The sequence below is a fragment of the Microcaecilia unicolor genome, chromosome 11 (genome assembly GCF_901765095.1).
Source record: "Microcaecilia unicolor chromosome 11, aMicUni1.1, whole genome shotgun sequence".
Taxonomy (NCBI): Eukaryota; Metazoa; Chordata; class Amphibia; order Gymnophiona; family Siphonopidae; genus Microcaecilia; species Microcaecilia unicolor.
In genome coordinates, this window is record NC_044041.1 from 204312360 (window position 1) to 204449084 (window position 136725).

The following is a 136725-nucleotide window of genomic DNA, read 5'->3' on the forward strand; positions in this document are numbered from 1 at the left end:
TTTTAATGCACATTAGAACATTATAATACATGCAAATGGAGATTAATTTGTAGGTTAACATGCTTTAAATTGATTTAGCATGCACTAACCCTTTCAGGAGGGTTATTGTAGCTCCTTTTTCCTTTCCTTCATATTGTATGTTTTATTTAGATTGCAAACCATCTAGATATACAAGTTAGTAAAGGCGGTATCACAAATTAGTGTTCATAAATAAATAATGAGCCAAGGTTCATATTTCACGAGCGCTATTTGTGTTTTTAGACATGAATAAACCGGCATTTAACGAAGGATAAAAAGCAGGTAGATTCCCTAAGGAGATATAGTCCAAAAATGCAAAGAGTAGGGAAGGACCGATGGGCATCCAATCCCAATTTACACATCCAAACTGTAAAACAGAGCATCTGACAAGGGCACGTGATCTGGGCATGTCCTCCCAATTTCAGAGGGTTATACATGTCTGTATCCAAAAAGATCAACATCGGACTCACACCTGCTACCCGAGATGTCTGGGTTTCAGAAAAATGCTTGTAGTGAGCAGCGCCGAGGGATGAGGGAAGGTTGTCCCCATAATCCTCCAGTGGTTGATGTCCTCCCAGACTGTGAAACAGGCCCAGCATCAGCAGATCTTCTTCTAAAATCTAGTAGGACAAGCAAAAAGGAGGAGAAGACCTCATGTACCTGTGAGAAGTAAACAAAATAGCGAGGCCGTGCCGGGTCGTCTTTCAGCTGTATACTATAACTACTACTACTACTACTATTTAGCATTTCTATAGCGCTACAAGGCATACGCAGCGCTGTACAAACATAGAAGAAAGACAGTCCCTGCTCAAAGAGCTTACAATCTAATAGACAAAAAATAAATAAAGTAAGCAAATCAAATCAATTAATGTGAACGGGAAGGAAGAGAGGAGGGTAGGTGGAGGCGAGTGGTTACAAGTGGTTACGAGTCAAAAGCAATGTTAAAGAGGTGGGTTTTCAGTCTAGATTTAAAGGTGGCCAAGGATGGGGCAAGACGTAGGGGCTCAGGAAGTTTATTCCAGGCGTAGGGTGCAGCGAGATAGAAGGCGCGAAGACTTCTTGATATCCTCCTTGGATCTACCTAAAATCACGAGGCATCCAACTTGGACATCGCCATTCTGATTTCTCTGTCTTTTCATAATGCCACACCAAGGAAGGAATTCAATGAATGGAGTCAAAAAATGTGAGCAAATCCATAGCCCTCGTAGCAGAGTGATACAAATGCTGGCCACATAAGTTCAGACCTTTTCTGTGCATAAAACTGGCCTTATGAGTGGAAACCATCTTTTCACGAGAAATGACATTCTAAAGTGCTTGGAGAAGAACCCAAGAAAAGTTTAGATGTTGTGACGGACTACATTTTTTAAAAAAATGAAATGAACAAATCTTTTTCTTCCGTTTCATTTTCATAATGAATTGAAACAGGAATTTTTAAAAAAAATTCTCATTCTATTTCGAGTGAAAACGCATCTCTGGGGTCCAGTAAAAAGTAGAACAACCTATAAAGTCTCTGATTTGCTGTGGTAATATGAGCATAGGAATAACTAGAGTCTAAGAGGAAATGATGGAAAAGCAGGCAGCTCAGCAGTTCACAGAATCCATGGGTCATCTTCTCTCCAGGATTGATGTGAATACCAGAGCTCCAGCAAAGAGCAATAGCCGGATGCACAGTCGAGCTGGCATAGAAAGGCCACATTTTTATAAAGTGTGGTGTCATTTCATTACTCATAAAGTCACTTTGACTTACATCTTGTCTCATGACTCCATACATTGTCTTTAGTCTTTCTTCTCTCAGTCCTGGTCATGTGAGTGGCCTCCTTTGAACTGTAAATACTGAGACAGCTAAAATGCATTGCTATCAATCAGTGCATCCTATATGTTAATTAGGGTTATTTATGTAGATATGATGCTCATGTATTCATCCATTTGTAAACAGCCAGTGTCCTGGGGGGACAGAAGATAGATCGTCCTGTTCTCACATTGTCATTACTGCTAAACGCTCTGTGTTCCTGTGTTAACCATGTCAGGACAGAGAAAAAAGAAAAAAATGTTTAAAAAATTGTAGCATCTCCCTCCTTCCACTAAACAGAACATTGCTCTGAGGTTCTAAGGGGATACAGAATGGAGAATCTGTTTGGTTTGGAGCCCTGAAGAGCATGGGGGTGGAGGGATGAAAATCATTCGAGGCCCTAATGCAGGGGTGGGCAGCCTTGGTCCTTGAGGGCTGCAACCCAGCTGGGTTTTCAGGATTTCCCCAATGAATATGCATGAGATCTGTTTGCTTGAAGTGCCTGATGTGTGTCTTTCGGTCTCACTGGCCTCCCACTTAGCCATCTATCCCCCCTTCAATCCATTCAGAACTCTGCTGCACGTCTTATCTTCCGTCTGGACCGATATGCTCATATCACCCCTCTCCTCAAGTCACTTCACTGGCTTCCGATCAGGTACCGCATACAGTTCAAGCTTCTCCTACTAACCTACAAATGCACTCGATCTGCAGTCCCTCATTACCTCTCTACCCTTATCTCCCCTTACATTCCTACCCATAACCTCCGCTCTCAAGACAAATCCCACCTCTCAGTACTCTTCTCCACCACCGCCAATTCCAGGCTGCACCCTTTCTGCCTCACCTCACCCCATGCTTGGAATAAACTCCCTGAGCCCATACGCCAAGCCCCCTCCTTGCCCATCTTCAAATCCTTGCTCAAAGCCCACCTCTTCAATGTCGCCTTTGGCACCTAACCATTATACCTCTATTCAGGAAATCTAGACTGCCCCGACTTGACATTTCGTCCTTTAGATTGTAAGCTCCTTTGAGCAGGGACTGTCCTTCTTCGTTAAACTGTACAGTGCTGCGTAACCCTAGTAGCACTTTAGAAATGTTAAGTAGTAGTAGTACTCCCAACCGACCAGAAAGAGACAAATTACCCCAGTAATTGTGGTTAAAAATATGAAGCCTGATATTGAAAGGGTTTAGGCTCTTAATCTGGCCTCTTTGAAAATTTACTAGCACTGAGAATTTAAGGTTAGTGTCAACATTTCAAAAAAATCCTAAACTAGGTGACTGAAAAGTAGGTGGCAACAAAGGGGGAAAAACGTTAGGAGCTTAGCATAGTTTTTAAGCACTAGGGCACCTAAATTCTGCTCCTAACTAGGCAGTAAGTGACAGGTATACATTTAGCAATATAGGGGGTTGATATTTAAAATGAGTTAACTGGGCTGGAGAGGCTGATACTTGAATAGCTAACCAGCCATGCTGGACCACACACAATGCAGTCCTACCTATGCCCTATTAGCCAACCAGGCACTGAATATTGGTCACATCTGGATAGTTTCTGGCACCATCAAACACCTGGATATTCAGTGGGTGGCCCTGAATATTCAGGTCTAATTTAAAGAAATGCTGACCACTGCTGGCTGAACACTGCCCCTATAAATTCAGGTAAATTTTGAGCAGAAAAAGCTTAGGATTGACTAAAAATAGGGGACACGTCTGGAGGGGCATAATCGAACGGGGACGACCATCTCTAAGGACGTTCCAGCGAAGGGGTGGGGAAACCCGTATTATTGAAAGAAGATGGACATCCATCTTTCGTTTCGATAATACGGTCGGGGACACCCAAATCTCAACATTTAGGTCGACCTTAGAGATGGTCAACCTAAATGTTGAGATGGTCGACCTTAGAGATGGTCGTCCCCGGTTTTCGGCCATAATGGAAACCGAGGACGACCATCTCAAAAATGAACAAATCCAAGCCCTTTGGTCATGGGAGGAGCCAGCATTCATAGTGCACTGGTCCTCCTCACGTGGCAGGACACCAACCGGGCACCCTAGGGGGCACTGCAGTGGACTTCAGAAATTGCTCCCAGGTGCATAGCTCCCTTATCTTGGGTGCTGAGCCCCCCAACCCCCCCCTAAAACCCACTCCCCACAATTGTACACCACTACCATAGCCCTTAGGGATGAAGGGGGGCACCAACATGTGGGTACAGTGGGTTTCGGGTGGGTTTTGGAGGGCTCCCATTTACCACCACAAGTGTAACAGGTGGTGGGGGGATGGGCCTGTGTCCGGTTGCCTGAAGTGCACTGCACCCACTAAAAACTACTCCAGGGACCTGCATACTGCTGTGATGGAGCTGGGTATGACATTTGAGGCTGGCATAGAGGCTGGCAAAAAAATGTTTTTTAATTTTTTTTTTTAGGGTGGGAGGGGGTTGGTGACCACTGGGGGAGTAAGGGAAGGTCATCCCTAATTCTCTCTGGTGGTCATCTGTCAGTTCGGGCACCTTTTCGAGGCTTGGTCATGAACAAAAAGGGACCAAGTAAAGTCGACCAAATGCTCATGAGGGACGCCCTTCTTTTTTCCATTATCAGCTGAGGACGCCCATCTCTTAACCATGCTCTCGTCCCGCCTTCGGTACACTGCCGACACGCCCCCGTGAACTTTGGTCGTCCCTGCGATGGAAAGCGTTGAGGATGCAAAAAATTGGCTTTCGAATATGCCGATTTGGGCGATCTTGGGAGAAGGACGCCCATCTCCCGATTTGTGTCGGAAGATGGGCGTCCTTCCCTTTCGAAAATAAGCTAGATAAGATCCTAACTAGTCCATATTCAGCCCATGGTGGTCAGAATGTTCCACACTCTCTTGGAGCTTAGGACATTCACCACTGGGCTGACCACTCTTGTATCCCACAGATTTTTGTAGCCAGCATCAGTAATGACTTATGCATTTGGCATAAATGATAGAAATTGTCCTAGAAAACATTATGAGATACTTTGGTTAAGTATCTGTTTTCATGGAGCAGCCCATACACAGATTGACAGACGCACTTCTCTGACCCTTGTAAGCTGGAATCCACAAGTTCTGTTCCTTCTGGACTCCATCAGTTGTACAACGGAAGCTTTCTTCCCACTGCTGCTGTGTTTCTACCACCATGTTTCTACCACCATGTGGAACGATGCTGACTACTGGATGAAAGCCCCTTCCTCTCTTCTCTCAGGGCTTCCCCTTAGAGGCTCTGTGTTCAGCCAGGTCTTACAATAGTATCAGGGCTTTGTGCTCTATACTTGGGATTCACAGCCTGTATCTCACTGTCACCTCCCCCACATCCTCGATACACGTGCACACACTCACCCAAGCACACACACACACATGTACAACCTTACTACACCAATCTCTATCTGAAAAGGTCCATTCCAACCATGGAGTTCTTCAGTTCTAGATTTGGGATGCAGGGGATGGGCGGGATGCTCCTTGCTGGCAGGCCATTTTAATTTTATGGCTTCCATTTTCCAGCTTTACTAAAAAGGAGCCTAAGTAAATTAATGTTCATTTGACTTTACGCTTTGCTAAAGATCATAAAGAATCCCCTTGAGTGTAACAATTGTGTTAATATTCCTGATTTGCTCTTGGACTGTCTCTCTCTCTGCTGTATGCGCTACAACTGCAGTGAGGTTTTATTGTCAATAAATTGGGTTACAACAAACAAACAAACAAAAAACTGAAGAGAAGGTTAGTGAAAAACTAGAGACGAGGAAACACATTCAGCCTGCTCCTGTTATCTGAAGACAAATTCTATATCTAATCCCAACAGGTCTCACCACCAAGCTGTGTAATTATAAGTGTCAAGGAAGAAGAACTTAAACCATTAAAGAGCCAAGTACCAAAGGCCAGCCCCCTCCCCCCCCTCTATAAATGAGCCTAGGGCAGACATGGAGGATGCTGGTGAGAGACTGGGAGGAGGGAGAACTGCTTTTCATTTAGATATAGGAAGTGATATGCCCGTGTACCCTAGAAAGCCAGAGGGGAAGACAAGTGAGAATACTGGACGGACCGATCTATCAGAATATGCTACAATCAACCATGCTAACAGCACTATCCCTCTTCTTTCAAATGTAATCCTCAGTTAGGTTGGGATTACTGAGAGGAGTAGGTCCCTAGAGAGTCACTGGTGGGGGGTGACTGGGAGGCCTCTAGGTAGGAGGTGGCCCAGCCCATGGGGAGTGTGCAAGGAGAGGGATAGGCCCTGCTCTGTAGAGTGACAGATCTGGGAGGAGTTTGTGAGGGAATAAAAAGGGAAGAGAAGAACGGGAAAAGGTCTTTGGTTGCCTACAAGCCCCTGCCAAGTGACCTGAAGAAGAAGAAGGGGGATCCTGAAGCACCACCTTAGAATTGGGCTGGAAATGAGGAGCAGTTATTGCCCTACTCCCAATAACTGGTGAAGGAGTCAAAGCTTCAGGCGGATTGGGAAGTCCGGCCCATAAGCAGGGAACAGGGCAGGAAGTAGTTGCTCAAGGCTGAGGTGTCACCCTGTGAGGTACACCCGTGGAAGGAGGACAGCCATAAGAATGGTGGCAGCGGAGTGAGTCGGTGGAGAAGAGAATAGCCTCGGGGTTAAATCTGGCGAACCCGATAGGCACGGACAGGATAGGCTTGTGAATATGTGAACAGCCCTGACAAAAAGAAAAGAATCTCCTGTACTTACACTCGGCAAGAAAGTGGGATAGGTGTGAGATTGATTTAGATAAGAGTTTATATAAGTGACTGAATTGAAGAATCATTGACGTTTCAAACTGCCTGTTACGGAAGTTACAATAAAGTTGAGTTTGTTAGTAAATCCTTTGGTGTGCTGTGTGGTTCCTGAACTGAAGTGTCTCCCAAACCCCCAGATCACTATTCCACACCATTGACCCACCCCAGCTTGACTACAAGTGGACCGGAAATGAGGTGTGTGGATTTTCCCAAGTCCACCTTAACAATGGATAATGGACTTTTCTTTTAGGAACTTGGCCAAACCTTTTTTTTAAACCCTGCTATACCAGTTCTGGGTTTCTGAAAACCGTATGGTGATGTATTATGGGATCTGCACCACGGATTTTAATGGGTAGAATCAGGGACTACAAACCCCACAATGCTTTAGAATGTAAGTTCAAACCCAGGACTGGCCAGAAGAGTTGTCCTCCGGGAATTGGGCAACTTACGGATATTTTTTAAGAGGTAATTTACTTATCAATTACTGTAGAAGAAACCTGTGGGGACAGTAGGTGGATTGAAGTGGTTGCAACTGGCGCATCTGCTCATGAGATTTAAGCTTGTGCTAATTTAACCCTTTTTGGGTCAGCAGCAAATACCCAGCTTAAATGGCTGAGAAGTCCCTGCACGACCCTAGTGAGTAAGACGTCTCCCAACATGTTGACTCTGGACTGCCACAGCAAATGAGAAGATGTGAACCCAGATCCCTGGCCGCTTTCCACCTGGAGTTTGCTTGGGGAAACTCTGCTGACATTAATAGATTTACTGCTTCCAGTAGTTCTGTCCTGGAGCTTTGGACAAGAAGGACTTGTAAATAACTGCCAATTAATTGTGTTCTTCATAATCTCAGCAGAGTCAGAAGAAGATTCACTTTACTGTGTTATTAAATGAAGAGAACAAGGTGTTTGCAGCTCTTTTATATACCCTGTGCAGCTCTCCTTTTCTTAATTATTTAAGCTCATTTGGTCGGGCTGCTAAACTCCTCAATAAACCACGTCTCCGCTTGAACTGCTGAGTGATGAGCGAAGGCAGGCAAAGCTCCTATCACGGCAAACTCCTGCTCTATTGCATTAGCATTGATTGCAATCTGAGAGCCTTGTTAGTGAATAATAATTTTAATAACCATAATTTTTAATTTCACTGGTTATTGGCAGGGGAAAGACCCAGAGAGAGAGAGAAATGAGTGGAAGGAGGTCACAGACTGCCACTAGGTGCAGCCATGCTTGTAGGCTTTTCATTAACGATTGCCCTGGCAATTCCCTCCACCAAACAGCAGTCAATAAACCCCTAACAATAACAAATGGCTACTTGACATCCACATGGTGCTTTTGGAACCAGAAGTGCTGTGCGTGTGGTGAGGAGCTCTATCAATGTCCTTTTTTGTAATTAAACAATAACTATATTTACAGTTTTAACAGCAGTAATAAGGAAGTCTGGAAGCGGTGCAAAGAAAAGCTACAAAAGTGGCATGGGATTGTGTTGCAGACCGTACGAGGAGAGACTTGCCGACCTGAACATGTATACCTTGGAGGAAAGGAGATACAGACGTTCACATATTTGAAAGGCATTAATCCGCAAACGAACCTTTTCCGGAGACGGGAAGGTGGTAGAATTAGAGGACAAGAATTGAGGTTGAAGGGGGGGGGGGGGGGGGGCTGACTCAGGAGTAATGTCAGGAAGTATTTTTTCACAGAAAGGGTGGTGAATACGTGGAATGCCCTCCCGCGGTGGGGGTGAGTGAGGGGAACAGAGATGAAAACAGTAATGGAATTCAAACATGCATGGGATGAACACAAAGGAATCCTGTTTAGAAGGAATGGTTCCTTGGAATCTTAGTGGAGATTGGGTGGCGACGCTGGTAACTGGGAAACAAAACGGGAGCTGGGCAGACTTTTACAGTCTATGCCCTGATCGTGACTGAATAGATAGGGATGGGCTGGAGTGTAAATTTTAAGGGGCTTCGACATTAGCTCCAGAACTTTTAGTACAAGAACAGTGCTGGGCAGACTTCTACGGTCTGTGCCCTGAGAAAGGCAAGGACAAATCAAACTCAGGTATAAAGTATTGCATACCATGTGAAATGAGTTTATCTTGTTGGGCAGACTGGATGGACCGTACAGGTCTTTATCTGCCGTCATTTACTATGTTACTCTTTGGGGTTCTACATGGAATGTTGCTACTAATTGGGATTCCGGAATCTTTTAACTCTTTAGGATTCCAGAATCTTCAGAACTTTTAGTGCAAGAACAGTGCTGGGCAGACTTCTATGCTCTGTGCCCTGAGAATGGCAAGCACAAATCAAACTTGGGTATAAAGTATCCCATACCATCTAAAATGAGTTTATCTTGTTGGGCAGACTGGATGGACCGTAAGGTCTTTATCTGCCATCATTTACTATGTTAATATGTTACTAAGTCCTAACTCTTAAGGAATCCTCTATACTTTCCATACTTGTCGTCTCTTACTTTTCAATTCCCCCCACCCCTCTGAAGCACATAAGTGTCACTATTGTCTACAATGCACAGATGTGGGACACGATTCAGTAAATGGTACCAAATTTAGATGCTGGAAAAAATCAGCACGGAGCACTATTGTATACAAACTGCTCTGAATTGAGTTGCGCTTTGTAGAAAACAGTGTAAAGCCCATTCTCAAATTTGGGCACCAGGTATTTAAAACAGCTGAAACCTGGTGAAAATGCTGGTGCCAACTCTTGGCATTTGGGCACAGGAATGGCAGTATTCTATAACTCTGCATGCAGTTTTTCAGAACATCCATACTTTGCCCCTGGCAACACCCCTTTCTGAGTTGCACACTGGTAGATTGAGGTGCATGGGTTTATAGAATAGCATGCAGAACAATGCGCATGCGAAATCTAATTACTTCCAATTAACTGCAATAATTGATTTTTAACATCTGTTTATTGCTAGTTAATGGCTTGTTAGCTAATTAATTTGCATATGCATCTTCGATCCACGTGCAATTTGCCACCATTTATAGAATCCAGGGGTTGGCATCAAATAGTAGCTAAAATGTAATCAGTTGCTGTGTTTCTGTTGATGTCGTAAGGTAGCTCTCTTCAAGCCGCGCTGAGCCGTCAAGCCAGCCTACTATCCAGCTTATAATTGAAAAAGAAAAACGCCTATATTGTAACCCAAATCGGGAGATAGACGTTTATCTCCCCAAAACGAATAAATCGGTATAATCGAAAGCCGATTTTGGACGTTTTCAACTGAACTCCGTCGCGGATGCGGACAAAGTTGATGGGGGCGTGTCAGAGGTGTGGCAAAGGCGGAACTGGGGCGTGGTTATCAGCCGAACAGAGATGGGCGCATTTCACCGATAATGGGAAAAAAGTATGCGTTTTTAGCTAGAATTTAGGACACTTTTCCTGGACCCTGTTTTTTCACGAATAATGCCCCAAAAAGTGCCCTAAATGACCAGATGACCACCAGAAGGAATCGGGGATGACCTCCCCTGACTCCCCCAGTGGTCACTAACCCCCTCCCACCACAAAAAAATGATGTTTCACAACTTTTTATTTTCACCCTCAAATGTCATACCCACCTCCCTGGCAGCAGTATGCAGGTCCCTGGAGCAGTTGTTAGGGGGTGCAGTGGACTTCAGGCAGGTGGACCCAGGCCCATCCCCCCCTACCTGTTACAATTGTGCTGCTTAATGCTTAGTCGTCCAACCCCCCCAAACCCACTGTACCCACATATAGGTGCCCCCCTTCACCCCTTAGGGCTATAGTAATGGTGTAGACTTGTGGGCGGTGGGTTTTGAGGGGGATTTGGGGGGTTCAACACACAAGGGAAGGGTGCTATGCACCTGGGAGCTCTTTTACCTTTTTTTTTGTTTTTGTAAAAGTGCCCCCTAGGGTGCCCGGTTGGTGTCCTGGCATGTGAGGGGGACCAGTGCAGTACGACTCCTGGCCCCTCCCACGAACAAATGCCTTGGATTTATTCGTTTTTGAGCTGGGCGCTTTCATTTTCCATTATCGCTGAAAAACAAAAACGCCCAGCTCACAAATTGTCGAATAAAACATGGACGTCTATTTTTGTGGAAAATACGGTTTGGTCCGCCCCTTCACGGACCCGTTCTCGGAGATAAACGCCCATGGAGATAGACGTTTTCGTTCAATTATGCCCCTCCACGACATCTAATGAACAGAGGTCTTTGCGTGATACAATAGCTTCGATGAGATATGGACTATAAGGGATACATTGCCTTGAGAAGATCAAAACAGGGTTTGATAAACGGACCTGTGGTCGATAAATGGACTTGAGTGGAAATAATTTGAATATGTTGATGGGAGTTGGGATAAACTGATGGTATTTGTAAAAAAATATATATATATATATATATATATACAGAGAATTCAGTGTTCATAGAGACTAAGGGTTGTATGAGGAAGTGAATGGCTTGAATGAGTTGAGTTCCTTAGACATTAAGTTTGTTTATGATGAAAGTATGTGTACGCTATATTAAAAAAAAATCTTTTGTTAGAGTTAAAACGAGCATTTGTGTATTTGGATGTGCAGGATTTGTACTCGATTTGAAACAATTTTCCACAGGTGTAGTAGAATTGTATGAAATAGTAGGTGCCAAGAACAGAAGTGCAGCCACACTGGGACAGACCGAAAGTTCATCAAGCCCAGTATCCTGTGTCCAACAGTGTGCGATCCAGGTGAACAACAACTTGGCAAGACCCCAAAGTGAGGCCAAATGCACTCGTAACACATTTGCTATGCAGTTACCCAGTAAAGTATCTGTCAGGAATTAGCCCCAATCTTCGAGAACATTTTCTGAGCAGTGCTGTCTCTTTAATGTGGGCGGTCTCATTCCACGCTGTCTCCCTGCTGAGCCTTTACTGAAAGATACGCAAAATATCTCTCCACTTAATAAATCACTTAGGACGAGGTACAGAGATTTTTCTGCCATTCAGCTCCTCTAATGGGATGATTCTAATTACATGGGTGACTGATGTGGTTATGAGGACGACCAACCCGTCTTCTGCTAGATGGATTCATTTGCATAATGTACAGCCTGTGATAAGAAAAGAATTCTACTGACCTAAAAAAAAAAATTCCTAAATCTGTCATTTTTATAGAAAAGCAAGACTGAAAGGTTAGGAATACCTCCCCCCCCTCCCCACACACACATGTAAAACTACATGAAGCAGTGGAGATACATAGGAGAGATTGTATGAGTCCAGGAAAACTGGCATTCATAAAGCGATCATGCAATGAGCACATGAGAGAACCACAGCTGGAGCCACTGAATACAGAGAGAAAGTGATTACCGGAAACTATCAAGTACCTCTGGAAAAGCTCTCAGAAAGTCAATAACTTGTTAGCGCTCATCATGGATTACCACAGCTTCCAAAAGAGATTTCAGATTTGGCAAACTGACAGCTCTCAGCAAATACAGAAAGAAAAGATTACATTTCCACCTCCAGCCAAAGCCACTCTCAAACCCACCCCATTCAGACTGTGTCATTTTCCAGGGTTGTTAAGAAATGCCCAGAACACGATGACAAGATAACCCGCCATTGCACTGTATCAAAGTTAGGTACACTGGGTGCTGTAATGCAATAATGGATTTATAAAGAGAGAGAGCCTGCTATCTCTAGGACTGGAAGACTCAGGGGATGGACACAGGGATACAGAGCCTGTCACCTTTAGGACTGGGGGTCTCTGGGGATGGACACAGGGATACAGAGCCTGTCGTCTGTAGGACTGGGGGACTCAGGGGTTGGACACAAGGATACAGAGCCTGTCACCTGTAAGACTGGGGGACTCCAGGGATGGACACAGGGAAACAGAGCCTGTCTCCTCTAGGATTGGAGGACAGGGGATGGACACAGGGATACAGAGCCTGTCACCTGTAGGACTGGGGGACTCAGGGGTTGGACACAGGAATACAGAGCCTGTCACCTCTAGGATTGGAGGACAGGGGATAGACACAGGGATACAGAGCCTGTAACGTCTTGGACTGGGGAGCTCAGTGGATGGGCACAAGGATACAACGACTGTCACCTCTAGGACTGGAGGACTCAGGGGATGGACACATGGATACAGAGCCTGTCACCTCTAGGACTGGGGGACTCCGGGGATAGACACAGGGATACAGAGCCTGTCACCTCTAGGATTGGAGGACAGGGGATGGACATAGAGATACAGCCTGTCACCTGTAGGACTGAGGGACTCTAGGGATGGACACAGGGATACAGAGCCTATCACATCCAGGATTGGAGGACAGGGGATGGACACAGGGATACAGAGCCTGTCACCTTTAGGACTGGAGGGTTCAGAGGATGGACACAGGGATACAGAGTCTGTCATGTCTAGGACAGGAGGGCTCAGAGGATTGTTTTAGGGATAGAAAGTCTTTCTTTCTAAAGGTCCTCAAATTAAATCCTGACACAGTTTAATACTTGTCACAAGTCCTCATTGTTGAATGTTTATATGCAGGCTATTTTTAAAAGCATCATAGTTTAACAGCAAAAGAAAATATTTGTACAAAGTGAGAAAACATGGCAACCAGAGTAAACTTTCAGTGTCAGGAAGACAAGCCCAACCTTACATCCCAGTGGGTAAGGGACCCGCCTCTGTCCATGGTGCTGCTGGACAGAATGAAAACAGTTAAACTGGTGATATTTTGAGGTGATGTTTGAATGTCTTAAATTCCTGACTGTGATGTTTGTATCATATTAGTTGCAATGTGCCTAACAGAGTGTTCACTGCAGTGGGACTTTGTGAAAAGACACTTCTCCTGTTCCATCAGCACTGACTAACCACACTGAATACAATTCTCACCAACCAGCCCTGTCTCGTCATTTGAGTCTTGGTAAATCTTTGCCGAGGATTTGAAAATATTCCTCCATTCGGTGGTCACAAATAATTCAGAAAACCTAGAGGATCGGCAGTGTAGCTTCTACCAGGTTCTACCCCCCCCCCCCCATCAGATTCACCAAATATTCAGAAACAGGAAAAGCCAGGAGAATTATTCCTATTGTCCCCTGGACAGAAATTCCTTGTACAACTTCATTGTCTCACAAGGCATCTGATTGGCTAATCTACAGGGACACATTAGAGATATTTTGTACCAGGGGCAATGGAGGGTTAAGTGACTTGCCTAGAGTCACAAGGAGCTGCAGTGGAAGGAAGAATAAGGGCTGCATAGATATGTGTTATTTTTTTAAAATAAGTGCAACTTGTGGCTTTGTGGTGACGTGTTATAAAATTAAGTACCTGAATATATGTAAACCGCTTTGAATGTAGTTGCAAAATACCACAGAAAGGCGGTATATCAAGTCCCATTTCCCCCTTTCCCTTATGACATCACAATATCAGAAGTGAGCCAAGTATCAGGCAATCAAGCCATTGTGACATCACTGATGAGGTTGGCTCTTATTGGTGGAATGAGTGGAGGAGTAGCCTAGTGGTTAGTGCAGTGGACTTTGATCCTGGGGAACTGAGTTCGATTCCCACTGCAGCTCCTTGTGACTCTGGGCAAGTCACTTAACCCTCCATTGCCCCTGGTACAAAATAAGTACCTGAATATGTGTAAACCACTTTGAATGTAGTTGCCAAAAAACCTCAGAAAGGCAGGTATAACAAGTCCCATTTCCATTTCCCTTTCCCCTTATAAACTGACTTATTTCGTTCATCAATTCACTGCCTTTATTCACTTCCTCCAGTGACCCAAACTCAGCTTCATCTTGCTTTCCTTTTTTTTTTTTTTGGCCCTCCACTATGGAATTCTCTTCCTTATGACTTGTTTGAAATTTAAGTCTGCCCTTAAAACACATCTAATTAATTTAGCTTTTGTAAGTTGAGGTACGAAGGCTTGCTGTCGTTCCCCCCCCCCCCCCCCCCCATGTGATGCTCGACATTTGTCTGTGCTATTTTTTTGTGTTCAGCATTCTTTCAGCTTTTATATCTGATTATAGAGTTATTTTCTCTTGATATTTTTTAAAAAAATTACTGTATTGACCTTTGTAAACTGCTTTGCTGTAATCCTACTAATGATGGTAAACCTCAAACCATATAAAAAATACCTCAATGGAAAGTAGGTGCCACAATTATGCCCTGTGAGTTGATGGGCCAGAAAGAATAGCATCAAATTTTCATAGCAGCAATTATAAAGGCCTGAGATTCCCATCACTCTGAGTCTGGTCAGTCTCTACCACTCTTGGGTGATGCTTCAGACTTCATCTTTCTAGACATATGTGTTGCTTTCCTGTGTGCTAGTATTATGATTCCCAAACCTTGTCCTGGAGGCACCCCAGCCAGTCAGGGTTTCAGGATATCTACAATGAATATTCATGAGAGATATTTGCCTCATATTTTTGTCTAATGGATCCCTTGCCACAGGACTGTAGGGTTCATCATATACATAAACGGTTTTATTTTCCGATGCTGAGTGGAATTGTTTATAGTTACACTCTGTTTTACACTGAAGACGCAATGTTTTCTTAAATATATGAATTTTCAACAGTTTTCAAGCAGTACAATTTTGGCTCTCTCTACCCGCAGTGTTACGTGCAGCTCCTTCCTACATCTCTTTTCGGAAGATCTTAAAACATTTTGTTTAGAAAATTCTATGGTTAAATTTCTTGCTCTATGACCTTCATTTTTGTTAACTGCTTTGAACCACCATTTTGTGGGAGTTAGCACTGTACAAAAAGCAGCCCGCCTAGGTGTTGCAAATTGGCCAGGGCCTGCAAAACTTTGAGGGTAAATGCTGGTGCTTGGACATGGTCCAGCATTGAATATCTAGGTGTAATTCAGCTCATGGCTGACAGTTGCTTAAAAAGCACTGACCACTTCAGGCTGAATATCTCCTGGAACACTTATAAACTACCATCTGTAGATTTGGGAAGCCTCTACTTATCTCTGGGAGAGTCAGCAACAAAGAATGGGTGGACTCTGGAATCCTGTTCAAAATGGATGCTAGTCTTGACAAACCTTTGTTCTGACCTGGCACAAGAGGGTCATCCTAGCTGGAGTGAAAAGTAGAACCCCCCTTATGACCTCAATACCTTCATTTTTGATTTTTTTTGAAAATTGCCACTGTCTAGAGCAAGTCATTTAATATGCCAGCATTGCAAGCACTGACAACTGCCATCTGCTTCAAAGACATGGATTGTACTCAGCACACATGCCAGCTGGCACATTGCTTAAAGGCACCAATCGACTGGGCCAGTGGCCATCCTAAACCCTTTCCTTAAACAGATAGTCCTTCTGTTCCTTGTTAAATAGCTGGCCCAGAAAGACCTGAATGCATTCAAGGGCTGAGGAAAACAAATCAAGCTGGACACTTTCGTGACTGATGAATGTTTGATAACTCTGTTGTGACATCACAATTCAGTGTTTCAAAAACATGTACAGATGGATTGTGACATCACAATTCTGCTAGCGCGTGAGATCCTGGTTCAAAAGAAACAAGAAGGAGATATTAAATGCTTTCTGCAGGCATGGCAGTAAATTCCCCCTGCCCCCAAAGCCGTGACGATTAAACTTGGTGAATTGCGCAGTTGACTTTTCATGGAAAAAGGAGATTAAGCTAAGGTGACACAGGTGCTTATCGCAATAAAATTGGATTGTTGCTATGCACTTTTGGTTGGACTATCAATGAAATACTGGTAGATACTAGAGCTGTACCGAATTGCATATTTTCCTATTCGGCCAAGTACGAATAATGAAAAATATTATTTGGCCGAATACAAATACCAAATACCAATAATGGGCTTTGAGCTTTAATATGGCAAATAGTAAAAGAAACAACATGAAATCAGAGCTCAAGGACTTATTTCAGTAGGACTTAGCACGGTAGAGCCCCGGATTATTCGTAAATCGAATTTAAATCACTATTCGGCTGAATACGAATAATGTATTTGGGGAACTATTTGGTGGCCAAATCGAATCAAATATGAATATTTGGTACAGCCCTAAATTTTATTAAATATCGACTGGCATAAAAAGGTGCATTACACCATGATAGCATGTACTTTATTGGTCGGCGAGTATGGGGTGTTTGAGGGCAGCATGGACGCAGCTTGTAAGTACACATGGAGATTATGAAATACACCAATTAACATATCTACATGCACAATCCCAGGTGCATTTTCACACCTGCCTGATTTCTGCCGCTTAAGCTATTATATTATGAAGATACATAGATGCCAATGACCCTTATTTTAGAAGCTCTAGTCACGTTTTCGACATCTATTTTGCATGGACTTCCAGTTCCCGGTTTTATTAAAACTGGGATTTATATGCTTTTATGGCAAGAGGGTGTGGTCTGTGCATATTTTGGGTGGGACTAGGGAGGGGTCCATAAAAGGCAATCCAGCTGTGATTTCGGAAGTAGAAGGGACATCTATGGTCAAAAAAGGACCTTTGTTATTTAGTTCTGCTACCCGGCATTTCCAGGTTACGGAAAGGTGATCTGACTGAACAGTTCCCTACACAATTTCATAAAAAATAAAAATGTAGAAATACACAAAAAAACTGCAAGCGGAATTCGAACTGGGGTCATCGGGTTCTCCACCCTGGTTCTCAGCTAACTGCTCTCACCATTAGGTTGCTCCTCCACATGGATGTCCGTGTGACCGTTTCATAACATGGATGTTCCTCTGCTGCTACAAAGATGTCCAAGTCCCTTGTTTTGGCCTGTTCATAGTTTGGATGTCCATTTCTCACGTATTTTAAAACAGGCTGTGGGTCGGAGATGCTCTTCTAAAATGCATGAGAAATGGACATCCAGATTCAGAGTTGGACCTGTCTAAAACCTGCCTCCAAGTATCTTTATTAAAAATGCCTAAGTAGGTGCATAGTTGCACTCTTAAACCAGGCACCCTGTTCAAAAATGATCCTCAAGACACTTCTGCTAGGGAATCCTCCTCTGCTCCAGACCTCAGGAATGGCGTTTCAGTAGGCTGGCGCTTGCTAGGTTTCCTCTAGTAGCCCCACGAGGCTTTCCCAATCATTGGTTGACACTTTGACATGCTCTGAACCAGTACAAGGGTTGGGACCACCTACATGGATTCAGAAGGACCAGATTTTCCAGGGCAATAGGAACAAAAAAAAGCATTTAGTGTCACCGGCCTACTGCCAGCATCTAACATTCTCTCCATTGATTCTTTGCCCGTTCCACTCTTTCTTTACTAGAGACAAGCCCATGTGACTGATATTTCCCTGAGGAATGAGAGAAAGTCACATAAAAGAAAGCCTATGGATATTTTTGGTTGCAGAGAGAGAGAGAGAGAGAGAGAGAGAGAGAGAGAGAGAGAGAGAGAGAGAGAGAGAGAGAGTTTGTACATATTATAATAAGGTGTCTTGTAAAGAAAGTGCTGGTTGTAATTGGCGCTATTGTGTAATAGTAATAAAGTCACACATTATACCTACCAATTACTGTCAAGCTGTATTGCACGCCATGCCAGCACCAAGAAGTTCCATCCAAAGAAGCAAGCAAAGGTGTTAACATCCAGCCCAAGGTGAAAGGCAGGAAGCAGAACCTGCCTGAAAAGGCCAACTCAAGGCTTTAATTGGGATTTAGAAAACATGAGAAATTAAGAAAACAAACAAGAAGTGTTTGTTTGATTAGAGGAACCTAATTAAAACTCCAGCAGTCTTAATATGGGACCCCCTTCAGAGGAGGTAGCGCTGAGAAATGAGAGACCGGTTCCCGGTAATTGCACTGAGACGTTTGAAAGGCAGGAGATAAAGCGGACATCGGAGCTGTCTTGCTGCAGAAAATAAATTTTCTGTTCTTATAATTACACGAGGACCCCCCAGCTACACGCAGAAATGAGAAATGCTGCTAGAAAGGGATGAAGAGTTGGGGGGTTGAGAGGGAGGTGCTTTAATAAGATCTGACTTAGTTGATGACGGTCCCTGTAGCACTTTTAAAAATGCCAACTAGAAGCTGTGCAAGTCCGTGAGCTTTGGAAATCTCTGATGACACCTGAAGAAGCAACTGTGAAGTCTTCAAATCCAGGGCACTTACGTCTTTTGTGTTGATCCTCTGATGAGTAGCCCCTGCCTTTTAAATTCAGAGTGGCCTAATGGTTAGAGAAATGAGCCACAAACCATTTCTGCTTCTTCCACTGATGCTGCTTGCAACCTTGAGCTAATCATGTTGCCTCACACAGAGGATAATTTGAAAAGGCCCTTCCACAGGTGAAAGTCTTTGATACACAAAAGTAGGCTTGTATGAAATTTCCCTCCCAATATGTTTATAAAATTATGTGCATAAAGGCTGTATGCGTATAAGTACTTAGACGGGCTCCGTACTCACCATTCACCCTGTTAATGGGGGAACCAGCCAACCCACCTTTTCTGGCACTCTGGGTCCAGGCTGGGCCTTCTGGTGAGCAGGAAGGGAAAGTGAGCCTTCACTCAGACTGTGCCCAGAGCGAGGGAGCATGGTTAGCCCTTATGGGGCTGGTCTGTTTTAAAACTTTGCTTGTGAAAATTGCCTGCCAATGGGGGGGGGGGGGGGGGGCAACTCCAAGAGGTCAGAGGGTGGGATTAGCAGTTCTAATATAAGGCTGGCCTCCTCCGAGGACCAGGATCCTTCATGCTCATAAGCACCGCCACGCTGGGAAAAGACCAAAGGTCCATTAAGCCCAGCGCTCTGTCTCCGACAGCGGCCAATCCAGGCCCGAAGATTGTCGGAGACAGAGTGCTCCTTGGAGGTGGCTTGCTCACCCGCCCTTATTTGCTTTCTTGCGCACTGTAAGGCTGAGAGGTCATTAGTTTTATTGCAGCTTGGGGGGACGGGGTCAAAGTAGAGCCTGTGCAGGAGGAGGTCCTTCTGGATAGGGCCTCAGTTCACCTGGCAGCGTACATTGGGCCCCAGCTTAATACAGATGTGGATGTACATGTCTTGAAGGTTTTCCTCCCTTTTCTCTCCAAATTACTTGAGCGTGCTGTTCACCGCCGCTGCCTTGATTTTCTCTCCTCACATGCTATTCTTGACCCACTACAATCTGGTTTTCGCCCTCTCCACTCAACCGAAACTGCTCTTACTAAAATCTCCAATGACCTATTACTGGCTAAATCCAGAGGTCTCTATTCCATCCTCATTCTTCTTGATCTTTCCGCTGCTTTTGACACTGTCGATCACAGCATACTCCTTGATATCCTGTCCTCACTTGGATTCCAGGGCTCTGTCCTTTCCTGGTTCTCTTCCTACCTCTCCCTCCGCACCTTTAGTGTTCACTCTGGTGGATCCTCTTCTACTTCTATCCCTCTGCCTGTCGGCGTACCTCAGGGTTCTGTTCTTGGTCCCCTCCTCTTTTCTATCTACACTTCTTCCCTTGGTTCATTAATCTCATCCCATGGCTTTTCCTACCATCTCTATGCTGATGACTCCCAAATCTACCTTTCTACCCCTGATATCTCACCTTGTATCCAAACCAAAGTTTCAGCGTGCTTGTCTGACATTGCTATCTGGATGTCTCAACGCCACCTGAAATTAAACATGACCAAAACCGAACTTCTCATTTTTCCCCCCAAACCCACCTCCCCACTCCCCCCGTTTTCTATTTCTGTTGATGGCTCTCTCATTCTCCCTGTCTCCTGGGCTCGAAACCTTGGGGTCATCTTTGACTCTTCTCTCTCCTTCTCTGCTCACATCCAGCAGACCGCCAAGACCTGTCGTTTCTTTCTTTACAACATCCGTAAAATCCGCCCCTTTCTTTCCGAGCACTCTACCAAAACCCTCATCCACACCCTTGTCACCTCTCGTTTAGACTACTGCAATCTGCTTCTTGCTGGCCTCCCACTTAGTCACCTCTCCCCTCTCCAGTCGATTCAAAACTCTGCTAAGCTAACCGCCTTCACCTCGTTTTCCGGCAACGAATTCCAGCGTTTAATTACGCGTTGGGTGAAGAAACATTTTCTCTGATTTGTTTTAAATTTACTACACTGTAGTTTCATCGAATGCCCCCTATTCCTAGTATTTTTGGAAAGCGTGAATAGACGCTTCGCATCCACCTGTTCCACTCCACTCATTATTTTATATACCTCTATCATGTCTCCCCTCAGCTGTCTCTTCTCCAAGCTGAATAGCCCTAGCCTCCTTAATCTTTCTTCATAGGGAAGTCGTCCCATCCCCGCTATCATTTTAGTCGCCCTTCTCTGCACCTTTTCCAATTCTACTATATCTTTCTTGAGATGCGGCGACCAGAATTGAACACAATACTCAAGGTGCGGTTGCACCATGGAGCGATATAATGGCATTATAACATCCTCACACTTGTTTTCCATACCTTTCCTAATAATACCCAACATTCTATTCGCTTTCCTAGCCGCAGCAGCACACTGAGCAGAAGGTTTCAGTGTGTTATCGACGACGACACCCAGATCCCTTTCTTGGTCCGTAACTCCTAACGTGGAATCTTGCATGAAGAAGCTATAATTCGGGTTCTTTTTTCCCACATGCATCACCTTGCACTTGCTCACATTAAACGTCATCTGCCATCTAGTCGCCCAGTCTCCCAGTCTCCGAGGAGGCCAATTCATTGCTTGCCACCTTTTCCATCCACCGTCTCTCGCCTTAAGTAACCTCTTCTTCTGTCTGCCTCTTCACCGATTTCCAGGTTTTTTTTCTCTGTTTTCTGTCTTATCTTTTTCTATCTCTGCTCTTCTTCCTGTCTAGATCACTTCCCAGTTCTTTCTTAATCCTTTCCTTTCCCTCTTTCTCCTTTTCTTTTCCATTCTCAGAATTTCCTCTTCTACATTTCTCTGTGTCCCTCATCACATCCTCTCCCTCCCTCTTCCCCTTTGCCGGGTTCAGTTCTCTCTCACTTTGTTCTAGCTGACAAAGGATTAACTTACAAAAGCAAGGGGAGAGGGAAGGAATTGCTAGAGTGCTGAACTCCCAAAGCGCCCTCTTTACAAGGTCTTCATTCTGTTGATGACACAGTATTGATTGAGCCAAACAGCAGCAAATCTGCAAAAGGGATTGAATACCAGATAGTGAACTGCCTCAATTACAGGTAACAGCAACAGGATGAAGACAAAAGGACAGAGCCACAGTGGCAGGAGTCCGGATAGAATATTCAGTGGAGGCCACCGGAGAAAGATGGACATGTGACATGGAGGGGCATTTTTGATATGATGTCTAAGTCAGACTTTGGATGTTTTGTTCTAAATGTCCCAAATCCAAGTAGAAAACGACATGACCATTTTCAAAACCGCAAAATATCAACCTTTTTTTTTTTTTTTAAATACCGGTTTGTAACAAGGTTTTGTACTCTGTGCATTTATCTTTTCAAACCATTTTTGAAAAAATAAACGTGCAAGTGAAAAACGTAGAAAATCAAGTCATTGGGATGTAGGATGGCAGCAATTTTAGCAAACTGGTCCCCAGGACATACCAGGGGAGCAACGGGGCCCCCTAGAGGGCACTGCTGTGAACTTCATATAAATGTTCCCAAGTACTCATCTCACTGTTGCTCCCTTATCTTGTCTGCTAAGCCCTCCAAAACCCACCCAAAACCCACTACCCCCAACTGTACACCACTACAATAGCTCTTATGGGTGAAGGGGGGAACCTATATGTGGGTACAGTGGGTTTCTGGTGAGTTTTGGAGGGCTCACAGTTTCCACCATGAGTGTAACAGGTAGGGGGAGGTATGGGCCTGGGTCCCCCTGTCTACAAAACACTGCACCCACCATTAGACTACTCTAGGGTCCCGCATGCTGCTCAAATGGACCTAGCTATAACATCTGAGGCTATTGTAGAGGTTGGTGATTACTATTATTCACATTTTTGAAGAGGTGGGAGGGGGTCAGTAACCACTGGAGGAGTAAGAAGAGGTCATCCATCATTCCCTCCAGTGGTCATTTTTGATGCGATGTCCAAGTTCAATTGTAGATATTTTCCTGAAAACATCTAAAATTCTCATCCTGAGCATAGTAATTTTTGAACCCCCCCCCCCAAAAAAAGTTTTTCCAGTACAAAAATGGCTATTTTCCAAACATTTTGTGCTCACTACATATTTCTTCAGGTACCATAAACAAAAACTGTCCTAGAGAAAAACTCACAAAAACAAGCCGTAAGGATGAATGGGTGGTACCATTGCTAGTAAACTGGCCACCAAGACATCCCAGCAGAGCAGAGAGGCAGGCAGCCTTGTGGTCAGTGCAGTGGACTTCACTTAAAGGGACCCAGGTACAAATCCCACTTTAATACCATTATTTTGTATTGTGAGTCCTCCAGGAACACCTCAAACCTACTGCACCTAATTATACATCACTACAAAATGCCCTCAGCTCTGCAGGTGTCTCCTATGTATGGGTATCATTGGTATTTTGAGGGATTTGGAAGGCTCACAATTTCCACCACAAGTGTACTAGTTAGAGTGGGATATGGCCCTGGGTCCCCTTCTCTACAGTCCATTCACTGACCACTAGGCTACTCCTGGGACCTACTTGCTGCTCTAATAGGAATGGCCATAATATTGGAAGCTGTCACATCTTTTGGAGGGGAGGAAGGGTCAGTGACCACTAGGGGATTAAAGGAGGTCATGCCTTAATCCTTCCAGTGGTCAGGGTATTTTTCTTGTGACTTTAGTCATGATTGAAACAGGTCCAGATAAAAATGACACATTTTTTTGCCTTGTTCCATGATCCCTGGAAAACGTCCAAATTCTGGACCCACCCAAAACATTCCCCAACATGCCCCTTGAGGTGCAGACAAACTGTGGAGAAAACCTTCTCAAATCTGAGTTTCAAAAATCATGACTTGTCCTCTGAAAACCCCCCCATCTGCCACTTTGCGCCTCTTTTGAAAATGAGCGCCATTGAATGCCAGTTTCAGCTGAAACCAGGTGTAATTCCTGGTGTCCAATTTGGACAGACAATCCCTGATATTCTATAACACTGCATGTAAATTGTAGGAGCATCTGTGATCCGCTCATGCACTCCCATGGCCATGAGCCCTTTTGGGGTTGGTGCTATGGGATTTGGGCACACATTGCTATAGATCATCGCATAGAAAGATATAGGTGCAAATTTATTTTATTTTTTATTACATTTGTACCCTGTGCTTTCCCACTCATGGCAGGCTCAATGCGGCTTACATGGGGCAATGGAGGGTTAAGTGACTTGCCCAGAGTCACAAGGAGCTGCCTGTGCCTGAAGTGGGAATCGAACTCAGTTCCCCAGGACCAAAGTCCACCACCCTAACCACTAGGCCACTCCTCCACTGTTGCTACTATTTGAGATTCTACATGGAATGTTGCTATTCCACTAGCAACATTCCATGTAGAAGTCGGCCCTCGCAGATCAGCAATGTGGCCGCGCAGAAACAGAAGCCTGTGCAGCCTTCTACATGGAATGTTGCTAGTGGAATAGCAACATTCCATGTAGAATCTCCAATAGTAGCAACATTCCATGTAGAATCTCCAATAGTATCTATTTTATTTTTGTTACATTTGTACCCTGCGCTTTCCCACTCATGGCAGGCTCATTGCGGCGTACATGGGGCAATGGAGGGTTAAGTGACTTGCCCAGAGTCACAAGGAGCTGCCTGTGCCTGAAGTGGGAATCGAACTCAGTTCCTCAGTTCCCCAGGACCAAAGTCCACCACCCTAACCACTAGGCCACTCCTCCACTAATTGGCTCATTGGGAATTTAGTTGGGTGAACAACTTGGATTGGCACCCAATTTTGAACCCCAATTATAGGGTCCAGGGGACACTGGTTTTCCTAAAGCCCTCAGGAAAGCATTGGCTTGCATTGTACTTTTGCATGCCCAAAAATCTCTTGTGTCCTGTGGAGACGTCAAACACACCAGTGAATATTATCTTTCCATAATCAACTTAAAGAGAGAATTTCCTTCAACTCTAGGACTCTGCATTCATCTTCAAAATGCCATACTAAAGCCCCAAAGCTGGACCACAGAAAACCTCCTGAAAGCTCTCTCTAGATCATTCCAAAACCTTTTTTTTAAACCAAGTTATTTCTGGCTGAGAAATCTTCCAATGCTTTTGGCAGTGAGTGGTTGAAGGGTGCTTCAGAGACGGAGAGAAACAGCACTGCCTGGAGTGGTGTTGGAGTGACAGCAAGTTAAGCTGAATTTTGATTTTTTTTTTTTTTTTCCTTTGAAAGAGGCAACCCTGACATTTCCCTGCCTGTCCTACCTCCGGTGCTACCCCTCTCTGCATCGTTTCAGCTGGCAGGAAGGGGTCGGAGCTAAGAAAGAGACAACACATGACATTTCTCTTGTGCCTCCTTCCTGCTTGACCCACAATCAGCTGTTTTGGCATAAACAGCTGACAATACTTTCTCTAATTATTATATCAATAATTTTATACTGTTTCTTTCCAATATAATTTATAAAATGATTTACAAGTCAGACCAAAGCCTACATAACCTTCGCCCCTTCCCGTGCACTCCGCTCCATGGATAAATCCTTCTTATCTGTTCCCTTCTCCACTACTGCCAACTCCAGACTTCGCGCCTTCTGTCTCGCTGCACCCTATGCCTGGAATAAACTTCCTGAGCCCCTACGTCTTGCCCCATCCTTGGCCACCTTTAAATCTAGACTGAAAGCCCATCTCTTTAACATTGCTTTTGACTCGTAACCACTCGCCTCCACCTACCCTCTTCTCTTCCTTCCCATTCACATCGATTGATTTGATTTGCTTACTTTATTTATTTTTTGTCTATTAGATTGTAAGCTCTTTGAGCAGGGACTGTCTTTCTTCTATGTTTGTGCAGCGCTGCGTAACCAGAGCTAATATTGTGATGTCATAATGCCTCAGGCCACCAATAAGAGCCAACCTCATCAGTGATGTCACAATGGCTTGATTGTCCTATACTTGGCTCACTTTTATTACATAGCTCTTTGAGCAGGGACTGTCTTTCTTCTATGTTTGTGCAGCGCTGCGTACGCCTTGTAGCGCTATAGAAATGCTAAATAATAGTAGTAATCTGTTCCCTTCTCCACTACTGCCAACTCCAGACTTTGTGCCTTCTGTCTCGCTGCACCCTATGCCTGGAATAAACTTCCTGAGCCCCTACGTCTTGCCCCATCCTTGGCCACCTTTAAATCTAGACTGAAAGCCCACCTCTTTAACATTGCTTTTGACTCGTAACCACTTGTAACCACTCGCCTCCACCTACCCTCCTCTCTTCCTTCCCGTTCACATTAATTGATTTGATTTGCTTACTTTATTTATTTTTTGTCTATTAGATTGTAAGCTCTTTGAGCAGGGACTGTCTTTCTTCTATGTTTGTGCAGCGCTGCGTACGCCTTGTAGCGCTATAGAAATGCTAAATAGTAGTAGTAGTAGTCTCTTGTAACCAGAGCTAATATTGTGATGTCATAATGCCTCAGTCCACCAATAAGAGCCAACCTCATCAGTGATGTCACAATGGCTTGATTGTCCTATACTTGGCTCACTTTTATTACATAGCTCTTTGAGCAGGGACTGTCTTTCTTCTATGTTTGTGCAGCGCTGCGTACGCCTTGTAGCGCTATAGAAATGCTAAATAGTACTAGTAGTAGTAGTACATAACCACACAATGCACACAATACACATAAAACAATTGCATTATGCCTAATCTCCCCTCCCAGCCCACTGGAAGCAGCCGAATAAGCCCACTGTCTGCTTAAACCCTCTAGGGGCTGGTATTGAGGCAACTTATCTGTTTCAGAGCAGACCCTATCGGGATAGAGCCACTGAAGATCTGGGAAGACTGCTTTGTAACCAGGGCCGGTCTTAGGCATGGGCGACAGGGGCGGTCGCACAGGGCCCCACGCTCTGGCACGTCTGTCCTCCTGTCTCGGAACATCTCCCTGCTCCTTACTTTAATGTGCATCCACATTTCAGTACAGAGCATCAGGCAGCAGCAGCGATTTCCATATCCCGTCAGCTGCTGAGCCCAGAGACTTCTCGCTGCTGCGTCCCGCCCCCTTTTGATGTCACTTCCTGCTTCCGCAATGACGGGATGCAGCAGTAAGGAGGCTCTGAGCTCAGCAGCTGACGGGATATGAAAATCGCTGCCACTGTCTGCCGCTCTCTACTGAAATGTGGTGAAGGCACATCAAGGTACAGGGTGAAGTGGGGTTCCGAGAGCTCTAAACCTCCTTTTAAACTCTGATAAATTATGGCTTATGGTTGCAGGCACAGGAGGGAGAGTGCTGACGGAGGTAGGGGGTGGGTGTGGGGCCCCACTTAACTGGTCTGCACAGGGCCCCACGATTGCTAAGACCGGCCCTGTTTGTAACTACCTGAACAGGGTCTGGGTGAAACTGGGAGTTAAAACACTCGTGCAGTTTTTCAAACACTTCTTAACATATTCAAAATCAATAAGGGTAAAAGCCTCAGAACCATGTCCTGAGCACGGTGATTGCTAGAAGATTTCCTGATCGACTGAAAAATCCCTTAGAAAATTATTATATCAATCTTTGCCCAGCCAGTGCAGCGTGAAAGGATTCTGCTGCATTTAAAAGTCCACTGTTCCATAACACCCTGAAGAAGCAGTAAGCGAAACGCTGTCCACCGTTGGTGGGGTGCAGTGTTTTTCTGACTATGGCTCAGATAAGTTTCAATATATTTTCTGAAAAATGTACATAAATAATTGAACACTAAAAAAATTAAAAATTGATGTAATAATTTTCTAAGGGGTTTTTTTTCCATTGATGAGGAAGTCCTGTAGCCATCACGGTGCTCAGGATGGGGTTCTGGAGCTTTTCCCATTGTTGTTTTCGAATATGTTAAAGAGTGTTTGAAAAATTGCATGATGGTTTTCGCTCTATTGCTTGATTTTCTGAGGTGGAGGAGAAGAAAAAACGTGGAGGAATTTAAAATAGCGTGGGATGAACACAGAGGATCTCTAATTAGAAAACGAATGGTATAAAAAACAAAAAACTTAAGGGTTTCATATGTGTTTGCATGTCAAGTGGTGCTTAGACAGGCAACATTCCGCAACTTGGTACAATCAATGGTACTAAGCCACCTAGACTATTGTAATGCAATTTATGCGGAATGCAAGGAACAAATCATAAAGAAACTCCAAACTGCTCAAAACACCGCAGCCAGACTTATTTTTGGAAAAACGAGATCCGAAAGAGCCAAACTCCTACGGAAAAAACTACATTGGCTCCCAATCCAAGAACGTATTACCTTTAAAATCTGTACTCTAGTTCATAAAGTCATCTACGGCGAGACTCCAGGATACATGACAGACCTTATTGACCTACCAGCCAGAAACACTACAAGATCAACATGCACATACTTAAACCTCCATCACCCAAGCTGCAACGAGCTTAAATATAAATCAGCTTATGCATCCAGCTTTTCCTTTATAAGCACACAACTATGGAACGCACTACCAATGCATGACCTTTCAAACTTTCGGAAATCACTAAAAACTAACTTATTCAAAAAGGCATACCCTAATGACCCAACTTAAATACCTCGATCCTGCAACACAATTAAACTAATACTCAAAGAAGACACAATTCAACCCTTCCTCCTTATTCCCTAATGTGTCTGTTACACATGAATCTACTACAATATCACTCTGTATCTGTTATACCAGAACTGGTGGTCACCACCATGGTAACTATGTAAGCCACATTGAGCCAGGTACTCTGGATATTTCTCTGTCCCAGGAGGGCTCACAATCTAAGTTTGTACCTGAGGCAATAGAGGGTTAAGTGACTTGCCCAAGATCACAAGGAGCAGCAGTGGGATTTGAACCGGCCACTTCTGGATTGCAAGACCGGTGCTCTAAACACTGGGCCACTCCTCCACTCTTGGTTTAAAAACCTACCTCTTTACTATAGCTTTTGAAAAAATTTTGAGACCAAATTCCCTGATAACAATCTCTTTACCAGTATTGGGGGAAAATACTCATTAGAACAATTCTGGCCCTTTCTTGCCCGTAAACTCGCTTCATTGTGCTGATGTCTCATTGCACGTTATGACTCAGACAGGACACTGGAAAATAACTGTTAAAGACGAAAGCTGGTTTCTAGCAGCTGCAGCTGAGCAAACAATTTTTGGAGTAAAATAGTAATAAAACCCAGACTACAGATGGATTGGAGCCATTTTGGGGTAGTGTGTCTGGATTTATTGAGAGCTGGAAGTGGAACGCATGTGAGTTCTTTAGCTAATTACTTGAAGTGTCTTTACTTAGGGTCTGTGATCAGTATGTTGATTGTCTATTTCAATCTCAGCAACACAAATCACCCTCAAAACTATGCCCAAAGGAACTGAAGGCATGAAAAGGTTCAAATGTCCAGTCTAACTTGTTTAATGCAGGTGGAAAAGGGTCCTGCATATGAAAAGACCATTAGTGTCCAAGCCAGATACCTGGTTAGCATCATGACTGACAGGGAAATATCCCCAAACGTGTGGGAAATAGAATCAAATGGAAGAAAAATACATAAGTACGTAAGTATTGCCATGCTGGGAAAGACCAAAGGTCCGTCAAGCCCAGCATCCTGTTTCCAACAGTGGCCAATCCAGGTCACAAGTACCTGGCAAGATCCCAAAAAAGTACAAAACCTTTTATAGTGCTTATCCCAGAAATAGTGGATTTTCCCCAAGTCCATTTAATAATGGTCTATGGACCTTTCCTTTAGGAAGCCGGCCAAACCTTTTTTAAACTCCGCTAAGCTAACCGCCTTTACCACATTCTCTGGCAATGAATTCCAGAGCTTAATTACACGTTGAGCGAAGAAATATTTTCTCCGATTCGTTTTAAATTTACTACATTGTAGCTTCATCGCATGCCCCCTAGTCCTAGTATTTTTGGAAAGCGTAAACAGACGCTTCGCATCTACCCGTTCAACTCCACTCATTATTTTATAGACCTCTAAATTGGAGTTTTCCCAAACCAAATATTAGGAGGAATCCCTTTGAAAAACGAGACCTCATCTCTGCTCCTAATACTTGTGCACAGCACACCAGGCCGCACAAACCTTACCCCTACTGCTTTAGACAATTCTGAAGTTGATTTCCAGGCTTCATCATTTTTGTGGTCTTAGTGCTATTTATTTTAAAGCATTTGATGTACCACCGATCGCAAAGTAAAAACTGCGGATAAGCAGTGTACAAGAAAAACCCAATACATCCTCTACATGAACTCCCTGGGTTTTTCGAAGGGTGTGGTGACAGAACACTTGGCAGGATTTGCCTTTCTACTTAAGGCTGTTGGCATGAAAGGCCCGGTGGGTGGTTTTCTGGTACAGCAGATTTTTTAAGGCCTGGAGTAGAGTTGCACCACTGCTTCCCGATTTCCACACATCTATTATGCATGATGGCTTCCTGGCCTTGTGGCATGCCTTGCCTTCTGTCACCTTTTCACAGTTTGAGGTGGTTCTTTTTGAAGCAGCCTTTTCTTTATCTTTCTGGGGGCCTTTTGTTGATTCTTGTTCAGCTTTCAGCGGAGCTGGTTCAGAAACTACAGGGAAAACTATCCCTCGATGGTTACAAGTACAGGCTCAGGGCAGCAGATCCCAGTTCTGGCTCCAAATGAGCCAGAGAGAAAAGCAGAAGGACCTGAGCGGTCAAAAAAAAACATAACAGCAAAAAAAGAAAAATCATTGGTCAAATTCAGAAATACTTTGTCTTATACCCAGTGAGTTTGTTTGTTGCATTTGTATCCCACATTTTCCCACCTATTTGCAGGCTCAATGTGGCTTACATTATGCTGTAATGGCGATCGCCAATTCCGGTATGAGAAATACAGAGTGGTATTGCGTTAAAGTTCATGAGTGACGGAGTCAATTAGGTAGTCAAGGAGGGAGAGTTAAGTTTTGTCCAGTTGTGGCTTAGGTTTCGTTGTGTTGCAGGGTTCAGGTGTTTAGGTTGGATCGTTATGGTATGCCTTTTTGAACAGGTTGGTTCTTAGTGATTTTCAGAAGCTTGTTAGGTCGTGCATTGTTCTTATGGCGTTTGGTAGTACCTTCCATAGTTGCGTGCTTATGTAGGAGAAACCGGATGGATATGTGGAATTATATTTTAGTCCTTTGCAACTGGGGTTGTGCTCATAAATGCAAGAGGAACAGAGTTCAGCATACAGGACCAGCCCAAGCACCCGTTTTCGTTAGCTGCTACCGTGACAGGAAAATGGTCGCTCGCTAAACTGGCTAGAACCAGTTTAAAAAAACCACGTTGCTGGCTGGTTAAGTTTACTGTATCTCTGTTACCATTCTCTCCTACCCATTGTTCAGCCTGGAGAGTGACAGGTGAAATCCATGATCGCTTCAGGTGCTAAGCGAAGGTGATAATAGCGTTAGGGTGGGGTGGGGGGGGGGTGGGGTGGCTTCTGCTTGTTCAGAAAAGACAGAATGATGTTCTTGCCAAATGCATCAGCAGGCCTATGGGAGGCTGTTGACGTTTAAAGCCTGATTAATTGGCTTTGCTTTGCTTTTCTTCAGCATGGTGTCTGCTCCCTGCCTTCCTCTTTCACCCTGGCTCTGATGAGCTAAAGCTGCAGTGCCAGGGAGTGCTCAGGTACACCAGGCACAGGCCGGTTTTGCTGCTTGCATTTGGAAGGCCCTTGGTGTAAAAGTCCTGGCTACTGCTTATGACACTGTAGTGCCTCTGGATCTCTGCTGAACAGTCCTCCCCTATAATCCTTCTGTGTGGAAAGCCTGCAAGAGCTCTTTCCGGTAATTGGTTAGTCTGTGTGCAATAGCATGCCATGTTCCTGCAGGGAAAACAATTTCCTTCTGACAAACAGCTCTTCAGACTCCATTCAAACTGTGCTTGATAGAGTCTGTGCACTGTGTTATGTACAAGGACATTTAATTTGCATGGGAAGAAGACTTTAATTCCTTGGAATCACCTGCCTGTTGTCTTCCCCCGGGGTTCATTGCAGGTGACATCACAGCAGTTGCTACAGCAACGTGTTGTGATGTCAGCAGCACAAGTCCTTGATGTCAAAAGAATCGTCTGGGTTTTTCCCTGCTCCTTTTATAATTGGTATGTGATGGGTCACAGCAGGTGAATGCAAAACTATCTACAAGTGATGAAATCAAGAGCAGAGAGCGCATGAAAAATCAACACAGAAAATAATACTTTAACAAAGGAAATGAAAACAAGAAAACGTGAAAATTGAAAAAAAAAAAAAAAACCTCCTTGGCGTCTGGTTTTGCTGTTCTGCAACTCTTGGTACAGTTCTGTACGTACTGTTTTTTTTTTTAATGACAATATTACACCTTTTCCCACCTCCTGTCACTTAAATAAACGGGAAGTAGTAATAACCTCATTAGACCTGGGAGAGCGTGTTTTTTTTTCATGGATGAACATAGGGAGGAGGACAATTCTGTTCCAAATGTGCTGTGATGCATCTCAGAAACAGAAATGCTCTGACTTCCTTCCATAGTTCATGATTTATGACTGGAGCTGCCAAGATAGGCAAGTCCACATCACTGCCTCTTAGTTATCACTCAAGCCAGTAATGGCATTCTCAGCTCTGATCCCTGGGGCTTGGATGTCCTCAGTGAAGTCACTGGAAGTATTTAAATACCTTTTATGCAAGAACTAGGCTGTTTTATCAGATTTACTCGGATTACATTTAATTATTTATTTGTTGCATTTGTATCCCACATTTTCCCACCCATTTGCAGGCTCAATGTGGCTTACATTGTTCCGCCATGGCTATCGCCATACCAGAATAAAAGATACAATTAGTAATTACATAAGAACATGGGTAACATAGAGGGGCATAATTGAACAAAAACGTCTATCTCCATGGGCGTTTATCTCCGAGAACGGGTCCGTGAAGGGGCGGACCGAACCGTATTTTCGAAAAAAATAGACGTCCATGTGTTATTCGACAATTTGTGAGCTGGGCGTTTTTGGTTTTCAGTGATAATGGAAAATGAAAGCGCCCAGCTCAAAAACGAATAAATCCAAGGCATTTGTTCGTGGGAGGGGCCAGGAGTCGTAGTGCACTGGTCCCCCTCACATGCCAGGACACCAACCGGGCACCCTAGGGGGCACTTTTACAAAAACAAAAAAAAAAGGTAAAAGAGCTCCCAGGTGCATAGCACCCTTCCCTTGTGTGTTGAGCCCCACAAATCCCCCTCAAAACCCACTGCCCACAAGTCTACACCATTATTATAGCCCTAAGGGGTGAAGGGGGCACCTACATGTGGGTACAGTGGGTTTGGGGGGTTGGACGACTAATAAGCATTAAGCAGCACAATTGAAACAGGTATGGGTGGATGGGCCTGGGTCCACCTGCCTGAAGTCCACTGCACCCCCTAACAACTGCTCCAGGGACCTGCATACTGCTGCCAGGGAGGTGGGTATGACATTTGAGGGTGAAAATAAAAAGTTGTGAAACATCATTTTTTGTGGTGGGAGGCAGTTAGTGACCACTGGGGGAGTCAGGGGAGATCATCCCCGATTCCCTCTGGGGGTAATCTGGTCATTTAGGGCACTTTTTGGGGCCTTATTCGTGAAAAAACAGGGTCCAGGAAAAATGTCCTAAATTCTAGCTACAAACGCATACTTTTTTTCCATTATCGGCGAGAGGCGCCCATCTCTGTTCGGGTGATAACCACGACCCAGTCACGCCTTCACCACGCCTCCGACACGCCCCCATCAACTTTGTACGCTTCCGCGATGGAGTGCAGTTGAAAACGTCCAAAATCGCCTTTCCATTATACCGATTTATTCGTTTTTGTGAGATAAACGTCTATCTCCCGATTTGGGTCAAAATCTAGGCGTTTTTCTCTTTCAATTATAAGGTGGATAATGGAGTAAAGCATCAAGTATAAAGAGATCATTATCGGAATAACAGATAAAGTGGTAATGTTTTAGAGTTCATATGGTGGATCATTATGGTATGCTCTGTTGAAGAGGTAGGTCTTCAGTGATTTCCGAAAATTGATTAGGTCATGCATTTTTTTCACATCCAGTGGTAAGGCATTCCAAAGCTGCGTACCTATGTAGGAAAAGCTGGATGCATGTATTAGTTTGTATTTTAGTCCTTTGCAGCTGGGGAAGTGGAGATTCAAGAATGTGCGAGATGAACTTTTAGAGTTCCTGGTCTATGAGGTCTGACATGTAGACCGGGGCATCTCCGTAGATAATTTTATGAATCAGGGTGCAAATCTTGAACGTAATACGTTCCCTGAGTGGGAACCAGTGTAGTTTTTCTCTAAGGGGTGTGGCACTTTCGTATTTTGTTTTACCAAATGTGAGTCTGGCTGCAGTGTTTTGGGCTGTTTGAAGAACTTACATGTGTAAGTGGATTTACATATTTCTCCGGCAGCATTTACAGCCGCTTTGAGACATGTTTAGCTGTTAGCTAATGTCTTATTTGGACTTGGTTTCAAAGGAGAACGAGAGGGGGGAAACTGCACTTACCTCTCAGGGCTTTAAAAGCTACCTCCAAAATGCCACAAATGTACACAATATTCTAAATGAGGTCTCACCAGAGTCTTATACAGGAGCAGCATCACCTCCTGTTTCCTACTGGTCATTCCTCTCCCTATGCTCCCAAGCATCCTTCTAGGTTTTGCCGTTGCCTTTTCTACCTGTTTGGCCACCTTAAGATCATCACATCCGATCACAGCCAAGTGCTGCTCCTCTTTCATGCTCAAAAGTTCTTCTACCCCTAAACTGTACCGTTCCCTTGGGTTTTTGCAGCCCAAATGCAAGACCCTGCATTTTTTAGCATTAAATCTGAGCTGCTAAATTCCAGACCATTCCTCTAGCTTTGCTAAGTCCTTCCTCATGTTATTCACATCATCAGGGGTGTCTACCCTACTGCAGATTTTGATATCAACCGCAAAGAGGCAAACCTTACCAGACAGCCCTTCGGCAATATCACTTACAAAAATGTTAAAAAGAACTGGCCCAAGAACTGAACTTTTGCAGCACACCTGGTAACATCCTTTTCCTCAGAACGAGCTTCGTTTACCACTACCCTCTGTCATCTTCCACTTAGTCATCTATGCGGAACTGTGTCAAAGGCTTTGCTAAAATCTAAATATACCACATTTAGTGTTATCCCTCGATCCAACTCTCTGGTCATCCAGTCAAACAAAATTAATCAGATTTGTTTGACAAGACCCGCCTCTAGTGAAACCTGAAATCCATTGGATTCCAACAACTTTACTATTCTCTGTTTTAAAAGTGTTTCCATTAATTTACTAACCACAAAAGTCAGACTTACCGGCCTCTGAGTCCCAACCTCTTCCTTCTGCTTTTGTGGAGAGGGACCACAACAGCTGTTCTCCATTCCTCTGGGACCACTCCCGACTCTAGACCTCTAGACCTCCTTACCTCTCAACCCTCATCTCCCCTTACGTTCCTACCCGTAACCTCCGCTCTCAAGACAAATCCCTCCTTTCAGTACCCTTCTCCACCACCACCAACTCCAGGCTCTGCCCTTTCTGCCTCGCCTCACCCCATGCGTGGAACAAACTCTCTGAGCCCATACGCCAGGTCCCCTCCCTGCCCATCTTCAAATCATTGCTCAAAACCCACCTCTTCAATGTCGCCTTCGGCACCTAACCACCACACCTCTACTCAAGAAATCTAGACTGCCCCAACTTGACATTTCATCCTTTAGATTGTAAGCTCCTTTGAGGAGGGACCATCCTTCCTTGTTAATTTGTACAGCACTGCGTAACCCTAGTAGTGCTCTAGAAATGTTAAGTAGTAGTAGTATTGAAAAGGTCAGCCAGTGAATCAGTTAGAACTTCCCCAATTCCTTCAGTACTCTCGGATGTATGCCATCCGGCCCCATCGCTTTATCCACTTTTAGTTCAGGCAGCTCCTCATGAGCACAGTCCTCTGAAAATTGTTCAGAGACCACCACCCCTCTGTTCCTATTTGTGTTTCTCTTCTGCTCCTGGTCCTTCAGCTGTGAAAACAGAACAGAAATATTTGTTAAGCAATTCTACCTTATCTTTATCAGCTTCTACATATTCCTCCCTTTCACCTTTGAGTCTCACCATGCCACTTTTCCACTTCCTCCTATCACTAACATATCTAAAAAAAAATGTCTTGTCCCCCCCATTTTACTGTATTGGCTATTTTTTCTTCCGTTTGCATCTTTGCTTTCCTGACTACCCTACCAGCTTCTCTTAGCTTTTTCAGATATTGTCGCCTGTCTTCCTGTTTCTGTGATCTCTTCTAGTTCATAAAGGTTGACCTTTTTTCCCCTAGCTTTGCAGCTACTACTTTTGAGAACCAAAGTGACCTCCTTTTCCTCTTTGTTTCATTACAAAAAAGTTTGTTGCCCTTACAATAGCTCCTTTCAATTTTGTCCATTTATAGAAGTTGGGGGTGTACCTCTTTTTTTTGTCCTGCAGGATGAAGAAAAGGGGGATTTTGTGCATAATATATGCATACTTTAGCCACAAACACTTCTTTTAGGGTATTATGATATTTCGATACCTAATACAATCAATGGTCCTAAGCCATGCAGATTATTGCAATGGAATCTATGCGGACTGCAACACAGCATGACTATGATCGAACAGGACAGCATGCAATCTTCATCCCTTCCGACCCTCCACTTATAACCCATACGATCACTATACAACCTTGTATCTGTTATCAACCGACTGGGCAAGTGCCTTTGACAGTACTATATAAGCCACATTGAGCCTGCAAATAGGTGGGAAAATGTGGGGTACAAATGCAACAAATAAATAAATAAATAAATAAATAAATAAATAAATAAATAAATAAATAAATAAATAAACAGGGGTTATTTCAGCCAAGCACATTGTGCTGTGAACCACTAACTGGGCCAGACTTAACCCCTGGGTCACATGGTCCTGTTCTGCTATTGTCCTACTGAATTACAAGACATTATACTAGACAGTGCTGTGCAGACATTCATACCTCTGACTTCACTTTTCAATAAATGCATAAGGAATATTAATCAGATGTATTTCCTAGTTTCAAGTTTATTAAGCATTTGCTATCCACCTATTGGCGATGCCAACTAAGCAGCAAGAGGAAAGCGGAAGAAGAAGAGAGAGAAGGACTGAATGTCAAGTACAGGAAAGGAGGAAGAACTACATTACCATGATAGTAAAGAGGGGAAAGGGAAGCACACTAGGGAAGGAGAGCAATCTCAAAAACCTTATGGTGTAAGGACCTACCTATAGGGTGTCAGGGGCATTCCAGGGAAGTGTGAGACCTCAGGTGCTGTGGGAGCCAGTTCCAGAGCTCAGGGCCTTGAACAGAAACCATGGCGTTTCGGATTCTGGCATGAGTAATGCCCTGACAGGTTGCAGCAGTCATCCGGTGTTGAATGATGAACAAAGAGATTGAGCCAGGACATAATGAGATAGTAAACACGCGAAGAACGAAGGGTCTCCAGTGGCCTGTACTTTGAATACCAAAAGCAAAATTTTGTTCGTAATCCAAAAAGAAACCAGAAGCCATTGAGAGGACCGCAGCAAAGGTGTAACATGATCGTATTTTCGTGCACCATGGATAACTTTGATTGCTGTATTCTGAACAAGCTGTAGACGTGAAGACCCTTTAACGTAAGTGATTTATAGAGGGAGTTACAGTAGTCAAGCTGACAGGTGACAAGAGAGCGCACCAACATATTGAGGGCTGAGAGATGAAGCTGAGCCTACCTTTAAGGGTTTGTTACAACTTTGAGGACCTGAAATTCATACCCTGTGTCTGGGAGGCTTTAGACCTGCAGCTCTCAGAGGATTTCTCTATTGGAGCTTTGACTTTCCAGGAAAGTTCAGAGAAGCCATTACTTCAAAGTTTCTGTGAAGAACTGATCCTGCCCCAGGTAATTAATCTGTAGTTCCTCAACATAAAAAGGGCACCTTTACTTCTTTAGTTATTAAAAACAAATGTATATACCCTCTAGCTCAAACATATCTGAGAGAAATTAACACATCAGAAAAAGAAATATATTTATATTCAACTAAAGAGTATATAAGAAAACATTTATTTATTTATTTACTATACTTGTATCCTGTCTTTGCCCAAAGCAGGTAACAAGAGAAACATACATAATCAATAAAACACAAAAACATAACCAACAATAAAAACAATCATAATCAATACATTCATCCAACTAACTATAAAACAGTCATTACAATACTCTTCATGCTTCTAAAAAAGCCTTCAAAAACGTTAACATTTTTTGAACATTGTCACAAGATCTCAAATGTCCTGGCAGAGCGTTCGACAATGATAGACCAGCATGTTATCAGTATGGAAAGCACCCATGTCCACAATAGAAAGTGCCTTAATAGAGAGGTTGAGATGTGAACTCCTTTATCTTGTTGTGTGGAAGAATGTCTGAAGGAACTATTAATCTGAGGCAGATTTTAGTCAACTCATAAAGCTCCTTCACTTTTCAGCAAAGCCTCCTGTCATGCTTCTATGGGGGGTTTTTCATTTCACCTTCCTGGAAATGGTACCAACTGCTGAATGAGGCTTTTGGCGTGGTCTGTTCTCACAGTTACTAACTGGCATGAAGCCCAGAATCAGAACGAGAGTCGGCTGGAGCAGCAACACCTCCCAGTCGCAGAGCAGAGCGACCCTCTGGAGATGCAGCGATGGCCTGTCTGTACTTTTTTAGGCTCTCACAGATGGCAGTACAGGTGCCGTGATCAACCCTGTGGAGGCGAGTGAGTGTTGCCCCCTGGAATGCCGGTGCTGGCACGTTCAATTTTCTGTGCCCTGAGCAGGTGGTATTGAAGAATTTGTGCCCAATGAGCCATTAATTTCAATACCAAGCTGTGCTGCGGTGCCTCTGTAATGGAGAGGAAGATATCCATAAAGGCAAGATTGAAAAAAAAAATTATTACATCCTTCTGCCAAAAAGATAGAAAATGTTAGCTACATAAATGGAACGTTCGCCCACTATGGGGTCCCTTTACAAAGGCGCACTGGCGTGCGGTAGAGTAGGCATGGGTTTTGGGCACTTCGCCAATCCATTTTTCAGCGCATGCCTGTAAAAAAGACCTCTTTTTTTTCCCCGAAAATGGACGTGCGGCAAAATCAAAATTGCCACGCGTCCATTTTGGGTCTCTGACCTTACCGCCAGCCATAGACCTAGCGGTAAAGAATTTGGCCGGTATGGACCTACACATGTCAGATGCCACTTGGCATGCATCCGCTACGCGCACCAGAAAATAATGTGAGCATCGGATGCACGCCAAAAATGAAATTACTGCAAGAGCCACGTGGTAATCAGGCAGTAAGTCAATTTTGGCGAACGCTGGGCACGCGTAGACGCTTACGAGGCTTAGTAAAAGGGGCCCTAATTGTTAAAGCAAAGAAATTAGTCCATTCAGGTAAGATGATGTTTTCCTTGTGCCTCTCTGTTTAAAAGTGAATACAGGGTCCAATTTGCCGTATGACATCCAGGGAGCTGCACAAGGTCTCGAAAGGGCCCAGTACACATCTCTTGTTCTGAGCTGAATGGGTTTGTCAGTCTAGGGCAGCCCTTTGCAAGGTGTCTTTGCGCACAAGGACAGTTATGCAATAAACACAGTGAAAATGGAAAATAATCCCAAACCTATTTATTTAGAACAGGTTTATCCAAGTTCAGTCCATGAGGGCCACATACAGGCCAGGTTTTCAGGATATCCCTAATGAATATGCATGAGAAGGATTTGCAGTCCACTATCTCTACTGTATGGAAATCTCCCTCATGCATATTCATTAGGGATATCCTGAAAATCTGACCTGTACGTGTCCCTCAACGACTGAACTTGGACAAGCCTGATCTAGAATGTGAAGGGGTTACTGTCTGCCTCTCCAGTGTTTTGCCAATCAGGGCACAGTTTGATAGGTGCCAAGGGGGTGGTATTGGGAGCAGGAATGAGACTGTCAACTTGTTTCACATGGACTGGACTATTTAAGTGTCCAGTTCCTTAATCTTCCTTTACACTCAGCCTGTCCTCTACTGTCACTAATAGGGTACCCAGCACAGGGGCAGAAAGGATGGAGACCTGGAAGCCTTACCCTCTTCTGTTGACGATAACTTTTGACTTATAGTTGAAGGGCAATGTATCCTGTAGGAGCCTTCAAACTCGCACACTGCATGCTGTTCACATCGTGCAAACATCACATAAAAATTCACACTTTTATGAGTGCTAGCGTGGAAGACCATTTTCGAGATGATGTCTAAGTCCAATTTAGGTCAGAGAAAACGGGTAGGCAGGCGGCTCACAAAATCCAGCACAGGATAAAAAAGAAGCAAATCGCCAAAAAATCTTTCATAAAAAGATGAATTTATTCACCACAAAAGTTTGTACTTATATATATATATCTCAAGCCCCTGATACAGTCCTTTAGGAGGGCGAAACATAAACCTGTCGGGCTTATAACTGTTTTAAACTTTTGTGGTGAATAAATTCATCTTTTTATGAAAGATTTTTTGGCGATTTGCTTCTTTTTTTATTCCCTAAATCCAATTTAGGACATTTTGCTAAAAACATCCAAAAATCAAGTGGCAAACGTAGCAATTTTTGAACCAGAAAAACATCTATCTTTTTGCTTCAAAGTCTCTGCTTTCTAGACATTTTTCTGCTCAGTGTGTCATTAAAAAAAAAAAGTTCAAGGGAAAAATGCACAAAAACAAGCCATCGGGATGCTTGGGGGCCAACGGTCTTACTAGACTGGCCACATAGACATCCCAGCAGAGCAGTGGGGCAGCCTAGGGGATGCTGCAGTGAACTTCTTGTAGAAGGTCCCAGGTATACAGCTCACCATTACACTCTTATGTTGTGGGATGAGCCCTCCAAAACCTACCAAAAACCTACTGTACCCAACTGTACCCAACTGTACACCACTACAATAGCTCTCATGCCTGTAGGTGTCACCTGTATATAGATACAGTATATATTTTGTGGTTTTTGGAAGGTTCACACTTTCCACCACAAGTGTACCAGATAAAGTGGGATATGGGCCTGGGTCCCCTTCTCTACAGTCCACTGCATCAACACTAGGCTACTCCAGGGACCTCTTATTGCTCTAAGAGGACTGGCCATTATATCTGCAGCTTTCATAGAGCCTGGTATGTATTGTCACTTTCACCTCTTAGAGGGGTGGGAGGGAGTCAATGACCACTGGGGGATAAGGCAGGTCTTGCCTTTGTCCCTCCAATGGTCATCTGGTCAATTTGAACATTTTAGCAACTAGTCATCTTGAAATGGGTCTAGACAAAAATGCCCTATTTTTTGGCCTGGATGTTTTGTCCATGTTCAGTTATTGCAGAAAAACATTCAAATCATAAGTCTGCCCTAGTCTCGCCCAAAACATGCCTCCAACACGTCCCCTTGTGATCAAGACAAACTGCAGAGAAAAACCCTATGAAGAAAGACTAAGGAGGCTAGGGCTTTTCAGCTTGGAGAAGAGACGGCTGAGGGGAGACATGATAGAGGTATATAAAATAATGAGTGGAGTGGAACAGGTGGATGTGAAGCGTCTGTTCACGCTTTCCAAAAATACTAGGACTAGGGGGCATGCGATGAAACTACAGTGTAGTAAATTTAAAACAAATCGGAGAAAATGTTTCTTCACCCAACGCATAATTAAACTCTGGAATTCGTTGCCGGAGAATGTGGTGAAGGCGGTTAGCTTAGCAGAATTTAAAAAGGGGTTAGACGGTTTCCTAAAGGACAAGTCCGTAAACCACTACTAAATGGACTTGGGGAAAATCCACAATTCCAGGAATAACACGTATAGAATGTACGTTTGGGAAGCTCTCCAGGTGCCCTTGGTCTGGATTGGCAGCTGTCGTGGACAGGATGCTGGGCTCGATGGACCCTTGGTCTTTTCCCAGTGTGGCATTACTTATGTACTTATGTCCTCTACTTGGCTCACTTTTATTACATAGAGCAGTGATTTAACCTATTGTGATGTCATAGTGGCTCATTCCACCAATAAGAGCCAACCTCATTAGTGATGTCACAATGGCTTGATTGTATAGAATGTTTGTACGTTTGGGAAGCTCAGCAGGTGCCCTTGGCCTGGATTGGCCGCTGTCGTGGACAAGATGCTGGGCTCGATGGACCCTTGGTCTTTTCCCAGTATGGCATTACTTACGTACTTATGTAACCTCTCAAATATGAGTTTTGAAAATCATGATTTGGACATTTTCCTGAGAAAAACGTTCGTCTGCCACTTTATGCCGTCTTTTGGATGTTTTTCTGTTTTGAAAATTAGCCCCATAATGTCTTCCATGTTCTCCAAAAGACCTTGAGACTCTCTGCTAGTTTGGAGACCCTGCTTGAGAACCACAAGCAATGATTTTGTGTTCCCGCACGCAGGCTGCATTAAGCCCTGAAGTGTTCGGAAGAATGAATGTCATTACACAGTCTGAGAAAGTTACTCAAAAGTGCAGTTAGCTTGACAATACCCCCGGCAACAACCCATATAATTATTAAGACTCGTTTTTCACCTGTGCCACTTATCATAATTATAATAGACTTGTTTTTCTCAAGAGCTTTGAAATGATTTTCTGTCATTTACCTTTGAACCTACTGATTACAGACTACCCAGGGGCAGGAAAAAGAATAGAAAAGCAAAGCCCCTGCTGCTGAAGTGCTTAACAGGACACAGAAGAACAGATGTAAAAATGTCAAATGTAAAAAAAAAAAACAATAATAAGTTAAGCACAATGTGAAATCATAATATTCCTCTCCAGCTCCTCCCCTTCCATATTAGTGTTATATGTATTGTTTTCTCAGTTTTGTTCCTGACTCGATCCCTTAAGGGCAGGCTGAGCCATTCCTGGTTTTGTCCCATTGATCAGCCATTTTCTGTCACAAAAACAGGACTACAGGATAGAGGCAAAATTGGGTTGGGTCTCTTAGAAACAGAGAAACGTGAGGGCAGTTAAAGGCCAATGACCCATCCTGTCTGCTCATCCTCAGTAACCATTATCTCCTCCTCTCCCAAAGTGATCCTATGTTTTCTTAAATTCAGACACAGCCCTTGTGGGATTTCAGCATTCTTCCACCTAGGCGGATTTTCACTGGACCTTTATTTATAAAATACATTGATTTTATGATATTATATATATATATATATATATATATATATATCCTACTATATAAATGAAGAGTGACCGACGTGCCGCACAAATCTCTTCCGACGTTGTTAGAGGAGGCAGGAACAGAGCTACGGGTGACCGGCGAGCACCGGGCAGGGATCGTCCGACAGCAGCTCCGAGGCGCACTCCGACAGGTCCGATGAGCTGCTGCCACCGCCGCTGCTGCTGTGACCCGGGCGCTTTCCTCTGCCACCATCCCCCGGGGCGGCTTTCCTGGGCGGGGGCTCGGCTGGACCCGGCGGGGCTCCGACCGCTTTCTTGCCCATTTTAATGGGCTCAACGGCTTGTATCTATCTATCTATCTATCTATCTATCTATCTATCTATCTATCTATCTATCTATATATATATATATATCTATATCTATGAAGCCCCTGACGCAGTCCTTTAGGAGGGCAAAACACGAACCTGTCGGGCTTATGACTGTTTATGACTCCAGGAGGCTATTTCATGCGTCTGCTACCCTTTCTGTGAAAAAGTATTTCCTTAGATTACTCCTGAGCCTATAACCTCTTAATTTCATCCTGTGCCCTCTCATTCCAGAGTTTTCCTTCATTTGAAAGAGGCTCGCCTCTTGTACATTAATGCCACAGAGATATTTAATCATCTTTATCATATCCCCTCTCTCCTGCCTTTGTTCCAAAGTATACATATTGAGAGCCGTAAGTGTGTCCCCATACGTTTTATGACAGAGACCACTGACCAAATTTGTAGAACCTGGAACAATCTTAACTTATGGGCGCACTCATCACCACCCAAATGGAGAAACACTGCATAGAGAAGTCACCGAGAAGGCAAAAGTTTATACTGAAAAGTTTCTGTGCCCCTCCTAGAAGCTAGAAAGGGTTCATGTACTTACTGACATCCATAGGAACGGTGAAAACCCCTCAGGGCCTGTTAATCTGGTGCTCTTCTTCTTTGTATCACCTGCCCTAGGCCTCCCAGTACAATTCTACTACTACTACTACTTATCATTTCTATAGCGCTACCGGACGTACGCAGCGCTTCACACTTGAACATGAAGAGACAGTCCCTGCTCAATAGAGCTTACAATCTAATTTTGACAGACAGACAGGACAAGTAAGGGATAAGGGTTAGGACAGACAGGACATATCAGGGATAGGGGACAGTTGAAGGTTTAGGAGTTAAAAGCAGCATCGAAAAGGTGGGTTTTTAGCCTTGATTTGAAGATGGCCAGAGATGAGGCTTGGCGTACCGGCTCAGGAAGTTTATTCCAGGCATAAGGTGCGGCAAGATAAAAGGAACGGAGTCTGGAGTTAGCGGTGGAGGAGAAGGGTGCAGATAAGAGAGATTTGCCAAGTGAGCGGAGTTCCTGGGGAGGAATGTAGGGAGAGATGAGAGTGGAGAGGTACTGAGGAGCTGCAGAGTGAATGCATTTGTAAGTCAGTAAGAGGAGTTTGAACTGAATGCGGAAAAGGATAGGGAGCCAATGAAGTGACTTGAGGAGAGGGCTAATATGAGCATAACGACACTGGCGGAATATTAGTCGTGCAGCAGAATTTTGAACAGATTGAAGAGGAGAGAGATGGCTCAGTGGGACACCTGTGAGAAGCAAGTTGCAGTAGTCTAAGCGGGAGGTGATAAGAGTGTGGATGAGGGTTCTGGTTGCATACTCAGAAAGGAAAGGGCGAATTTTGGTGATGTTATAGAGGAAGAAACGACAGGTTTTAGCAGTCTGTTGAATATGTGAAGCGAAGGAGAGGGAGGAGTCGAAGATGACCCCAAGGTTACGTGCTGATGAGACGAGAAGGATGAGCGTATTATCCACAGAAATAGAGAAAGGGGGGAGAGGAGAGGTCAGTTTAGGTGGAAAGATAAGAAGCTCAGTCTTGGTCATGTTTTATCTAGTAGCAGAAATGAAATGAGAATATTTAGAACTTAGCAGTGCTTTGAACCCGCTGTAGCAATTGTCACATTTAATCTCGGAGCAAGGAAAAGACATGGGCCCTTCTCATCCAGAGCATTTCTAAAGATCTTTCACTTGTTCACTGATTTTTCACCCACTATATAAACCTTTTTGGTCCAACTCAGCATCAGTGAGGTCTCTCACCTCGATGTTTTAATGCTGGGTAGTGGGGGAGTGGAGAGGATTTGAGACGCCTACATTCTTCAACATTTTGGGACACATCTGGTGGGGATTTTTTGAGGCATGTTATGATGTCGTCAGCCTGATAAGAAAAATGCCAGTTTGACAATGAGAACGATTCCGGTAAGCAAAGCTGCCCTTCAGCTCTGCCGGGACCTTAACACAGGTGTGTTTATTGACATGCTTCATTTATCAATAAAAACCTGGTGTGGCTGCCGCAGGCTGCTGGATTCATGCAAATTCGGCTGCTATTTATAGAAGTAATCTAGGCATCATCAGTCAAGGAGAATAAATACATTTAACAAATGTAATGTTTATTCATAGCGGCTGAATATTCATCAGAGGGGAAAGAGATACGGAAAAAAAAGCTAATCCGAAATGATAGCACGTGCTGATTGGCTCCCCATAAGATCACGCTGTATACAGACTGTGTGGTTTGTGAGCAATGGAAAAACACAGATAAGGAAGTGAATAGATGGTGATGAGATGGGGTTAGCAGAGCAGGATTGATATAGGTGGTTCTGTGAAGGTCAAAACATGTATAAGCAAGAATCGAGGTCCAGGGGCAGAAGACAGACAGATGGGGGAATGCAATTATCTCTTTACTCAATAAGGAGAGTGTGCTAAATGTCTGGTTTTTAAACTGAAGGAAGGGGGGGCAGAATCGACTACAGGGAGCATGAGAGTTTTGTTTTGATGTAACTTTAATTGCAGTACAGTGTAATTTTACCTTTTTGAGGAGGGAGAAGTCAGAACCCAACATTTTTGAGCAACCCTCCCTCACGTAGAGTATTGCAGACTGGTTTCAGGCAGTAGGATGGATTCTTAGCCAAGGGTCCCTTCCATTCCAGCTTCCTGCAGAGAAACCTTATAGTCCCTCCTGCAGTTCAAACCCCAGTACAAACTAAATCACCATCCTTTCCCTTAACCATTTGCAGCCAGGATAAAACTCTTCAGTTTTGCTTTTGTATTGCAACCTATTCCCTCAACTCTGAATATTTCATGTGAGCTCAGTATTCAACAAAAGGCATCTCTGGAGGTTCTGCTGCAATACTCCAATCAGCTAACCAGGAGCGCACAAACTCGCCCCTTCCTGACACAGACATATGAGACTCTTTTAACCCAATAATGGAGGATGGCCTTGACAAAATCCTAAGGGAACTTCAACCAACTACCTGCTCCCCCAATTCCTGACCATCAAAGATAGAGCAGCAGGCAAGCAGGGGGGCCTCATAGAAGGCGCCAGAAAAATTGTGAACTTTTCTTTTTCTAATAGGCAACTACCAACAGCATTAAAAAGGACAGTGGTGCGTCATTTGCTAAAGAAGAACAACCTTGACCAGGACAAACAGTGTGACAAAGCAGTGGCCGTAGCCAGAAGGATGCTAGGCTGCATCGAGAGAGGAATAACCAGCAGAAGAAAGCAGGTATTGATGCCCCTGTACAAGTGGCTGGTGAGGCCTCACCTGGAGTATTGTGTTCAGTTTTGGAGGCTGTATCTTGCTAAGGATGTAAAAAGACTAAAAGCAGTCCAGAGGAAGGCGACAAAAATGATATGGGGTTTGTACCATAAGATGATTGAGAACAGAGTGGAAGACCTGAATATGTGTAGCCTAGATAAAAGAAGGGACAGGAGAGATATGATACAGACGTTTAAATACTTGAAAGGTAATAATATAGATGTCATGGTCGCCGTCGGCGACGTCCATGCCTTGCTCATCAGGGCACTCATCAGTGCCCTGTTCCTCCTTCTAACCTTCTAAAATTACCTGCAGTTCCAGTCGGTGACCTGTGGGGGTCACTATAGAGTGGTGGAGGCCAAGTTGGTGATGTCATCAGCACTGAGCACTTCTTAAGCTGTCTTCTGAGGGTGCTCAGGGTTCTGGCAATTACCCTTGATTGGGCCCAGGCTCTGCTACTTCCAACTCTGTTTTGCTACAGCATTTCCTTATGCTGTGCTCCTGTGGAGATCTGTTTCCAAGCCAGGGAGTCCTGAGGAGTAAAGCTTGGCCTACAGCTTTCACCTTCAGCTGTGTTCCACTGGAAGTCTGTCTCCAAGCCAGGGAGTCCTGAGGAGTAAAGCTTGGCCTACAGCTTTCACCTATTGCTGTGTTCCTGTGAAGCCTGCTTTCAAGCTTAGTAGTTCTGAGGAGTAATAGCTCTGCCTTCAGCTTTCACCTTTGCTTGGGTCCAGTGAAACCTGCTGCCAGACCTGCGATTCCAGAGCCTCCTGTGCCTCAGCTGAGATTCCAGTCGCCCACCGTGAGTCCTTACTCGCTGTATACAGCCTGTTTGTCTTTAACCTGCTAGGGTGGGCCTTTTGCCTAGTGTATTATGTTCTACTGAGTGCCATATGTTTGCATTGCTGTGCTAGTATTGAGAGGAGTGGCTAGGCTGCTTATGTTTGATTTCCCTATACAGCTAGGCTGTTCTACTTTGCCTTTACTGTATATGTTATGCTTTGCATTGTTTACACTAGTAGTGAGATGCTGCTTATGTTTGATTTCCCTCTACAGCTAGGCTGTTCCACTTTACCTTATTTTATGTTTCATGTTTGCCATGCTTCAGCTAGGTTAGACCTTATAGCTAGGCAGCCTGTTTTTCCTTTCTGTGCCGTTTGGCTATCCTTTTAGCCCAGTGTTTTTGCTGCTAATAATGCTGCCTCAGTTCATCTCCACTTGTGGTCCGGTCCAGTTCTTGGGAGCACTCTTAGTTCTGAGGGGACTCGGTCTACCCAGAGGTGGTTGGGTGATTCTCACGCGGCCACTTCTGGGCCAAGGGCTCACAAATGTCACAATAGAAACAAATCTCTTCCAGAGAAGGGGGAATTATAAAACTAGAGGACATGAGATGAGGTTGTGGGGTGGTAGACTTAGGAGTAATGTCAGGAAAATTCACAGAGAGGGTGGTCGATGCCTGGAGTGCCCTCCCAAGAGAGGTGGTGAGACAAAATCAATGACAGAATTCAAAAAGGCGTGGTATGAACACAGAGGAAGTTTGTTTGTTTATTTATTGCATTTGTATCCCACATTTTCCCACCGTACGGCAGGTTCAATGTGGCTTACATATTGCTAAAAAGGCTGTTTCAAAATTTAGATTTGTAGAATTCTAGTACCTAATACAGAAGTACAATAAACACTTAGGTTGATATATTAGCATATTGTGAGAGAGGTTAATAATATTGTTTTCCGTTTCTGAACTTTCCGTGATGTATGGTTGTGTGGGATTAGGCAGATCCAGGGGGGGGGGGGAAAGACTTCTTGAAAATATGTGTGTTCAGTTTTTTTTCTGAATTGTAGGTAGTTTTCTGTGAGTTTCAGGTCTCTGGGTAGTGAGTTCCAAAGTTGTGTGCCTATAAACGAGAGTCCGGCGGCATGTGAAGATTTCTATTTTATACCTTTGCAATTAGGGTAGTGAAGGGTTAGATCGGTTCTTGCTGTTCTCATCGCGTTTCTTATTGGTAGATCGATAAGTTCCGTCATGTAATCTGGTGCGAATCTGTAGATGGTTCTGTGGACTATTGTGCATATTTTGAAAGTTATGCGAGCGTTAATAGGAAGCCAATGTAAGCTTCTTAGGAGGGGTTTTGCGCTTTTGAAGTGTGGAAGTCTGGCAGCCGTGTTTTGTGCTGTCTGTAGTTTTCTTATGATTTGATCTTTGCAGCCTATGTAAATACTATTGCAGTATAGTCTATTTAGAAAATAGATGGTAGAAAACAAAAATAAATTAAAAATAAACCTTAAATGACTGGATGGGGTGGATGTGTGAGTGATGCTTGGATGACTACTCTGGCTGTAAAGGCCGGCGCCAGGCAGACTTTGTAGGTCTGAGTCTGTATATGGCAATCCAGTTTAGGATAAGCTGGAAAGGGCTTCAATGGCAACTCCAGTAGCTGGAACTGAGGACAGTGCTGGAAGACTTTTATGGTCTGGGTCCCGCAAATGACAAAACGGATTTTGGATAGGTTGGAGTGGGTTTTGACGGCAACTCCAGTAGGTGGAACATTTAATATCACATTCGTTGTTGATTTAATCATGAATTGATAATGAGTGTGACTGTTGGGCAGACTGGATGGACCGTTGAGGTCTCTATCTGCCATCATCTTACTATGTTTCTATGATAGTTACTGGCCAGTATCTAACATCCCATTAGGAAAACTTATAGAACAAACAGTCTGTGTTCAACTCAGTGATTGGCTAGAAGAGAGAAACTGGTTAGATCCATGTCAAACTGGATTCAGACCTGGTTATGAAACAGAAATGGTCCTTGTGTCCCTACTAGATGATCTTCACAGAAACCCAAGACAGGGGATTTGCCTTGGTGTTAGTATTGCTAGATTTATCAGCAGCTTTTAACACTGTGGATCATGATATCATGCTAGCATGACTGGCAGAAACAGGTATCAATGGAATAGTACTTGCTTGGTTCAGATCCTGTCTATCAGACAGACAACAGTCCATACTGTTTGGAAGCACCTCATCACCACCATGGGCACTGACCTGCGGGGTACCACAAGGATTGATACTGTCACTTATTCTGTTCAATAGCTACCTCAAGCCACTAGTCAAGCTGATTCAGTCGATGGACACTCAATTCTACATTTATATAGATGATGTACAGCTACTCATAACTATTGAACCTGACTTACCTACAGCCCTGAATAAACTGACTACCTGTCTAACATCGATTCAAAAATGGGATAAAAACAACAAACTCGATGACTGACTCTGAGATTACTTAATTTTCCTATATCGTCAATAATGACACCCCGCGATTTTCTTAAGAAGTATTTTCAAGAAATACTGAATTTATCTTTAACAGATATACCTCCTTGCAGTAAAGTCTATTATTTGCCAAATGTTCATAAAAATAGAGAAGTTTCAGAACCAGTGAAAACTATGCCCGCTATTGACATTCAAAATTTAACAGCTGTTCTGGAAGAATCTATGGATGAGATCACATCCAGAGGAACCTTGATTATAACTTTAGTTTTCGAACAAGATATAAATATGTTGATGAAACTGTATTTTAAATATTCTTCTAAAACATTTTGTGGCCAGGAAGTGTGGATGTTCCCGGGTGTGGCAAAGATTACACAACAAAGGAGAAAACAATTTTTACTTATGAGAGACGAAGTCAAGGGATTAGGTGCAACATTTATGTTGGCCTACCCTTGTAAATGTTTGATTCGCCTGTCTGGGACAAAATATGTTTTTTTTGAACCATCTCAACTAAAGACATTTCTGGACTCTAAAAGATCTTCTAGTTGAATGACATTAAGAACTATCAGCAATAATAACGGGATAAAGATCAGGACTTACCTATACGTTATTAAAATAGTTTCTTCTTAAGTTACATTCTCCTTGAAATTGTACTTACAACCCACTATCCCCCCTTCCTAGATTGTGGTCTGAGGCAGAGTATAAATAATTGTATTTTGGAAATCTCTGTTAGATTTTCTATGTTTTCTTTTCATTTTCTCGTAAATAATTTCTCTGTATTGCCTTACAAATGATTATTTGTTTGTATTATTGAAACTAATAAATAAATAAATTAAAAAAAAACAAAAAACAAACTTTGCCTAAACCAGAGTAGAACTGAGCTTCTATCAGGCTTATTTTTGAAAGAGAAGGACGCCCATCTTTCGACATAAATTGGAAGATGGGCATCCTTCTCACAGGGTCGCCCAAATCGGCATAATTGATAACCGATTTTGGGTACTGCAGTGCACTTCAGGCAGGTGGACCCAGGCTCATCCCTCCTTACCTGTTACACTTGTGGTGGTAAATATGAGCCCTCCAAAACCCACTGTACCCACATCTAGGTGCCCCCCTTCACCCATAAGGGCTATGGTAGTGGTGTACAGTTGTGGGAAGTGGGTTTTGGGGGGCTCAGCACACAAGGTAAGGGAGCTATGCACCTGGGAGCTTTTTCTGAAGTCCACTGCAGTGCCTCCTAGGGTGCCCGGTTGGTGTCCTGGCATGTCAGGGGGACCAGTGCACTATGATTGCTGTTTCCTCCCATGACCAAATGGCTTGCATTTGGTCATTTCTGAGATGGGCGTCCTGTTTCCATTAACGCCAAAAATCGGGGAGGACCATCTCTAAAGTCAACCAAGTTTCGCGATTTGGGTGTCCCCGACCGTATTATCAAAACAAAAGATGGACGCCCATCTTGTTTCGATAATACGGGTTTCCCCACCTCTTCGCCGGGACATCCTGCGAGGACGTCCTCAGGAAAACTTGAGCACCCCGTTCAATTATGCCCCATCCACGTGTCCTTAACACAAATTTTGGAAAATTTGATCTTCCTCTCAAACCACACGTCAGGAACCTTGGAATACAGCTAGATTCAACAATTACTCTGATCCCTTGAATCCAAGCAACCTTAAAGAGGCGCTTTTGTCATTTGCGACAACTACGCTGCCTCTCAACTTACACACAATGTGATACCAGCTAGTAAGCCCCCACACTCTGGAATGCACTCCCTGAAAAGTTTTGCTTAACACAAGGCTATCTGTACTTCAGGAAGTAGGTGAAAGTTTGGCTCTTCAACTAGGTCTTTAATGGAAGAAGTAACTAACTTGCTAGTCACACAAACAAGGAGTGACACTGGCTACACATACTAAAGCAAGACATGTTTATCCACTCCTACCCTAGCTAAGATAAAATTCAACCACCTTTCTGACCTCATGTGCAACTTTCCTTAAATTAGTCCCCTTACTTTCTAACTCCTGTTACTGTATCTGTCGAAATGCTCCTGCTTTGCTTACACCCTATGCTGTCTATTAAAATGTTTTACTGTGTATTGTGTTGACGTTGTAATGTAGCATACTATGCCTTTGTATTGTAATTTGAATATTTTTACTGCCTATTGCTCATGTTTGATTTATTCTTACTGTACATCGCCTTGAGTGAATTCCTTCAAAATGGCGGTAAATAAATCCTAATTAATAAATAATAACGAAACCTCGTGCTTGAAAATAGGCCAGGCCTTCTTCAGTGCCATCTGCTGAAATAGCCTGGTGAGGGTGTTGGTGCCAATGCTCTTATCATTCTTGAAATGAGATGCCCAGCCTGTGAAATAAAATGCATTAAAGCAATTCTTTTACGATAGCTTTTATCAGCCAAAGGAGAGGCTTTGCACCAAGTTTATGCAATCACCCTTCTTATAAGATCCCACGAGTTTATAATTAATTCAGCGCAATACAAAACCTTGCAGAATGTGGCCAGGGCACACCAGAATGAGATTTATTGTCAAACCTCCCTTGATGGAAGACTTGTGAAAGATGAACTAAAAGGACTTAATTTATCCCAAGATAGTGCAACCATGCTGGAGAGGGGCCAGGAAAAAGCACTCCTGGCTAAATACCTCAATCCAACTACCCAGCACTGGAGAGCCCAGCGGCAGAGTACTGCTAAAACCCTGGAAAGCTGATTTTAAAACTCTTAAAGACAGATGTGAGGTAAGATTACCGACGATGCATTCTTCGTCAGAACCTCAATATCTGAAAATGGAAGTGGCCAAGGATGATTAAGGCAGCAGGACACAGCAATGAACGGCCATGGATTACAAAACTCTTAAGTCCACTGAGTGCTTCTTCTGATGATATCATAGAATCCGGGGAGGAACACCTGATCCTTGAAAGAGCTTCACGGAGTCATCCATCTCTGTCTTGTTGTATCAAGTGATTACAATTTAATATGTGTAGGAAATGGTTTACATTTTATCAGGCACGTTTGTGAATCAAGCGAGGACTTTTGAAGACTGTGGATATTTAGCATGAGAACAGTACAAGCTGAAATATCGATGCATTGCTCTCATCGGGAAAAGAACCTATGGCTTTCTGTAATGAGCATCAGAAAGCTATTCTAGAGTCTCCTTTAGGGTTTGGAAGCAGGCTGTTTCTGCTTGGTGCTTTATTTTTTTTTTCAGACAGGGCTACCAGTTTTGTAATGCAGTTCAGCCAACCATATTTAATTATTTATTTATTGCATTTGTATCCCAGATTTTCCCACCTCTTTGCAGGCTCAATGTGGCTTGCAAATACACCATGATTAATGGACATATATCAGAAAATGGACATTTAGAGGGGCATAATTGAACGAAAACGCCTATCTCCATGGGCGTTTATCTCCGAGAACGGGTCCGTGAAGGGGCGGACCGAACCATATTTTCGAAAAAAATAGACGCCCATGTTTTATTCAACAATGTGTGAGCTGGGCGTTTTTGTTTTTCAGCGATAATGGAAAATGAAAGCGCCCAGCTCAAAAACGAATAAATCCAAGACATTTATTCGTGGGAGGGGCCAGGATTCGTAGTGTACTGGTCCCCCTCACATGCCAGGACATCAACCGGGCACCCTAGGGGGCACTTTTACAAAACCAACAAAACAGGTAAAAGAGCTCCCAGGTGCATAGCACCCTTCCCTTGTGTGTTGAGCCCCCCCAAATCCCCCTCAAAACCCACTGCCCACAAGTCTACACCATTACTATAGCCCTAAGGGGTGAAGGGGGGCACCTACATGTGGGTACAGTGGGTTTGGGGGGGTTGGACGACTAATAAGCATTAAGCAGCACAATTGTAACAGGTAGGGGGGATGGGCCTGGGTCCACCTGCCTGAAGTCCACTGCACCCCCTAACAACTCCTCCAGTGACCTGCATACTGCTGCCAGGGAGCTGGGTATGACATTTGAGGGTGAAAATAAAAATTTGTGAAACATCATTTTTTTGTGGTGGGAGGAGGTTAGTGACCACTGGGGGAGTCAGGGGAGGTCATCCCCGATTCCCTCTGGGGGTAATCTGGTCATTTAGGGCACTTTTTGGGGCCTTATTTGTGAAAAAACAGGGTCCAGGAAAAGTGTCCTAAATTCTAGCTAAAAACGCATACTTTTTTCCCATTATCAGTGAAATGCGCCCATCTTTGTTCGGCAGATAACCACGCCCCAGTTCCGCCTTCGCCACACCTCTGATACGCCCCCATCAACTTTGTCCGCATCCACGACGGAGTGCAGTTGAGAACGTCCAAAAATCGGCTTTCGATTATACCGCTTTATTCGGTTTTGTGAGATAAACGTCCATCTCCCGATTTAGGTTGGAACTTGGGCGTTTTTCTCGTTCGATTATAAGCAGGTTAGTGTTACAGCAGGATTTTGATAATGATAAAACACGGTATTAGTATAACAAACATTTATTGTAAGACAGTTCAGAATATATATGGTGGAGTTCTGTATATTCACTTTGGTTGGTTTTTGTGGTATGCCGTGTTAAAGAGATGGGTGTTCAGTAGTTTGCGGAAGTCCGGAAAGCAAGAAGTGAGTAACTCTCAAATTTTAAACCTGGTCCTAGATTCACCCCAGTCAGTCAGGTTTTCAGGATATCCAGAATGAATATTCATGAGAGAAATTTACATACAGTGGAGGCAATGCCTGCAAATATCTCACATGAATATTTATTGTAGATATCCTGAAAACCTGACTGACTGAGGTTCCTCCACTGAGTCCAGGTAAAAAGAGTGAAAAATAAAGATTTAGTACCTTACGAAGTGACAGTAACATCACTTATGAAGTTACAAATTGTACAGGAGCTTCACTGATATCACCAATTTTCAAATCTTGAATGTAGAGTATGTGAGTTAATCATGGAGCATGAAATGCCAGTAATCTACGGCCAGTCAGGCACAAAAGGTCACAGACCGCAAATTCCAACAAGGTCCTGCAAATACTCTCATGTAATGTGCATTTATTCATCCTTCACAAACCCTTACAATGAATCTAACTTCCATTTTATGCTTACATCACTTCCTTTTTGTTTGCCGTGCTTCTGTTTTAATAATCTAATACCAGCATTACACCATGGTTTTAACTTACAAGGATCCACATCAACTTCTTAACTGGGGCTACAAGTATCACCCACCATCCTAAGTCTATCATTCCAGTCTACAATCACCTCTTTCACTGAAGAATCAAGATTTGCCTTTGAACCTCCTCTCTTACCATCAAATCTAAGTTCTGAATTCCCTTCAATGTCCTATCCCACATCTTAAGGTAGCCCATGTTGATAACTTCCCCTCTTAGTGTGACGAGTTTGTCTGATAACCAGAGCTGATATTGTAAAGTCATAATGCCTCATTCCACCAATCAGAGCCAACCTCATCAGTGATGTCACAATGGCTTGATTATTCTATATTTGACTCACTATAGCAGAAATTTTGATTTCTAGAGACATTTCTTTATTTAAGAGGAGGGGGAGTTAATGCGGGCTACAATTAAGACAGGTTATTTTACCACAAGTCATGGTATTGTAGCACTGGGTCTCATTGCGTAAGATTGGACCTGTGCTAAAACAGCACGTTAGTGGTAAAATAACCCATCTTAACAGTAGTCCACATTATAACTTCCTCCACATTAAAATGTGAAGAGTTTCAGTCTCTGGTAACCAGAACAGAGATTGTGATGTCATAATGCCTCATTCCACCAATAAGAGCCAACCTCATCAGTGATGTCACAATGGCTTGAGTGCCCTAGACTTGGCTCACTTTTATTACATATAGCAGTGATTTAGCCAGAGCTGATATTGTGATGTCATAATGCCTCATTCCACCAATGAGCCAACCTCATCAGTGATGTCACAATGGCTTGAGTGCCCTAGACTAGGCTCACTTTTATTACATACAGCAGTGATTTCCATTTCTAGGGACGTTTCTTTTTTCTTTAATTAAGGGGGGAAGTTATTGACATGGACTCCCGTTAAGATGTGTTTACTGATAACCCCAGTTAATACTACGTCTAATTACATAAAATAGGACCTGTGGAGAAAGAACCCAGCTTAACTGTAGACCACATTGATAACTTCCCCCCTTAGTGTGAAGAGTTACAGTCTCTGGTAACCAGAGCTGATATTGTGATGTCATAGTGCCTCATTCCACCAATAAGAGCCAACCTCATCAGTGATGTCACAATGGCTTGATTGTCCTAGACTTGGCTCACTTTTATTACATACAGCAGTGATTTCACTTTCTAGAGGTTACTGTTAAGACGCATTATTTTACTGCTAACCCCAATTATTATTAACTAGGTCTCATTGCATAAAATGGTGCCAGCGGTAAAATGGCCCGTTGTAATGATAACCCACTTTGATAACTTCCCTTTCTCAACGAGTAAAATAGATTTCATGCTTGCACCCCAACAATGGCCCATGGACCTCTCCCCCAAACCTCCTTCAAACCCCACCACACCCCCCCAGCAATGAACCCCAAAACCCAATGACACAATGATTGAAGAATCAGTCTCCTGATCTACTCCTAGCACCACCCAGCACCGTCGCAGTGTGGCTTGACTGAGCACGGAACCTCTCGTACACAATTAAAGTGCTTTGAATATCAACCCCTTTCTACTCCAAAGGCTGTAACTGTACAAAAGTCACCTTTATTCCCTAACTGTACCCAAGTTATTATATCTAATTTGCTATCCTTTACCTAGTCTCTAATCATATCAGAATTATTTGTCAATGAGTGAAAATGAATTAAATTAATGGTTTTCTTGTTAACCTGCATTAAATTTGCCCTGACACAAAAGCTTTGTTTCCTGATTACTTGCCCTACTCCTCCTGGCCCACAAGGAGGCCTTTCTCCTCAACCAGGGATGAATTTTTCATACTGTGCCATAGCCATATCAAACAACAAGCAACATAAGACCAACCCCCCCCCCCCCCCAAACAACATTCTGAGGTGCCAGAAGGTGTGCACGACGGGGCATGTCTCGCCCACTAGTTAGTGTAAAGACTCTTGAGGGTCTCGCAGTGATGAAATTGATGTGACTGAGGTTATTGCTTTCACTGTCTCTTGTCTCATTTAAGTACCTGCTGCAACAAATTTAATTAACAGAGATTCTCTTGCAAAGTAACCACTTGAATTATGATGTCAAGTACTCAAAATTGCAGCCCTAAATTATGCAAAGATATCCCTATAGTGGCTACAAAGGTTAAGGCAGGTTAAGTGCAAAACCTCTGCAGTTAACTGCTGGGGGCATTCCCTGGATTTTTGGGGAGGGCACTGACAGAGGGCAAAGTTCACTACCAAGCGTTAACACCATGCTACATAACTGAGAACAGAGTAGCTGCACCACTGGAAGTGTGGGCTTACTACAGTGGATCTGAAGGCGACGAAACAGTGTGACAAGGCGGTGGCCGTAGCTAGAAGGTTGTTAGGCTGTATAGAGAGAGGTGTGACCAGCAGAAGAAAGGAGGTGTTGATGCCCCTGTATAAGTCGTTGGTGAGGCCCCACCTAGAGTATTGTGTTCAGTTGCGAAGGATGTAAAAAGAATTGAAGCGGTGCAAAGAAAAGCTACGAGAATGGTAAGGGATTTGCGTTACAAGACGTATGAGGAGAGACTTGATGACCTGAACATGTATACCCTGGAGGAAAGGAGAAACAGGGGTGATATGATACAGACAGTCAAATATTTGAAAGGTATTAATCCGCAAACGAACCTTTTCCGGAGGTGCGAAGGCGGTAGAATGAGAGGACATGAAATGAGATTGAAGGGGGGCAGACTCAAGAAAAATGTCAGGAAGTATTTTTTCACGGAGAGAGTAGTGGATGCTTGGAATGCCCTCCCGCGGGAGGTGGTGGAAATGAAAACGGTAACAGAATTCAAACACGCGTGGGATAAACATAAAGGAATCCTATTCAGAAGGAATGGATCCTAAGGAGCTTAGCCGAGATTGGGTGGCAGAGCCAGCCGGTGGTGGGAGGCGAGGATAGTGCTGGGCAGACTTATACGGTCTGTGCCAGAGCCAGTGGTGGGAGGCGGGGCTGGTGGAGGAGAGGCGGGGATAGTGCTGGACAGACTTATACGGTCTGTGCCCTGAACAGGACAGGTACAAATCAAAGTAGGGTATACACAAAAAGTAGCACATATGAGTTTGTCTTGTTGGGCAGACTGGATGGACCATGCAGGTCTTTTTCTGCCGTCATTTACTATGTTACTATGTTACTATCTAGCTTATAATCGAACGAGAAAAACGCCCAAGTTCCGACCTAAATCGGGAGATGGACGTTTATCTCACAAAAACGAATAAAGCGGTATAATCGAAAGCCGATTTTTGGGCGTTTTCAACTGCACTCCATCGCGGATGCGGACAAAGTTTATGGGGGCGTGTCAGAGGTGTGGTGAAGGCGGAACTGGGGCGTGGTTATCTGCCGAACAAAGATGGGCGCATTTCACCGATAATGGGAAGAAAGTATGCGTTTTTACCTAGAATTTAGGACACTTTTCCTGGACCCTGTTTTTTCACGAATAAGGCCCCAAAAAGTGCCAAAAATGACCAGATGACCACTGGAGGGAATCGGGGATGACCTCCCCTGACTCCCCCAGTGGTCACTAACCCCCTCCCACCACAAAAAAATGATGTTTCACACATTTTCATTTTCACCCTCAAATGTCATACCCAGCTCCCTGGCAGCAGTATGCAGGTCACTGGAGGAGTTGTTAGGGGGTGCAGTGGACTTCAGGCAGGTGGACCCAGGCCCATCCCCCCCCTACCTGTTACAATTGTGCTGCTTAATGCTTATTAGTCGTCCAACCCCCCCAAACCCACTGTACCCACATGTAGGTGCCCCCCTTCACCCCTTAGGGCTATAGTAATGGTGTAGACTTGTGGGCAGTGGGTTTTGAGGGGGATTTGGGGGGCTCAACACACAAGGGAAGGGTGCTATGCACCTGGGAGCTCTTTTACCTTTTTTTTTGTTTTTGTAAAAGTGCCCCCTAGGGTGCCCGGTTGGTGTCCTGGCATGTGAGGGGGACCAGTGCACTACGAATCCTGGCCCCTCCCACGAATAAATGTCTTGGATTTATTCGTTTTTGAGCTGGGCGCTTTCATTTTCTATTATCGCTGAAAAACAAAAACGCCCAGCTCACACATTGTTGAATAAAACATGGGCGTCTATTTTTTTCGAAAATACGGTTCGGTCCGCCCCTTCACTGACCCGTTCTCGGAGATAAACGCCCATGGAGATAGGCGTTTTCATTCAATTATGCCCCTCTATGTGTTATCTGCCACATTTATTTATGCATGAATGCATTCTTGTATCCCACTGTTTTCCAAAAGCAAATTTTGGTTCAAAGTGGCTGCAATGTACAATTAGGTGAAGTTACAATAATGTTTTACATTTTATTTTTTACATTTACTGCATTGTAGGAAACTGCTTCAGGTCAGGGTCCCAGCTACTCTACCATATAAAGCTGACCCTGTAGCACGACTTTGGAGTGAGATTTTGCCCCCCCCCCCCTCCCCATCCTAACTTCAGAAAGGGGCAGCAGAGGAGGGAAGGGGAGGAGTTTCGGATCTGCACTTGATTTCTCACCAAGGGGAATTCATTATAGTGACTGAACTCTACGGTCACTCCTCTTGACCCTCTGACAGACGCATATATGCTATCTTTTGCCTAAGCTCTAGCTGCCACTTTTGGCTTAGAAGGCTACTTGTGTTATTGCTCTTGTGTGGTGAGTTGTGAACTTGCGCAACTACAAAACCAGTGCAGACCATCAACCCAAATTTATCAGGGTTCATGAAAGCGATGGTGACTTTAGATTACTACTACTACTATTTAGCATTTCTATAGCGCTACAAGGCATACGCAGCGCTGCACAAACATAGAAGAAAGACAGTCCCTGCTCAAAGAGCTTATCAATTAATGTGGACGGGAAGGAAGAGAGGAGGGTAGGTGGTGGCGAGTGGTTACAAGTGGTTACGAGTCAAAAGCAATGTTAAAGAGGTGGGCTTTCAGTCTAGATTTAAAGGTGGCCAAGGATGGGGCAAGACGTAGGGGCTCAGGAAGTTTATTCCAGGCGTAGGGTGCAGCGAGACAGAAGGCGCGAAGTCTGGAGTTGGCAGTAGCGGAGAAGGGAACAGATAAGAAGGATTTATCCATGGAGCGGAGTGCACGGGAAGGGGTGTAGGGAAGGACGAGTGTGGAGAGATACTGGGGAGCAGCAGAGTGAGTACATTTATAGGTTAGTAGAAGAAGTTTGAACAGGATGCGAAAACGGATAGGGAGCCAGTGAAGGGTCTTGAGGAGAGGGGTAGTACGAGTAAAGCGACCCTGGCAGTGTGTTTGGGAAATGTGTATCCAAACTGTCTGTCCTTCTTTTCCCTTCTTCACATCCTTGTTTGTGACAACAGTATTAAATCAAGTGAGCGTGACCTCCATGGCTGCCAAGCATGATTCACCTCTGAAATATTCCTTCCTTAAATTGCTCTCTTATTTCTTGACCCTTCACCTCCATGTTCTTCATTTAAGGAGGGAAAGAAAAACCTTTATGCTTTGAGCCACTTGTATTTCAGCAGACCAGCTCTCAGGCTCCTCTTTTGTGGTAAATCAATGCTTGTAAATAGACCTGCTCTTTCTGTTTGATCAGTTCCATGCATCTGTACAGAAGAGTCTTGACTAATGGTCGGTCTGATGCAGTTTGGAGCTAAAAAGAATGTAAGATGAAGTAAATCTGAAGAGACTGAAAAATAAAATTCCTCTTTAGAAGCCCAGGACGGACCTGGAAAAAAGATGCAACTTTTGCTACCTGTTGTGCCTATAGGAAGTTGATTTTTGGCAATGTACCCAACTGCAAAGAATGCATAAAACAAGCCCATATATTTTATTTGAATATTGGATTGCTATGTGAGTAAACAAATAACGCGGAGGGGCATAATTGAACAAAAACGTCTATCTCCATGGGCGTTTATCTCCGAGAACGGGTCCGTGAAGGGGCGGACCGAACCGTATTTTTGAAAAAAATAGACGCCCATGTTTTATTCGACAATTTGTGAGCTGGGCATTTTTGCTTTTCAGTGATAATGGAAAATGAAAGCGCCCAGGTCAAAAACGAATAAATCCAAGGCATTTGTTCGTGGGAGGGGCCAGGATTCGTAGTGCACTGGTCCCCCTCACATGGCAGGACACCAACCGGGCACCCTAGGGGGCACTTTTACAAAAACAAAAAAAAAGGTAAAAGAGCTCCCAGGTGCATAGCACCCTTCCCTTGTGTGTTGAGCCCCCCAAATCCCCCTCAAAACCCACTGCCCACAAGTCTACACCATTACTATAGCCCTAAGGGGTGAAGGGGGGCACCTACATGTAGGTACAGTGGGTTTGGGGGGGGGGGGTTGGACGACTAAGCATTAAGCAGCACAATTGTAACAGGTGGGGGGGGGGGATGGGCCTGGGTCCACCTGCCTGAAGTCCACTGCACCCCCTAACAACTGCTCCAGGGACCTGCATACTGCTGCCAGGGAGGTGGGTATGACACTTGAGGATGAAAATAAAAAGTTGTGAAACATCATTTTTTTGTGGTGGGAGGGGGTTAGTGACCACTGGGGGAGTCATGGGGAGGTCATCCCCGATTCCCTCTGGTGGTAATCTGGTCATTTAGGGCACTTTTTGGGGCCTTATTCGTGAAAAAACAGGGTCCAGGAAAAGTGCCCTAAATTCTAGCTACAAACGCATACTTTTTTTCCATTATCGGCGAAAGGCGCCCATCTCTCCTCGGCCGATAACCACGCCCCAGTTCCACCTTCGCCACGCCTCCGACACGCCCCCGTCAACTTTGTACGCTTCCGCGATGGAGTGCAGTTGAAAACTTCCAAAATCGGCTTTCCATTATAACGATTTATTCGTTTTTGTGAGATAAACGTCTATCTCCCGATTTGGGTCGAAATCTAGGCGTTTTTCTCTTTCAATTATAAGGTGGATAGTAACATAGTAAATGACGGCAGAAAAAGACCCGCACGGTCCATCCAGTCCGCCCAACAAGACAAACTCATATGTGCTACTTTTTGTGTATATCTTACCTTGATTTGTAACTGTCATTTTCAGGGCCCAGACCGTACAAGTCTGCCTAGCACTATCCCTGCCTCCCACCACCGGCTCTGGCACAGACTGTATAAGTCTGCCCAGCACTATCCCCGCCTCCCAACCACCAGCCCCGCCTCCCACCACCAGCTCTGCCACCCAGTCTCGGCTAAGCTCCTGGTTACATAAGTTATGCCCCTTACAAGAAATTCAGTCATGTTGATAGTCGCCCATGAAATGCCCTCCTGGAATGCCAACTGATACGTATCATCAACTCATATGCACAGTTTCAGGCACGGAAAATCCACTGATGCAGATTCAAGGTTTAGGATTAGGAGCGCCTGCGTCAGGGGTCGCAAAAGTGTAGCAAAGCGCGTACGGCTTTATTACAAAATTCAGCTTTACTGATTTTACGACTAGAGTAGCTTGTTCAAGAGAGAGTTGTCTCTCTGCGTGTTTTTATGCGAAGGGACAGCACAGCGGCGCAGCATATTGCTTCCATCAAACGTACTGAATTTTGTAATAAAGCCGTACGCACTTTGCTATGCTTTTGCGACCCCTGACGCAGGCGCTCAGCGCCGAAACTCGGACCGTGTTGGGTCCACTCAAAGATTTGTTCTCCAAAACACGTGATTAAAGGTTTTATTCCTTTTTTTTTTTTTTTTTGAAGGCTCCTGGTACTTTTTGTTTTCCTCATTGGACTTTTGTTACATAAGTAATGCCACACTGGGAAAAGACCAAGGGTCCATCGAGCCCAGCATCCTGTCCACGACAGCGGCCAATCCAGGCCAAGGGCACCTGGCAAGCTTCCCAAACGTACAAACATTCTATGCATGTTATTCCTGGAATTGTGGATTTTTCCCAAGTTCATTTAGTAGTGGTTTATGGACTTGTCCTTTAGGAAACCGTCTAACCCCTTTTTAAACTCTGCCAAGCTAACCACGTTCTCTAGCAACGAATTCCAGAGTTTAATTATGCGTTGGGTGAAGAAAAATTTTCTTTGATTTGTTTTAAATTTACTACACTGTAGTTTCATCGCATGCCCCCTAGTCCTAGTATTTTTGGAAAGCGTGAACAGACGCTTCACATCCACCTGTTCCACTCCACTCATTATTTTATATACCTCTATCATGTCACCCCTCAGCCGTCTCTTCTCCAAGCTGAAAAGCCCTAGCCTCCTTAGTCTTTCCCTTGTCACTTCATTGGCTCGCTGTTTAATTACGCGTTGGGTGAAGAAACATTTTCTCCGATTTGTTTTAAATTTACTACACTGTAGTTTCATCGCATGTCCCCTAGTCCTAGTATTTTTGGAAAGCGTGAATAGACGCTTCACATCCACCTGTTCCACTCCACTCATTATTTTATATACCTCTATCATGTCTCCCCTCAGCCGTCTCTTCTCCAAGCTGAAAAGCCCTAGCCTCCTTAGTCTTTCTTTGTTTGTACTTTGGGTTACACACCCTTATTAATGATGCAGTAGCAGAGTATTTAGAGTTAGATTAAAATGTTAGCTGTCATGGTGGGACTCGGGGACAACAGAAAGAAACCAGAAATCATCTATGGAAAAGCAACTTGAAGCCCAAAACGAGAGGGGGCACAGATTCAAAGTATACACTGTACCTGATTGAAAGATCTTGTGGTTAGGACAGAAAAATACCAGTGAGGAAGAAACAGGAGCAAACTTTACTCGAATCCAAGTGCTGTTCCACATTAAAAAAAACAACAACTAATATATAATCCAAGACCATCAAAGATGGCAGAGAAACTCGAGAAGATGCAGAACTATCTTAGAGATCAAAGGCAGTAAGTGTTTGTCAGCAAAGAGAGGGATTGAACCAGGTGCCAGGAAGAATCAATACATGGACTAATCCAGTTTCATTTCTGTGTCAAACAGACACAGAAGCTGCAGCCTGGGCTGGTTTTTCAGATGATATGAAAGAGAGAAAGTTGTGGTGCAGGAAGAGGAAAGTGCATGTGATCAGGGCTTGCATAAATTAGTTCTGGTGAGCTTAATGAAAGTTGAAATCTGTGATTCTGAGAACTAATTGGAAAGAACAGAGAAACCAGGTGACTATGAAGCACTGACATCATACAGGAGAGAGAGGAAAATGCGATTTCCTAGCGTTCTAATTGGGGGTGGGGGCAGGAGGGCCACCCCACACACACCCCTGGTTCTCTGTCCTCCCAACTTTCATCTGTCGCACACAGATCCTTGCTGCCAAGGCAAACCCTGCTCCCTTTGCTGCAGGATCCCTCTGCAAACTACAGGAATGCAATGTAATGCTGTCACCTCTCTTCTCTGCTCTCCTTTTAAAAGCCTGGTAGCTTTTAAGGCTACATATGTTACAGTGGGGGAAATAAGTATTTGATCCCTTGCTGATTTTGTAAGTTTGCCCACTGACAAAGACATGAGCAGCCCATAATTGAAGGGTAGGTTATTGGTAACAGTGAGAGATAGCACATCACAAATTAAATCCGGAAAATCACATTGTGGAAAGTATATGAATTTATTTGCATTCTGCAGAGGGAAATAAGTATTTGATCCCCCACCAACCAGTAAGAGATCTGGCCCCTACAGACCAGGTAGATGCTCCAAATCAACTCGTTACCTGCATGACAGACAGCTGTCGGCAATGGTCACCTGTATGAAAGACACCTGTCCACAGACTCAGTGAATCAGTCAGACTCTAACCTCTACAAAATGGCCAAGAGCAAGGAGCTGTCTAAGGATGTCAGGGACAAGATCATACACCTGCACAAGGCTGGAATGGGCTACAAAACCATCAGTAAGACGCTGGGCGAGAAGGAGACAACTGTTGGTGCCATAGTAAGAAAATGGAAGAAGTACAAAATGACTGTCAATCGACAAAGATCTGGGGCTCCACGCAAAATCTCACCTCGTGGGGTATCCTTGATCATGAGGAAGGTTAGAAATCAGCCTACAACTGCAAGGGGGGAACTTGTCAATGATCTCAAGGCAGCTGGGACCACTGTCACCACGAAAACCATTGGTAACACATTACGACATAACGGATTGCAATCCTGCAGTGCCCGCAAGGTCCCCCTGCTCCGGAAGGCAAATGTGACGGCCCGTCTGAAGTTTGCCAGTGAACACCTGGATGATGTCGAGAGTGATTGGGAGAAGGTGCTGTGGTCAGATGAGACAAAAATTGAGCTCTTTGGCATGAACTCAACTCGCCGTGTTTGGAGGAAGAGAAATGCTGCCTATGACCCAAAGAACACCATCCCCACTGTCAAGCATGGAGGTGGAAATGTTATGTTTTGGGGGTGTTTCTCTGCTAAGGGCACAGGACTACTTCACCGCATCAATGGGAGAATGGATGGGGCCATGTACCGTACAATTCTGAGTGACAACCTCCTTCCCTCCGCCAGGGCCTTAAAAAAGGGTCGTGGCTGGGTCTTCCAGCACGACAATGACCCAAAACATACAGCCAAGGCAACAAAGGAGTGGCTCAGGAAGAAGCACATTAGGGTCATGGAGTGGCCTAGCCAGTCACCAGACCTTAATCCCATTGAAAACTTATGGAGGGAGCTGAAGCTGCGAGTTGCCAAGCGACAGCCCAGAACTCTTAATGATTTAGAGATGATCTGCAAAGAGGAGTGGACCAAAATTCCTCCTGACATGTGTGCAAACCTCATCATCAACTACAGAAGACGCCTGACCGCTGTGCTTGCCAACAAGGGTTTTGCCACCAAGTATTAGGTCTTGTTTGCCAGAGGGATTAAATACTTATTTCCCTCTGCAGAATGCAAATAAATTCATATACTTTCCACAATGTGATTTTCCGGATTTAATTTGTGATGTGCTATCTCTCACTGTTACCAATAACCTACCCTTCAATTATGGGCTGCTCATGTCTTTGTCAGTGGGCAAACTTACAAAATCAGCAAGGGATCAAATACTTATTTCCCCCACTGTAAATCCTAGAGCACTGAGAGATGACTGACAACACGTCCCGTACCCTTAGCCAGAGAATTTTATAAATAGTCTCTGCTGACATCAGGTTATTAAAAACACAGACAACGATTCTCTCCTTTTATTCCACAACAAGCTTTGTTCTCTGCAGGATGAACGACGTGTTACGTGCTAATGAACCAATGTACCTCGGGCTTCTTTCTTTTCAGCTCTGCTGCTGGGTTTTGAGCACAGCCCACTGTAGTTGCAAATTACAATATGTTTTGAAACTTTGAAGGCACCTAAGTTGCCAGGGCTGTGGGTTTCTCGCCCAATTGGGCTCCTTTCTGCGAGTCGCTGCGGCTTTTTCACGCTGCATGCCGGTTGCGGGATTTTGGGCAGCTTTTTTAAGCCCCTCTGGCGTTTTTTTTTCGCCTACCGCGTTGTTTTTTTCACTGCGGCCAGTAGAAGCCCCACGGAGGCGGGCTTAATGACGTCATTTGTATGCATTTGTATTTATTAATGATGCCATTCACATGCAAATTGACTTTGTGCGGTTTTGGGCTGGCTTTGGGCGTGACAAATTTTTTCCATCTGACAACACTGCACCTAAATTTCTGCATGAGAGTTGCTTACCGTGAGTTGTGGCCATACATTTCTGTCATGTTGATAATGTGCTGAGAGAAAATTTACCCACAGATTCCCTTTCAAAAGATCTCCCTGGACATTGCACTTTCTGTGGAGTAAAATTTCAAGGGCTCGTTTTGCAAAGCCACGTAAGCGTCTATGCATGCCAAAATGGAGTTACCACATGGCTACCACGTGGCTCATGCAGTAATTTCATTTTTGCTGCACATCTGATATGCATGTGTGTAGGTCATTACACCATCCAGTTACCGTGTGAGACTTTACTTCTGGGTCAACAGCTGGCGGTAAGGTCTCAGACCCAAAATGGGCATGCGGCAATTTTCATTTTGCCACACGTCCATTTTCAGAAAAAATCTAAAAAGGCCTTTTTTACAGGTGCACTGAAAAATTATTCTGTACACACCCAAAACCCACTCCTACACTACCGCAGGCCATTTTTCAGCACAGCTTAGTAAAAGGACCCCTTTTACATGGAATCTTTAGGATTCCAGAATCTTGCTATTCTTTGGGGTTCTGCATGGAATGTTGCCATGATTTGAATTTCTGCTAGGTATTTGTAACCTGGCTTTGGCCACTGTTTGGAAAACAGGATACTGGACTAGATGGACCATTGGTCTGACCCAGTATGGCTACTGTTATGTTCTTATGGTCTCTAGCAGCTTGGTGGCACCTCCTAAGATTAGGAACTCCCAAACCACCTGACAATTTATCCTGTTGTAATGTGGCCCACTGTACTTGGGTCTACACCTAACTTATTTAGGTAACAACACCTGCTATTCAAACATAGTCTGCTGTCTGGGACCATTCATAGATTTTCAAGGCATGGCCTGGGTAATATCTCAGAAAGTCACTGTGGTGGTGTCCTGATAGATTTGTTATATTGTACAAAGCATTCCTTGTCTTTTGTTCAGGAAGTGATTTATAAGTCTTATAAATGAATAAAATTAGTAAATTTTCATTGCAGTATGTACCATGTTTGGCAAAAAGACTACAGGGGATGAGTTGGCATAAAGTCGTGGCGTGAAGCCTGTAGCAGTAATCCTGAAAGCTTTGACCTGAGCTCTGACCAGGTGTCCGATATGTGTGGGTTCACTTTAACGCTGAGGGATCTATCCAGCAGATTCCCCAAGGCCCATCTCTTTTTCTGTGTCAACGGGGAAAGACATTGAAGAATCAACCCTACCGGGAGTATATAGCCTAGGATTTGTTGGCTTTGATAAGCAATGCATCCAGCCTGGTCTTGCTGTAAATCACATGTACGTTTCTAGTATCACTCAAGGCTTCAGAGTCTGCATATGCTGTATGAAGTGATATTTAAAGATCAACTCAAAAAAAATATGAAGAAAATCCAGAAAAATCCACACATGTATTCAAACAAAGTTAATAATAGAGCGGGGATGGAAAATGGACTTCCATACAATCACAACGAATAAAACCCAAAGGTTTATTATGGAACACAGTCTGTTTCGGCGGATAGCTGCCTGCTTCAGGGGTCATCTGCTGTATATATATAAAAATAGCACAATAACATATATAGAATCATAAACAGCAATATATAATTATATATGAAATGTATAGAGCACTGAGAAACAAGGACAAAGCATGGATCAAAACCTAGCCCTAATATGCCATACCTACCCCTGCCTACATTTGCATCTCATTAGCATTGAGCATTAGGGAGTTGTTTAGACACGCTGGTCTGGCGCTCTTTCTCCGTCGCTGTTCAGTACAACGCATCGGGGCTTCATTGAGCTACCCACAGCTGACTTCTCTCTCGGTTCATGTTTACACTTGCAGCTCAGTGCATTGCACCAGTTGTAGGAAGGATGGGAACTTATACCCTGACAGTTCTTATGGTTCACACCTGTGTTTGTCAATGCTGTGTAAATAACAGATAATCCCTTTATGCTCACAGGGTAGGACCTGTAGAAGAACATTTTCTTTCCACTGTACTCGGACAACGCAGAAGGTCTGTCTCTGTCCCTTTCTCGTTCTCTCGGATCTGGTTCCTCTTCATCATTATCAATGCACTTCTGCTACCATTGGCTAATGAACCTTAACCATTCACTGGTGCAGCTGATCCGGTGAAACCCAGATCAATATGTTTCTTTTAAGACAACAGAACTGCTTGTACCAGCTCTGATGATGTAGGTTGCATAGAGCAGGGAATTCCTTTTAATGTCTCTCAGTAAACTAGGGAATCTTTTTAGTCTATTTTAAATTATACTGTGACATTTTATTTCCTTATTTCTGGAAATTTTATGTTGTGGGGAGAATGTGATGCAGTAAATAATTTTGATCAGCATAGGAAAGGAGGAGGATGTAGAATCGGTCCATTCTGCTCTTTGGCCTTCCCCATTAGAGGTTTATGCTTCTAGGTCCGTTCTCAAGTTTCCATAGTTTAGTTTCATAAAGTTATATGAATAGTAATATTGGAAAGCATCATCCTTCATGCAGCCAGCCAAGACTGGTCTATATCTTCCAGGCTTGATGAAAGAACTGCAATGCCAGGTCCAACTGGAAGTCCACATGGATATAACAGTGACAGATAATGGACACGGAAAATATATCTGAAACAGGGCATATGCAGAATCACTCTCTCCTCTTGCACTCTCATTGTATATGAGTATATCTCAAGGGCATTTATGTACAGGAAGAGAACCTTTTTCAAATGAAGGAGAGCTCTGGAATGAGGGGGCATATGACAAAGTTACGAGGGAATAGGCTTAGGAGTAACCTAAGGATGTATTATTTCACAGAGTGTTGGAGGCGTGGATTGGCCTCCTGTTGGAGGTGGTAGAGTCTAGGACTGTTCCAGAATTTAAAAAGGCATGGGATAAGCATGTGGGGTCGCTTAGGAACAGGAAAAATTAGGGGTTACAGAGGATGGGCAGACTGGATGGGTCATGTGGCCTTTATCTGCTGTCATGTTTCTCTGTTTCTGTCTGCCAGACAGGTCTACTTCTGTCTACTAGGTCCTCATTTCTCCAAACAGTAGCTGTGACTTTTCCCAGAATTGATTCTTCTTATAAAACCTACAGACCCTTCACTGCCTCTTTGAACCAAAAGAGAAGGAAAGGCTGGTGTTAAAGTGCTAATCCGGGATTTAATAAACCACCTCTTCCCCAAAACAACCAGAGGTAAGGAAGAGTTTGGGAACTACAGGCCAGTGGTGAATTAATTAGCAGAATTATTGGTAAACCAATTTCTGGAATCCAATAGATTACAGGTTCAGAGGTAGATCTTGTCAGATGAATCGAATTAACTTGTTTGACTGGGCGACTTAAGAGCTGGAGGAAGGGGGACGTTATCAACGTGGGCTAACTGTTATGATGAGTTATTTTAGTATAGGGTCCCATGTTATGCAATGAGATCCTGAGGAAAAATATCTGGATTCAACAGTAGACCACACTGATATAACTAAGAGGTATTTCTGCAAAAGGGCATCTGTTTTTAAGTTATCAAGACGGTACCAATTTGGAGCACATTTTTTATAATAAAACCGATCCATTAAAAAGACCAGTTAGCTGTATGTTCCATGTCCTACAAGATTGTCCTACAGCTTGTTGCAGTGGAGCAGATTCTCTGGTTGCATCCAGGAGAAGGCCACGGGATTGGTTTCTAGCCCTTGCAATGCTGAACTGGTCCTGCAGGTTGATTTGGATAACGTTTGTGCATTATTTTCAGAGTGCTATTTTTAGAGCGTTTTTCCTTTCCGCCAATTGCAGCCCCCGAGATCACTAAAAAACCATTCCATTGTGGCGTAGCCACAGGTGGGCCTGGGTGGGCCTGGGCACACCCACTTAGGACTCAGGCCCACCCAACAGTAGCACACACTTAGCGGTAGCTAGTGGGGATCCAAAGCTCCGTCGGCTGAAGACTTCCGCCTAATGATAGCAAAAAAAAAAAAAAAAAACGCTACTCTCAAAGATACCGGAACCTGCGCATGCTCAGTTTTCAGCACGTGCCTTCTGCAGACTGCCAAGGTGGAAAGAAGGGTTTTCCTGCCAGCTTAGATATTTTTTTGGTGGTGGTGATGTGGAGAACACTTAGTGCCCACCCACGTCTTGCCTAGGCCCACCCAAAATCTGTTGTCTGGCTACGCCCCTGCATTGTAAGTGGCCCATTTCATTCTTATCACTTCGAAGAACCAGTCTAATCAAGCCAGAGCCCATTGCAATGATGAAGGGAGGCAGAGATTCCTCTGCAGTGTATTACCACTGCAAATTACTGTATACAATTCACTTCCATTTTGTACTAATTGCACACAAAGTTATTGTGGTGTACTGTTACTGGAAGCCTCACATTTAATTGGCACCTTATAATAGATAAAACTGAACACTTTACATCTAGAACTGATTTAACAGAGAATTGTCTTTCCACCCTCCCTCCCCCCCTTTTTTTGGAACAGTTAATGAGTTCCTCCCCAGGCTCAGGCAGTGTAGATCTCTTCCCCATCTGATGGATCCTTGCAAATAATTTGGCAGGAATTAAATGATTCAGAGTTCACAAAGAGTTTTTGTTCCAACATTTGCCAGTCCAAAGGGTTCTGATTCGTTGAAGAGGTTAAGAGTTACGGATTAAGGTGACTTAGAATTCGATGCTGGAGACAAAATGCCAGGTGAGGATGAAGAAATATCCAAGCACGTGCCCGCAAGTTTGTAAACGGCACTGGCAGAGACTTGTGTATGAAAGTGGGCAGCAGATGAGGCAAATTTGGTAAACATATTTGGAAGGAGGGAGCCTTTTCCAGGGCTGCAAACTTTGTCCCGGGGAGCTGAATGTGCTAATCAGACAGGTGAGTAAATATCGAGCAATTTTAAAGAGGAGAAGTATGTGTGTCCCTGCAGGGCCGCCGAGAGAGGGGGACAGGGGGGACAAAATTCCCCGGGCCCGGACCTCCCGGGGGGCCCAGTGCCGCAGTCCCACCCACCCGCTCGCAGCTCCATCATCTGACTGTCTGCCACCGGGCCCCCTGCATTGAACTCGCAGCACCTCACCTCCGAAGGCGCAGCAAGCAGCGGCAGATCGCCTGCCTTCAGCCCTCCTTCCCTCCCTGTGTCCCGACCTCGTCTGACGTAACTTCTGCGAGGGCGGGACACAGGGAGGGAAGGAGGGCCGAAGGCAGGCGATCTGCCGCTGCTTGCTGTGCCTTCGGAGGTGAGGTGCTGTGAGTTCAATGCAGAGTGCCGGGCCCGGCCTGGGGGTGGGGGAACAGCAGCGGCGACCTCATGGGGGGAGGCCCCGGGCCCGGCCCAGTCTCTCAGCGGCCCTGTGTCCCTGTTATGAAATACAGTGCCCAGAGCAGGAAAACTCGCTGCTACCATACACATGTGGAAGTTAGTCGCTGGCTGGCTGTTTTTGGCAGGATGCAGATGAAAGTGGTCTTTTTAAAATGTGGACCCAGCTCCTAAAATGAATCAAATTACCAAAAGTCAGCCATTTCACAGCCCAGTAATTTTAGGAAAAAAGGACCAAAGTGAACAGCACCCACTGAATGACTGCATAGGTCTCTGGAGCCAGATTTGCAGGACGGGGCTTATCTAGTCTTGAGTTTACCATGTTGCATGCAGGGACTAGTAGTTCTGAATGCCCTAAGAAAAGCAAGACTGCAAGTCCCAGCATGCAGTGGGGGTAAAGCCAGGTCTGGATCAACCCTGTCCTGACAATCTGGATCCAGCTGGCAGTCTTATTAAATATTAAGCCAATAATCTATTAACCCGGACAGAGATGGACATCCAAAGCCGGGCTTTTTGTCCGGAGTGGCCTAGTGGTTAGGGTGGTGGACTTTGGTCCTGAGGAACTGAGTTTGATTCCCACTTCAGGCACAGGCAGCTCCTTGTGACTCTGGGCAAGTCACTTAACCTTCCATTGCCCCATGTAAGCCGCATTGAGCCTGCCATGAGTGGGAAAGCGCAGGGTACAAATGTAACAAAAATAAAATAGATACTATTGGAGATTCTACATGGAATGTTGCTACTATTGAGATTCTGTTGCTACTATTGGAGATTCTACATGGAATGTTGCTACTATTGAGGTTCTGTTGCTACTATTGGAGATTCTACATGGAATGTTGCTATTCCACTAGCAACATTCCATGTAGAAGGCTGCGCAGGCTTCTGTTTCTGTGAGTCTGACGTCCTGCACGTAAGTGCAGGACGTCAGACTCACAGAAGCAGAAGCCTGTGCAGCCACATTGGTGATCTGCAAGGGCTGACTTCTACATGGAATGTTGCTAGTGAGACTCTGGGCAAGTCACTTAACCCTCCATTGCCCCAGGTACAAATAAGTACCTGTATACAATATGTAAGCCGCATTGAGCCTGCCATGAGTGGGAAAGCGCGGGGTACAAATGTAACAATAAATAGTGATTTCTTTTTTGTTGTTCTTTTAAAATATATCACAGTCTGCAGATTTGTGTAGGATGGTGGCAAATTCTCCTTCCTACAGGTGGCTCAGATCCAGCCTCGCCTATGTATGATGAATTTAGGGTTTAACTTTCAGGCGCATGATCACACCCTAACATTTTGTCTGAATCACCCCAACCTATTTACCGATACTTCTTTACTGTACTTGTCACTGTAATAGTATCCCTGTACTGTATTTGTTCACACCAGAGTCTGTAACCACCTCTCCGGAACTATGTAAGCCACTTTGAGCCTACTAATAAGTGGGGAAAAGGTGGGATACAAATGTAACAAATAAATAAACTTCAATGATGTAATACTGTCTTAGTATGATTTTTCCATATTGCTTTTGATACATCCCCTGTGATGCCATTCATACAAGTTTCCTGAAACGGTACAGCTCTGTTATTTTACACGTAAAATATCATTTAATATGAGAGCTGGTACTAACTGCCTTAAACCGTGTTTTTAAAAGCTATTCGTTTAACGCACTTGATATTCAATATTTGCAAAACATGTTGCCCTGATTCAGGTCAAAGCAGTTAAACTGTGAAAATGCAGAGACGGTTCAGAGGAACTCGGAGTTGCCATCACTGGATTTTCTTTTTTCATCTTATGTATTGTGTTCCTTTTTTTTTTATTATTATTTCTTGAGATGACAGTAAATGATTGGGTTCATCTATGTGAATCTCAGAGAAAGGCAACGGGTCAGACAGATATCGCTCAAAGTCCAATCTGTTTATGACAGTGATGGATTGCTAGCCGGCACCCAAGAAGAGATGGCAAACTTCATAAGGTCTCTAACTGACATATACAAATAACTGGTAAGAGTTTTTTTTTTTCATGCAAACTGAGTTGAAAATGGCTTTAAAAATAAAGGTTGTGCATCGCAAAGGGCTCCTCCCCCCCCCCCCCCCAAAAAAATGGCCATGCGGCAAGTGCTTCACTTGCTACATAGCCATTTCTTTAAAAAAATGAAAGACCTATCTTTTACCTATGCAGGCTCCTTTTTTGTTGGGTAGGGGCCCTTTTACTAAGCTGCATAAGCATCTATGCGTGCCCCACATACGCCAAAATGGAGTTACTGTACGGCTACTGTGTGGCCATTGCGGTAATTTCATTTTTGGCGCGCATCTTGCTTAGGATGTAAAAAGAATTGAAGCGGTGCAAAGAAAAGCTACAAGAATGGTATGGGATTTGCGTTACAAGACGTATGAGGAGAGACTTGCTGACCTGAACATGTATACCCCGGAGGAAAGGAGAAACAGGGGTGATAGGATACATACGTTCAGATATTTGAAAGGTGTTAATCCGCAAACGAACCTTTTCCGGAGATGGGAAGGCGGTAGAACTAGAGGACATGAAATGAGATTGAAGGGGGGCAGACTCAAGAAAAATGTCAGGAAGTATTTTTTTCACGGAGAGAGGAGTAGTGGGTGCTTGGAATGCCCTCCCGCGGGAGGTGGTGGAGATGAAAACGGTAGGGGAATTCAAGTATGCGTGGGATAAACATAAAGGAATCATGTTCAGAAGGAATGGATCCTCAGAAGCTTAGCTGAGATTGGGAGGCGGGGCTAGTGCTGGGCAAGACTTCTACGGTCTGTGCCCTGAAGAGGACAGGTACAAATCAAAGTAGGGTATACACAAAAAGTAGCACATATGAGTTTATCTTGTTGGGCAGACTGGATGGACCGTGCAGGTCTTCTTCTGCCGTCATCTACTATATTACATTCGTGTTACATCCAAAAAATATTTGTTGTTTTCTGGCGCACGAAGTGGCATTTGGCGTGCGTAGGTCATTACCACCCGGTTACCGTCTGAGACTTTACTGCTAGGTCAATGGCTGGCGGTAAGGTCTCAGACCCAAAATGGAGATGCAGCAATTTCCATCTTGCCGCATGGCCATTTACAGCAAATATTTTTTAAAGGCGTGCTGAAAAATGGACTGGCGCCCGTCCAAAACTCGCGCCTACACTACTGGAAGCCTTTTTCAGCGCACCTTAGTAAAAGGATCCCTTCGTTTGTAAGCATAAATAAATTGTGTGCATTTGTATATTTATTTATTTATTTATTGCATTTGTATCCCACATTTTCCCACCTTTTTGCGGGCTCAGTGTGGCTTACAATAAGATATGAATAATGGAAATACATTTGTTACAACTTGGTTATGGATTACATTGTACAGAGTTATGCGAGACATTCGAGTATCATTAGGAATATAACAATGGGACATCAACATAGAAACATTGGAAGGAGACAATGGGAAGCTAAAAGGGCAGTGTTAGACACAAAGACATATGGTGTACATAGTTCCGTGAATAAATGTATGATTGACTGGATTACGGGATGAGGGATCAGAAGTGGATGTATGTTGCATTGATGAACAGTGAGTATGGACTCTGTGTTTTGGCTCTTTCCGTAAGTTTTTTCAAACAGGTGAGTCTTCAGTAGTTTACGGAAGGAAGCTTGTTCGTTAATCATTCTTAGGTTGCACGGTAGTGTATTCCAAGACTGCGTGCTCGTGTGGGAAAAGGTTGACGCGTGTAGCGTCTTGTATTTCGGGCCCTTGCAAGTGGGGAAGTGGAGGTTGAGGTGTGTCCGGGATGATCTTTTAGCGTTTCTGGGTGGTAGGTCTATTAAATCAGACATGTACGCTGGGGCTTCGCCGTAAATGATCTTATGGACTAATGTGCAAACTTTAAAAGTAACGCGTTCCTTAAGTGGAAGCCAATGTAATTTCTCTCGAAGTGGTTTTGCCCTTTCATATCTTGGTTTTCCGAAGATGAGCCTGGCTGCTGTGTTCTGGGCTGTTTGAAGTTTCCTCAGTATTTGCTCTTTGCAGCCTGCGTATAGTGAGTTGCAGTAATCCAGATGGCTGAGGACCAGGGATTGCATTTTAAAGATCATTGAAGGGAAGATGAGCATTTTCTAAATAAACTCCAGGATGTAAGTAATGTTCAGAAAGAGCGCGTAGAAGACCAATAGCTTGAAGTGTTAACTGAAAAGGTTTATCTTCTAGATCTTTTTTCGCATCCTTGATCTTGTTGTAAGACCAATTGTATCTGTTACCCTGGAATGGCGATGCCATAACAGGTATTTGTAAGCCACATTGAGCCTGCAAATAGGTGGGAAAATGTGGGATACAAATGTAATAAATAAATAAATCCTTCCGTGTCCTGGCCCAACTTCAAAAGGCGATACACGAAAACAGAACTAAAAGGTATGTATTTTGTTTCCACATTTTTGTTTTCACACCAGGCATGAAATCTGATAAATTTCACTTGCTGAGTTCACTTTCTCTACGTTTCTAACCACGGTGTGGTGCCATTTTCACACAGAGAGGGAATTCTATAACGAGGCATCTAGAGGGCCCTTGGGTGGAGCCTATTTGATAGAGGAAAGGGTGGTACCCACTTTCTTTTCTAGACTGGTATATATGGCTAAGCACAAGCACTTACGTAAGCCATAGAGCTGGTGTAAGTGCTTGTTCTGTGATTCAGACAACATGAGCATAACTTATAATAGAGATCTATAAAATACTGAATGGAACAGGTAGATATGACTCGCTGGGACTAGGGGGCACGCAAAGAAGCTACTAAGAAGAAAATTTAAAATGAATTGGAGAAAATATTTCTTCACTCAACGAGTAATTAAACTCTGCAGTTTGTTACCAGAGAAAGTGGTAAAAAGCAGTTAGCTTAGCAGGGTTTAAAAAAAGGTTTGAATAATTTCCTAAAAGAAAAGTCCATAAGCCATTATTAAGACGGACTTGGGAAAATCCACTGCATATTCTAGGAAAAGCTGCATAAAATCTGTTTTATCTTGCCAGGTACTTGTGACCTGGATTGGCCACTGCTGGAAACAGGATACTGGGCTTGATGGACTTTTGGTCTGTCCCAGTATGGCAATACTTATCTTCTTATGGTCAATAAGTTAGGAGCGTGTGAATCCTACCCACAATCCTCCCAGACTCCATCCACTTGTACACCTATCCGCAAACAACACACTATCAAATGTATGCACACAGCTTGTTGGGATTTACACATGCGTGCGCACGTATATTACACATAGCACCTAGCTATTGGTTTCCTCTTTATATAATTACACCCATACTGTCTGGTCCAGGAGTGGAGGAGTAGCCTAGTGGTTAGTGTAGTGGACTTTGATCCTGGGGATCTGAGTTAAATTCCCACTGCAGCTCCTTGTGACTCTGGGCAAGTCACTTAACCCTTCGTTGCCCCTGGTACAAAATAAGTACCTGAATATATGTAAACCACTTTCAATGTAGTTGCAAAAAACCTCAGAAAGCCGGTATATCAAGTCCCATTTCCCTTTCCATCTCTCTTCTTTCTGTCTCCCTCCCATTCTCCAGTCTCAGGAAGCCTGGCCCAAAATGCTTAGGAGTGTAAAGAATCAAGCTATGTTCAGCTCCAACCTTGAGTGCTTTCCAATTAGCCAATATAGCTTCACTTCACTATAGGCTTCACCTCACTTCATCACCCTGCAGCCTTTAGCACTTTGATAGTGAAAGAAATCCCTGAAGTTCAATTACAGTCCACCGTGCTACCTGCCATATCCAACCCATGAGAGTAGAACCCAGGAATTCCTAAATGCACATGGCCTGTGTTCAGATGATGCTGTGCTTTCCTATTGTCCATTGTGCATAATTGGCAAAAGGAGGGCGAAGATCCCGAATAAAGGAAGAAACAGAACTCATCTAATTTTACTGGCAGCAGAAGAAGCCCTTACAGCCATCTTCAGCTTTGCTTTTCCTTGTCTACAAATGGTCCAGACACTTCCAGTCTTTATATTCACAAGCCCTAGAAACAGCATCTCGACAGTAGGCTGCTGCAAGTCAGCACACGTCACATGCCGTCAATTGTTAATGCAGAAATTGGCCTGTAATTCACATCCAAATCATAATCCGTAGGAATGTAGAAAAACAGCACGGACAAGAGAGGCTGATTTGCTGTTCCTTCCTGACTGCATGCACAGTGTTAATGTGTATTGGTCATACACAGATATAAAAGATAATCAGTAATTTTGCAGTGCGCTCTTAGCCTATACTTAAGCTTCACAGAGTGATGATTTTCATTATATAACTGGTATTTAATGAACACTTTTGTGCAAAGTGAAATTGAATATGGTTCTAATTCATAGTTTGCCACCATCGTTTGCTAGGGAAGAGGGGAAATGAATTCAGGGTGTGTGATTTCTTAATCCCATCATGTTAATTTATTACAGTGGGAAACACCCTAGTTTCCTATCAGGTGCCTGGGAGGAAATGTCTCTTGAGTGCCTGAATGTCCTTTGGAATTAGCAGTGATGATTTTCTGCCAGGTCAGACTTTTTTTTTTTTTTTTAGGTTGCTTTATTTGATCCTCTGCAGCTGGTCCTGAGCAGGGCCGGGGCGTTATCTTCTATAATAAAAAGCACCTCCAACGTTCTGAAGCTGACTCTGTCGCTTCAGTGAAGGGCTCGTAAGTGTGTAACCTCTCTCTCTCTCTGCCCTGCCCTCGCGTCAAAACGTGATGACGTCGAGGGCGGGTAATCAGAAGGCAGGACTGAGGGAATGAACTCGCCTCCAACTTTGCTGGGTGGCTGGAGGGGAGACAGGAGAAGCGCTGGATGACTGGAGGGGGGGCAGGGGAGACGAGAATTGCTGGGTGCTGGAGGGGGGGCCAGGGGAGAGAGGAGAATCACACACACTCTCTATTTCACAGACACACACTTGCACATTCACGCTCTCTCTCTCATACAGTCACTCTACTACTACTCAACATTTCTAAAGCGCTACCAAACGTACGCAGTGCTGTACAGTCAAACATGAAGAGAGATAGTCCCTGCTCAAAAGAGCTTACAATCTCACACACACTCTCTCAAACATTCACACTCCGAGGAAAACCTTACTAGCAACTGTTTAATTTGTGTCAGAAACCGGCCTTATTTACTAGTGAGGCAATAAAGCAGGGTCTCACTTCCTCGTTATTTTTGGTCTTAAAGCTGAAGGAAATGCAGCCTGCCAGTGGGTTTTGGGATCCTTCCCAAATTTCTACCCTGGGTTGCCATATGTTTAACCCTGGCTCTCATCACTTTTTTGTTTCAGAATATTATCGTTCATACTATCCTCACTTGGGATTCGTGCTGTTTCTCTTATGTTATAATTATCTTCATCAAATGGTGAAAATTCTAAGTTCTGAATATTGTATTTATTACCTAGCACTTGTTTTTAAGGGACCCTTTTATTAAAAAGTGGCCAAATCTGGGTTTTTAATGTGGGACTTTTCCCCACGCTAAGCCCAGATTTAAAACGGCACCTCTGTAAGGTCTTTTCTTTTAAATTTGCAAGATCTGTGTTAATATTCCCATTAACATTGTGGTACCTGCGACAAATTCATACAGTTGCACCTACCTTGTCCTATTTAGGGGGTGTGAAGTGTCTGCGCTATGCAGTTAACGGTCTAGCTGGATAACCTGAGAATGCCCACTCTCCGCCCCTCCCAAAAACATTTTTCAAAAATGCAAGTTACCACCCAATGCTCTAATGTGTTCCGTGGGAGCCTGTTAGCGTTTACCAGCAACCCATTAAGGTCCAGATTCTATATCTGCTGCTGAAAAAAATCAGAGCAGATGGAAAACGCACTTACACATATTCTATAAACTGTGCCTAAACTCGACTACAATTTAGGCTGGAGTAAATACCCAAGCCTAACTTTGGATTCTATGTAGGGCAACTTAAGTTGCACATGCAAATTAGCTAACAAGCCAATCAGCGCTGATAATTGCCAATAAAGAAGCAATTATTCACACTAATTGACAATAATTGGAATTTACACACACAACTGTCTAAGCGTATTCTATAAAGTGATGCGTCTAAACTCTAAGCTGCGTAGTTGAAAAGGGGGTGTGGACATAAGCGTGGAACGGACGGGTCATGGGCATTTCTAAAATCTATGTGCGCTGTTATAGAATACGCCTGCTCTGTGTATAATTTAGGCGCCCAGATTTATACTAAGTAAAATGTGGCGTAAATATCCATGACTAACTTTATTCATGTCGACAGGCACTTGGTGTATTTTATAAACCATACAGATATTTAGGCTTATTCTATAAAGTACACCTAAATTAAGGCGTACTTTATACAACACGCTTAAGCATTTTTCGATGCTGATATTTTTTTTAAGCGTGATATATAGCAGGGGCGTAGCCAGACTTCGGCGGGAGGGGGGGTCCAGAGCCTGAGGTGAGAGGGCACATTTTAGCCCCCCCTCGGCGCCGCCAACCCCCCCGCCACCACCACCAACTTTGAACCCCCCTCCCGCCGCCAACCCTCCCCCACCATCGTCTGCCTTTGCTGGTGGGGGACCCCAATCCCCACCTGCCGAGGTCCTCTTCTTCCTTCGTTCTGTTTCTGAGTCTGTTCGTGCAGGACGTCAGACTCGGAAACAAAAAGAAGGAAGAAGAGGACCTCGGCTGGTGGGGGTTGGGGTCCCCCCACCAGCAAAGGTAGCAGACGGCGACAGCGGGTTGGCGGCAGGAGGGGGCGAGAGGGTCATCGGCAGGGGCGTCCAGGGCTAAATCTACAGGGGCCCAGGCCCCCATGGCCCCACGTAGCTACGCCCCTGATATATAGAATCTAGCACAGAATGGGTTATTCTTTTTTTTTAATAGGGCATCACTTGAGCATCACATTGGTAGAATGGGTTATTCTGTAACACTGTGTAAATTTTAGGAACGCCCGTGACCCACCCATGCTCCTCCCATGGCCACACCCACTTTTGAGCTCCACGTGGTAGAATTTACGTGGACTGCTTTATAGGATACGCTTAGCGAGTAGTGTGCACAAATTCTAATTAGTGCCAATTAAACGGTAACGGAATTCAAAAATGCGTGGGATAAACATGAAGGAATCCTGTTCAGAAGGAATGGATCCTCAGAAGCTTAGCCAAGATTGGGTGGCAGAGCCATTGGTGGGAGGCAGGGCTAGTGCTGGACAAGACTTCTACGGTCTGTGCCCTGAAAATGGCAGAAACAAATCAAGGTAAGGTATACACAAAAAGTAGCACATATGAGTTTATCTTGTTGGGCAGACTGGATGGACCCTGCAGCTCTTTTTCTGCCATCATCTACTATGTTACTATCCAGCTTATTTTCGAAAGAGAAGGGCGCCCATCTTTTGACACAAATTGGGAGATGAGCACCCTTCTCGCAAGGCCGCCCAAATCGGCATAATGGAAAGCCGATTTTTTGACACTATCGACGGCTTTCCGTCGCGGGAATGACCAAAGTTCATGGTGGCGTGTCAGCAGGGTAGCGAAGGCGGGACTGGGGTATGTTTAGGAGATGGGCGTCCTCGGCCAATAATGGAAAAAAGAAGGGTGTCCCTGACGAGCACTTGGTCGACTTTACTTGGTCCATTTTTTTTTCATAACCAAGCCGTTTAAAGATGCCCGAACTGAGCAGATGACCACCGGACGCAGTCGGGGATGACATCCCCTTATTCCCCCAGTGGTCACTAACCCCCTCCCACCATAAAAAAACAGGTTAAAAATACGTTTCTGCCAGCCTCAAATGCCATTGCAGCACTATACAGCTCCCTGGAGCAGTTGTAGTGGGTGCAGTGTACTTCAGGCAGGCGAACCTGTTGGGGGGGGGGGGGGTTGGGGGGCTCAGCACCCAAGGTAATGGAGCTATGCACCTGGGAGCAATTTCTGAAGTGCCCGGTTGGTGTCCTGGCATGTGAGGGGGACCAGTGCACTACAAATGCTGGCTCCTCCCACGACCAAAGGGCTTGGATTTGGCTGTTTTTGAGATGGACGTCCTTAGGTTCCATTATCGGTGAAAACCAAGGTTGGCCATCTCTAAGGGCGACCCAAATGTTGAGATTTGGCCGTCCCCAACCGTATTATCGAAACGAAAGATGGACGTCCATCTTGTTTCGATAATACGGTCGGGGACGCCCCTTTACGGGGCCGCCCTTAGAGATGGGCGCCCCCGTTCGATTATGCCCCTCTTACGTTACTATGTTACAATTAGTGCTGATAATTGCGCTGATTGGCTTGTTAACCAGTTGAATTGCGCAATATAGGTAAGAGCTTAATACTGTTCAGTAAAACGGGCTCCTTAATCTTGCAATAAAAATAAGATAGAACTGTGAGAGGTAAAAAAACAGCAACTCTGTGTTACACCATCAGTGTCATTAGAGATTTAAAATTAGAATAGCAAGAAGTATTTTTAAACTGCCATAAAGAACAGTGTCCAACAATCAGAACGATATTCATTTATTCTGTGCTTAAAAACAAAAACATGGCAAACATTAACTAGACAAAAGGCAAAAATGCTCTCAGGTTCTATTAGAAAAATAATAGACATCATAAAAGAATGAATTTACCAAACTTAGCTTCATTTTCTCATTGTATTAGGCTTATAATAAAGTGATGCGCTGAGCAGACAATGAGGGTATGATTATTTAATCGGAACTGTCAATTTATCAAGAAAACTGGCTGGCACTAAAGAATGAATCCACAGTCTTCTGGGAGGTAATAATGGTCTTCGTTCTCATCGTTTGCTGATGCCACTTTGCAAGAAGGTATTGGGCGTCTTTTTTTCTTAGTGCCTTGTTGAGAATGGGGTCATCTCTAGTTATCCCCAGTCGACTCCATCAGCTGTGAAACCTGAAATAAAGGTGCACCAGAAGATCGGGATTAATACTGGCAGCAGCACATGCGAAGCTCAAATGGAAATGTTGCACTTCTAAGACCATTTGAGAAAGAGATTGGGCTTGAGTTTCCCTCTCTCTCTTCATTCTGCAGGTCTCCTTTGCAGGTAAAATTCTCGACTCGCTCCAAAAATACAAGGACTAGGGGGCACCCAATGAAGCTACTGAGTAGTAGATTTAAAACAAGTCAGAGAAAATATTTCTTCACTTAATGTGTAATTTAAACTCTGGGATTTGTAAAAGCAATTAGCTTAGCAGGGTTTTAAAAAAAAGTTTGGATAATTTCCTAAAAGAAAAGTCAATAAGCCATTATTAAGATGGTCTTGGGAAAATCCACTGCTTATTTCTAGGATACGCAGCATAAAATCTGTTTTACTGTTTTGGGATTTTGCCAAGTACTTGTGACTTGGATTGGCCACTGTTGGAAATAGGATGCTGGGCTTCATTGGACCTTCGGTCTGTACCAGTCTGGCAATTCTTATATTCTTAAATTGACTCCTTCAGAGTTTATCATCCCCCATCATCTCATCCACAGCATGAGACAGAAGCTGTAGAACCAATGGAGCCCTATCAGTTCTCACCACTACAATCAACCACTTTTTAAAGTTGCGCTTGTGAGATCAATTAATGCCTCAGTCATTAATTACATTTGATGGCTGGAAGCTGCTCATCTGAGCTAAACACAACCATTTTCCTGGTGTGGATGCCTAAATACTTCCTACCACTGACTTGTTTATGGACTCGGTATAAACAGAGAGATCCTTTCAAGGAACATTTTTTGACCTCGGAACTAAGTCTCTGTCCTTTCCATGCTGCCCTGATCAGAAAGGTTGTACCATTCCCTCTAGATGGTACCTATCAGAGGGACATTTTGTGCCAATATTCAGTCTGTGGTGGGCAGATTTTTTTTAACACTGGCTGCTGTGGACTTTTTATATCTAAATATTCAGTGTCGGGCAGGAAATTCAGAGAACAGCGCTGGAGAAAGGCTTCAGCTGGTGAGGGTTGGGGGATCTCCACCAGCCAAACCAGGGGACCCAGGCCCCCCAAGGTCCCCTGTAGCTACGCCACTGATGCAGGGTGTTTCATCTCTAGCTTTATTCATTTTTCTTGATTGGCCTCAGTACCCAGGGCTAGCTTAAAAGGTACCTGTGTTACAGGGAAAGATCCCTTTCTCTATAGCAGTATTTATCAAATGAAATTGTGTGACCCCTGGAGGTGCAGAATAATGATGGTCCTATGGAGAAGCCACCCAGTTTGTGGCCCCCATTTGGGAAGCTCCACTTTATAGTCTTCCAGCCTCTTGGTAACATCCGTCTAAGAAACTTGCACGTGCCAAAAAGGATTGGCATTGCTCAGGATGTTACATGTGTGAACAGCAGCATTTACGTGTGTACAGGGTAATGCAAAAAAAAAAAAAGTTACTCCCTAGAGTTTTTTTGCCATTTTCTCAGCAACTGTTTGAATTTCAATGAGACATTTTATATACTTGTAGTCATCATACTTACATATTACTATTAAACAACATTTACCCCCCCCCCCCCCGGTTTACTAAGCTGCGCTAGCGGCTGCTGTGCACTAATGCCGACACAGCCCGTTTACATTCTTACATGCTGCGCGTTCAAGGGGAGCTGATTTAAAGGGCTGAGCAAAAGAACCTTTTGTACTGAATTTTTCAGGTGGTGGTAGATACCACACAGGTTACTGCAATTTCTCCCTGAATTACTGGTGGAAACAGCAGGTCCAAATGATCAGATATCTGGGCCTTGTGAGTAGCTCAGAGCAGGTGGAAAAGCCAGCACAGAAATGTATTAACAGAGATGTGCAGGCCGATTTGTGAAATGGGAAATACGTGTATACTATTCCAGCCACTCCAAACCACACCCCCTTCATTTCTACGTTCTAGTCACCCCAAGGTGGAGAAGATTGGCTGTTCATGCAATCTACTATTTCCGTGGGTAGGTGCTTCAAAAGTGATGTCCAAAGTGTCCTAAGGCCTGTCTTAATTTTTGTGACCCAGCGGTGGGATCTCCACCATGAGCCAGCAGGTGGCACTGCACTGTACTCTAGGCCAGTGGTAACATACCCATATAGGTTTGGAAACAGATACTGCAGTCCATCACCTGCCATCGGAGGAGGATCCCGTGCGTTGCCGGAGCTTTTCGGGGTGTTCCACTGCTGGAATGAATAATTAGGCTGAACGAGCGGTATATAACCCATCAGCGTGGGGTACGGAGACCTCAGGAGCTGCTGTGCTACTTGTTGATGGTTGTACGGACTTATCTTTAAAGAGAGAAAAATGAAATAAATTAGAGTGGAATGCCAGCTCAGGTATTACCAGGTCCATTCTACACAGTAACATAGCAAGAGAAAAGGTAATTCTCTAATACAGGCACCCCCTTTGCATGTAAAAGTATAGAGTATTAGCACATATGCAAATATGTACCCACTTACCCGCAAGAGTGCCAGCTGGGTGCCTAAGAGCTGTTTTCTAATGGCATGCAAGCCGGTGTAGACGTGAGCGGGACTCCGAGTTCTTGCTATATTTAGGATCCCACACTTAACACCAACTCTACCGTTGGTGTAACCGTGGCTCCGCCAGTACCCTACAACTAAACCTGGTCCCCTTTCTGCATGGCCTCGGGGTTTCTAAATGAGGCATCCGGTTCTGGAATTGTCCCCGTGGGAAATGATGGCAGACAAAGACCAGCATGATCCTTCCAGTCTGCCCAGAAAGGTGGCCGGGATTGCAGTAGAAAGATGATTGGCGTCTCCGAGAGGAAAGCTCTGTGCCAACTGTCTCATACCTGAGAATAGTTTCTAAGGACCAGTGCTACTGCTTTGTCATGCTAACGGACGGTGGTATATTTCCATTTAGTGCAATAAAGAGAAAGTGCTCTGGTGACACAGATCAGCTTTGAGTAAAGAGCTACGGCGTAATCCTGTTTCCCGAACAATGTGTTCATCTGTCCAATTTTTCATCTGCTCTTTCTTTCTGCCACAGATCACACACAGATGAAAGGTTGAGCCCGGTACAGTATACTGAACAAATGAGATTTACCTTGCATTGTATGAGGTAATTAGAACATACAGACACATACAATGGCTTTACTCCAGGAAGCTGGAAAGGAACATGCAGATACTGGTTATTAACTGCCAGTCGCTCTTCTCCTATCCCTGTGCACGAGTTTAACGGGCTTAAAGGAAACATGCAGGGTGACTCGGCAAAGCTGGTCGTCAAAACGGAAAGAAATACCAAATTACAGGATGATCCCCCCCATAAATAAACAAAGGAACCTCTCTTACTGACTAATCACATTACTTCTAGGTGAGGGATCATTTCAGGCCCTCTGTGTGAGTGAAATACATTCTTTTGATGTATGTAATGTATGCATTATACTGCGTTTTGTGTAGCTTTTATCATTTTAATTCCTTGAACGTAAGACTTTAAAATAACATGTTAAAAAGTAATTTGTTTGATCCCAGGCCCATGGGAGGAAATGTGATGTTCAGTATGATTACTTTGCAGCGTATTTGACAAGTACCGTCATGACAAGCCAGCAACACTGTGAGGCAAAGTGACACCTTATTCCCACTTCCTACACAAGCTTTACAGTTGGGCCGCCCCAATCCCTGATATGAGACTCTCTCGGAGCTCACGATGATCCAGAATTTGCGAACATCTTTCCTAAGTAAAAATGTAGGCGTTTAAAAAAAAAAAATGGCTGAAAAATTCCCGGTATTCCGTGCAGGTATCCAGATAGTGCCAGTGGCGCTCTCTGGATTTTTTTTTTCTGGATAGTGAACTGAATATTGCTAATATCTCCAGGGGCTGCCCTCGGATCACCGTGTGACATAATTCACCAATTCTACAAACTTAATTTCACACTTAGGACCAAAGTCCTATAAATAATGCCAAAGTCAGAGCCAACCCCCCCCCCCCCCCCAGCGCTAAACGCTATTGTATAAATAGCATTGAAAGTTAGGCGATGTCTATAGAACATGCTTAGCGCTGGGATCAGCGCCTAACTTTAGACATGAGGATTTATACCAAGTAAGTTAGGCGCGGATGCCCTCTTATTCTATAACAGCGCGTAAAATGTAGGAATGACACTGATTTGCCCATGACCCTCCCATGAACACGCCTCCTTTTTGGAGCCATGCGTAAAATGTATGCGTGGATCCCCACGAGTAAAAATGCACGTATAAATTTCAATGAATGCCAATAGGTGCCGATAATTGATTATTAACGCACAATTATTGGCACTAATTGGCTCATTCAATTAAACTGAGTGTGTAAATTGGGCCAACTCCCCAATTTGCACATACAGTTTTAAGTGGCATTTATAGAGTTACAAGATCGTGTACACGAGTTAAAGAATCGTGATAATTAGTTGCTCATTATTGGCTGATAGTTGGCATTAATTATTTAAAAAGGTTCCAGAGGAGATCCGGGAAATTATAAACCGGTGAGTCTGACGTCGGTGCGGGGCAAAATGGTAGAGACTATTATTAAGAACAAAATTACAGAGCATATTCAAAAGCATGGATTGATGAGACAAAGACAACATGGATTTAGTGAAGGGAAATCTTGCCTCATCAATCTACTACATTTCTTTGCAGGGGTGAACAAACATGTGGATAAAGGTGAGCCGGTTGATATTGTGTATCTGGATTTTCAGAAGGCGTTTGACAAAGTACCTCATGAAAGACTCCAGAGGAAATTGGAGAGTCATGGGATAGGAGGTAGTGATCTATTGTGGATTAAAAACTGGCTAAAAGATAGAAAACAGAGAGTAGGGTTAAATGGTCAGTATTCTCAATGGATTAGGGTAGTTAGTGGGGTTCCCCAGGGCTCTGTGCTGGGACCGCTTCTTTTTAACATATTTATAAATGACCTAGAGATGGGAGTAACTAGTGACGTAATTAAATTTGCTGATGACACAAAGTTATTCAAAGTTGTTAAATCGCGGGAGGATTGTGAAAAATTACAAGCGGACCTTACGAGACTGTGAGACTGGGTGTCTAAAAGGCAGATGACGTTTAATGTGAGCAAGTGCAAAGTGATGCATGTGGGAAAGATGAACCCGAATTATAGCTACGTCATTAGAGGTTCCATGTTAAGAGTCGCGGACCAAGTAAGGGATCTACTACTACTACTACTACTACTATTTAGCATTTCTATAGCGCTACAAGGCATACGCAGCGCTGCACAAACATAGAGGAAAGACAGTCCCTGCTCAAAGAGCTTACAATCTAATAGACAAAAAATAAATAAAGTAAGCAAATCAAATCAATTAATGTGAACAGGAAGGAAGAGAGGAGGGTAGGTGGAGGCGAGTGGTTACAAGTGGTTACGAGTCAAAAGCAATGTTAAAGAGGTGGGCTTTCAGTCTAGATTTAAAGGTGGCCAAGGATGGGGCAAGACGTAGGGGCTCAGGAAGTTTATTCCAGGCGTAGGGTGCAGCGAGACAGAAGGCGCGAAGTCTGGAGTTGGCAGTAGTGGAGAAGGGAACAGATAAGAAGGATTTATCCATGGAGCGGAGTGCACGGGAAGGGGTGTAGGGAAGGACGAGTGTGGAGAGATACTGGGGAGCAGCAGAGTGAATACATTTATAGGTTAGTAGAAGAAGTTTGAACAGGATGCGAAAACGGATAGGGAGCTAGTGAAGGGTCTTGAGGAGAGGGGTAGTATGAGTAAAGCGACCCTGGCGGAAGATGAGACGGGCAGCAGTGTTTTGAACCGACTGGAGGGGGAAGAGGTGACTAAGTGGGAGGCCAGCAAGAAGCAGATTGCAGTAGTCTAAACGAGAGGTGACAAGGGTGTGGATGAGGGTTTTGGTAGAGTGCTCGGAAAGAAAGGGGCGGATTTTACGGATGTTGTAAAGAAAGAAAAGACAGGTCTTGGCGGTCTGCTGGATATGAGCAGAGAAGGAGAGAGAAGAGTCAAAGATGACCCCAAGGTTTCGAGCTGAGGAGACAGGGAGAATGAGAGAGCCATCAACAGAAATAGAAAATGGGGAGAGCGGGGAGGTGGGTTTGGGGGGGAAAATGAGAAGCTCGGATCTAGGTGTCGTCGTTGATGATATGTTAGGTATTATTAGGAAAGGAATGGAAAACAAAAATGAGGATGTTATAATGCCTTTGTATCGCTCCATGGTGCGACCGCACCTCGAATATTGTGTTCAATTCTGGTCGCCGTATCTCAAAAAAGATATAGTGGAATTAGAAAAGGTGCAGAGAAGGGCAACAAAAATGATAAAGGGGATGGGACGACTTCCTTATGAGGAAACGCTAAAGCGGCTAGGGCTCTTCAGCTTGGGGAAAAGGTGACTGAGGGGAGATTTGATAGAGGTTTATAAAATAATGAGTGGAGTTGAACGGGTAGATGTGAAGCATCTGTTTACGCTTTCTAAAAATACTAAAACTAGGGGGCATGCGATGAAGCTACAATGTAGTAAATTAGAAATGAATCGGAGAAATTTTTTCTTCACTCAACATGTAATTAAACTCTAGAATTCATTGCCAGAGAATGTGGTAAAGGCGGTTAGCTTAGTGGAGTTTAAAAAAGTTTTGGACAGCTTCCTAAAGGAAAAGTCCATAGACCATTATTAAATGGACTTGGGGAAAATCCACTATTTCTGGGATAAGCAGTATAGAATGTTTTGTACTTTTTTGGGATCTTGCCAGGTATTTGTGACCTGGATTGGCCACTGTTGGAAACAGGATGCTGGGCTTGATGAATCTTTGGTATTTCCCAGTATGGCAATACTTATGTACTTATGTACATTAAGGACCAGATTCAGTCATTGGGACCCAAATGCTCGCTGAGCGCTGTTCTATAAACGGATCTCTGAGTTGGGGGCTTTATAGGATCCAAGCCCAACTGAAACCTGGTGTAGGGCCTTGCGAATAAATTAGGTGCAAATTCCCCAAATCCTATAATAACTGCATGCATGTTTAGCGAACAACCCTGACCCACTCATGCCCCTCCTATGGTCACACCCCTTTTGATTTGTGTGCTAAAGAGTTTTGTGTGGAAATCTTTACAGGATAGCACTAAGATGCGCATGCAGATCCAAATCATTGCCAACGAGGGCCATTAATTAGCACCCAATTATTGGAGCTAATTGCCCTGTAACTCAATTAAATTACTTGCGCAATTTGGGAGCCATATACAGAATCTAGGGGTAAGTGGCTACAGATACCGTCAGTGACAGCTGCGGGCAGTGTACGGTAGCAAAATCCCCCTGGAATTATGTCCCTAGTGCATGAGCGCTGAAGTAGTGAAACCTGAGTGATCCTATAATTACAATTAGAATTCTTACATATAAAAAAAATATTCATTTGAAGTTTGACAGTTTGCAGTGTCCTGCCCTAGTATATCTTTTAAAGTGATTTAGGGTTACACCAGCGAGTTCTTATTACGGAGTACATTGATAACAGTGATCATAATATGATCGGTTTTGATATTGGCATTGAAGGAAGTGAAACTAGGAAATCAAGTACGCTAGCGTTTAACTATAGAAAAGGTGATTACGACAAAATGAGAAAAATGGTGAAAAAAAGACTGAAAGGAGCAGCTCGCAGAGTAAAAAACTTGCATCAGGCGTGGATGCTGTTTAAAAACACCATCCTGGAGGTTCAGGACAAATATATTCCACGTATTAGAAAAAAGGGAAAAAAGACTAAACGTCAGCCGGCGTGGCTAAACAGTAAGATAAAGGAAATCATTAGAGCCAAAAAACAATCCTTCAGAAAGTGGAGAAGAGAACCAACTGAAAGTAACAGGATAGATCATAAGGAATGCCAAGCCAAATGCAAAGCGGAGATAAGGAGGGCAAAAAAGGACTTTGAGAAGAAATTAGCGTTGGAAGCAAAAATACATAGTAAAAATTTTTTTAGATACATTAAAAGCAGGAAACCGGCCAAAGAGTCGGTTGGGCCGCTGGATGAAAATGGTGTTAAAGGGGCGATCAAGGAGGACAAAGCCGTAGCGGAGAAATTAAATGAATTCTTTGCTTCGGTCTTCACCGAGGAGGATTTGGGGGGGACACCGGTGCCGGAAAGAATATTTGAAGCGGGGGAGTCGGAGAAACTAAACAAATTCTCTGTAACCTTGGAGGATGTAATGGGTCAGTTCAGCAAGCTGAAGAGTAGTAAATCACCGGGACCTGATGGTATTCATCCCAGAGTATTAATAGAACTAAAAAATGAACTTGCGGAGCTACTGTTAGAAATATGCAATCTGTCCCTAAAATCGAGTGTAGTACCGGAAGACTGGAGGGTAGCCAATGTTACTCCGATTTTTAAGAAGGGTTCCAGAGGAGATCCGGGAAATTATAGACCGGTGAGTCTGACGTCGGTGCCGGGCAAGATGGTGGAGGCTATTATTAAGAATAAAATTGCAGAGCATATACAAAAACATGGACTGATGAGACAAAGTCAGCACGGATTTAGTGAAGGGAAGTCTTGCCTCACCAATCTAATGCATTTTTTTGAGGGGGTAAGCAAACATGTGGACAATGGGGAGCCGGTTGATATTGTATATCTGGATTTTCAGAAGGCGTTTGACAAAGTGCCGCACGAAAGACTCCTGAAGAAATTGCAGAGTCATGGAATCGGAGGTAGGGTATTATTATGGATTAAGAACTGGTTGAAAGATAGGAAGCAGAGAGTAGGATTGCGTGGCCAGTATTCTCAGTGGAGGAGGGTAGTTAGTGGGGTCCCGCAGGGGTCTGTGCTGGGTCCGTTGCTTTTTAATGTATTTATAAATGACCTAGAGATGGGAATAACTAGTGAGGTAATTAAATTCGCCGATGACACAAAATTATTCAGGGTCGTCAAGTCGCAGGAGGAATGTGAACGATTACAGGAGGACCTTGCGAGACTGGGAGAATGGGCGTGCAAGTGGCAGATGAAGTTCAATGTTGACAAGTGCAAAGTGATGCATGTGGGTAAGAGGAACCCGAATTATAGCTACGTCTTGCAAGTTTCCGCGTTAGGAGTTACGGATCAAGAAAGGGATCTGGGTGTCGTCGTCGATGATACGCTGAAACCTTCTGCTCAGTGTGCTGCTGCGGCTAGGAAAGCGAATAGAATGTTGGGTGTTATTAGGAAGGGTATGGAGTCCAGGTGTGCGGATGTTATAATGCCGTTGTATCGCTCCATGGTGCGACCGCACCTGGAGTATTGTGTTCAGTACTGGTCTCCGTATCTCAAAAAAGATATAGTAGAATTGGAAAAGGTACAGCGAAGGGCGACGAAAATGATAGTGGGGATGGGACGACTTTCCTATGAAGAGAGGCTGAGAAGGCTAGGGCTTTTCAGCTTGGAGAAGAGACGGCTGAGGGGAGATATGATAGAAGTGTATAAAATAATGAGTGGAATGGATCGGGTGGATGTGAAGCGACTGTTCACGCTATCCAAAAATGCTAGGACTAGAGGGCATGAGTTGAAGCTACAGTGTGGTAAATTTAAAACGAATCGGAGAAAATGTTTCTTCACCCAACGTGTAATTAGACTCTGGAATTCGTTGCCGGAGAACGTGGTACGGGCGGTTAGCTTGACGGAGTTTAAAAAGGGGTTAGATAGATTCCTAAAGGACAAGTCCATAGACCGCTATTAAATGGACTTGGAAAAATTCCGCATTTTTTAGGTATAACTTGTCTGGAATGTTTTTACGTTTGGGGAGCGTGCCAGGTGCCCTTGACCTGGATTGGCCACTGTCGGTGACAGGATGCTGGGCTAGATGGACCTTTGGTCTTTCCCAGTATGGCACTACTTATGTACTTATGTACTTATGTACTCTCTCTGACAAAGTCTATTGGAATTGTCTAGTGAAACCTAGTGCAACACAAGACTTGCCCCATTAGACAGATGCCTGCATATGAAAGAAGATGATTGATGAGGAAATAAACATATTTGAAGACTGTTGAATAATGAGTATTTAGTGTAATATATGCAGTTCTTACAGGGATTGCTGTTGCCTTTAGCTTCACAGGCTATAAGTGAAATGAACTTCTGCGTTTTTGATGACAGGTACATTTTCAGAAATCATTTAAAAACCCCACTTGTAACATGGCATGTGTTAAAGCTGGATTAATCTGCAAAGTAATTAAAGTCTTTCTGATGATTTGCACGCACCTGCCTTGAGTAGCATCCTAACTGGGGATGCAGCGTCTGGGGAAATGGAAGACGCGTTCTCTGCTGGTACAAACCCTGCCAAGACAAATTAGACATAACGTTAAAAAAGGTCTTTGCTTGGCCCACATTTTCTGCACAGACCTGGGGGCCACATGAACAAATCTTCTGACCGCTACGCTGCCCGGTCTCTTTGTTATACTAACCAGAGGGAAGATTTGCTGCAAACTACAACATACAGCTTTTAATCTCACGGGAATCTTTGGTCTGAACCTTTGTATTGAACCAACAAATACTACTACTACTACTACTACTTATCATTTCTATAGCGCTACTAGACGTACGCAGCGCTGTACACTTGAACACGAAGAGACAGTCCCTGCTCGACAGAGCTTACAATCTAATTAGGACAGACAAACAAGAGATAAGGGAATATTAAAGTGAGGATGATAAAATAAGGATTCTGAACAAGTGAATCCTAGGCACAAAGCAAAGTAACAATGAAGTGATTCAGAAGAAAGTGAAAGTTCGAGTAACCCAGTTGTAGTTCACAGATCATCCCTAGCCAACTTGAAGAGCTTGAGTTATTCTAAAAGGAAGGATGGGCAAAAACTGTATCAACCCACTGTGCAAAATTAGTTGATACTTACCCTGAATGATTTCTGGCTGTTACTGCTGCGAAAAAGGTTTCCACCAAGTACTGCGTCAAAGGGTGTGAAAACTTATACAGTCAAGATTTTTTGATTTCTTTGGCTCAATTACTATTTTTTTTAAATATTTTGATGATTCTTTCACATTGAAAATGTACAGTATGTTATGTAGAACTATGAAACCAACTCTCATATTAATGCATTTAGAACCATATTTTTTTCAGACAGCAAAAAGCGAAAAAATGCACAAGGGTGTGAACATTGTTGCAAGGCACTGTATAGGTGTATACACACACACAAATACCCATACGTTGCTTATAAAGATTCAGGTTCAACAATTAAGAACAAATTGTACTGTAAGAGAAGACCAATTCCAGGATAAATAAAGATTTCTTTGTAGCTGGGCTTTCCAGACACAACAGATCACAACTGTCTCAAGACGAGGCCTGCGAGATGTTGTAACATGAACTAAAAAGTATAACAATGCGTAGAAAATGGCTCAGGGGCTTTTTTTTTTTTTTTTTACAAAGCGGCAGTAAGCCCAATGCAGACTTACCGCAGCCCCACCACACCTGGTTTCCCACTCTAGGGAAAATAAGGAGTTAATTTCTAGCACGGCGCTAACCCTGTGGTTACCTCTGGGTGGCGGTGTTTCCCCTCGCATGGCCACACGATAAGAGCAATCTTACCACATGCCCATGCTTATTTTCAGGCTTTTCTACCCGCTGCGGTAAAAAGAGCCGCAGAGCTCAGCAAAAATGCCCCCCCCCCGCCGCTAGCGTAGGACCCTTTTCACCACTGCTTGGTAAAAGGATCCCTTAGTGACCAAGATTCATGTGCCAATTCTCCCACTGATGCTCCTTGTGACCTCGAGTAAGCCGTATCACTCTCGGTTCTTTCAGGAACACACTTAGGTCTAGATTTCTGTAATGTGTACAATAATGCGATTTAACATGCGTTCTTTAATGCATTGTCAATGCGGCCTGTTCACTAACAACTCACATGAATCACAGTAACACACTTTGGACTAAATTCTATATATGGCACAAAAAAAAAAAGCGCTATTCTATAAAGTTAGGCTTAAAGTTAGGCGAGGTTTATAGAATACCGCTTCTGCCCGGGAATTCATCTATCTCTAGGTGCAGCCATTTGCACCAACTGAAACACGGTGCATATGTATAACACGTGCCTAAATTTAGGCCCAGATGTCCTTATTGGTGCACAACTTAAAGGAAAAGTAGGCTCTTCTAAAAACCGGAGGACGTCTATAAAGAAACAATTCCCTATGAAGAAAGACTAAGGAGGCTAGGGCTTTTCAGCTTGGAGAAGAGACGGCTGAGGGGAGACATGATAGAGGTATGGTGGATGGAACAGGTGGATGTGAAGCGTCTGTTCACGCTTTCCAAAAATACTAGGACTAGGGGGCATGCGATGAAACTACAGTGTAGTAAATTTAAAACAAATCGGAGAAACCTTTTCTTCACCCAACGCGTAATTAAACTCTGAAATTCGTTGCCGGAGAATGTGGTGAAGGCGGTTAGCTTGGCAGAGTTTAAAAGGGGGTTAGACGGTTTCCTAAAGGACAAGTCCTTAAACCACTACTAAATGGACTTGGGAAAAATCCACAATTCCGGGAATAACATGTATAGAATGTTTGTATGTTTGGGAAGCTCGCCAGGTGCCCTTGGCCTGGATTGGCCGCTGTCGTGGACAGGATGCTGGGCTCGATGGACCCTTGGTTTTTTCTCAGTGTGGCATTACTTATGTACTTTATTGCAAGCGAAGAGACAACGACTCAACACAGTTGTGTTTCGGTGCTAGCTCGCGCCTTCTTCAGGAGTCTAAAACATAAGATTTGTAAAAACACAAAAACATATAATCAAAATATGCCTAATACTTTGATTATTTGTTTTTGTGTTTTTATGTTTTAGACTCATGAAGAAGGTGCGAGCCAGCGCCGAAACACAGCTGTGTTGAGTCGTTGTCACTACACTTGCAATAAAGAATTGATTCTTTATAGATGTCTCCTCCGGTTTTTAGAAAGAGCCTACTTTTCCTACTTCTTGCTTTTGCAGCCTTTTACGTAGGAACCAGTGTACCTCCACCCATTTGGGGTGGTTTTCTTTGCACAACTTAAAGGAACACCCATGACACCACCCTCTATTTTCACACCCCCCTTTTTTGACTCGTGCGTAAAATTTAGGCTTGGATCTTGCAGCTAAATTGACGTGCACATTTCAATTAATTCTAATTAGTGCCAGTTATTGGCACTAATTAGCTCATTATTTAACTAAATTGGGCATGCAAATTTTATTGCTTTTTATAGAATTTGCGGGTTTAAGTGCAAATGAATGCAGGTTGGCATATCTAGCCCTTTTATTACTAACTCTCTGGGGCACAGAAATATTTAATCTACCTGAAATGTAACTTATGTTGCACTCCGGTTTGAAATCCGAATTCCAGCGTTCTCAGGGCTGCTACAGTGGACAGAACTCTGCTGTTCTCTAAGTTTTCTGGAGATAAGATCTTTGGATTTTCTGTTACATTAACTTTCACTCACGGCTGGTATCATATTTGTAATTTTTCCCACTGTTAAGTTTCTTGGCAGCACAAATCTAAATTTTAAACAATTATACCATCATAACTTTATTCCTCTCAGCTATAAATATCATGACTCAGAGGAAAATGTCCCTCTTTTATTTTTCCTTTGTTACAAGGGTTGAATGAAAAGAAATGCCTTCACCTCCGTAAGTCATCAACAGATGGCAGCATTGATGCACCACATGTCTTCACTTGTTCTTTGAAATCTCTTCTTTTACCTCACTTGGTGAGAAGTGTCTGAATGACGAGGCTGGGCATGCAGTGAGACATGATAGAGGTATATAAAATAATGAGTGGAGTGGAACAGGTGGATGTGAAGCGTCTGTTCACGCTTTCCAAAAATACTAGGACTAGGGGGCATGCGATGAAACTACAGTGTAGTAAATTTAAAACAAATCGGATAAAATGTTTCTTCACCCAACGTGTAATTAAACTCTGGAATTCATTGCCGGAAAATGTGGTGAAGGCGGTTAGCTTAGCAGAGTTTAAAAAGGGGTTGGACGGTTTCCTAAAGGACAAGTCCATAAACCGCTACTAAACGGACTTGGAAAAATCCAAAATCCCAGGAATAACATGTATAGAATGTTTGTACGTTTGGGAAGCTTGCCAGGTGCCCTTGGCCTGGATTGGCCGCTGTCGTGGACAGGATGCTGGGCTCGATGGACCCTTGGTCTTTTCCCAGTGTGGCATTACTTATGTACTTATGTACTTATGACCGTGAGCAGGTGATTGAAGAGACAAGATGTGCAGTTCTTTCACGACAGCTTTCAAACACTTGTCCATCATTGGCAGAAATGTGTGGCGAATGGTGGCGACCTATAAAGGAACAAGTTTCAAACGCTATTTTTAATTTCTTATTCATTTAAACAAAAGTTATGGGAATGGTGGCTTTACTCTTCGTTCACACTTTGTACATGCTGGTTTTTTTTTTTTTGTGTAGATATTTCCAAAGGTACCTTTACATATCCTTGAGTTCATTCAGCTTCCACGGTTAAAGAGTTTGGAATTAGTGGCTTTTTGGAATACCAACAACCAACTGGAAGCTAAAGCCCTGAGTATTACTGAATATCGCTCATAGTCATGCAAATGTGTGGGGATTTATTTGAAGGTAATTAAGAGATAGATAAGCTTGAATGGTTTTATAATTCAAACAGAGGCATCCAGAAGAGCCTCGGATGTGTGGCTCAATCTGATATATAGAGGACCTTGGCTCTGATAACCTGGTGGCTGCTTTGTGTTCATCTTGTGTTCCACAGTCCCAGTATCCAGGAAATAGTATTTGATTTGCTTTGTGCATTCAAGGATACAACAGAACTGAAATCATTTTGCAGGTCTAAGGATTGGAAAGTAGACCCTGCTCCCATTTAACATATAATTATATTAACATTTAAGTATATTTTTGATCCTGTTTCACCGTAGTTCTATTATTAGTAGGTTTCAATTTATTGTTTCCAAGTTTACTTCATTTATTGCATTTATGTTTATTCTTGTTTATTTTACTATTGTTATGCTGTTAACAAAATTGTAAGTTTTAAGTTAAACTGTACCTGCTGTACACTGCCTTGGGTGAATCTCTTTATGAAAAGGCGGTTAATAAATCCCAATAAATAAATACAATTGTTTATCTATTTACAGGAGGACAAGGTTGTCAGACTGGAAAGTGAGAGCTAAGCAGTTCTGCATTGTTGAGTTTTGCTAATATTTTGCTTCTGTGCCTAGGAGGGATTTAAATGCTTCTGTTTTTGGATACGTTCAGGAAGGGAAATGGGACTTGATATACTGCCTTTCTGTGGCTTTTGCAACTACATTCAAGGTGGTTTACATAGTACATACAGGTACTTATTTGTACCTGGGGCAACGGAGGGTTAAGTGACTTACCCAGAGCCACCAGGAGCTACATTGGGAATTGAACCCAGTTCCCCAGGATCAAAGGCCACTGCACTAACCATTAGGCTACTACTCCACTCCACTAGTGGCTGTTTTTCTTTCTTTCTTTCTTTCTTTCTAGAGAGACTCCATTCTTTTCTTCTTGTGCACATGCTTTTTGCTTTGGATTAGATTATTGGCATTTCTGGGTAATGCTTTTACATGTTTTAATGCTGGTATTTCCCTTCAGCAGATGAAGCAAGTGATTTAACAGCAGCTGGTAACTCCTTAGGTCCCTGGCACACTGCACCTCACCCATCACCTCATTAGCTGTTCTTGGTACGTGGGCAGAGTTCTTCAAAATGACCCCTCCAGCCAGTACTGATAGACTGGCCTCACTTCATTTCTTTTCACTGTTCTCCCCCACCTCTTTCCCTCGCATCAGGCCTTTGAAGCTGCTGCTGCTCCTGTCTTCCACCTTCCTCCCCTTCTTACCAAAACCCTGCCTCGGTTTCGAACCTGCTTCTTCTCATCTCTCCCAATGTTATGTGGCCATCATGGGTTTGTGTGTCTTGGCCGGATGGCAAACCTCACAGATTGAAGGGTGTCTCGTGTGCTGGTGTTGATGTATAGCAGGGGTTCTCAACCCACTCCCCGGGGCACAGCCAGCCAACCAGTCAGGTTTTCAGGATATCCATAATGAATATGCATGAAATAAACATGCATGCCCCGCCTCCACTGTATGCAGATGTATCTCATAGATATTCAGTGTGGGTATTATGAATACCTGACTGGCTGACTGTGTCCTGAGGACTGGTTTGAGCACCCCCTGATCAATTGTAAGAGTAGAAACCAGGTCCTTCTATACTGTCTTTCTGTATCTGTAAAGTTTTTATAGGGCTCTATACATGTTTAATAGTAATGGTTTAGAGTTTAATTACTCTCCTTTCTAAGATGTGCTCAAGGTGGTTTTACATTTCCAGTACAGTATTTGGGGCTTAAAGTAAGTTATACGAGAGGCAATGGAGGCCGAAAAGACTTGCTGGAGGTCATGAGGAACATTAGCGCGAGAAACTTCCCAGCTTCTTAGCCGACTGCTTTAACCAGTAAGCCACTGCTCCATTCCAGTTACTCAGAGCCTCTGGCTGAATCCCACTCGTCCATACAGGTTCCTCACTTTACACTAGGTTTATCCTAAAGGATGTGGCCTCCACGCTGATGCGTTCCTTTGAAAAATACTCAGTAAGCAGCAAAGACCTTTGACAATAAAAGGTTTGGATGAAACAGCTTTCATGAGCCTTCCGCCAGTCCAGAAGAGCTGAGGCCAATCAACAACGTTCTGCAGCAAAGCGTCTGTTCTGCCGCACTCACGAAGTAGCTTCCAATTAAGCCGAGGGAAAAAAAAAATATCTCTGTCACATTTTGCACTTAACTGCTCCAAGCGGCGAGAGAGGCTGTCAAAAAATGTTGGGAAGGCTTCTCGTGGCCTTGCAGGAGCAGAAGTACTAAACCTGAGCTCAGATGTGTAATTACTTAATATTTTTATCTCTTCTCACCACCATAAACAATCCTAGTATATTTGTTTTGATTTCATAGTGTAAAACTGTCTGCTCCACAGGAGCAGCTGAGTTTCTGTTTGTGCTTCTCCCAGATACCTAATTACTAAAGCTATAATAAAACTTGATAACCAAATTATTGACCTTCCTAATTGTGTTTTGAAGTTTAAGTCCTGTCACTCGGTTCAACCTTATCTGTCTCTCGTTTGCAACTATACTTTTTTTGCAATTTAGTGAAATAGTGTTATTAGAGACATTTGGGAAGAGGTCTGTTTTTTGGAAATGGATATCTCGCATCTGTCTCCAGTAACTCTTTGTCTCGGCCTTGCTGTGACAGACGGCAGTCACAATGGGAGTAATTCTCTAATGGTGCGGGGCGGTTGGAACTTGTAGTTGCCTAGATTCTGTTGTAAAAATACTAGTCTAAGCCAATGTACACATGCCTTACATTTAGCTGCTGCAGTAACACCAGCTATAGAGCTGATTTAAGCAAAGGGCACTGTGAGGCAAAGAGGGACAGAACAGATGACCTTAGTTATTCCCTGGCTGGGAATTGCAGTTCAGCCTCCTGACAGCAGAGGGTGCTAAATCTGCTGATCAGAGGCTGAACTGCAGAACTAGACGGAGAATAGTGCATTGTGGGTAGGGTAGGCTGCCTGAGCAGAAGGCTGTGGCTCCTCAATGCCAAAGAGAATTTACAAGCCCAGGGGAGGAAGAGGAGAAGCCTAGCACATGCCCTGACTAAAGACATCCCGAGGCTGTGACTGGACTAAGGTAGTGCTAATTGTTTAAACTTTGCAAGTTTGCTGGAGCCAGACCTTCCAAATACAATAGAACTGAAAGCCTGCATTTGGGGTACGGCAACCCTGCAGCCGAGGACTGTGATTGAGACTACCGCCAGCGGCAGGTTACTCCTGTTTGCCAAACCCACTGGGGGTTTCAGATTCTATACCTTTGGCTCTGTGAAGAAACAGGCTGGGGATTTCTCTTCTTGTAAGTAAATACTCATTTTTGCATTCTACCTTTATTTTTCCCGGCCACGCCCAACCTGGCTTGGGGGTCTCAAGAGCACCTAAATATGGCGGGATGTGTGTAATTTGCAGTAATCTAATCTAATCCAGCACTTGCTAATTACTTTGTGGGTCCAAGTGGGAGCCCTGCCCATGCCCCCCCACCCCATGTTATACCTATGCAGGATAGGCAGAGTTCCTTGGTACTATTGTAAATATTTGAATGCATAATGCATGCATAAAATGTTAGCACCCAGGTCAGAGACTAATACTGGAACAGGGTCCCATTGTAGGCACTGGTCATGGACCTATTTTTCTTTATCGAACAGCAGCACAAATGGCCAGAAATGTGCATACAGTAAGATGGGGGTCCTCAAATGGACAGCCTAGTTTTCAGGATTTCCACTATGAATATGTATGAGTGATTTGCATGCAGTGGAAGCTGTGAGTGGAACCCTAGACTGGATTTGAGGACACTGTGCACTAACTCTAGGATTCTATATATTGCGCTATTTCTGCACAGAACTCGAAGCATATTCCTTAGCAATGCGCATAAACTAATTGGTTAACGAGCTCATCAGTGTTGATAATTGGATGTTTAACCGATTATCAACACTATTTGGCATTTACTAGCATTTACATGCACTGCTTGCTAAGCATATTCTGTAATGCGGTGGGCGTAAATTCTATGTCGCATAGTTGAAAAGGGGGTGTGGTTATGGGCATGGAATGGCCAGGTCATGGGCATCTCTAAAATCTATGTGTGTTGTTATGGAATACACCTGCACTGTGCCTAATTTAGGCGTTGGGGATTTACACCAGGTTTTACGTGCGTAAATTGTCCATGACTAAATTTAGTCATGTGGACCAGCACTCAGAGTATTCTATAAACTATGAGGAAGTTCAGGCTTATTCTCTAAAGTGCACCTAAATTAAAGCATACATTATAGAATATGCTTAAGCGAATTTCATTTTGGCGCTGAATTTTTAGGTGCGATATATAGAATCTGGTCCTAAGGCACAATTCTTTACGCTGGCCCTATAGGTGATTAAATACCTGCACCTAGATTTTATTTATTTATTGCATTTGTATCCCACATTTTCCCACCTCTTTGCAGGCTCAATGTGGCTTACAATACATCATGAATAGTGGAAATATATTAGAGAACAGACATTTAGTGTTACAAAAGGATCATTGGGCAACATGATAGTGGAAGCAGAAATGCTCGGAAACGATGGGATGCTTTAATTTATACATATACCTATGCACTCTGCCTAGATTCGCTCAAACTCCACCTATGCAAATGCCAACTGGCTAAGTATCTGCCATTGTACTTTTCTGTTGGGCCAGTGTATTATATAAGTCCCTTCTAGATGTCTTTCCATCTCCTGAAACCAGGCAGCTTCTTATGGACTTAGACCCAGTAGGCGCATTCTTCAACATCACTCAACGGATTCTGGCTTTTTTTTATCTTACCTGGTATTGTGAAAAGTTTGAGTGATTCGGAAGATGGGCAGGTGGGGGGAAATTGAGCAGGAACGGACGGTTTAATGCTGCTGAGATGGACGCAGCACTGGTTCGAGGAAGGAAAGAATGTGCGCAGTATTTTACATTATTCTTGTCCGACGCCACACTGGTAGTTGCTGAAAAGATACAATTAAAATACAGATTTTGTATCAGAACTAGTCTTGAGAGACTGATTCAAAAGCCTGTTCTTTACAGGACTTAGCTCTGAGGCTAATGTGACGAGAAATAGCTGTTAACCTGCCTCTGACTGGCCACTAGTGGGTGAGTTAACATCTTAAACAGTTATGTAACCATTCATATCATAGGGCATTTCTCCTGTCCGATGTTGCTATTGGTCTAACCTCTGTCCTCTTCTCCTCCTCAGGAGCCGGTGCTCCATCACTTCCTAGCTGATGTTGTTCTTTCTGCCTTTCCAAAATTAGCAAATTTTTCTACCCGCAGGGAGTTCCCCTTCCTGCGAACATTGCATGGCTTATATTACAGATACAACTTTCTGTTTTAAGGCACTTCATATCTCATGTAACAAGAACTCTTGGCTTCTCCGTTCTAGGATGGCTTCAGTTTTATAGCTTGCTAATAATAATAGCAACTCTTGTGAATTGGTATCAATGGCAGAGGTGTGGTACACATTCTCTAGTCTGTAAGGTATATTACCTTGTCCAGTTTTGAGATTAGCATTCTGTGATGTCTCTGTTCCCACAACAAATGAGCTTCAGCTATTGGTTCTAAAACAGTTTTCTCAAGGTTCCCTCTTCAATGTCCTCACTTTTGCTTTGGGGTGCATTATTCATGAAGGTGTGGGGGTGGGACTATGGTAATGAGTTCCAGGAACACAGATTCATTAAGATGCCTTCAAAGATTTGAATGCATGCAAAATGAATTTAATATGCATTAAACTGTAAATTAATATGTATATAACAGATTTCCAGGCTTTAAAAAGTCCCACTGTGGGGGTTAGATTTTTTTTTATTAAATTTGGGGGGAAATGCTGAACTTCTTGAAAGTGAACTGAATTTCTTTTTGCCTATGACATCCCTAGTGAGTTTTTCAACTCACCACCAAAACCCTGCTAAAATGACGAGGCAGAAGGTTCTTATGAAATGGTACATTCACGCCTCCTTGTGGTAAGTTGGCCGTGAAAGCACATTTCACGTGGGCAGGTTTTGAGTGATGAAAAGATTTTGCAAATATGACACGAGGCAGTCCAATAAATCGACACCCGTGCTGAACGCTGGGTGCCAATTCTATGACTGCATCGGTGGGGCACATCAATGGCAGCTACAAATTGTGAGTCAAACACAGCGAGCAGGGCCGGTCTTAGGCAGAGGCGACCAAGGCAACCGCATAGGGCCCCGCACCTAAGGGGGCCCCGCACGGCACGCCTAAGGGGGCCCCGCGCAGCGCCTCAACTCTGCCTCGCTCGTGCCTCCACTCCGACCTCCGCCGCTGCTCGCCTTAGTCACCTGAGATGATCCCCATTCCCGCGGCTTGGCCACTCCGCTCCCGCCACCACCGGCGCGGCATCCATCCCCCGGCTTGGGCCCGCTACTAATTGTAGTGGACTTGAACTGAATAATTTCTGGGGAGGTGAGGTTTCATGATAGCATTGTGCTTATTATTTCAATCAGTTTTTTTTGTACAAGTTTAGCTTCATTTGTCTTTATTTGAAATTTCGTAAATAAAAAAATGTTCTAAAAATGGAATAATCTTATCAATGGGGTGGAGCTAGGGTGGGGGCGGAGCTAGGGTAGGCGGGGCTAGGATGGGGCCCCACCAAATTGGTCTGCATAGGGCCCCGCACTTGCTAAGACCGGCCCTGACAGCGAGGGTGACAAATGATGGGAACAGCAGATGATGTGCAATACGTTGAAGCTTTATTGCAACATCCCAGACTCGACACGAGTTGTGTTTCGACCAATAAAGACCTTCCCCAGGAGTCTTCTATTGGATGTATCAAATTCTTAGATGTTGTCTCTATAAAATACATGTCGTATGCTTTGCTGTTAGAACTTCTCAAAAGGATTGTGAGCGCTAAAACGATACGCAGTGCAAATCGATTCTTTTGAGAAGATCTAATAGCAAGGTATAAGACATTATACGAGTCTTGGAGATGTTGCAATAAAGCTTCAGCATATTGTACACCATCTGCTGTTCCCATCATTTGTCACGCCCGCTGTGTTTGACTTGTTTGTGTGACTTCAAGGGTTGCTGTTCTTCTGTCTTTTGCTGTGAGCTATAAATGGTGCCCACACGTGCCAAGTGATGTGTCATCATAATTACATGTGAATATGCACGAGGTGCTGTTTTCTAGTGCATAACTGCAGTGGTGAATACACGGGCAGAGTGTGGAAGTGTCTCCAAGTGATGCTCATAATTTCTAGAATACTATCAGTTATGATTAGCACTATTAGATGTGCTCAGCACTGTACAGTAAGGCGAAAAGCAAAAAAAAGGAGGTCCAATATTTCCACAAACCAGAAGGCTCAGAAATACAAACAAGGGTGGAAGAATGCCAAAAAAGTCCAATAATGAAAATATGTATTTTTATTTTTTTATTTTTATGACCTTTATGCATGACATAATTTTTATGATTGATATTATTTTACTATAAGCCATATACAAAAAATATATACGAGTGTGAGGTTATATATAGATATATAAAAACATATATTTGTATATATTTTATTTGCCCCATTTACAAAACATCACAATCCAGCTTATAATTGAAAAAGAAAAACGCCTATATTGCGACCCAAATCGGGAGATAGACGTTTATCTCACAAAAACGAATAAATCGGTATAATGGAAAGCCGATTTTGGACGTTTTCAACTGCACTCCGTCGCGGAAGCGTACAAAGCTGACGGGGGCGTGTCGGAGGCGTGGCGAAGGTGGAACTGGGGCGTGGTTATGGAAAAAAAGTATGCGTTTGTAGCTAGAATTTAGGGCACTTTTCCTGGACCCTGTTTTTTCACGAATAAGGCCCCAAAAAGTGCCCTAAATGACCAGATTACCACCAGAGGGAATCGGGGATGACCTCCCCTGACTCCCCCAGTGGTCACTAACCCCCTCCCACCACAAAAAAAAATGATGTTTCACAACTTTTTATTTTCACCCTCAAATGTCATACCCACCTCCCTGGCAGCAGTATGCAGGTCCCTGGAGCAGTTGTTAGGGGGTGCAGTGGACTTCAGGTAGGTGGACCCAGGCCCATCCCCCCCTACCTGTTACAATTGTGCTGCTTAATGCTTAGTCGTCCAACCCCCCCAAACCCACTGTACCCACATGTAGGTGCCCCCTTCACCTCTTAGGGCTATAGTAATGGTGTAGACTTGTGGGCAGTGGGTTTTGAGGGGGATTTGGGGGGGCTCAACACACAAGGGAAGGGTGCTATGCACCTGGGAGCTGTTTTACCTTTTTTTTTTGTTTTTGTAAAAGTGCCCCCTAGGGTGCCCGGTTGGTGTCCTGGCATGTGAGGGGGACCAGTGCACTACGAATCCTGGCTCTTCCCACGAACAAATGCCTTGGATTTATTCGTTTTTGAGCTGGGCGCTTTCATTTTCCATTATCACTGAAAAACAAAAACGCCCAGCTCACAAATTGTCGAATAAAACATGGACGTCTATTTTTTTCGAAAATACGGTTCGTTCCGCCCCTTCACGGACCCGTTCTCGGAGATAAACGCCCATGGAGATAGACGTTTTCGTTCAATTATGCCCCTAAATGTATGTCTTGTGCTACATATTATCACTCTGCGATTGAATCTCTTATGCATTTTCATGTATGATAATATTTTATTATTTTTTCCTCAGTTTTTAAGCATTATATTTGTCATGTCTTATAACTTATATATTATATATGTAATATGTCTTTTGTATTTTATGTTTTATGTTTTAAACAAATTGGTCTTATGTTTTTAGACCCCTGATGAAGGCTGTTTTAGCCGAAACACGGACCGTGTAGGGTCCCAATAAACTTTCATTTGGTGGTCTTACTACCGTGGTTTAATAAGTGGTCATTATTGGACTTTTTTGGCGTTCTTCCACCCTCGTTTGTTTTTCAGCACTGTACAGTAAAAACATAGTAGCTCGTACATCTAGGCAGCAGTTCATAGAGTTGCTTTCAAAGTGCCAAACGGGTGCTCAAGTCTGGGGCACTTGAATTTCACTTGGAATTAAAGTCCTTTCAGAGGCCAACTCAGATAATGCAATGCTATAGGTCCATAACTATAGTTACTGTTGTGAATATTTAGATTATGGTAAATCTGGAGGAATTCTATCTAATTAAACTCTGGAATTCGTTGCCGGAGAACGTGGTGAAGGCGGTTAGCTTGGCAGAGTTTAAAAAGGGGTTAGACGGTTTCCTAAAGGACAAGTCCATAAACCACTACTAAATGGACTTCGGAAAAATCCACAATTCCAGGAATAACATGTATAGAATGTTTGTACGTTTAGGAAGCTCGCCAGGTGTCCTTGGCCTGGATTGGCCGCAGTCGTGGACAGGATGCTGGGCTCGATGGACCCTTGGTCTTTTCCCAGTGTGGCATTACTTATGTATGTACTAACAATTGGAAAAATTAGTTCAGGTTTTAGGAATGAAAATTTCTGTAGAAAAGGTGTGAACATTTTTTCAACAGTGGAATGACTAGACTCCATCCTATTGACCGAGCATTGATAACACCTGCTCTCATTGCCCCAGTCCTGAGCAGGATTGGAATGGGGGGGGGGGGGGGGGCAAATCCTACTCAAAGCGGAAGAAGGAGCAGGCTTTGGGGAACTTTTTTCCAAGTTTGTAGCCTGGGCCCCAGCATGTCTAACACGAGTGCTGCTCCAAAGTGTATGCCTGGCAGCCCTGATAGTAAAATACCCCGTTCTGCACTGCTCTTACTTTTCATCCCAATTCCCTCAGCTTCCGCTTTACTTCTGCTGGCTGGTTGCCCTTCGGGATTCCTCGGTGCACTGCCACACTGATACAGAATGTTCTTGTCTGCAGGCCACGTTGACATTTTTATGTTGTTACAAACAAATGGGTTATTCTGCTTGACGTTGCCGAGGCTCTCATCACACACGACGTCCTTCTTAATCTGGGACAGCTGGCACCCGCCATCATCATCATACTTATTTACCTCCCTTACGCTCTGGTTTTCTTCTACAGCAGAAGAAAGGAAAGAGAGAGAATGTATTACTTGTTCTGAAACATATACACAGATATTTCTTCTTTAAGAGTTAGATGGACTATAGTTGGGCTGTAATGAATCTTACTGTTACTGCAGTCTCTGTCACCCTCTCGTAATGTTTGGAGACTAAAATGGAATGATTTAGAGTTTGAATTCATTTGTACGCTTGTTTACCATTCACTGCTGGGAGAGACTTTAAATAAAATACATGATTACAGTGCCAGCAGTGCACTTTACGGTAGACCATTCACTCCTCCTGCTACTATAAGATTGCCTGTGAGTCTACTAGGAACAGTGGAGACGGAGGCAGATGGGACATTAGCTTGGCACCAAAGTTTCCTTCTTGTACTACTACTACTTATCATTTCTATAGCGCTACTAGACGTACGCAGCACTGTACATTTGAACATGAAGAGACAGTCCCTGCTCGGCAGAGCTTACAATCTAATTAGGTCAGACAAACAGGACAAATAAGAGATAAGGGAATTACTAAGGTGGGAATAAAAAGTATGGGGTACTGAACAAGCGAGGAAGGGTTAGGAGTTAAAAGCAGCATGGTGAAGATGAGAAAGCAGGATGGTTGTTAACATTTGGCCCGCCCCCCCCCCCCCCCCCACCTCAGTATGAATAAGATTGTGTTGCGTTGAATGAGTACTGTTGATCATGGTGGTGTGCACTTTCACTTTCAGTCAAAGAATCTGTGAGCGTACACTTACGCAGTAGCATCTGAACAGAACATTCTGGAATGTCTTATTGTGCATTTCTCCAGTGCTTCTGATCACTTCTTCTGACTTGTGTGTTACCAAGGTGATCAATGCACATGTCACACTCTCCTTTGTTTCAGACCTAGGCTGCGATCGCTGTTTTATACGTTATTGTACATCTCTCGTTCCTCTTGTATCAAATGTTGTCCTATATTTATGAAAGAAATTCACCCATGGTTACAGACAGAGAGAGTTTATGGCTATAAGAGAACCCTTAGGTATCAGGCACAATAATACAGCAGGGGGAACTTGTGCAGAAAGAGGCATGATCAATTTTCACTTAAATTCAGACAAGTGCCATGTAACCAACCATTTCTCAATAGGCTAAGCCAACAGGTCTTACAATTGCATTATGCAAACAATAAGTATCTTTTATCTGGGGGCAGTGTTTCCAAAAGGGATTGTGTGTGCAACCCATGACAGTAATGAACCTCACTCCAAAGCCAGGGTATACCTTGGGGGTCATCTTTGACTCCTCTCTCTCCTTCTCTGCTCACATTCAGCAGATTGCCAAAACCTGTCGTTTCTTTCTCTATAACATCCACAAAATCCGTCCCTTCATCTCTGAGCACTCTACCAGAACCCTTATCCACACTCTTTATCACCTCTCATCTCGGCTACTGTAACCTACTACTCACTGGCCTCCCTCTTAGCCATCTCTCTCCTCTTCAATCAATCCAAAACTCTGCTGCGCGACTCATTTTCCGCCAAAGTCGCTATGCCCACATTAGCCCTCTCCTCAAGTCAGTTCACTGGCTCCCTATCCGTTTCCATATTCAATTCAAACTTCACCTATTGACCTATAAGTGCAATCACTCTGCCGCTCCCCAGTACCTCTCCACTCTTGTCTCCCCCTACGTCCTCTCTCGAGAACTCCGTTCTGTAGATAAATCTCTCTTATCTGTCCCTTTCTCCTCTACTGCTAATTGAAGACTGCGTTCCTTTTATCTCGCTGCACCTCACACCTGGAATAGACTTCCTGAGTCTATACATCTAGCCCGTCTTTGGCCATTTTCAAGTCCAAACTCAAAACCCACCTCTTTACCACTGCATCTGACTCCTAACTCACTTGCCCTGTCCTTTATCCTCACCTCTTTATTCCCTTACCCTTAATTGTTCTGTCTGTTTACCTGTCTTATCTAGATTGTAAGCTCTTTGAGCAGGGACTGTCCTTTGTGTATGGTGTACAGTGCTGCGTATGCCTTGTAGCGCTATAGAAATGATAAGTAGTAGTAGTAGTATATGGAGTATGATCTCAGTCATTCACATTTACTGTTAATGTTTGCAAAAATATTTGAATTCTGCAAGTGGTGCTCATATGACGTAACTTGCAAAAGCAACCTATCGAGGTATGCTTGGAAATTTTTTTTATAATCAAGCCTGTGGAAAAAGTGATCAATGCTGGATCTCTCAATCTATGCCATGACCATAAAAGAGAAAAAAAAGTCCCAGATGTCATCCTCTTTCCCACAGCAAATGACCAAGTCATGATGATCTGTAGTCATTTAAAAATGAGATAGTGATTTAATCATTAAGATTCACACTAGCTCAATATCACACATCTCACTGTACTGAGGCCACAAAATGTTAATGCAATAAACTAATCACTGGATGTGAAACCGTGGATTGCTGTTGTGTGATTATATCTATAGATGTATGCAAATGTAAAAGAGAAGGTGAGGAAAACCCCATGTGGTGAGTTCTGCGTTCTGTAGGGAGAAGGAGGGCTTGAAGATGGATTTCTAATGGGAAGTGGGAGTTGGGGGAAGAACTGAAGGAAAAAAAAGGCCTGAATAATGCTAGATATTCCTTCTCTCTCAAGTTCTAGCTCATTTCTTAGGACAGGCGCTTCACTCCACCTTATCGCAAGATCCTTCTCCACACCCCTATCCCATTTGAACTTATCTATTTCTCTCTTGACCATCGGAACAAATCCGTAAGATATTGACTATTCATTGTTGGCCGCCGATCCTGATAGGAAAATCATTTCCGTGGACCTCGCCTTTAGAAACCTATTGAAAGCTGTTTGAATTTAGCTCTACTACTTATCTCAGTCATGTACTTTGGCAATAAATTCCATATTTATTTGTTGATTGATTGATAAAGTACTTTTACTTCAGTTTAGCGAATTGGAAGATTCACATATTCCACCTTTGAACTTTAAGTAAGAACATAGCAAAAGCGGTTTACCTTCTGAAAATTTAATTTAAATCTTCTATTAAATAATTTCTTGTGATACCCTTATTTCTAGTACTGTACAATAGACTAAATAGCCAGTTCCTGTCAATTTGTTCAGCCCACTTATCATTGTATAAACGTTTATTATATCTTCTCTTGCTTATCTTTTCTCTGAGCAGAGAAGCTCTAACCCGATTCACTTTTCTTCGTGAGGAAGCCATTCCATCCCCTTTATCATCTTTTCTCACCTTTCGCTGCACTTTTCTATCACTGCTATATCTTTTTAAGGAATATGCATTCTTTAGCGTTGAAATGAGAAATTTTATCGAAATCTCCTGTTTAGCTTTGTTTTTAAAACAAAAGAAAAACAAACAAACAACATTTTGTTCATTTCACATACAAAAAAAAATAATATGGCTTCCAATGCTGCAAAACAATAATAATAATAAGTGCAAGCTCTCCATCAGAGCATTTTACACTCTTTGGGGTCAAGTCTATAGAGGGAGCTAAAAATTAGGTGCCCCAAATCTATGCACTACGGTAGTATTCTGTAATGGCACCAGAGCCTCAGTTGGCATTTGGGCACCGACATTTAGCTTCAACTCTTACACTATGTAATTTACCTATTATTCTTTGCATTTTAATTGTAACAATATGCTGAGCTTTTTACGTTGTTAATGATAATTGATATTACGACATATTGTAAGCCACGTTGAGCCTGCAAATGGGTGGGGAAATGTGGGATACAAATACGGCAAAATAAATAAATAAACAGCAGGGGTAAATGGCATCTGGGAATTGAGCTTACAGTATTCTATAAGTCTGGCACCTGTGTATGTCCTGCCCATGCCCCGCCTGCCCTACCCATGTCCCGCCCCCTTTGTAGTTAGTTAAGCACCTAACTGCCATTTACCCCATTTGGGTGCCTAAAATTAGGCCTAATTTGTGCCTATCTTGTGACGCACGATATAGAATTACGGGTTCATGAAACTTGCTCCATGGGGTTGACCTCATCTGGGGTCGTTCTTGCATTGCCAAGGTGGCTCATGCCAATGGTGAGAGCAGACTATTGTTCACTTCTGTCGGAGAAGAAAACGGCTTGGTGCGGGGGGGCTGTGGGCAGGGTCCTGATGGGTGCAGTGGCCTCATCCTTAAACCTTGGTGCAGCTGCCTTGGGAGTAGGAAACAGAGAGAGTGGGAAATGAACCCATAGAATCGGATCTTAAAGATGTCTATTGAATGAGCTGATGCAGGTGGGGGAGAGGGGCCTTTGCTATGCCCCTCCCACTTATGAAAAGGACAACACCTCCCTATAAAGCCTGTTCTGGACCATGGGGTTGTAACTGGAGGTTGTTCCTCAAATGAATAATTCTGCCGGGCTCAGGAATTAACAACATATATGTTATAATGCAACACATGCAATGAGTTTATCTTCTTAAGCAGAGTGGATAGACCGTGCAGGTAAACTTTATCTGCCATCATCTACTATAGAAGAGACGCAGACCACAGCTGAGGACCTTACAAACATCACACAGCTAAGAAGAGAACTATATTCTTTGAAAGTGAACGTTGTGCATAAGTTGTGTTATTGACACCAGAACCAGCTTAAAAACCTAACAGCGGGAGAGAGTAAAGAATCTGAGTAGTGCAAGGTCTGAAGCTATTCTCCTACCTATATTGAGAATCTCTCCAGTGCCCGTTTCAGAATCGGCTTTCAGACACATCTTGGCAAACACTGGAAGCTGACGCTTCTGTCCAGATGCCTGGCCTTCTGCCGCCCTGCTCGGCAGCAGGGGAACAGCCAGTGCAGTTTTCCTCCCACTGGCTGAGCTGAACATGCTGCTCTTCAGAAAGTCCTTGATGAGTTTTGTTTCCTCCATTACTACCTTGTTGTCGGGAGCTTTGGAGGTTTCGATGTGCTTTAGTGGGAACTGGGCCAGCAGGTACGTGATCTCTTTGTTGGAAGCTGGGGCACTGCCGCTACTTCCTTCTGTCAACAGCATGCTGTTGAGAGCACAGTTTGGACCAGTCATGGCGGGCTTCATGGAGAACTGGGACTCACAGTCAGGTCTTGATTTCTCCTCTCTGCCTTTGCAGCCAATTATTGATTTTAACATCTTCTCCACAGCCATCTTCTGATCCGCTAACTGGTCTGCAGAAGACAGGGCAACACTGGCCTGTAAGGAGGCTTCATAGAGATCATGCCCCGTGTTCCTGCCATCACTGGGACGTAAGCTTTTCACTTCTGCTTCACTGAGGTTCTCTTTTGTCAGGCTCAAGTACTCTTGTTCAACTAATCGAGAAATTTCATCCTTGTCACCGTTCTGCTCCAAGGATCTGTGGGAGAGAGACAGAGATTATTATTATTTATACTGCGCTTTCCCACACATTGCATGCTCAATGCGGCTTACATAGTTAATAACAATTACAATAGAAAAGTCTTAGAGGAGAATATTATAAGCAGTGAAAGTGAGGTTTTGAGAATGAGTAAGTTGAGTATGTAAAGGAAAACAAAGGTAGGATAAGCAAAAGGAAGAGAGATTGGGAGGGGTGAGGAGAGGAAGGATGGAGAGGGAAAGATAAAAGCATAAGGAGATTGGGAGATACTGTCTAAGGTATAGTAAACATCAGGATCTGGATTAAGAGGAAGGGTTTAAAAGTTAAGTAGAGTCATTCGGGTAAGCTGTCTTGAAGAGATGAGTCTTCAGCATTTTCCTGAAGGGTAAATGGTCGCCGATTGTTCAGATGGATCTTGGCAGAGCGTTCCAAAGCTGGCTGATGGTACCTGATGGCTAATTTAATAAGGAGAACTGCTGTACCAAATTGATTGACTGGCTAGGTGTGACCCAAGGACTGGGTTGAGACCCCTGATCTATAGTAAAGTTTCAGGATATCCACAATGAATGTGCATGAGATGAATTTGCATGCACTACCTCCATTCTATGCAAATCTATTTCATGCATTTTCATTGAGGGTATTCTGAAAACCTGACTGGCTAGGTGTTTCCGGAGAACCGGGTTGAGAACCCCTGCTGTAGATGCATCCTTGAAGCTCCTGGACTGCCCTTACCCCTTCCCCACCAGTATCATGTTGAGCATACCTACTTTTTCTCACAGAAAAGACTATGCATGATATATTTCAACTTTATATAGGGTGGAAACATACATGTTTAGATCGATTCATGCAAAACTGTGATAGTATTTTCTAGAAGGTTTGCTGAATGCACACAGTGCTTTGGAAAAATGGGCATCTGGTGGCATACAGAAGAAGAAACCATTTTAGAAAAGAGCTTATTCCAAAAACACAGGAACATCGCATGCCAGCAGCACTGCTTACCCACTGTCATGTCCCCTACCTCAACGCAAGCGGCGTCCTCGGGCTGTGCAGGGTCCCGTCGACATGCACACATGACTGGCACAGCCCTGAGTCGTGTGTGTGTAGTTATTCTCTGGCTGCAGGCTCCTTGATTGCTTTGCTTCCATGCACCTGGCTCTGCTCTCTCTCTGCCTGGCTTCCGGTTCCTCCTTCCCCTGCTCTTGTCCTATGGCTGTGCTCCTCCCTGCTGGTCCCTGCTGATGTCAGATGCCAGCACTTTATCAGCTAAGCTCTTCCTGGACTTCATGCTTCGGCTTCTACTTTGGTAATTGTTACTTGCTCAGTAGTTTGCTTCTTATCTACTTGTCCCTCGTTGCTGACTTTGCCTGTACCTGGATCACTCTCTTGCCTGCTGCCTGCCTACTGACTTTGCCTGTACTTGGATTACTCTCTTGACCTGCTGCCTGCCTGGCTGATACATTCACCACCCCGCTTCCAGCTCCGTCTCGTAAGTCCTGCAGGTCACCCGCACCTAGGGGCTCAACTTCTGGTGAATGGCGGTCAGCGCAGGTGAAACCTGGGGTTGTCCAGCCGCCAAGCAGAACCTGGTCCGAATACCAGGCTCAGCAGCACTCTACTTGGTACAAGAACTCACAAGTCTGACACCCACATAAGCAACAAATCAACCACATACCCAAGCAAGTGGGGCACTCGGCAAGTCAACGTGGTGCTAATTCAGAAGCTAAGCTCTGAATTAAACTTCTGCAATGTTGAGGTGATTTTAGGCCCCAGAGAGATCATCACAATTCCCCCCCTCAAACTCTCTTCCAAAGCTCACGTTCAGATGAGAAGTGAACTGACACTTATGTGTTACAATTATGCGCAAATGCCAACAGTTGAAATGTTAGAAGGGAAATTTGTTGTATTACCATTTTAAAACACAGAATGGGTTTGAAGGGCTTACTCCGAATGCGCTTACAACATGTCTCCTTTAAATCTCTGCAAGTCCCCATTGGCACATTAACCTCCAGTCTGACTAGCCAAAAGGCCTACTGTACCCAAATGTAACTCATCTTGGAAAATGGCATGAGCAAAGGGGACCAGCCTATAAAGGGGGCTAAAAGTTAGAAGCCCAAAATCTGTGTATTCAGATTCCCTGATAGAACAGAGCCCAAGGTAGCATTAGGGCACCAATATTTACCCTATGCAAAAGGCAGGTGTAAATGGTAGCGCATGAATGTTGGCACCTCAGAGAGCATCTTACAGTATTCTAGAAGGCACCTAACTGCAGGACATGTTAATTCCTAACTTGTGACGCACTATATAGAATTAAAATGCTTAAAATAAATTCATGAATTCAATATAAAGAATACCTTTTCTAAAATCACTACTTATGTGTCTGATAAAACAACTTGGAGGAGTGGCCTAGTGATTAGGGTGGTGGACTTTGGTCCTGGGGAACTGAGGAACTGAGTTTGATTCCCACTTCAGGCACAGGCAGCTCCTTGTGACTCTGGGCAAGTCACTTAACCCTCCATTGCCCCAGGTACAAATAAGTACCTGTATACAATATGTAAGCCATATTGAGCCTGCCAGAGTGGGAAAGCGCGGGGTACAAATTTAACAACAACAACAAAAAAAACTTTTCACACATGTAACTGACACCTAACCCTTCTCAAGTCATCTCCTCAGAATAACCATACTGGGTCAGACCGAAGGTCCACCATGCCCAGAATCCTCTTTCCAACAGTAGTCAATCCAGGTCACAAGTACTAGCGGGACCCCCAAAGAGTAGCAAGATTCCATTAGCGACAGCTTGTTTGGAACCATCTTCTGTTGGGCTGCAGCACCAACCCCTGGATTCTTAAAGGTTGCCCAAAGTTGGGCACCCACTTTAATTAGAAAAGGAGTTGAATTATTGATGCTAATTGGCACTAATTTGGATTTGCCTATATGCTGTTCTATAACGCTGTGCAGCTGAAAAGGGGGCATGGCCAGGGGAGGAGCATGGACGGGTCAAAGGCATTACCCAAAGTTTGGGCAGTATTTTCAGCAGGCGTAAGTCCTCACGCCCAAAGTTGGGTATGGAAATTTGCGCTAAGCGCTATTCTATAAAGCGCATTCATTTATAGACTAATGCTTAGTGTGGATTCTTCCTGGCTCTTATCTTTGGGCACCTTTCCCCCTTATTTATACCCCTACTAATTGCAGTAACGTTCTCCGGCTCAGCTGTTTTGGACCCTAAGCATAGTCCGTAGAGTAGGGATTCTTAACACAGTCCTTAGGGCACACCCAGCCGGTTATGTTTTCCGGATCTCCAAAATGAATATGCATGAGGTAGATTTGCAAACAATGGAGGCAGTGCATGAAAATCTAATGCACGTTCCTTGTGTGGCACCCCAAGAACTGGGTAACTGAGATTCCGTCCCCCCTCCAATGGCTGTGAATGCCACATCAAGCATCTCCAACCCCAGCTGGAGAGCAGAAGCAGAGTTCAGGACTTCAACCCTTGTCTCCCACATGGATACACATAGAGAGGAATTCTATAAGCTCACGCCTAGAGTTACGCCTCACTCATGTACATCACGGTGCCTTTAATTGCCAGTTTCACACATAAGTGCACGAGGCACTTTTCTAAAAAGTATCTCCAGAGTTCTAGAGTGCATAAGTCCAAGATGGTCGGATACATGAAAAGGAGCATGACTGGGCCATGGGCATGACGCCAAGTCAAACATGTAAGTTATAGAATATTGTTAATTATCACTCTTACACGTGACCATTTCAAGTGTTTGCATCTAAGATGAGGTGCACCAGCGCTGACTTGCACTCATGTCTATAATGGCTTAGGCGCAATTATCTGCTGTTATAGAATTTAGCACTCAGACATAGCATTGGGATGACCTAAAATGAGGCTCCAAGTTATCGCATTGCCTCCATTATGCTTTCCAGCCACTTTATACATGATAGGACAGATCCACTAGTATTGATCTAATAAATCCTGTGTCCTTGTAAGCTTTTGAAAACCAGTACAAGTGGCCTCAGGACTGCAAAGGTGAAACTCATACAATGCACTAGACGTTCTGATTCTGATTTTTTTTCTTGTTAATCAACATAACAGATCTAGTTTTCATTTCAGCTGGTAAACCAGATTGCCTGTTTGGTCTTGCTTCCCTCTCTTCTCCTCCTCACAGTAATTACCATTTCTGTGAATCACAAGCAGGAATGGCCTCACAGAGTTTTTCCATTTCTGTGTCTCAGCTAGTATGATAAAGTTATGCATCTCTGAAAAGCATCTGCTTGTGCCCCATAGAACCTGATTTCAACCAGTCAGTGAATGACCACAAACACATCACACATCCTTTTGCATCACCAAATACGTGTGCTGAAAAGTGGGCTGAGAACCTGGGAAATGGGGTTCGATTCCCGCTGTGGCTCCTTCTGACCCTGAGTCACTTAATCCTCCATTACCTTGGGTACAAAAACTTAGATTGTGAGCCCACTAGGGACAGAGAAAGTACCTGCATATAATAAATGAAATCACTTTGATTGTACCACAGAAAGGCAGTATATCAAATCCGTGACCCTTACCCTCTGTCGACGAATGCTATGGCTTTTCTCCAGTTCAGCAATTCAGGATGCTGCAAAATGAATTCCTAGTGCATTGCTTCTCAGCCCAGAATCTGTAAAGTGTTCCCATGCATATTCCTTTTGTAAATCCAAAAAAACGTGACCGGCTCTAGGGTCTCCAGGAAGTTTGGGAATCCCTAGTCTAGTGGCTCTGGATGCTTTCAAAATTGCCAAAGGGAAAAAAAACCCCTGTTGATATTCAGTCTTTGCCCTTTCAACCAGGGTCAGACATGGAACCCTGACTCTATGTGCTGATTCTACAGAGGAAAACGTGAGCGGGAACCAGAAATTCCAAAAATAGTTGCTAATTTGAAAACACATAAAGATGTGCCATGATGGCCGAGAACAAGGATTGATTGACCATCAAGTCTGATTACAACAGCAGCTAATCCAGAATCACTAGGACGTGTCCCACAAATCCCAAAGAGTAGATCCATTCCTGTAACTCATTCCCAGGGATAAGCTAAGTTTTCCCTTGTCTACCTGACTTATAATTGTTTCTTGATTTCTCTTTTAGGGTGCCAGTCAAACTCCTTTTAAACCCAGCTATGCTGGAAGCCTTAACCATGTAATCTGCTAACTTCTGATTCAAGGTTGAACGTTCAGCAGCACATCTGTAGAATTAAATTAATACAGCTATAAATGACACCAGCTGGGCATGTTTAGTACAGATACAGATTATTTAAAGGAACATTCAACTTTCTAAGCAGCATTTGGTGTGTGTTTTATGTGAGTCTATATACTGTATATATTAGCACTCACACACACATACACAATTATGTGAAGGAAACTCAAAAATGTCTGCCAGAAAAGATCGACATTAAATGCTATTCTACAAAAGGACACACACTCTCTATATAGAATAGTGCTAGTACCCGCATCCAACTCTAGGCATCAGACTTACACGTGCAAACCCAAGTAGGGCACGGAGACACACTCACATACACGCAAAGATGCTGAGGTTTGGTACAGTTATCCAAAAGAAGTTAAAATCATGCTAAGGCTTTTCCGGAGCTCCTTACTGCTGGTATAATTAAAATACTGTGATGTGCAGTTTTGGAAGGCTCTGGAGGACACCGAATATGTCAGCTGTCCCTGCGCTTCAGAGTCCTGGATGTATGTTGTGAGTCACCAGCAGACATTGTGTTCAGAATCGTTAAGCCTGTGAAACTTGGATGCGGCACTGAGGAGACTCTAACAGGTTTTGTCTTTGGTTCCCAGTTTTTCATATTTTGGACCTGTCTGTTTCCTCCTACACCTTCCAGCTCAATGAGAATAAGCCTCCTCTGGGATTCGGGGGCCACGGACCATTTACAGTCTGCTAATAACTGTGGCACCTCTCCTGAAAGGCAAGAAACCTAGTTCTCTCATAACCTGGCATAAAGGTGGCCTCGGAGAGTGGAGGGGTCACCCTAGATTCACACGTCTCTTCTGCTCGTTATTCTCTCTACTGAATTGTTTAACATTCATAATGTCTGTTCTCTCTTCCTTTACACTGTGTTTTATTCAGATCTGACTTGGTAACAGCCCAGGACATAACAGACGGCGTTTTCTAAGCTGTTCCGGAGGCTTCAGCGCAAATTTCAGTCACTGAGGTTTAAGTACGTAAGTGTTGCCATACTGGGAAAGACCAAAGGTCCATCGAGCCCAGCATCCTGTTTCCAACAGTGGCCAATCCAGGTCACAGATACCCGGCAAGATCCCAAAAAAGTACAAAACATTTTATACTGCTTATCCCAGAAATAGTGGATTTTCCCCAAGTCCATTTAATAATGGTCTATGGTGCATCGATATTGTGTTTTCAATCATGAGGCACAGGCAGATTCTAGAGAACTCACAGATGGTTTGCCAGCCCTTGATGCCGAAAAAACATGATATTGTTATACCACCCCTTCTGGCAGGGATATAATAACTGGGTGGTCAACTGAGGCAGAAGCCCAGAAAACACAACCTATAAGGGCAGGAAAATGACTCACATGCAAGCAAGGGTCAACAGCAGATGAAACCACTCATGAAGTGGAGAAAAGGGAAAGAGAGGGGTTGGGGTGTGAATACACCTGCCAGCCCCAGGCCCTATAATTATTAGGAATGGTCCTGCAACATCTTTCATCCTGCTGTCCCTCAATTCTCCTGCTTAATGTTGTCTATGTGACCGAACCATCATTTGCTAAACTTTTGCTAGATACAGGTTTGAAATTATTCCCAACTGTGTGTAGGGGTGGGTGGGAGTTGGGGGGTGTGTGTATGCACATAAAAACCTGGATTTCCTATAGAGGCTGTCCCACAATTTACCATATCACTGGCTCAGTTTTCACCCATTTCCCCCTCTTGCATAACCCTGTCCTCATTCCCACTGGGAAGGATGTAGGGGCTGTAAGATGAAAATCCAGCGCTGCATGCCTGTGTGTGTGTGTGGGTGTAGGTGTTTCTTGTAGTGTGTGAATGCTTGTTAGTACCAGCATGGAGTGAACTTGATTTGCTGGACACACTACACATTAAGTCATGTCACTGCCCACGCATATTGGCGAACCAGAAAACTGTGGTAGGAGTTTGTGGGGGCTCAGAAAGCGTCCACTGGGAGAGTCTGTCAAACACTCACTCTTCCTGGGAGTGGCTGCGGCTAGTGCCCCCCCTGCTGTCTGCTGATGCAGGGCATTTGTAGGCTGGGAGCCCCTCCTCTCTGCTTTTGATTTTCAGTCCATCAGGGAGGTCCTGGACCCGCTTCCAGATTTCGTAGCAAGCCTTGTCTAAGCTGTCTTGGGGGGTATCTTGGTGTATCCAGATATATCTTGGAAAAGGTCCCAGAGGGGGTGGGTGCCTAGGTGAGGCTTGAGTCTCTAACATATTCAGTTTGGTGAGCATCTTTCCCCCTCTTCCTATTTGTAGAGAAGAGGCAACTTTCAATAAAAATGAATTGCACCAGGAAAGTGTTTCCGTTTGGAATAAATGCCAACAAACCGAGGTATCTAGGTAACCGTGGAACCTGGAAGCACCGGGCACCCGGCAACTGACAGGAAGGGCAACCATTGTTCAGAGAAGCAGCTCGAGCTCCAGGCAGCAGATGCTGTGCACTTCCATGTGACAGATCCCCAATTTGATCCCTGTGTCAGGTCTTCTGCTCTCCAGGTCAGCTGGAGCTATGGATGCTGTGGAGAAGAGATGGTTTCCAAAGCCTCGGGGGCAGGGGAGGGATTGATGATCATTGCTTGATGGTGACATCTGGTGGATCCAAAGCTCATGACTATAGGGTTCTGGAAGAAGCTGGACCCAAGCTAGAAATTCGGGATGGGGCCTCAAAGCCCACCAAGAGGTTGTATGTCCTTCAGCTTCAGACAGACTTCTTGTAGCATGGGTTCCAGAGGACCTAACCGCTGTGCACCCTTCTACTGAAGCCCTGATGATATCAGTATAGATAATACATTTATCATAAATCTTGCCTGTGGCCCCCTATTCTGTTTGCATATAAGAGTACACTGCAGGACCAGGGCTTCCTCAGAACTTCCACTCACCAGAAACAGCAGAGTCCAGCAGACCTTCGCTGGGGTTCCCTGACCAGCATCTGTCTTCCCACTGGAGCCCAACAAATTCTCTCTGGCAATTAGTGACTGAGATTTGACAGATACATTGTACATTCTACCTATCCAAAAATGTGAGGTCCTTGCAGAGGGCGCCAGACAGCTTTTTGGTTGAAGGGGGGGGGGGGCAAATAAACCAATCCCCAGCTTCATGCTAAGCTGACACTGGGTTGGGCAAAATATCGGTGGGGCCATAGCCCCCATGGCCCACCCCATTCCACTGCCTATGCTGGGAGGGTCAATTTCACCCATCATAAACTCTGACCTTAGATAGACTGACTCATGCTGTGGTCTGCATTTAGGATATGCAGAAATTATGGACCAAGATACTCTTTTTAATCTCTTCCTTCTGCTACTAGTTGGGAAGAACCGGTTCTGCTGGACCTGCTACTTCCTTCACCAGTTATTGCATACTTGCAATACTTCTTATTCTGAATATCCTCCATCTTGATCATCCCATCCAGGTACCACACACAAACGTGATCCATTTGAGTGAAACAGCCTGACAGGGAAAATTTCCTCTTTCTTCAGGGGAAATCAAATGTTTATTTAAAACATGTAAACAATTCTAGTGATTTCAGTACTGGTAAAAGGTGCTGGGAGAAGAACCTTCCTGAGCCCCTACGTCTTGCCCCATCCTTGGCCACCTTTAAATCTAGACTGAAAGCCCACCTCTTTAACATTGCTTTTGACTCGTAACCACTTGTAACCACTCGCCTCCACCTACCCTCCTCTCTTCCTTCCCGTTCTCATTAATCGATTTGATTTGCTTACTTTATTTATTTTTTGTCTATTAGATTGTAAGCTCTTTGAGCAGGGACTGTCTTTCTTCTATGTTTGTGCAGCGCTGCGTATGCCTTGTAGCGCTATAGAAATGCTAAATAGTAGTAGTAGTAGTAGTAGAAATAGTTCCTGAAGGCTCACGTGTTTTCATTTCTCATGTTAACCTCTGTCACCCCAGTCTGCACGCATCAGGATGGAAGGAACGAGAGCTGCTTTTTCTTATTCACTTGTCTTTTCTGGTAATATCCTCCTTAGCTTATTTTTTTTCAGTGGTCTCTAATGTTTCTCATACCTCACACTAACCCTATCTGCTTTTGTCTCACCTAGAATGAACCCTGGAAAAAGGGGATATTTAGCGGTATACAAGAATTGATTTGCATATTTAGACCTGAGGAAGGGAGTGGGAGTTATGCAAGAAATGTATTAAGATCATTCAATAGAAAGGCTTCACCTTTTATCTTTTTGTTTATACTTGTTAAGCTTTATTTCTGTGCACTCAAGTGAACTAACAAGGTTGCCACGAATGCTTAATCAGTGGCATTAAACCAGAATAAAATTTATTCTGAGAGACTGGCTGTGTGATGGTCTCTGTGGCAAAGACGTTTTGCTTGTCTCAAAATTAGGGCTATGTAAGTGAGACTGAGAGCAGTTGTAAGGGCAAAGGAGGGGGGGGGGGGCACGAGCAGAGAAGCAGTTAGGCATGTGGTAATATAGTAGTTAAATCTTTGCTATATGCTTCCACGATCATCTACATTGAAGGCATATTTTTGATCCTTGAGGGAGAAATTGAAATGTTCAAAATTCTGTTGGTATTTTACCAAAGGCTCTGCTGAATGAGAAGCATTTCGTAAAACACAAAGAAGAATGCTGCAAGTATCCATGCATCCATTGTCACACAGGGCCGCCGAGAGACTGGGCCGGGCCCGGGTCAAGGCCGCCCCCGCCCCCCTCCAAGGTTGTCGTCATCACCGGCCCCCTCTGTCCACCACCGGGCCCCCCTGAATTCAAATCATAGCGCCTCACCTCGACCTCGCTCCGTGTGAAAGAAGCGCAGCGGCGGCAGTCTGCAGATCGTCTCCCTTCGGGCCTTCCCTCCCTGTGTCCCGCCCTCATCTGACGTAACTTGCGCGAGGGCCGGGACACAGGGAGGGAAGTCCCGAAGGGAGACAATCTGCAGACTGCCGCCGCTGCGCTTCTTTCACACGGAGCAAGGTCGAGGGTGAGGCTCTACGATTTGAATTCGAGGATGCCCGACCCGCTGGTGGACGGAGGGGGGGCGGGTGGAGGGGACTGCGGCGCCAGGCCCCCCTTGGAGGCCCGGGGAATTTTGTCCCCCCTGCCCCCCTCCCTCTCGGCGGCCCTGTTGTCACATATAGGGGAAGCAGCCATTCTGAAAGTCTATACGTGGAAACAAAGAGCTGCATCATGTGTCATGCAGGGGTCCGGTTTGTAATCTCTGCAAAGAAGTACTGGTGTCCCCCCCCAAGTCTCAGAAACTGCACAAGCACCTGGTGGCAATGAATGTTCAAAGCCACCAAAGGTTGTTTTTTTTTTTTTTTTTAAACATTTGAGACAGATATAAAAAATGGGGGATTAAGGGATTTACTCCTTTAATCCCGTATGTAAAGCCCTGGTTGAAATGAACACTTTTTACAATTCCAGGCGAGCCTCTGAGCTACTGCAGAACTCAGTGGGGAAATCTGTTTACGTATTTACGTGTTCCCATTGTAAGATGGGCAATACATATGTACATTTTTGACCTGCCCAAAACCTACAGCCCCGGTTTCTTTGCTCCCAACCATCTCCACACGTAAATTGCAATTTTCTGAAATCGCCGTTTACAGATGGAAATGTCATGATTTACATGTAGAGATGCTTTTAAGATGAACCTCCTGTTATATCAGGGGAAGTGAAGGCGATTTAAGATGTAAAATCGCCGGAAGGGTTTTTAAACGTCTGCTTTGTTCTGATCCTCTCTTCAGGTAAGGCCTCACACTTGTTTGAAAATACTTTGTGAACAGAAAGCAACACAACTAAGTCAAAAATTTCCAAACAGGAATTCCCTGGCATAAAAGAGACAGAGAATAAGAAGACTAGAAACATCCCTTGGCAAATCTGAACAGGCTTTGAGACCAAATGTTTTGTTCCGAATTGAAACTCTGCAGTGATTCCTGCCTGCTGTACACAGCCCACGCTTATTCAGACCAGTTAGTGCTGATGTGGTACAGAGGTCTGGAGTACTATCATCTTTTGCATTTAGCTGGTCAATAAATTTATTAGTCTTTCTTTCGCGGTTAGATGTTTTATCGATCATAAGCACGGACGTGGAATTGCTTTACTTGGATGAATTCTGCACCAGCTGACCACTGCAGTTTTCTCTCAAACTTCTTGAGAAGAGGAGGGGGAGCCGGGAGGATAGTCTATTTCTCAACACGAAAAGCCCTTTTCCAGTCCTTGGAGAGACAACGTGGTCAGTTGTTGTTTTTTTTTTTTCTCTCAGCGCAGCGCATGCGGTCAATGATGTATTACTCTGTGGTGTTCTGTGGAATTGTTCGCAGAGCAGTGACAATACTGAAAGACGAAGTCAGAAATGTGGAATCCTTGGGACTAATCCGTAGACTGATATTCAGATGCTCAACGTGTAGCATTTCGTGCCCATCAATGTCCGTTAGTGCGTGTTAAGCTTTAGTGAAAGGGGCCCTTAGTGGCCAAAGTCAACCATTTAAAAAAGGAGTGAGGTTATGGGCATTCTGGACTGGGCACGTATTCAGCCCCTTAGGGCTAGATTCTGTATATCATGCCTAAAAAATCAGCGCTGAAAGAAAATACGCCAAGGTGTATATATATATATATATACCCTGTGCTTTCCCACTCATGGCAGGCTCAATGCGGCTTACATGGGGCAATGGACGGTTAAGTGACTTGCCCAGAGTCACAAGGAGCTGCCTGTGCCTGAAGTGGGAATCGAACTCAGTTCCTCAGGACCAAAGTCTGGCACCCTAACCACTAGGCCACTAGTCCACTCCTCCACTATAAGCCACGCCTAAATTTAGGCACAATTTACAGAATATGCCTAAATCTAGGCGTAGTTTATAGAATACACCCAACACTTGTTTTCTGCGACTATATTTAGTTGCGGCCATTTATACCAATGAAAACCTGGGAATATTCTATAACAGTGCGCATAAATTCGAGGAATGCCGATGACCTGCCCATGGCCACACCCCTTTTCAGACCCGCATCTTAGAATTTACGTGCATCACTTTATAGAATTCACCTAGACATTTGTGTGTGTAAATTCTAATTAATGCCAATTAGTGTCAATAATTGCTTGTTAAGTTCAATTCAGTTGTGTGCGCAAATCCAAACTATGACAGGATTTGCAAGCACAACTCAAGTTGCGCTATATAGAATCCCAGGGGTTACTGGATAATTTACCCCTTACAGTGGCACCACACAAATACAAGACATCCATTTAACTTTATAGCTGCTCTCGTTAACTTTATCTGTGGATACTGGGTCATGCATTTGGCCCGCAAAAACCAAAATGGAGAGGTGCAAAGTAAGGGCTGAAGTAGTTCTGGCACGAAAGAGGAGCCAGATCTGGTTGAGATCATTTCTGAGGATCTTACGATGGCCGAACAGGTAGAAAAGGTGACGGCAAAAGCTAGAAGGATGATTGGGGTTCACAGGGAGAGGAATGTCCAGTGGGGGAAAAGGAGGCGATGATGTCCATGTGTAAGACTCTGGTGAGACCTCATTTAGAATATTGTGTACGATTCTGGAGACCCCACCTTCAAAAACCTATAAACAGGATGGCGTTGGTCTGGAGGGCGGCTACCAAAATGCTCAGTGGTCTTCATCATAAAGTCTATGGGGACAGACTTAAAGATCTCAATATGTGTTCTTGGAAGAAAGGCGGGAGAGAGGAGATATGATAGAGACATTTAAATACTTACATGGCATAAATGCACAGGAGACGAGTCTCTATCGTTTGAACGGAAGCTCTGGAACAAGAGGGCATAGGATGAAGGGGACAGACTCAGAAGTAACCTGAGGAAATACTTCTTCATGGAAAGGGTGGTGAATTTTTCTGTTATTTGCAAATGAACGAGCTGCCATCATGTCCTGCCTGAACAGAAGGGATCATCACCTGGAGCCCTGGAAGCACCGCTGGAATTCCCTTCCACCGATCCAGTTTCTGGGTACCTGAATTACCTCCCAGAGGGGCCTGCAGGTGGCAGCAGAGAGCAGAGTTTCAGCAGGCTGCAGCTGAAGTCCAGGGAAGCTTCGTTTTCACATAGCCCAGGACGCATCTGCACTGTTAGTAACCTAACAACCCGGAGACAGCGGTGACAGAAGGACAATATTTAGATATCTACATTTATTATTTCTCTGACGACAACTAAAATGAACACACAGTTTCTTTAGTAGAGTGGGAAGAGTAGAGAAAAGGGAAGGGAAAGGCTGAAACAGCAGAGTTCAGCTTTAGCTGAAACACACCCACACCCACACAAAACATACACAACCCACACACATATATGCACATGAACACACACACACAATCATACACCCCCATAAATATATTCACATACACCCACATACACACCCACACACGCACAAAACACACACCCCACACACACATACACACAGATGAACACACATATATACTCACACACCCGCACACACATATACACACACAAACACACATATATATACTCACCCACGTACCCACCCACACAAACATACACCTCACACATATATACACATTTAACCACAAACACACACATAGAAACATAGGAACATGATGGCAGATAAGGGCCAAATGGCCCATCCAGTCTGCCCTTCCACAGTAACCACTAACTCCTCCTTTTCCTACGGGATCCCATGTGCCTGTCCCATGTTTCCTTAAATTCAAACACAGTTCTCATCTCCATGACCTCCATGGGAGGCTGTTCCACACATCCACCACCCTTTGTAGCCTAGTGGTTAGTGCAGTGGACTTTGATCCTGGAGAACTGGGTTCGATTCCCACTGCAGCTCCTTGGTGACTGTGGGCAAGTCACTTAACCCTCCATTGCCCCTGGTACAAAATAAGTACCTGAATATATGTAAACTGCTTTGAATGTAGTTGCAAAAACCACAGAAAGGCAGTATATCAAGTCCCATTTCCCTTATGACATCACAATATCAGAAGTGAGTCACGTATCCGGCAATCAAGCCATTGTGACATCACTGATGAGGTTGGCTCTTATTGGTGGAATGAGTGGAGGAGTAGCCTAGTGGTTAGTGTACTGGACTCTGATCCTGGGGAACTGGGTTCGATTCCCACTGCAGCTCCTTGTGACTCTGGTACAAAATAAGTACCTGAATATATGTAAACTGCTTTCAATGTAGTTGCAAAAACCTCAGAAAGGCAATATATCATGTCCCATTATCCCTTTCCGTGAAAGAGTATTTTCTTAGGTAAGTCTATTTCCTCTTAACTTCATCCTATGCCCTCATTCCAGAAGTTTCTTTCATTTGAAAAATGTTCAGCTCCTGCACATTAACGCCACTGAGATAATGTCTCTCTCATATCTCCTCTCTCCCGCCTTTCTTCCAGTAAATACATGTCGAGGTTGATCAGCCTATCACTATATGTTTCATGACCGGGACCGCTTACCAATTTGGTAGCTGCCCTCTGGACTGACTCCATCCTGTTTATATCTTTCCATAGGTGCGGTCTCCAGAACTGCACGCAGTACTCCAAATGGGGCCTCACCAGAGACTTATATAACGGTTCTATCACCTCCTTTTTCCTGCTGGTCATGCCTCTCTTTATGCACCCAAACATCCTTCTGGCTTTGACCGTCGCTTTTTCTACCTGTTTGGAAGCTTTAAGGTCATCAGACACAATCACTCTCAAGTCTACTTATATACATACACACACACACATACACTGACACACAAATATAGACATACACAGCCACACAAGCATCAATACACAGACATGCACAAATATACATACATACATACATACATACATACACACACACACACTCACAACTACACCTATACACACAACACACACAGATACAACCATACATACATTTGTACACTGACACACATACATACACACCTACACATACATACACACCTACACCTACAATACACTCACACACATACAATCCTCAACCCATACATACTCATAGATACACATACACACACGCATGTGTTCACAGACACACATACATATGAACACAGACTCGGACGCAAAAACATACACCCCCTCCACATACACACAGAAAGAAGAAAAGAGGATTAAATATGTCTAGAATCCCCACCCTGCCCACATCCAGTGGTGTGCTGGAGCAGGCTCTCACAGGCTCGCAAGAGCCGGTTGTTAAGTTTTTAAGAATTTTGGGAGCCGGTTGTTAAAGTAGGGCCCTCCATGGCTACTTTAACAACTGGCTCCCAAAATGTGGGCTTGGGCCCCCTGCTGAATTCTCTTTTACTTTGCTGGTGGGGATGCTGAGCCCTGCCAGCCAAGTAAATAGACTGCTGCTGCTCCCCACTCCTTGTTTCCAGCTCTGAGCAGCAGGCTGGGACTTCTCCAGCATGTGTGAGAAGTTACAACATGCTGCTCAGAGCAAGACGTTGGGAGTGGTGGCAGTCCATTTATTGGTTGCCAGCAAAGGTATGCCTAGCGTGCCCGCATGAAGGGAGGGAGGAGAGGGAGGCAAGTGTTGCTCCCCCCCCACCCCCCACCCAGCCACCCCTGGCCCTTCCAACTGCAGAGCTGGCTACGTCAGGAGAAGGAGCCTGTTGTTAAAAATTTACCAGCACACCCCTGCCCACATCCCTTCCTCTGAGGTAAATGTCGTACCCTTTCTTGGCTTCCAGGCTCCTCCTTCCCTCCCTCTCTCTCTCTCTAATGAGGGAAATGTTCTCAAACAAATACGGTTTTCATGGTGTAGCTGACAGAGGCAGGTTAAAACGCAAAGAACAGGAAATAGGAATGTATTTTCCTTTCGCTTTTTGGGCCTTTGAACAATCAGGTGTGTTTGAATAAAGCACTGTAGCTCAAAGAGGCCTAAAAGCCCTCTTTCAAGTGGCAAGCTCTACTCTCTTGGCTTTTAGCATATATTCACGTGACAGCAGAGCCAGAAAGAGAAAAGCAAGTGAGGCCAGAGACTGGTTCTGCTTCAATGTGCCGTTTGCTCAACAAAACCAGCTAACGATGGGCCCACAGCTACCAGCTCTATAAACCTGAAAAAAGGACGGGCTCTCTAAGCCTTTGAATCTTCACCCCTATAGTGTACATGCAAACATCTCTCATGCGTATTCATTAAGGGTATCCTGAAAACCTGGCCTGTTCCTAGCTTTCAAGGACTGGAATGAAGGCCAAGGGTTTAAAAAGATGGGTGTTGATAAATTATTCTGTGCTATTTCACAATCCACTGAGATTAGACCCTTTCCTGTCGATGATTGCAGCTCCTTTCTTGCCTGTCTTGTATTTTACTATTCTAGGAATGATTGAGGGTCATTTTCTTACCCTGCTCTGTCTCAGGTCTCCCACTTGCTGATCCTTCCATTAGAATCTTGTAAACCTCTGGGCAGATGTTTCCTCCATGGGTGGGATAACAAATGCTTAGACAACAACGACTGCCCCAGCTGTGTAAGAACAACTTTAGAAATGGGCGCAATTGGTAATACAAAATCTTTGTGTTTATGTCTGAAATTTCTTAACTCATTCCCCTGATTCTATAAAGCTGCACGCGCAATTACTACTACTACTACTATTTAGCATTTCTATAGCGCTACAAGGCATACGCAGCGCTGCACAAACATAGAAGAAAGACAGTCCCTGCTCAAAGAGCTTATAATCTAATAATGTTACACTTAGTACGTAACGTTGTGCAGGAGTTATAGAATAGTGGTTACACACATAACAATTTAATAATGAGCTGTTAATTGATGTTAATGAGCAATAATTGGCACTAATTAGAAGCTACTCACAGCTGCCTTTCATCTGTATTCTACATTCTCGCAACTGCTAGGGGACATGGGTTTGGAAGGGGTTGGCCTATCACCGACACGTGGGGCTTGCAGAATACTAATTGCCTACAGTTAAATGTGAGCTTTTATACCAGCCAGTGAGCCAGGGCCGCCAAGACACAAAGCTGGGTCTGGGGCAAACAATTTTAAGGGCCCTGCCACCACCGCTGATCCTCCCCCACTGCCGCAACATCAGTCAAAAGTAAAGTCATTGGCTGGCAGGCAGCAGCGATCAAGAAAGACTGCGCTGCCATCCTCAGGTCCTTCTTCCTGCTGCATTCTGCCTCCCGTGAAGGTGGGATACGGCAGGAAGATGGACCCATGGAATGTAGAGGACCAGGGGGAAAAGGGTTGGAAGGGAGGGGACAGATGCTGGATCCACGGCCGCCGAGAGTTGGGGACAGGGGGGACAAAAGTCCCTCCGGAGGGGGCCCGGCGGCGCCGCCGTCCATCGCTCCCGCCCTTCCGTCGCTCCCGGAAATGAGTTTAAGAAGTGCCTCCCTCACCTTCGCGCAGCAAGCAGTGGCAGGCTGCTCCTTCCTTCTGTGTCCCGCCCTCGCCTGATGTAACGTCCGCGAGGGTGGAACACGGAAGGAAGGAGAGGTCGTCTGCCGCTGCTTGCTGCGCAAAGGTGAGGGAGGCGCTAAGGTTAGTGCAGAGGGCCCGGCCCAGTAGTGGGTGGAGGGGGGCCCTGCGACCTTGGGGAGGGGCCCGGGGGCGGCCCTGTCCCGGGCCCAGCCCAGTCTCTCGGCGGCCCTGGCTGGATCTGACTGAGCGAGGCTGTCAGGCTGGCTGCAGCATCACTGAAAAAAGGGCCTTTCTTGCTTGGAGGCCAGGCCCGGGGAAACTTGTCCCCTGCTTCTCCTCTCGGCAGCCCTGCTTTGAGCTAGTGTTAAGTGCTTGAATCTAAGGTTAGACGCTTAACTGTGGACGTATGCCAGTGTTCTCTAACGGCAGTTACGCACTTCCTAGAACTTATCATCCCAGTGCCTGACTTTAGGTGACTTTTTAAGAATTACCTCCGTTGTGCATTAACCAGTCAACATGGAGTAGATTGTGGGGGCCATGGGACTTTCTGTTCTCTGTCTTTCCTATTCTTGTATTTCAGTAATAAAAGTTCTGTAAATCAGAACTACACAAGTTGATTTTAGGATAGGTGTAGGACAGAAAAGAAAGGCTTGGTAAGTGTAAAAGCTGCTAATACACACAGAAACTGTGTAATGCAAAATCTGCCATCAGATTACTGGAGGAAAAGTTCATAGTCTGCTATTGAGTTAAACATGGGGAAGCCACTGCTTGCCCTGGGATTGGTAGCATGGAATGTTGCTGTTCTTTGAGATTCTATATGGAATGTTGCTGCTCTTTGAAATTCTATATGGAATGTTGCTGCTCTTTGAGGTTCATGGAATGTTGCTGCTCTTTGAGATTCTATATGGAATGTTGCTGCTCTTTGAGGTTCATGGAATGTTGCTGCTCTTTGAAATTCTATATGGAATGTTGCTGCTCTTTGAGATTCTATATGGAATGTTGCTACTCTTTGAGGTTCATGGAATGTTGCTGCTCTTTGAAATTCTATATTGAATGTTGCTGCTCTTTGAGATTCTATATAGAATGTTGCTACTCTTTGAGATTCTATAGGGACTGCTGCTACCTTTTGAGATTCCATATGGAATGTTGCTGCTCTTTGATGTTCCATATGGAATGTTGCTGCTCTTTGAGATTCTATATAGAATGTTGCTACTCTTTGAGATTCTATAGGGACTGCTGCTACCCTTTGAGATTCCATATGGAATGTTGCTGCTCTTTGATGTTCCATATAGAATGTTGCTACTCTTTGAGATTCTATAGGGACTGCTGCTACCCTTTGAGATTCCATATGGAATGTTGCTGCTCTTTGATGTTCCATATGGAATGTTGCTGCTCTTTGAAATTCTATATGGAATGTTGCTGCTCTTTGAGATTCTATATGGAATGTTGCTACTCTTTGAGATTCTATATAGAATGTTGCTACACTTTGAGATTCTATAGGGACTGCTGCTACCCTTTGAGATTCCATATTGAATGTTGCTGCTCTTTGATGTTCCATATGGAATGTTGCTGCTCTTTGAGATTCTATATAGAATGTTGCTACTCTTTCAGATTCAATAGGGACTGCTGCTACCCTTTGAGAATCCATATGGAATGTTGCTGCCCTTTGAGATTCCATATGGAATGTTGCTGCTCTTTGATGTTCCATATGGAATGTTGCTGCTCTTTGAGATTCTATATAGAATGTTGCTACTCTTTGAGATTCTATAGGGACTGCTGCTACCCTTTGAGATTCCATATGGAATGTTGCTGTTCTTTGAGATTCTATATGGAATGTTGCTGCTCTTTGAAATTCTATATGGAATGTTGCTGCTCTTTGAGATTCTATATGGAATGTTGCTGCTCTTTGAGGTTCATGGAATGTTGCTGCTCTTTGAAATTCTATATGGAATGTTGCTGCTCTTTGAGATTCTATATGGAATGTTGCTACTCTTTGAGGTTCATGGAATGTTGCTGCTCTTTGAAATTCTATATTGAATGTTGCTGCTCTTTGAGATTCTATATAGAATGTTGCTACTCTTTGAGATTCTATAGGGACTGCTGCTACCTTTTGAGATTCCATATGGAATGTTGCTGCTCTTTGATGTTCCATATGGAATGTTGCTGCTCTTTGATGTTCCATATAGAATGTTGCTACTCTTTGAGATTCTATAGGGACTGCTGCTACCCTTTGAGATTCCATATGGAATGTTGCTGCTCTTTGATGTTCCATATGGAATGTTGCTGCTCTTTGAAATTCTATATGGAATGTTGCTGCTCTTTGAGATTCTATATGGAATGTTGCTACTCTTTGAGATTCTATATAGAATGTTGCTACACTTTGAGATTCTATAGGGACTGCTGCTACCCTTTGAGATTCCATATTGAATGTTGCTGCTCTTTGATGTTCCATATGGAATGTTGCTGCTCTTTGAGATTCTATATAGAATGTTGCTACTCTTTGAGATTCAATAGGGACTGCTGCTACCCTTTGAGAATCCATATGGAATGTTGCTGCCCTTTGAGATTCCATATGGAATGTTGCTGCTCTTTGATGTTCCATATGGAATGTTGCTGCTCTTTGAGATTCTATATAGAATGTTGCTACTCTTTGAGATTCTATAGGGACTGCTGCTACCCTTTGAGATTCCATATGGAATGTTGCTGCTCTTTGATGTTCCATATGGAATGTTGCTGCTCTTTGAGATTCTATATAGAATGTTGCTACTCTGAGATTCTATAGGGACTGCTGCTACCCTTTGATATTCCATATGGAATGTTGCTGCCCTTTGAGATTCCATATGGAATGTTGCTGCTCTTTGAGATTCCATATGGAATGTTGCTGCTCTTTGAGATTCCATATGGAATGTTGCTGCCCTTTGATATTCCATATGGAATGTTGCTGCTCTTTGAGATTCTATATAGAATGTTGCTACTCTTTGAGATTCTATAGGGACTGCTGCTACCCTTTGAGATTCCATATGGAATGTTGCTGCCCTTTGAGATTCCATATGGAATGTTGCTGCTCTTTGATGTTCCATATGGAATGTTGCTGCTCTTTGAGATTCTATATAGAATGTTGCTACTCTTTGAGATTCTATAGGGACTGCTGCTACCCTTTGAGATTCCATATGGAATGTTGCTGCCCTTTGAGATTCCATATGGAATGTTGCTGCTCTTTGATGTTCCATATGGAATGTTGCTGCTCTTTGAGATTCTATATAGAATGTTGCTACTCTTTGAGATTCTATAGGGACTGCTGCTACCCTTTGAGATTCCATATGGAATGTTGCTGCTCTTTGATGTTCCATATGGAATGTTGCTGCTCTTTGAGATTCTATATAGAATGTTGCTACTCTTTGAGATTCTGTAGGGACTGCTGCTACCCTTTGAGATTCCATATGGAATGTTGCTGCCCTTTGAGATTCCATATGGAATGTTGCTGCTCTTTGAGATTCCATATGGAATGTTGCTGCCCTTTGAGATTCCATATGGAATGTTGCTGCTCTTTGATGTTCCATATGGAATGTTGCTGCTCTTTGAGATTCTATATAGAATGTTGCTACTCTTTGAGATTCTATAGGGACTGCTGCTACCCTTTGAGATTCCATAGGGAATGTTGCTGCTCTTTGATGTTCCATATGGAATGTTGCTGCTCTTTGATGTTCCATATGAAATGTTGCTACCCTTTGAGATTCCATATGGATTGTTGCTGTCTTATGCACAAATGAACTTAGGTAATACCTTAAAGTAATCACGGTGCATCAGACACGCACAGCGTCAGGGTGGAGCCACAGTTAATGTGTGCATGTGGTAAAGTACGTACAAACATTTGGGGCCAGATTGTATATATGGCACCTAAAAAATCCTCACAGTAAACATTTCCCTCTAAGCGTATTCTATAAATGATACCTAGATTTAGATACGCTTAGTTGATATCCCAGCACTTAAAAAACCTGCGTGTTGTCCATTTACAGCAACGAAAACATGGCGTAAATCCCTACGCGTAGATTTATGTTCACTGGGCCATATTCTACAACATGTTTAAATTTTGGAATGCTCACAAACGCCCATTTCACCGCCCATAACCACGCCCCTTTTGAACTGCGCACTTTAGAATTTAGGCATAGGTCATTACAGAATACGCTTAGAGGGTTATGCGCATAAATTCTAATGATTGCCAATAGCGCTCATTATTGCTTGTTAAGTGCTGCTAAATACACCGACTGCCTTGTTAAGCCAATTAAGTTACGTGCATTGGATTTTGGCGCAGATCTCTAGGCGCAATATACAGAATACGACAATTCATGCTTCCTCTTGAGCAGACGCAACATCTGCACCTTCCATCTGAGCTATCGCTGCTGCATTTCTGCTACTGTTTATAAAGGCAACATGGATCTTTATAAAGTAACTCCCAGAAGGCATTTTCCTGTTCACTTGAAATTAGCCCATTATAGCTTAGCTCACGAATGCATGCTTTTATTTATTTAAATATTTATAGCTCACTCTATCCACAGTTTAAAGCAATGAACTGGAATAAATAAACCTACGTGGCTGCTGCCTCTGGATACGCAAAGAAGCAATGGTTTTTAAAAGTGAAACTATAAAGTGAAGTCCCTTTTTAAAATTGCCTCTTTCCAGACCTTTATTATTCATACGTACTTATGCAGCTGGTTCTAAAAATTAACTCCAAAATGTTTGGCTCTGAACTTTCGTGTTTACTTGAGTCATAATTACAGGAATTTGTGGTGCGTGTGTGTGTATTGGATGTGGACTGAATCTGCATTACTGGATTGTATATGTGTGTAATGGGTCTGGATTGAATCAATTTTATCCTGTTGTATTATGTACATAAGTAATGCCATACTGGGAAAAGACCAAGGGTCCATCGAGCCCAGCAACCTGTCCACGACAGCAGCCAATCCAGGCCAAGGGCACCTGGCAAGCTTCCCAAACGTACAAACATTCTATACATGTTATTCCCGGAATTGTGTATTTTTCCCAAGTCTAGTACCTTTGTTAGCCACATTGAGCCCGCATAAGCTGGGAAATGTGGGATACAAGTGAACAAAATAAATCTGAATTATAGGAATTTGTGGTACATGTGTGTGTATTGGATGTGGACTGAATCTGCATTACTGGATTGTATATGTGTGTAATGGGTCTGGATTGAATTTGAATTAGAGGATTGTATGTGTGTGTAGTGGGTCTAGATTGAATCTGAATTAGAGGAATTTGTGGTACATGTGTGTGTAATGGGTTTGGGTTTAAGATTTTGGAGCTCGCAGACAGGGCTGTAGGTAGAGGTGAGTTTATGGAGGCCATTGCAATGCCGCTGACACAGATATTTTTCGTGTTGAGGCAGGGATCTTTCTGAACTTCCTTCTTTTTACCACTGTAGTGGAGTGTTCCTCTGTCCCCAACCTGGGGCCTTTTTAAAGAAGTTATCACTGACTGGAGAATGGAGGGAGAGAGGGATCAGAATACCACTGCTTACCCCCATAAGTACATAAGTAATGCCACACTGGGAAAAGACCAAGGGTCCATCGAGCCCAGCATCCTGTCCACGACAGTGACCAATGCAGGCCAAGGGTACCTGGCAAGCTTCCCAAACATACAAACATTCTATACACGTTATTCCCGGAATTGTGGATTTTTCCCAAGTCCATTTAGTAGCAATTTATGGACTTGTCCTTTAGGAAACCGTCTAACCCCCTTTTAAACTCTGCCGAGCTAACCACCTTCACCACATTCTCCGGCAACAAATTCCAGAGTTTAATTACGCGTTGGGTGAAGAAATATTTTCTCTGATTTGTTTTAAATTTACTACACTGTAGTTTCATCGCATGCCCCCTAGTCCTAGTATTTTTTGGAAAGCGTGAACAGACGCTTCACATCCACCTGTTCCACTCCACTCATTATTTTATATACCTCTATCATGTCTCCCCTCAGCCGTCTCTTCTCCAAGCTGAAAGGCCCTAGCCTCCTTAGTCTTTCTTCATAGGGAAGTCGTCCCATCCCCGCTATCATTTTTGTCGCCCTTCGCTGCACCTTTTCCTGAAAACTAACACCCTCCTTGGTTTGCATATGCCTACTTCTGAGCCTGGAAAGAGGTAAGACATCCCAGCACCACTCGGAACATGGTCATCATTGGAGACTTCACTCAATGACAAGGAAGACTTCTTAGTCCCACTGGTCTTCGGAAAATTACAGTTTAGTTTAATAAACTCCTTATGACATCTTTAGAGCGATGCAGCAGGGCAGTTTGTATAATCAGCAGAATAGGTTTGCAGCCACCGTTTCCTCCATGCACCAGAAACCTTGTGGTTAGAGGATGCTGTTTTTGTGCTGATTGATGAATTCAGTGGTTTGTTTCTGAAAGCCAAGCACGGCTGGTAAGGTTCTCCATTCCACCACTTAGCTTCTGCAGAGTGCTATGATTGGCCACTAACGCCATTAACACTTTCTCATAAAGCTTTGGGGTTTCTGCAGCAGCAAACTGTATTCAGTTTTGCAATGGATTGCCGTGCAACTTAATTAAAATATTTTAATCCATTCAGAGCAACCACTAATTGTATTCAAATGAATACCGATTTGCACATTAAAATTTACTGTTTCACTGCAAGGAGCAAAACTGACATTTAAATTACAAAAAAAATTAATTTTAAACTTCTTAATAGTTCACTGTTTTACCAAAAATGTTTTACAAAGTTTTAACTGACAAGTGTGTGGTGTAAATATAAGTAATGCACGTTGGCTCAAATTCTATAAATGCTGCCTTAAAAATTGACGCCAAAAGTCCATACGCTTAGGACAATTCCATAAAACTTACTTAAAGTTTGGCGTAGTTTATAGAATACACTTAGCGGCCATTCTTGCACCTAAAACCAGGCCTACATAACTGCACCTAACTTTAGGCGCAGATCGGGTGTATTCTATAACAGTGCGCATACTTTATAAAAACTCCTACAGCCCGTCATTCCATGCCCATGGCCACACCCCCTTTTTGACTAGGCGCATTAGAATTGACACACACCACTTTCTAGAATGCGCCTAGAAAATTGTGCGCATAAATTCTAATCGTTGCCAATTAG

At 43.9% G+C, this 136725-nt stretch overlaps 1 protein-coding gene across 1 annotated transcript; it reads right to left on the reverse strand.

The window, feature by feature from the left end:
* Window positions 1–35250: 35250 nt before the first annotated feature.
* On the reverse strand, window positions 35251–119528 carry C11H1orf94 (chromosome 11 C1orf94 homolog). The gene is made up of 8 exons (XM_030220010.1): window positions 119266–119528; window positions 111397–112061; window positions 106494–106754; window positions 101558–101724; window positions 92401–92475; window positions 84341–84537; window positions 75995–76025; window positions 35251–35421 (listed from the first exon to the last, which is right to left on the reverse strand). The coding sequence occupies exons 1-8, from the start codon at window positions 119526–119528 to the stop codon at window positions 35251–35253; spliced, it is 1830 nt and encodes a 609-aa protein (XP_030075870.1).
* Window positions 119529–136725: the final 17197 nt, after the last annotated feature.

Bases quoted from the DNA above. Each gene is read 5' to 3' on its own strand.
- C11H1orf94 (XM_030220010.1), bottom strand. From the start codon at position 119,528: ATGCTCACCAAACTGAATATGTTAGAGACTCAAGCCTCACCTAGGCAC. The intron at 92,476-101,557 runs GTAAGATAAAAA...TTGTCTTGGCAG, and splicing joins CAAACTTTTCACAATACCAG to GGTTTGTACCAGCAGAGAAC. The intron at 84,538-92,400 runs GTGCGTGCAAAT...CTCTCTTTAAAG, and splicing joins TAGGATGCTACTCAAGGCAG to ATAAGTCCGTACAACCATCA.